Source organism: Neopsephotus bourkii, unplaced genomic scaffold (genome assembly GCF_033783945.1).
Source record: "Neopsephotus bourkii isolate Nb327-2 ecotype Australia unplaced genomic scaffold, CSIRO-AGI_Nbou_v1 NB_1820, whole genome shotgun sequence".
NCBI lineage: Eukaryota > Metazoa > Chordata > Aves > Psittaciformes > Psittacidae > Neopsephotus > Neopsephotus bourkii.
The window spans coordinates 13,012,432-13,156,610 of NW_026902293.1; positions in this window are offsets into that span (position 1 = coordinate 13,012,432).

A 144,179-nucleotide genomic window follows, 5' to 3' on the forward strand; every position below is an offset into this window, starting at 1 on the left:
CTGCTGTCAGTCTTACTTTTCTGTCACAGTGTAAAAGTCTGAGCTGAAGAATTTGCTTAAATTGGGGGTAGTGCTAAGGCTATCCTTAATCTTCTCCTTTCCTCATAGGAACTGGTTTCTTCCCCCTTCTGTCTTTTTTTATATACATCTGACTGAATATACTCCAATGATGTATTTAAATGCCTGCTGCTAGTTTAACTCAATCGAACTTTAGGAATTCTCAGTCTGTCTCAACACTTATTGACTTATAAGACATAATTTTGTAATCAGCAAAGATTTTCATGATTCTTGAAACCAGCTGCAATCACCACTTTCCCATTTCTTAGATTGGAATACGGTAGATCTACATTGATTTTTCTTTACATGTCTGTCATGGTTTAAGCTACATACATAACAGGGGAAAAAAAATCAAATGCAGTTTGGTCCACAGTACAATGTTCTATCTGGACATACTTGTTATCTAGGCAAATTTGGCATTTCAGACAAATGCATTATTACTATTAGAGTGAAGAATCTAAAACATGTATTTAGGTACAGCAATTTTCAATTAATCACTAATGCTTCTTACATAAACAATCAAATAGTTTAATAGATTGGTTTTGCTACACAAAATTTGGTCGTTGACTGTTTGCAGACTTTTTCTCTGTATGTTTCCTTTACAGGAAATGTCCATAGACATTTCCTTATATGTTTTCATTCATTCATAAGAATGAGGTAGCCTTCAGTCTTTTTTTACATCACACACACAGAGCTAAGATTCGTTTTGGAGAAGAATAAACATTTGGAGCTTCTTTTGCAGATGAAGATAGCTCTTTTCAGGGCTATGTGTGGCTTTTTGTTTTGTGCTGCAGTTTATAAAGCAGTGGTCAGGAAATCAGCATCACAGAGTCAAGTCAAGCTAGCTGGATAAATAAGAAACTAATTGTACTTTGCAATGGGAAAGTAATGAAAGCAGGGCCAAATCTTTTTCAATCAGCACTCTACTGTTTAGTTTTCTTCTTCCAGACTTGCAGTAACACTGCTGAGTAACTGATTAAATTACTCGCCTATTATGTGTATCTAAAAGAAATTAGCTATAAAACTGCCAGAAAAGTGGAACATTATTTAGTGTCTGAGAAGTAGCTTTGACTACCTAAAGCTTTGCTTGTTTTAAAATTTACTATAGATATTTTTTTTATAATGTGTTCACATCTGTTAGATGCTGTTTCTAATTTCACATGTGATTTTTCTCAATATAAATGCTAATTTTATCATTATCTTCATTTATATCACGTTGTTAGTATGGAGTTATGAACAGAAAAAACCCCTCACCAGCAACAAGTAAGGAAACTGAGAGACAGCAAGCCACTCTATTATAAAATAAAAGGTAATGAAGGGAAAGATGAATTCTGATGTCTGCTTTAGTGTTTGTTTGGCTCAGTTCAGAAACTATCTTGCTCAGCTCACTCTCTGCTGCTCACCACCACTTTCCACATGGCCATTATTATGCCTTGGATCTGCATGCTGGAAAGCATTCCAGGTTTATTCCTTGTCACCCATCAATAACAGATATTTGGATCATAGTGGGCAGTTCTGGGGAAGTTAATTTCTTGCTTGCTTATCGTGTAAGTATATGCAGCAAACCTCCTAGCCAGCAGAACTGCAACCTGTCCCAGCATGTCTGTGTTCAGGTAATGGGTAGTTAGGATGATAATGACAATTTTGTATCTCTATTTTGAAAGATCCTGAAGCAATTAAGAAAGTTTATGCAGTATAGCTCTTATTCACCCTTATTGCAACCAGTCACAAGAGGAAATTTAGAATGACTTGTCTCTAAATGGTATTCATTTTGCAATCCTTCTTTGAATATTAATGCAATTCTAAGTTAAGAAAACTGTGGCATAAATTGTAGAACTTCTTTACCAGGGATGGAATTATTTGCAGTTTTTCTTTTTCATGTTGTGGATTACTTTCTCTAAATGATGGGTTAATATTAAGAAGAGGAATAATATGTTTGTTATTCCTAATTAACTTCTGAGTGACCTAATTAACTTCTGATAAGATCCTTCCAAGAAAAGAATAATAACAATCAGTGTGAGTGAGCCTGGGATGATCTGTTCTACTTCGAAAGAGTTCTGTAACTCTAAAGAACTGAAACATGAAACATTTTGCTTATATTAACTCCTAATGTTCCGGATTTTATTTTTTTTTCCCAACTAAGATCTAATCACTCTTGTTGTCCCTTATTTTCTGTGAAACTCAGAGTAAGTTTAACTGTATAATACTTGAGTATATAATTCCTTTAGTGCAATTTTTTCACACCCTTTCATTTTTTTTTTGTTACTTTTCTCCTAGATAAGGGGACTGAGAAAAATTGGGTGATGAATGTGTGAGGATCTCCATGTTCCACTCCTGACACTAGTCAGCTATTTTCCTACTATGCCATCACACTGAGGAGGAAGCAGAAGTCTGATGATTATCTTATGTAAATACAAGCTGGATGGTATTTTCCAGGGGAATAGGAAAACTTTTGCAACAATCTTTGCATAAAGGAGTCTAATTTACCTATATCTCTTAACCAGATAGCTTAAATCCTACAGAAAGTAGACTGGAAAAAGCAAAATCGGTGAGAAATTAGCTACTATATAGGAACTTCTGTTTTCTGGAAGCAGGATGAAGAAGTAAGAGCTTTAGGGTAAAGATGTGCCTTGTAGAAGATCTCATATCCTAGAATAAGCACAAACAGCATGACATGTTGAGCTCATGAAAGCTTAAACAGCTTGTTTTGAAGAAATACAGAAATTGCCTTAAATAGAATCATAGAATAGTTAGGGTTGGAAAGAACCTTACGATCAAAAGATAGGAAACAAATAACTGCATATATAAATTCTTCTTTGGTGGACCAAAGGAATTAGTGGAGGTATTCTGAGTTTATTGTTTATCCATCCCCCAACTGACTCCTTGCTGGGCTCTGTCCTGGAGAGCTGCAAGTCATCAACATTTCTGTTCATCAGTGTGTGAATGAGCACAGTGAGTGCCAAATGTGCTACACCTGCTGTGCGTGGAGAGGAGAACCCCAGTGAGCAACAGCCTTCCTCTCACGCTGGAAGAAAACAGCTGTCCCTCCTGACAAAGAATTCAGGTGGTACTAATTACACTGCTTGCTGCCTTTTCAGGACCGTAACACAAAGGTAAGTACTGCTGGAGCTGTAAGAAAAGTAGTCAAGGAGTGATATTTTTAAACTACTGAGTAGTATTGTTTTGACATTGTTTTATATGAAAAGCAGAAACCAAGAAAATATGGAAAGGATGGAACACAATTATACTCAGACTTGGTCCAGGTCCATTTAGGCATAAAAGTTGAGTTGAACTGGAAAACTAGGAATATTCTATAAAATGTGAAAATAAGAAAAAAATCTTCCTATGATGGCTTAATATCATTGGATCAAGAGAGATACTATTAAAATTGATTTTATTAATATAATTTAGTCATTAGTAGACATATCTTTTTAAATAGCAATTTAAGGAGAGGACTAAAATCGTCTCTTCAAAGTTTTCAGCCATATGTGAAAAACTTGTTTTAATGGGAATATAACTTGTATCTACTCCCTGGAACACAGTGTTTTCCACAAATCAAGAGAAAATCATTTAATCAAAAGAAGATTTCCACCAAGCCTAGTTGTGCGAAAAATGGGAGAAAAGATCTCTGCAACATTTCACTGTACCGCATTGTATTTTATGGGTTTCTATACTGTCTTTATTTATATCTAATGCTAGCTAAAGATGATCAGTATAGTTGATGTTTTTTTCTTGAAGATTTCTATGGCCAAACATATTTCTAAGTTCAGTCTTCCCAAGATACTTTTTATTAAGTTGCTGTGACAACACACACAAAGACACACAATCACCTATGAGTTTATGCAGGTGCTTGCAGGAGAGTGGTATTCCTCAGTGGCTGATGTTGGGAATGTCACTGTTTAACATCTTTGTTGGTGACATGGACAGGGGATTGAGCATACTGTCCACAAGTTTGCCTACAGAACAAAGCTGTGTGGTGTGGTCGGCACAATGGAAGGAAGGGATGGCATCCAGATGGATATTGACACACTTGAGAGGTGAGTGGGAGTGAACCTTATGAAGTTCAACAAGACCAAGTGCAAGGTGCTACACCTGGGTAAAGGCAACCCCAGGCACAGCTAGAGGTTGGTTGGAGAAGAGATTCAGAGCAGCCCTACAGACAAGGACTTAGGGGTGTTGGTTGATGAAAAAATGAACATGATCTGGCAGTGTGCACTCGCAGCCCAGAAACCCAACTATATCCTGGGCTGCATCAAAAAGAACGTGACCATCAGGTCAAAAGGTGATCCTGCCCCTCTACTCTGCTCGTGAGACTCCACATGGAGTACTGTGTGCAGTTCTGGTGTTCTCAACATAAAAAGGACATGGAACTGTTGAAGCGAGTCCAGAGGAGGGCCACAAAGGTGATCAGAGGGCTAGAATACCTCTCTTATGAAGGCAGGCTAAAAGAGTTGGGCCTGTTCAGACTGTAGAAGGGGAGGCTCCAGAGAGCAGCCTTAATATTGGAAGGGGCCTACAAGAAAGCTGGAGAGGCACATTTTACAAGGGCATGTAGTGATACGGTCAAATGGCTTTAATCTAGAAGAGGTAAATTTACGTTAGATATTAGTAAGAAATTCTTTACTGTGAGGGTGGTGAGGCACTGGCACAAGTTACCCAGAGAAGCTGTGGCTGCCCCATCCTCGGGAAAGCTCAAGGCCAGGTTGGATGGGGCTTTGAGGAACCTGGTCTAGTAGAAGGTGTCCCTGACCACATCAGGGGCATTGGAAGCAGATAATCTTTAAGGTCGTTTCCACTCTGAACCATTTGATGATTCTATGACATAAATATATTTACTTTAGAAATACTAAGACAGAGAAAGATAACGGTGTTACAAACTTTCTAGTTTCAAAAAATATTGTTCTAAAAAAGCAGAATCTGACTCTCCATGAACCATCTCTATGATGGTGTCTAATGGGAGTTACTTTTATTTGATAATCCACCTATTTTCATACAGTATCACAATATCACAGTATCACAGTATGTTAGAGATTGGAAGGGACCTCAAAAGATCATCTAGTCCAATCCCCCTGCCGAAGCAGGAACACCTAGATAAGGTTACACAGGAACGTGTCCAGGCTGGTTTTGAATGTCTCCAGAGAAGGAGACTCCACAACCCCCCTGGGCAGCCTGTTCCAGTGTTCCGTCACCCTCACTGAGAAGAAGTTTCTTCTCAAGTTTAAGTGGAACCTCTTGTGTTCCAGTTTGTACCCATTGCCCCTTGTCCTATCATAGGCAAACTTCTCCATATCTGAAACATATACCTGTAGCCTGTAGTTTCACTTACCTTTGATTCATCTGCATAAAACCTGTTTAAGATAGTTTCTGCATGTTTGAAACCTGTTAAGGTTATCAACAGTCATGTTCCCTTTATGTCTTTTGTCATCTTCCTGGGTGTTTCTGCTGCTTATAAACATCTAAACTGGTCACATTCTGCTACTCAACATCTCATTAAAAAAAAATAAATGTTTCTACAGCAGAGATAATATAATTCTATTTTATTTATAATTATATTCCCTGAATTGAATTGATAGTGTTTTTTCTATTTTTTAATCCTTTAAAAGAATACATTTTGAGGGGCTAATCCAATACATAATATCAAAAAGCAGCTGAAAACAGCAGCTAAACATTGTCTATTTGTTTACCCCAGGCTAGATTCAGTATCTTAGAACACGGCAGTAGAAAAGGATGTTTCGTACACTCTCTGTTGGTTAATTCAGCTCTAGCTTGTCTCTTAAAACAGGTTATAAAATTAAGTATTTGAAATTTTAAAACTTAAAATTTTTGAAATATCCTCTTAAGTAACAAGGGGCTGTTGTCACTCTGCTAAATCTTAAACTGTATTACCAATTGCAACCTGAAAACAACCTGTCAGGGTAACACCTGAGGCAGTAAAGGACAACATATGAGGACAACAACTGCTTATCATGTGCTCCTATGACTTCTGGAATAATAGACTCAGCCTGTATAATAGGTGGGAAGAAAACAAAACAAAAAATAACCTTTGGAAAACTGGAGTTTGTCTTGACATTAGCAAATGACAGTTCTATTCCTTGGTCTGAACTCTTCTGATGACCTTCAGACAGAAGTATTTTGCTGGATCCTTTGCGTTGCATTGCATAAAAAAATCAATAATACTGACAACGGATATTCCTTCAATATAGGATGCACTGAAAGTAAAAGTATTAGATAGATAGGAAATAGGAGAAAGCATATGTGTTAGTAATATAGCAATTATATATATCCTATTCAGTGTAGATGGGAATTAACTGTAGATATGAGCACTTCTTAAATCACCTCTTAATCCATGTATATCTGTACAGGTCATAACACAATTCCTTTACTACCAGAAAACGAATGTAAAATTTTCATTATTTCAAGAGCAAGAGAATTTTGAAGATTTATGACAGTGTGTAATTTGTATGAAGACACCTTGACTATATAATTACTGGTGAATAAAAGAGTGCTAGGGTGTGAGACTGAGCGTTAAGCTATTGGTTATCCCGGGGGCAAGAGTCTGACTATGCCTACACTGCATTGCGTTTGGCCTTCCAGGATACATGTGATGCTTCTGGAACTGTAACATATAATTATTATTTTTTGTGTGCTGTTTTCATTCCAGGATTTTTAGGATGGAGAGGTCAAAGGTGGCTGACATTTGTTCGTACTGTGCACTGGGAATGACTCAAGATACCTGATATTGTCTGGTGCCTGGTCATTGTCTATTGTTCCAAATATCCTGAACATTCAGCAAGCCTGATATAATTTAAATGTTAAGGACAGCACATGCTTTTTATTTTGTGACATTTTCTAGAACAAAATATGGGACCCTGACATGCAAGTTTCCAGTGTACATTTTTCTCTGCTGACACCCAACAGAGCAAACATTCTTTTTTCTATTGGAGTCAGAGCAGCAACCACCCTCTCTAGGAAGTCTCCAGCCTTCTCTCCCTGAATATACATCCTTTTAATCTTGAACTAATTCACTAATAATCTAAAACCACATATGATTATTAGCTTATGATAATTAAAAGCTAGACTGTTCTGAATAAGGCTTTTCTTGACAGAATTGTCAGCTAAGTAACTAGACTGTACCTTAAATTCTTGATTTTGTGCCTAAGTACAAGTGAAGATATGCAGGTGTTTAAGTTTGTTAAGTCAAAACCGTGTTTATAGGTTGTTGGTTTTGTCCACGTTTCCCATTGGCATCAAACTAAATAAACAAACTTGAAGAAAATTAGTGTCAGATTTGCTAATTTGAAATGATAGGCACTTTCTGTGAAGTACTTTTGAACTGTAAATGCTAACGTCTTCAGGCTTTTCTCTGGTCATTAGAGAGGGAAAAAGAGGTTCTTCCCGGGGCACCTGAATTAAGGTTTCCCAGCATCACTCTTGCTCTCAAAAAACCCACAAACCCCACAATGCTTCCAATAACTGTAAAGGATATCTGGAAAAACAGTTACACTTCACTGTAGCCATTGTAAAAATGCCTCCTAGGTTTTTTCTTTTTTTTTTTTTTTTCTGAAATCACTAGGAGTGAAAGGCATACAATAACTTTCCAGATAGCTGGTGTACATAGCAGGTTCCAACCTTTTCCCAACTTCAGAAAGGAGGTTGTGACTAGGGGAAATCTCATGCTATTGGCTGGTAGTAACTTATCATCTTGCAATATGAATTAAAGGTTTCCAGGACATTGCATATTTGAGTAGACGTCAGGTTTTGGTGAGTCTTAGATTGAAAATAAATATTCTTTGCAGTTTTCAGTTATTGCTTATATTGTTATTGGGCTGATTTCTAGAAAATACATCTCATGCTCACATTTGAAAGATAATCAGATCAAGAATATTAGTTATGACATAATGTAACAAAATATTTCCCTGAACACAAAGATTTCTTTTAGGTGAATGTGGAGAGTACCTGCTGTAAAGTTAGTTTTCCAACAAAATCCAGAACAGGAAATGCTGTCTCTGATGTTATAAACTATATAGTTATCTGTGTTACTGTGAATTTTAAAAATCTGAAATTAAGCTGGTGGTATAGGACAATCAGGGTCAAATTGCATTTTGTGATGTTTATAGAGCAGTGCTACTTCAACTGCACTTTTTTCTCTTGCATTTAATTTTGTATATCAAATAATATCACTTGTTTCTGACAGAGTATGTTAAAATACAACATGTTTTGCATAATGAGTAGCTACCATTGATTTCTGAGTTGAATATGGAAGACAGGATTGTGCTTGCCTTCTATGAAGCTGCTTCTCAGAAAACCATGGCTGATGAAGGAAAGGCATAGATTTTATTAGACTGTTTAACAGCACACCTATCACTCTTTCTGACTGAAGTAATTTTCATTTGCAATGAACAATTTCAGTTACACTGCACAGTTACAGTTGAGTTCCTTTGCTAGTCTAGTGTGCAGCAGCAGTCAATGCTCTTTAAAGATATATGTTGTAGCAGAAGAAGCAGATTTAGTAAGACAAGACATTTTTCCTCTGTGGGCTTTGTGATACATAAATGTCTTGTCAGTTTGACGTTTGCTACCTTTGCTTTATGATTTTTCACTATTTTCCTTTTCTGTACCTGTGCTATCATTATCATCCCTGTTGAACGGTTCTTATTGAACAGTAAGGTCAGAAAGGAGAGCTATATGTTGCCACTCTGCTCTGCTGTTTACTGAAAGACAGGAAAAGAACTCATTAAAGGAGGGAGAATTTTTACTGTGTTTTCATTATTGCAACACAAGACATATTAACCATCTTCAGTGTAATCTTACTTCACGTCACTGGTTGCTCAAAGTATATGTCTAAATGTCAAATACAGTCATTTATTATCTTGTTATAAATCCTCTTATAATTCAAGAAAAAATAAAGCCTGTTTGTAGCACCAAATGTTCACTTATTGGTAGTTGGAGGAGGCTTTAACAATCTCACGCTCTATACTGAAACTATTTATCCTGTCAGCACGATCAAGAAAAAAGCCCATCCCTATCACTAAGGTTGTAACATCAGCTCACAGAATTTAAGCTGTTGGCTAGATATACATGTTATTTAGAATAGAAACATGGAACGGTTTGGGTTGTAAGGAAACTTAAAGATTATCTGCTTCCAATGCCCCTGATATGGTCAGGGACACCTTCTACTAGACCAGGTTCCTCAAAGCCCCATCCAACCTGGCCTTGAGCTTTCCAGAGGATGGGGCAGCCACAGCTTCTGTGGGCAACCAGTGGCAGTTCCTCACCACCCTCACAGTAAAGTATTTCTTACTAATATCTAATGTAAATTTACCTCTTCTAGATTAAAGCCATTTGACCGTATCACTACATGCCCCTGTAAAATGTGCCTCTCCAGCTTTCTTGTAGGCCCCTTCCAATATTAAGGCTGCTCTCTGGAGCCTTCCCTTCTCCAATCCGAACAGGCCCAACTCTTTTAGCCTGCTTTCATAACAGAGGTATTCTAGCCCTCTGATCACCTTTGTGGCCCTCCTCTGGACTCGCTTCAACAAGTCTGTGTCCTTTTTATGTTGGCTGTCTGTCCTGGGTTCAGCGGTCGCAGTCATTTTTTTCTCCTTAGTAGCTGGTGCAGTGCTGGGGTTTTGACTTTTGGCCTGGGAACAGCGCTGATAGCTCCAATGTTTTTAGTTGCTCCTCAGTAATGTTTACTCTGACCAAGGACTTTCTCAGTCTCATGCTCTGCCAGGGAGGAGGAGAAGCTGGGAGGAAGCAGAGACAGGACACCTGACCCAAACTAACCAAAGAGGTATTCCATACCACAGCATGTCATGCCCAGTATATAAACTGGGGGTAGTTACCCAGAAGGGCTAGATCAGTGCTCGGTCTGGTTGGGTATAAGTTGGCAGGTGGTGAGCTGTTGTATTCTCTCCTCTGTTATTTCCTTTATCATTGTTATTATTGGTGGTAGCAGTAGTGGTTTGTGTTATACCTTAGTTACTGGACTGTTCTTATCTCAGCCCGTGGGAGTTACATTCTTTCGATTCTCCTCTCCATCCCTCCAGGAGCAGAGGATATTATTGTGGTATGGAATACCTCTTTGGTTAGTTTGAGTCAGGTGTCCTGTCTCTGCTTCCTCCCGGCTTCCCCTTCTCCATGGCAGAGCATGAGACTGAGAAAGTCCTTGGTCAGACTAAACATTACTTAGCAACAACTAAAAACATTGGTGTTACCAGCACTGTTTCCAGGCCGAAAGTCAAAACCCCAGAACTGCACCAGCTACTAAGAAGGAGAAAAAAATAACTGCTACTGCTGAACCCAGGACAGGGTTGCAGAGCTGAACATAGTATTCCATGTGGGATCTTATGAGAGTAGAGTAGAGGGGCAGGATCACCTCCTTCAGCCTGCTGGTCACACTTCTGATGCAGCCCAGGATACGGTTGGCTTCCTGGGCTGCAAGTGTACACTGCTGGCTCATGCTGAGCTCTTTGTCATACACAAGTTTCTTTCAGTGGGAATTTTTTCAATGCAAGGATCAGAAGACACATTCCATGGTGCATATGTTTACCTATTTCAGTGTGTTGTCGCTATTCTTTCTCATTAAATCTTACCTGTGTAAGCAATGAGAGAAAAAGGGATTTATTCCTATTATCAAGTATGTCCTGAAAAAGCCTACTCATGTATATATATACATGTAATACCACCTTGCACACAGCTTCAGAAGCATTACTGGTGTGCTATACCACTTGTTTGTCTCAAAGGTCTGCATTTATAAGTAATGAAAGACTTAATGTCTTACCCAAGGGTGGACAGAGCTGCAGACACTCAAAATTATTTTTCAGCATTTCTTGTCACTATTGCAATTTGTCTTCCTACAGGGCTCCAGAACAAAAGCTTTGTAAATTTAGCATTAAAAAAAAAAGTATAAAACTGTTTTTCTGTCATGTGCTAAAACTTCTGGATTGCTTTACATTAATAGATGCTGAAGCACCGGTAAGTTTTTTTTTTTTATTCTAAAACTACTGCAAATAATTTCTTTTACTGTTCAAAGCTCTGCAAAAAAAAAAAATGACTTATGCTAGCTTGACCTATACTAATTTTGTATCCCTGTGTTTAAATCCTGTGTGTTCGTGGTGCTTTGACCAAAACATTTCTAATTCATATTGCTAAATCTCAGCCTGCTATTTCTCAGTAAATAGCTTTTATATAGAACTAGAAACTGATAAAAGCAGTCCTAACTCATGGTGTGAGTTTATGTACTAGCGCAGCCCATCTTTCATCCTGAACTGAGCTAGTTCATTCCTTCATTCCACTGTCATCACTGTTTCCTGGAATTGTTAACTCCCAAGGCCTGCTGGACCACTTCTTGTCTCATTTTTAAGTATAAATGTGATTATGAAGACTGAATGGAAGATGGTATCTCTCCTTCTGTAACAGTTCTGAACAGTTGTTCTGTAATGTCCCTTCTGTTCAATTTCATAGTGAGATCTACCAGTTAGAAATATTCAGTGGTAAATATTAAAAAATAAATCTCTGCAAGCATGATTCTATAATAGCTTCTGAGATTTCATCATACATTTAAATTTTCCCTGGAATGAAAAAATAAATTCCAGGACAAACCTCTGTGCTGTAGGAACTTCTGTGTTAGCTATTATTGGTCAAAATTATGTACCAAAAAGACCCATCCTGATGAAAAATTGAAGGAAATTAATAAATTTCCCAAAATAAAATCAACCTAATTTTGAGGAAACTATTTTTTTTTTCAAGAAAACTCTGAATAGCCTTACTCAGAATAGTCTACTTAATGTAAAAATGCACTTCCCTCAATCTGCTTTGTTTTTCCAAGTTAAATTATTGTTCGAAAATAATTGTCTTGTCATATCCCATGAAGCATTATGTATTAATGCAATTAACAGGTATTTCTGCATCTGAGAGAGACATTATCTGTTCAGAAGTACCATTTTTGTCCCTTCCTCTGGATTCACCCAGCTTAAACGCACACAGATGCACAAAGACAATTTTGCATATTTATGAATTGAGGAGCTAAAACTTACAGAGCTTTTGAAATAAAGGTAGAGTTTTAATGGAAATAATTTTTAAAATCTTCTTGCCTGTATAGATAATGAATCAACATCAAATTCAATACATTATTTCATTTCTTCTGCAGAAAAATAAGCTATATTTTAAGTTTTAGTAGGTGAAGAAAGTGAAAGATCATGACTTGAGAGATGCAATCCAAAAATAATTTCCTAAGTTACTTCTTATACTGAATTGATATTTGTGCCAATAATGGGAGGTTTAGATTGAAAATAAAAGAGTTGACGAGTTTTTAAATTTACTAACTCTCTTTCAGTATCAGATCAATGAAATGTGTATTTAGGATGCATGCTTATTGTGCAGAAGGCCTACATCAGCTGTGTATGGATGTAATGTAGTTTGATACAAGACAAAGTCACTATATCTTAGAAAAAAAAGAATCTCATAAATAAAGCATAATCGCAAGTATGCTATAATCTAAAGTTAAAAGGTATCACAAACAAAATCGCTATGTTACTGGGTTTTTTGCTTCTTATTCTAAACACTATGTCACATTTTTAATTGCATTTTCAGCAATTTATTTCCTTTGTCTCTCCTACCAAATTCATTCAATGTCAGTGTTATTACGCCACAGTAAACACTGTGAACTTAAATTATTGTATTTATTCACACTTATACTCTCTAGAAATTGCTGCAGTAATATATCTAAAAACATAAACTTTTTTTTTCAGCAATTTGGCCTTTTTGTTCTCATTACAAATTGTGAGAAGAAAACACAGTGTTCCTTATTTACTTAACTCATGAAGAATAAAATCTCCACAAATCATTCATTGCATATTCTTTCATAGAAAGCTGTATCTAACAAGGCAGATTGCAGTTCCCCTGATTCAGAAGTTCTAATAAATATTATTTGTATTATATTAGCATGACATAGCAGGTAGACTGAATCTGTCACAGAGAAAATACAGAAGTGCCTGATATTTTCTATTCATGTGCAAATATATTTTCCCCAGTGAAGTTCCTGTGCTTTTGAGTAAGAAATAAATGTTCTTTAATGTGGCTAAGACCTGTCTAATCAAAAGATGAGGGAGATTGATATTGTAAAAAGATCTGTCCGACAATAATTTTCAATTTTAGTCAAGAAAAGTATTATTTTAAAACTGTGTACAATGAAACAAAAACCTCAGCTGACCAAAAAGACCAACCAACAAAACCCCACAAAAAATGAGGTTAACAGGGGTAGCTGTAGGTATTTTATTGAAAAGAGAACTAAAATTGCTCTGAGTAGTATTGTCATGTCTTCTGTTTTGATTAAAGTAGACATAGCACATATGATTAGCCAACTGCGACATTTCAAAATTGAGGCTTAGAAAAGAAACTCTTTCTTATGGCAGAACTCAGTAGTCTGAAATGTTTTATGATGAGGTATCACCCTCCAAAATGTCTTCTGAATGCAAATACCATTGATTATCCTTATATAGGATAGTTTGGTAGGCTGCTTACTGACCTGAAGACATAGAGAGATCAGCAAAGAGCTAAAACACCAGGAAGATTTGGGCAGACCAGTTTTGAAATAGGGATGTTTTTGTGGGGAAATATTTCAGGTTTTACACATTCCCGCAGTAGATTCTTCTGTTGAAAGTTGTCCAACTTGAACTCCAAGCTACTTTTAGGATGGAAAATGCTCATTTGTATTTCCACTACTGTCATTCAAGAATTAGTACTTGGGTCTACATTATTGGTAACTTTTCTTAGGCAGCTGATAGTGCCATAAAAACCATTACTCAGAAAATTGTAGAAGGAAGTAAATCGCTGACAGATCAGGTTCCACTGACACATAGCGTCAGTAAGCTGAAAGCAGGAAAATGACACATTTTTTTATTTCCTGAAATAAAAGGTTTGAGGTTTTTTAAATTGACTTAAAAGTCATATCCATACAAATGTACTTTTAGCACTTCAGAGTCTGTTGTTCTGGCTTGTGCTGTTACTCTATTGCTGTCCTGTGAGAAGGATTAGGACATCTATGATAAACATTATTTGAGAAGTAATGACTCTGGAAAACCCTCTGAAGGCTGGATTATGAAGAATATTCACGTATGCTAACAAGCAGCACAGCAGCAAGGGTGAAGTTTCCTGTGAAGGCTGAACTTATGTAAATATCCAGGATGCTAGAAGATTCTCAAGGAGCCTGTGTCCATATCTGCACAGCCCTGCCTCTTCCTTTGCACTGCCTGGACTGTGCTTATCTGCTCAGCACGATCACATGTTAAGTAGGCACAAAGATAATCTGCCTCCTCAGAATGTTTCTGTGATGGTATAGTGGCATGAAAAGCTCACCAAAGAATCAGCCAAGCAGAAGAACTCAGGAAAAAATGGAGGAGGAGCCATCTCTTCTGACAGAAGCAAACTATTAGATTGGTTCAGATATCTCAAAAAATAAAATCAGCTTTAAGTCAAGACAAGCAAATGCTGTTCTTGAAATGATCTAGCATTCATTTCTGATACTACCTGGATGCCTATATTTATCCATTCTTCTGCCTAAATAAAGATCAGCAGAACTAAACAGTGGGTTTTCTGGGAAGCATACACTTTAAGCCAGTTGTCTACTTCAGAACAAATTATTTTGTTTTACCAGGATTGCTTTGTTAAGGAAATTCATAACACAGCTCTACAAAAAATTGTGCTAAGAAACACGAGATGTTGTTGGGAGACAAGTGTAGGGAAGAGCTTCTTTGTCAGCAGGTACAATTTATACTGTGATTAAGCTTCAGTTTAAGCGTAAAGCTAAAAAGGCTAATGCAGCCATAGACCATTTAAACAAGGTATTCTTAAATAGGAGGGCTGTGTGCACAATATTACAATATTTTGTTCAATTCCATTTGAGAAAGAAGTTGCAATAACAGAGTGGGCAAAGAAAGAAGTTCTAAGAATCATTAAAAAATGAGGAAACATGATAAATATTATGTCACCAAGTGAAATCAGTCTCTAGTAAAAAGAAGATAAGACATGACCTGACTGTAGTCTGTATATGCAACACACAAATGCAAATTGGACTTTTCATAACTTTTGAGTGTTTGGCTTTTAAACTCAATATTCTCCTAAAGCACAGACTTTCTTTCATGTGTGAATTCTGAGTATTCTCAAATTATCTTCTTTTTTAGCTGGATCACTTAGTTCCACATTGTATGTAAAATATTTCCTTATTCATGTAGTTAAAAAGTTTTATCTATGACTGGATTTACATGTGAGATCGTTTACACGTGAGATCATGTGAGATCGACAGAAGAAACTTAAACTTTTTTAATCTCTTCAGGAATAAACAGAAGTCTAGCTCACGAAATGGAATAATGATAACTGAAATAAATAATGTACTTTTCAGGTTAATATTTTTCTTACATTTAAATAAAAATATTAGACATGTAAAGCACACACCATAAATAACAATTTAAAGTAATAATTATATTTAAATATAATTGTTCAAGTGTTTTTGTTTTGAAGAAGAGTATCAAAGATGCTTCTTTATTAGCTTTCATCACTTCATTATCCTAAGTGATACATAAATCTATATTTTCTAACATCCCAAACTGTATCTCCATTTCTTTTAACAATAGAAGGGAATATTTCTGCTCTGTCAGTTCCAGGTAATTGCCATAGGTCAATATACAGATCATCTTAATCCTCTGATGTCATTAAAATTTCCTCACATATATTTTATGATTTACAGTTTAACAACACCTGTGTCTTTCAGATTTTATGTAATATCAAACAGAATACAGAGTGCCAAAACATGATGAAACAAGATGGATTTCTAGACTATGGAAAAAATCCCAGACTTTAATTACATCTGGATTTGCAAGGTAAAGTCTAATTCTTCTCTTCAACACTTTCAGTGTCTGTTGTGGAACAGAAGATTAAGTACAAGTTAATGAAAATGAATATTTCATTAGTAACAAACGGATCATAAGATAATTCTCAGCATCATAATTGTAAGTATTCCTAAAATCCAATAAAGACAAGTTTACAATAACTTATGGTTACCTATACACATATTACGGTTTTATTTATTTTTCAGGCTTATTTTCTACAGAATATTAAGAGAAGAATTTCACTATATTGTTTTTTTTTAATGAAATATTGCTGGGAAAGAGAATTAATGTATCAATAACTGAAAGTACTGAATTGAAAAACTTTCTTTAAAGGCAGGTGAAAGAAATAAAACTGAAATGAGATCATAAATTGGTGTAATAGTCAAAGTACAGACAGTGTAAAAGAAATTCATACACAAAAATACATCAGCAGACAAGTGACACTAAGTTGTTTTTTTATATAATCATAGAATAGTTAGGGGTGGAAAGGACCTTAAGATCACCTAGTTCCAACACTCCTGCCATGGGCAGGGACACCTCACATTAAACCATGTCACCCAAAGGCTCTGTCCAACCTGGATGTAAACACCGCCAGGGATGAAGCATTCACAACTTCCTTAAGCAACCCATTCCAGTGCCTCACCACACTCACAGTAAAGAACTTCCTCCTTATATCCAATCTAAGCTTCCCCTCTTTAAGTCTGAACTCATTACTCCTTGTCCTGCCACTACAGTCTCTAATGAAGAGTCCCTCCCAGCATCCTTTCATAAGCCCCCTTCAAACACTGGAAGGCTATGAGATCTCCATGCAGCCTTCTCTTCTTCAGACCAAAAAGACCCAACTTTCTGTCTGTCTTCATATGGGCAGTGCTCCAGCCCCCGATTATCCTCATGACCCTCCTCTGAGTTTGTTCCAACAGTTCCTTGTCCTTTTTATGCTGAGGACACCAGAACTGCACACAATACTGCAAGTGAGGTCACAGAATCATAGAATCATAGAAACATAGAACAATTAGGGTTGGAAAGGACCTTAAGATTATCTAGTTCCAACCCCCTTGCCGTAGGGAGGAACAGCTCCCACTAAACCATGCCACCCAAGGCTCTGTCCAACCTGGCCTTGAACACTGCCAGGGATGGATCATTCACAACTTCCCTGGGCAACCCATCAAGAGAGAAGAGTAGAGAGGCAGGATCACTTCCTTCAACCTTCTGGTCATGCTCCTTTTGATGCAGCCCAGGATACAGTTGGCTTTCTGGACTGTGACAGTGCACAATGCTGGCTCATGTTCATTTTCTCATCGACCAACACCCCCACGTCCTTCCCCACAGGGCTGCTCTGAATCTCTCCTCTGCCCAACCTGTAGCTGTGCCTGGGATTGCTCCAATCCAGGTGTAGGACCTTGCACTTAAATTTTTAATTGCTTTTAAAAACTAGAACAATGACTCTGAAAATGCTTTTCTTTGTGGACTTAAAAATGCAGTTTAATTTAATAAACACATCTTCAGTAAATCAAAATAAAACAGAACAGAACAGAACAAAACCAAGCAAAATTTTCTAATCAGGTTAACTATTCCAAAATTAGAAACTATGTTGTTTCCTTGATGGTCTTACCTGATAAATATTGTGGAAGTTATGATTCATCATCATCCTAAGGGCCAGTATGGATGGTAATAGAAGTGTGTTCTGTATTCCTACCTGATAATACCATTGAAGAGAAGGAGGCAAGATGTAAGAAATATGAATATGAAGCTGCCTGAAATAAGGGAATTTTTTGTTTCTTTGTAATGCTTACCAAAGACCAGTGCTCAGGTCCTCAGGTAGTCAAATCTTTCTTATCCCTTTTGTTTCAGAAAAAGCTTCAGAACAAATCTATTTGACAAAAGAGACTTAAAAAAATCAGGGATCAGAATAAAATGGAATCAAGCAGCTTAAAGACTTTTTTCCTGCTCATGGCAACCAAACTTAATTGCTATTCTTCAGTGTCATGGGCACCACATTGGATTGGATATCTATTACTGACTGATTAATGTAGGAGATGCTGCATAGACCAGACCCCAGTTATTACATACCATATCCTTCCCTTTCTTAACAGTGACATGGGGCAGGGGAAAGAAAAGCAGCTGCATTCACATGAATCATCAACAAGCCTGAGGGAAAAGTCAAAAAGGATCAAAACTGTTCCTTCAGATCCTCATTTCCTTGGCTTATGCTCTTTTCCTTATCCCTAAAAATACTTTAATCTGCTTTACACTTCTCCAAGATGCACTTGTATCAGTAAGTAATGCATTTACTTGCACATCTAATAACAAAAACTGTGTTCAGCTCTACCAAAAACCTTTCAGGATGTCCAGTTCATAGACATTCTTAATGCACTTTTAGAGTAGAGGGCAAAATTTTAGTCCTTTCCCAAAGTGCGACTGTGGATGGAACATTCTTTTAAAACACCTCCAGAAGTGGTTATAGCACTCCATTTCATGTAATAACCTAGGCTACAGCACTCACGTAGCTTTTGATTTATATGGTTTTAATTCCCTTTACTTCCTGAGGAGATTCAGACTTGCATCACCAAGTAGACCCACAAAATGCTCCCTATCATGGGGTTACCTGGAGGTTAAAAATCTCACCTTGAGGACTCAAGAGACAGAAAGCAAGATTCATGAGTTGCACTTCATGTAAGGAGGACTATTCCTGTATTAAACTTTCATCAATCACTGGTGAAACATGTATACTAAAATTAAACATTCAGTGGTTCACAGGAAGGTGATTAAATATTCAATAGCAGAAGACAGATGGAAAGAACTTCTGAAAGACTAAGCATGAGTATCAGTTGGTATGAGGCCATATTTGTAAAGAGAAAAATCTAACTTCTTTCTGCTCCCAGGTTGAGTGTCCTAGTACTTAATTTCTTTTCTGGATGTTTATTCTTTGGAACAGTAGTAGTATATAATGAACAAAACCAGTAGGAAATATTTTTTTAAATAAGGTAACTGTCAGACAGCAACAGGTATGGGCTGCTTTGCAAAGAGGAAAGTGAGCTAGGAGCTGAGGGATGAGCTAGGCGGGCCAGGCACAGCATATCTGCAGCTGTGCAGGAAAGGACCAAGGTGAAGGACTGGAGCTTGAATGCAGTTATGTTGTGCCTCACCTTGTATTTGGCTGATCCTAACCTTATATTGTGGGCTTGACCTGAGACATGATTCATCTCTATAGACTCATCTGGCTATCCCTGGTCTTCATCTGGCTCTCCACACCTTCACCACCACTGATCCTGCTGTGCTTTCCTTGTTAGACATAATGGGATAGTGTTCTGCCAGCCCTGCACTCCCGTTGCAGCTTGCAATTCTCTGCTCTCTTCAGTGGAGCAGCCGCTTCCTGCTGCTCCCCAGCAGCAAGCTCAGGGTTTTGTAATGTAATGCTGAACGAACTCCATGCAAAGGATAATAACACTAAAATAATTTCAATCAGATTTTGCTCATACAATCACTTATTTTAAATATTGTACTGGGCACAACTTATTTGGTATATGCAGAAGATCTTTCTTGGATTCTTCTCATAGGTGCAGTGGAACCAGTCCAACTGTCAGTGGAACTGAGTAGTAGACAGAAGAACTTCCTATGTTGGATTCTTGTGTCCCTGGTATGCCTGGAAAGTAATTTTTCAGACAAGGCTTAATCATGTTGGTTTATCTTCTATAGCAAGAGCTGAAAATCAAGATAGATAGACTTTGACCAATAGAGTGACTTAAGTTGTGCATAGACATGAAAAGATATTTTGAAAGGTGACTTAAATTTTCAGTATATGTGACTTCTTTAATTCATAAAGCAAGTAAAACCTATCCTTCCCCCCTCTCCTGAAACTGGAAAAATGTAACCACAACCCTACTATAAATTAAAGTGGAAAGAACAATTAAATAGTTAATTAAAAGAATATTCCTCATTTATCAATGCAACTTTTTTGTCTGTGGCTGTTACTATGTTTGCATACACTTATGTAGTCATCAGTGACTATGAACTCACTCAGGATCAGAACTAACATAAGGTCAGTCATAGAAAAGAAATTGAGAACAATAACCAAGAAAGGGACCAAGTTTATTTCATACTCTCTTGGCAAATTGTCCTTTGCCTTACCTGACACACAGTTTTTTCTCATGTATCTAGAAGTAAGATACTTTCAGAACTAAAAGTTAAGACATTTAAAACTGAAATTAGAGACTTCTGATGCTAAGATACATGAATGATACTCGGGAATGAACATAAAATGAGGACAGTGCCTGGCACATATTTTTCCCATAAATTACAGGATGACTAAACCCACCAGATTAGATGACTGATATAGAAAATACAAGAGATATCTGTAACCTAATAAGAGGGCTGAAACTGAATACTTGAAGAATTCCTCTCAAAAGACAGCCATGATGTTAATGAAATTTTAAGTTCCAAATTTTTGTAAGTGTATCACATTTTCTTTCTTTGTAAATATGATAGCAATATATTAGTAACTAAAAATAGAAAATGTTATGACAGAAAGTAACTGAGTGAAAAATAATTTTTTTAATCATCAAACTGAAGCTGTAATATGTGATACTGTGAATTGCACATTATCTCTGCAATAAAGTGATGTTTTGTGATGTTCATTCTTCTTGATTAAAGGTCAAGCTTTCTGTAGTTTTAGTGAACATGACAGTTCAGAATGATTATTAAGTTCTACTGATAGCATTTCTAAAAGTATTCTAATAGAAATACACTGCAGCAGCAGCATAAGAACTGAGAGTGTGCCACTTTGAGTTGTGAATCAATGAACCACTCTGCTGTTTTCTTATTAGCCGTAATGACTACAGATGTCAAAGTTCCCTAACTTCAGTAGATCCCACTGAAAAATCCTGAGGGAAAGACACAATGAAAACCTCTCATATATTTTTTTTATTATTTTTTTCTTTCATATTAATCCACACAGATATTCACACACATGCAGAAGTGCTGCTCCTACCTAAATTCAAAAGATCTGGGTGAATAAAACAGGGTAGAACTTGAATTTAGTCTTAGCTCATCTAGAGTCTTTATAGCCTTTACAAAGACTGCCTGTAGGACACAAACAGCAATTAAAAATCAGAATATATAGGCAGTATGCTTTATTATTCTGAAAACATGTCAAACATAGATTTTACGGTTTGTATGAGCATGTACATGTGTACCTGTGCTACGAGAGCCATGACTGAGATTTTGGCCTGAGGCGGTCACCAGTGACTGGTTTCTAGTAATATAGATATCAGAATGAGCTTTGTGGTTTTGTGTTGTTTTTTTAATTATTGTTATTTGCCAGACGTTCTCTATATTTTATCCTTTCTTTATCCTATAACACAACTTATGACTAAAACCCAAACCATAGATAAACATCAAGGCAAAATACTTTAATTTGAGATATTAAATAAATCTTCCCTGCTTAGACAAGTGGATTCTAAATGCATCTGGAAAATAATAATAGAAAGATAACTGATTCAATAATATGTGAATTTGAAGAGGCAACAAAAAAAAATTGTGGTAAAGAAATAACTAAATGGAATATCATTAATTCCTGGAGAGTAGAAATTACAAGTAAGAAAAATAATAATAAACCTAATTTCCTTAATATTTAAGGCTTCCAATAAAGTGTGGTTTATTGTTATTACAATATTAAAAAGGAAATATTTGATATAGCTTAACTGTTTTTATGGTTGCAGCATGTTGACCTGTATTATGGAAAAGCACAATACTTCAGGTAGTAATTAGGTACAGATGGGGAAGTGAATGACTAAAATATTGAACTCTGATAATTCCATTAGCATGCGATTCTGATTGATGTCTGACCAGACAGGGTCTTATTCATGTGATTTGGTTGTACCTGGAAATACACAGTAAGGTGGTAGTGGCCTATCCCTTGCCATTTTGCACTATCAAAAGTAGACTGACTGATGCTGTATGAGTGCTCATCATTTTCCCAAAGAGTTATAAAACCTCTTCCTTTAGTAAACTGATTTCCATAAGAGGACTTTTGCATAGACCATATTCATATTAACCAGGGCTACACTGGTGAGCCTCCACCCCAGCAGGCTACAGTCAAATATTTCAATCTTTGTTTTTCATGTAATGAATGCAATGCATCTAAAATTGGGTTGATTGTTATAGTTAAAACTTTAAAGGAAATCCACTTTTTTAAGAGTATACATCCACTCTTAACACTTCACAATACTCCTGTAGTGTTTTGGTCTTCTTTCATTTTAATGATTTATTCCATGTTAACACTGTTTCTGTCATTGCCATGAGCTGAAACAAATCTAAAGGACTGTGCTTTGGTATGTGGTTAATTTGATGCATTAAATATCTGTGGTTCTGCTTGCTTAATATCAGAGTCAAGAATGAGAGCTTCAGCAGCAACAGGTGCTTAGCCACTATTGCCTTCTCTTGAGTTCTCTACCCTATAGCTGCAGGTTTCTTTTTCCTGTTTAGGGTTGATTGCTGATGTTATTATAATGAAGATAATGCCTGCTCCAGGGATAGTGCTCATCTATACCATAAATATAGTTTTATACACATGAAGACAGCACGTCTTAAACTGATAAGAAACATAAGCCAGTCTTCTAAAATTAGCATTCTGATTAGATGAAAATGAAGGCGGGAGTGGGTGTTTCGGTCAAATACATTAGGTTTTAAACTCTCTTCAACTCTGATGCTTGTGCAAGGTGCAGAACAGACACAGTGAAGTCCTCATGCTACCCACCTTATATAGATTCCCTTCTCAGCATGGCTGGCACAGCCCCAGAGGAAGAAATTTCCAGGTAACTGCAAGTGCTGGTCACAGCTTGATTGTACACAATCCCTGCAGTCTAGCCACTGGGTTCCTGTAGCATGGAGCTGTTGTGTGGTTAGATAACATGCACTATTGCAAACAATTATACTGATCCCCATTATATGATCCTTTCATAGAATTATAGAATAGTTAGGGTTGGAAAGGACCTTAAGATTTTGCTTATCTGCATGGAAATCTATTGAAATTACAGTTTCACCACAAATACTTAACTAAAGAAATACAGTTTATGTCTCACAGCTATCAGTGTCGAGATAGCCTATAACTGCAAGGTGGCCGTGTTACTACTGTATGTAAAAATCATCTTCGCATCATACTAAGAAAGACATGATGAAGAGGTATTTTGGAACTGCCACTCATTCTTGAAACAATTGCTTTAAGACACAGTGGAACAAAGAAGGTTCACTTACCTGCTTCACCCAGGTTCAGAGCTGGTGATTAATTTGCCTATTCTATGAATGATATCATGCATCCAAGAAAGTCTGGAGCCAACACACTAAGAAAGTCCAACATACTAAGTACATAAGTACTCTTATTTCTTCTGCTTTTGATCTGAATTTTTATAGACATAAAAAAAAAAATTCATGCAGGTATGCAAAACTGTAACTTCTTCGTTTACATCAGGCTAAATACACAGTTATTACAGTCTTCAGTAATGCTATGTGTGTGTGCTAAGAGTCTGGATATTATAGCTGAACAGAACTGTTGCTAGTACAGTGAGCAATAGCTCTGCAGCTGACCTCATGGTAAATCTTATTGCTGAAAGCCCATTATAAACAGCATGAGCAGATGTGTCAGACTGAAGGTAGAATTATTATCCTCTTCGCATTCATGAGCATAGTGAAAGTGCCTTGCAAAATATTTCTTAATGTTGGCAATTTTTTTTTTTAATTTTGCTTATAGCACAGAGGGAAAGACTTGTCTTCAGTTCAATGGAAAGGATTTCTATAGGTTCAAAGACCAACTCAGTTGTAAGAATTTAATAGAAAAAAGAAAATAATGTAGATTAAAACCAGAACAAGCCAAAACTACAGATTTAAGATATATTATAATTAATAAAAAAAAAACAAAACTCAACAACAAACAACAAAACAAAACTAGACAGAGTGTTTCTTTCAGTTGTAAAAAATATACCCAGCTAGTGGGTAGATGGCTGCAGATAACTGATTTCACCTGAAGTCAAGACAGAAATCTTTTTCTATCAAAGAAAGTGATATGTGTTCAGGTATGTAAAAAATACAACATGATGAGAATTTTTTTCTTCGGTTATTCAAAAATGCACAGAAGCAAAAAGCCTGAGAGATTTCTACTAAATAAAATCCAAAGACAAAACCAAAGTTACAACTTCAAATTTGCTTGTTGTATGTCCATGGTACTCTGCTCTGCCAACATGATTGCAGGTTGAGTGCCCCTAATGGCAGGTATTTAGATATTCACATATCCTGAAAGCAAGTTGGATACCTGCTTAAGTAAATATTGAGTTATTTATTTCTAGAGACCTGCCTTTTAACAAAAATAACACCTCCTTATAAGGTTTTAATAAAAGATGAAAGTACTCCTCTTGAATCTACTATTTGACACAATACTAGGCATCCATAATGTAAGCTGCAGTGAAGTGCAAATTATTTAAGATTACCTTATACTCTGGTTGTTATGGAAACTGCATAAAAATGTACTATCCTTCTATACAACATAAAATACTAATACTCTGCTAGTAACTTTTATAAAGTTGTGATTGCTATTAAAAAGCATTTAAAAATATAAGTAACTCAAGAGCTCCATGCTTTTTAAAATTTCCACATTAATAATAATGTCCAAAAAGTAGAATTAATTATTCAGCATGCTCAAAAAAGTTACAAGTATATTTACAATTTCATATCAGAACAAGTTGTTTATAGTTTCTCTATCTATGATCTAAAACTTGCATCATATGCCTATATATTTCCTATGCAATTCATAGGGAACCTGAGGCATTCGTAACTAAAATTCATTGTAGTCAGCATGCTGAGCTGTGGAAAGTCTATGACAATCTACTGGAAATAGAAAAGATAGAGTATAAATCAGTATAAAACTGTTTGTCATGGATGGAGCTCAAACATGTCAATCCTCTCTGGAAAGCAGAGGTTAGACCAGATAGCCACTTCTTTCAGCCTTCATTTCAGCTAAAATATCCACTATCAGTTTAGAGTATGAGACAGGTGTGAGAGTGACATGCAATATCAACAATTAAAAAATGACACCACTATTTGGTTCTAGCTACCTTAAAACTTAGGCTTGGAGTCTACAAAGTATCTGTCAAAAGTGGCTTATATGGCATAGTTGTATCAGAAAAGAGATCAGTCTGTCTATACAAAAAATCTTCTCTACTGGACCTTTTAAAACTGGGAGTTGACATTTTAATGCAAATAGGAATGGCAAAGTTTTACTGATGATTGACTAGCTCTGTAACACTACTTCTTATATAAACATGAACAGTTTGACAGAAGATAAATACATGCTCTTTTCCTCTTACCTGAGAAACTCATGATAAGCCACTGGCAAACAGGACATCTTGGCTCTTTAAATTATGATGTAGTATAGATGACCCAGAGTGAAAACAGAATGGTATAGTATATTTTCATGCTTGTTCTTGTTTCACTTATAATTAATCAAATTTTGGAAGTTCATATGTGACATGTATATGGACAAGACCTGAATAGATGAAATGAAAATTCCTCAACATCCTTTAGGTGGAAAAATACATGAATAATTGCAATTTAATAGGATTATTAAGGAATTTTTTTTTAAGAAATCCCTATGGGATTATAGGGGTTGGACTAGGTGACTTTTGATGGTTCCTTCCAAACCAAACTATTCTATGATTCTATGATACATAAAGAATGGAAGCCAAAGGATTTGTCATTGTGTTCTCTTTTATAACTAGCCCTGTAGTGCAAGAAACAATGGAACTAGAGTAATTCATGCAAAGAAAGATTAACATTGTACAGATTCTTAAAAAGAAATACATAATTTTCATTAATACGTTGTATAGGCTACCTGAATAGAGTCCACAAGGAATCACGAATGAGCAAAAGAGGCATATCGCTTATGGGAAGTTTGTTATAGCCACCCAGAAATAAACACAGGCAGCCCAATATGGGGAAAATATCCTCAAGAATGAATGATAGTGCAAATAATTTTTACATAAGATCCTAAATAAACAATGTAGTGCATCCTCAGAGCACCATGAACACCAGGACTTAACTCCCATTTAAGGAACATAATTATCATTTAAATAATCACATAGGAGAGCATTTAAAGGCTTAAAAAGGATTCTCTGGAAACATATAACTGTGTGACTGGCACACAGCTGTGTTAACATATAGGTATGAAATGCTGCAGATATGGATAGAGTAGGTTGCTTGATGAAACAAGTTCAGCCTCTTCCTTTGCTTTGGCTTTTCAGAAGAGGAGAGTTTAGCTAAGGCTAAGGGAAGGTGCCAAAGAATAATGTTAGAGTAATGCTATGATCATATCTGTGTAATAACAAAGAAGATTCTCCTGATTTACAGCAGTTTCAACATTCATTTCTCTAAAATTTAAATGCAGCTCTGCAATCGTGCCCTAAAATGAGCATGCTGGGTTTATTCAGTTTATGAATATTTGTTACCTGGCCACATGAATATGTTAAAAGCAAAAATGGTTTTCTGAAACTTCACAAGGCACTGCTCAGACTGCAGTAACACCAGTGTAGTTTTATTTGCATTATCATGAAGATAGAAAAATGATCAGAAAATAAACCAACTTTATTTTGCCTGTATCAAGATGATCAAGGAAGGGGAAGAGCTGTTTTAGTAGGAGGCTTGTGAGGCTGGTCAAGAAAGCTTTAAACTCGAGGTATTGTGGGAGGGGGGCATCATTCCATAGCAACACTCCCAGTCAGTTGCCAACACCTAAAAATAAATGCTCAGAGCAATGTAGACATATTTTAGCTGCTCCAGCCAATGAGGCACTTTCATTTGGAGCTCAGCTCAGATGCCTCTATACAAACGCCCATAGTATGGGGAACAAACAAGAGGTATTAAAGATGTGTGCACGTCTATGGGGGTATGATATAATAAGTATCACAGAAACATGGTGGGATGGCTCCTGTGACTGGAGTGCTGGAATGGAAGGTTACAGGCTCTTTAGAAAAGACAGGCCTGGCAGACGGGGAAATGGGGGTTGCTATTTATGTTAGGGATAGGCTGGAGAGTATAGAACTCTGTCTGGGGACAGGTGATCAGTCAACAGAGAGTTTGTGGGTCAGGGTTAAAGGGAGAACTGTGATAGGAGACATTACTGTGGGGGTCTGTTACAGATCACCTGATCAAGAGGATTCTGTGGATCAAGCACTGTATAGAGAGATAGGAAAAGCCTCACGCTCACAGGCCCTTGTGCTCATGTGGGACTTCAACCACCCTGATAACTGCTGGAGGGACGGTACGGCCCGACACAAGTAATCCAGGAGGTTCCTCGATTCTGTGGAAGACAAATTCGTTCTGCAAGAAACAGGGGAGCTGACAATGAGGTGCCATGCTTGACCTCGTGCTCACCAACGGGGGGGGGTGGGGTGGTTGGAAATGTGACGCTCCAGGGCAGCCTTGGATGCAGTGATCATGAGATGGTCAAATTCTAGATCCTTGGGACAGTGAGAAGAGAGTGCAGAAAGCTCACTGCCCTGGACTCCAAGAGAGCACACTTTGGTCTCTGCAGGAACCTGCTTAGTAAGGCTTCATGGGATATAGCCCTAGAGGGCAGTGGGGCCCAAGACTGTTGGTTGATATTCAAGGATCACCTGCTACAAGCTCAGGAGTGTTGCATCCCAACTAGAAGAAAGTGCAGCAGGAGGATCGGGAGACTTCCTTGGATGGATAAGGAGTTGCTGAGGAAAATTCGACAGAAAAGGAGGCTCTTAGAAGGTGGAAGCAAGGACAGGTGGTCTGGGAAGAATACAGAGATGTTGTCCAGGAAGCTATGGACCAGCTTAGGAAAGCTAAGGCCCAGTTAGAATTAAACTTGGCTAGGGATGTTAAGGATAACAGGAAGGGATTCTATAGGTATTTGGTGTAGAAAAGACAGACTAGGGACAACGTGGGCCCTCTCCAGAAGCTATCAGTAGAACTGGCTACCCCGGATTTGGATAAGGCTGAGGTTCTGAATGACTTTTTTGCCTCAGTCTTTAGTGGCAAATGCTCTGACCACACCACCCAAGTCTTGGAATGCAGACACAGGGACTGTGAGAATGAAGACCTTAGGCCCACTCTATGAGAGGATCTGGTTCGAGACCATCTTCAGAACCTGAACATACACAAGTCCATGAGACCTGATGAAATCCATCTCCATGTCCTGAAGGAGCTGGCAAATGAAGTTGCAAAGCCACTGGCCATCATATTTGAAAAATATCTGTGGGGTCCGGTCTTGTTTAACATCTTTGTCGGTGACATGGACAGTGGGATTGTGAGCTCAGCAAGTTTGCCAATGACACCAAGCTGTTGAGTGGACCACTCGGTGGATAAAGAACTGGCTGGATGGCCGCATGCAAAGAGTTGTGGTCAATGGCTCAATGTCCAGTTGGAGACCAGTAACGATTGGTGTCCCTCAGGGATCGGTATTGGGACCGGTCTTGTTTAACATCTTCGTCACTGACATGGACAGTGGGGTTGAGTGTGCCCTCAGCAATTTTGCTGATGAAACCAAGCTGTGTGGTTCGGTTGATACCCTGGAGGAAAGGAATGCCATTCAGAGGGACCTTGACACGCTTGTGAGGTGGGCTGATGTCAACCTCATGAAGTTTAACCATGCCAAGTGCAAGGTCCTACACCTGGGTCAGAGCAATCCCAGACACAGCTACAGGCTGGGCAGAGAAGAGATTCAGAGCAGCCCTGCGGAGAAGGACTTGGGGGTGCTGGTCGATGAGAAAATGAACATGAGCCTGCAGTGTGTGCTTGCAGCCCAGAAAGCCAACCGTATCCTGGGCTGCATCAAAAGGAGTGTGACCAGCAGGTCAAAGGAGCTGATCCTGCCCCTTTATTCTGCTCTCGTGAGACCTCACTTGGAGTATTGTGTGCAGTTCTGGTGTCTTCAACATAAAAAGGACATAGATCTGTTGGAAGAAGTCCAGAGGAGGGCCACGAGAATGATCAGGGGACCGGAGCACCTCCCATATGAAGACAGGCTGAGAATGTTGGGGCTGTTTAGTCTGGAGAAGAGAAGGCTGCGTGGAGACCTCATAGCAGCCTTCCAGTATCTGAATGGGGGGCCTATAGGGATGCTGGGGATTCATTAGGGACTGTAGTGATAGGACAAGGGGTAATGAGTTAAAATTTAAACAGGGGGAGTTCAGGTTGGATATAAGGAGGAGATTCTTTCCTGTTAGGGTGGTGAGGCACTGGAATAGGTTTCCCAGGGAGGTTGTGAATGCTCCATCCCTGGGAGCATTCAAGGCCATGTTGGACGAGGCCTTGGGTGATATGGTTTAGAGTGAGGTGTCCCTGCCCATGGCAGGGGGGTTGGAACTTGATGATCTTAAGGTCCTTTCCAACCCTAACTATTCTATGATTCTATGATTCTATATATGTACTGTATATAAGGTATACAATTATTATTTATGAATTAATGATTATGAATTAATTTTCTATTGTGCTTGAAGATCTTAAGATTTTATAAAAGCTAAATGATAGCATTGGCACTAACTTTTTGCACAGAAATATAATTAACATCTGTAAGTAAAGTTGCATTCTTCATGAGGAGACTTAATATCAGCTAGAACTTTATTTCCTAGTGCTGACAATAGTTAATATTGCATTTTAAGCTGCAAAAATTATTGAGCTCTTTCTGTATTTTTTTTTTCAGAATGGCTTGACAGTTTTTATTTTAGTTTGCAGTTGTCAACAAGGAAAACAAACAAGCAAACAAAAAGAACTAAGGCTTATCTCTAAGCTAAGTCTTATCAACACTTATCAACAAGTGTTGATATCATCAGTAATAGTGTTCAATAGGAACGCATGTTCAGAAATCTGAATTCAGCCTTTGTGTCATATATTTATCATGTTACACTTCAGGAAATATATACAGTGATGATATTGCAGTCTTGTTCTTGGCTGCATTGCAACAGATGCAGGTATTTTAGTTGCTTCTTGTCTAGAACAATTACAGGCAGACTATATCTGTACAGCTTCAGGACTATGGGCTGTAACAGCTGTATTTCATATGGGACATACATCAAATGGGGGTTGGGATTTAAACATATAATTATCTTAATTGAATCAACTATTCTGTCATTATAGCACAAGATCTTCAGTTATTTTTATGTTTAGTCACCCCCTACTTAGCATCTACGACTCTTTATAATCTACTGACATCCTTGTCTGCATACTTTGTAAACTTCTAAGAACTTAAGTGATATAGTAACCTCTTATGAGAAGTAAGAAATTACCTTTTTTCATATAAATATTTATTTTACAGACTATTTTACAATTTATAATTCAGGTCAAGCTGAAGCATGGACTCTTGAAACCATGGTCATAAAACAGACACCTACCTTCCTGATCTCTGAGACATTTGAGTACCAACTAAATGAAAAAATGAGATCCACATCCACTCTGTTCCAAATGTATGTAGCCCTTTCAGTGACCTGGACCTCAGTTTTACACATTTTGGATTAAAGTCCTGAACGCTTTAGTTAGGTAGGGTTTTTTTAGTGATTGGTTCTGATTGGCTACTGAAATAATTATTAATTGAGCTATTAAAAAGGCAGACCAATAATCCAGGGAGATGGGAAAGAGCAAATTGACATGAAGTTCTACTATGTGATAATATATCCAGTGTGTGCTATCCAACATCCTATTCACCATTCTCAGGAGCAGGCTACTTTACTTACTTCTAGGAGTTTGTCCATACCTCAATATCTAACATAGAAAAGGATGTCTTTTTGGACAGAAAAGACAGAAACTGATGGGACAGCAATGGGACAGTAAATTTATCTGCTTTCTTTAGCCTTTTAGTCTTGTCTAGGACAACTGCTTTTCTGCTGACCTGACTACTGAATGTAAGTTCTTAGATGCTCAACACATTTCACTTGGTAAGCACCCGTAGCCGACAGCTAAGGACAAAGTAGGAGGATGTCAGGTATTCAGTGTCTGAGCATTTTTGAAGAGCAGTTCCTCTGTATGTCTTCTAGGTCCAACTTAGTACTGACAGGCCAGAACTGTCTTCACCATGGTTGCTACATCTAAGCCCTGATGAAATGCCATGAAGAAGAGTGTTATTTCCATTTATTTATTTTTTTTAACATGGAGATGGTACATGTGAAAGATTTTCAAGGGTGCCTGTGAAAGATTTAGTTATTTTAGAAACATAACACTTCTCCGAAGACTCATGACATTTAAAATTCCTGGGTCTCCCTCATCTCTGAGGTATTTCCACTAAAATTGCTGATCCTGCAGTGTGAATAACTGCTTACATCTTTTTGTCTTATGTGTTCAATGTTTAAAAAGTCAAAGTTATTCAGTTGTCCTGATACTGACCATGTTTTTCCCTGCTGGGAAGTCTATCTTTCATTCATAGAGTATTATACCATGAGCAATATATTCCCAGACATATATTGTTGTGCTTTAAACCCAGCTGGCAACTCAGCTACACAGCCACTCTCTCACTACCCCCCTCCACCTTCCTCCCCCTGCTCCCGGAGGGATGGGGAGGAGAATCAAAAGAATGCAACTTCCACGGGCTAAGATAAGAGCAGTGCAGTAACTAAGGTATAACACAAAACCACTGCTGCTACCACCAATAATAATAATGATAAGGGAAATAACAGTGGCAGAGAATACAACCGCTTACCAACTGCCAACCTGTACCCAGCCTGACCAGAGCAGTGATCTAGCCCTTCCGGGTAACTGCCCCCAGTTTATATAGTGGGCATGATGTGCTGTGGTATGGAATACCCCTTTGGTTAGTTTGGGTTAGGTGTCCTATCTTTGCTTCTTCCTGGCTTCCCCTGCTCCCTGGCAGAGCATGAGACTCAGAAAGTCCTTGGTCAGAGTAAACATCACCGAGAAACAATTAAAATCACCAGTGTTATCAGCGTTGTTCTCAGGCTGAAAGTCAAAACCACAGCACTGCACCAGCTACTAAGAAGGAGAAAAATGACTGCTACTGCTGAACCCAGGACAATATTCAACCAGTCAATTACAAGACTTAATGATCAAGATGGTTTTAAGCTGCCTCACAGACAAAGATTCCAACATTTTATTAAAAATGTAATACCTTGGTTAAAAGTAAATATGCACTGTAAAAACAAAGAAACAACAAACCAATAGATATTTGGTTTTAATGACATAAATTTTCTTCAGAATTTTAGATCAATAGAAAGTAGTTTCCAGTTTCCTGTTCTGTTCCACTTGCCCTGTGTGCAAACATAGCAAAGATAGCAGAGGAGAAGAAAGGGGAAAAACAGTTTATAAAAAAAAAATTAACTACACAAGTTAATAATTTTAGATTAGGTATGTAAACATCACTGATTGTCAAAATATAGCTAACAGCATTTGCTTTTTCCCATAATCTACAATTATTGATCAGAATGTGCCAGAAAACCTCAGGAAAGTATTTAGAACCATGATTGGTACCTTAATTTTTCATTGTTACTGGTTGTGTTTTCACTTGTAAATGGAGAGAAAGTATTTCTGTTATATGATGTTCACTTTTAACATTCTACTAACAGCCATGTAATAAAGATACCATTATGAATAGTCCAACAGTGCTAAAAAAATCCTGTTTATAAATCCTGTCCAAATAAGCAGTATGAAATCTGCCTTTTGAAAATTCAAAGCAAAACTTCCTTGCTGTCCCTCTCAATATTTCTTTTCATTGGCATCCTGCTGGTTGAAAAGGACTAAACAGACATTGCCCAGCCACAGCTGTGATCATAGACACATAGAATCATAGACTAATTCAGACGGAAAGGACCTTAAGTTCATCTAGTTCCAATACTCCTGCCATGGGAGGGGCATATCACACTAAATCATGTCACCCAAAGGTCTGTCCAACCCAGCCTTGAACACCGCCAGAGATGGAGCATTGGCAGCTCCCCTGGGTAACCCATTCCAGTGCCTCATCACCCTCACAGTAAAGAACTTCCTCCTTATATCCAATCTAAACTTCCCCTCTTAAAATTTGAACTCATTGCTCCTTGTCCTGCAACTACAGTCCCTAATGAAGAGTCCCTCCCCAGCATCCTTTTATAAGCTCCGTTCAAATACTGGAAGGCTGCTATGAGGTCTCCACGCAGCCTTCTCTTCTCCAGGCTGAAAAGACCCAACTTTCTCACCCTGTCTTCATACAGGAGGTGCTCCAGCCCCCTGATCATTCTCATGGCCTTCCCCTGGGCTTGTTCCAACAGTTCCATGTCCCTTTGTTGTTGAGGACACCAGAACTGTACACAGAACTCCAAGTGAGGTTTACGAGAGCAGAGTAGAGGGGCAGGATCACCTCGTTTGACCTGCTGGTCACTGGTCACACTCCTTTAGAGGCAGCTCAGGATAGAGTTGGCTTTCTGGGTTGCTAGTGCACATTCCCGGATCATGTCCATTTTCACACAGCTTGGTGCCATCGTCAAACTTGCTGAGGTCGCGCTCAATCCCACTGTCCATGTCAGCAACGAAGATGTTAAACAAGACCGGTCCCAACACCGATCCCTGAGGGACACCACTTGTTACTGGTCTCCAGCCAGACATTGAGCCATTGACCAAAACAATTTGTGTGTGGCCATAAAGCCAGTTCTTTATCCACCCAGTGGTCCATCCATCAAATTGTTGTCTCTCCAATCTAGAGACAAGGATGTTGTGTGGGACAGTATCAAACGCTTTACACAAATCCAGGTAGATGACATCAACTGCTCTACTGCTGTCCATCAGTTCTGTAGCCCCATCATAGAAGGCCACCAAATTGGTCAGGCAGGATTTCCCCTTAGTGAAGCCATGCTGGCTGTCACCAATCACCTTGTTGATTTTCATTTGCCTTAGCCTGCCTTCCAGAAGAATCTGCTCCAAGATTTTGCCAGGCACAGAGGTGAGACTGACTGGTCTGTAATTCCCCGGGTCATCCATTTTCCCCTTCTTGAAAATGAGGGTTATATTTTCCTTTTCCCAGTCACTGGGAACTTCACCTGACTGACATGACTTTTCAAATATGATGGCCAGCGGCTTAGCAACTTCATTTGCCAGCTCCTTCAGGACATGGAGATGGATTTCATCAGGACCCATGGACTTGTGCAAGTTCACATATATATATATATATATATATATACACACATCTGAGCACTCTTGCATTGTTTTGTGCTTCTGTAATTCCTTTTGCTTCACTGGGGGCTAAGCATATGCAAAGAATACAAGAAAGGAGTTTTGGGGTTTTCAGCATACCACAGTACATACATACATGACTTTCATCAAATCTAACTAAAAGTGGTATAATGCAAACTAATGAAATCTTGTATGCATCCCTGAACAAATTTTAAGTGTACCAAACCCAGAGGGACATAGTTCCTAATAGAAGTGCTGACAGTGCCTCATGAATGAGCATCATTATTTCAAATGTATTAAGCAAATACTTTAATCAACAGCTGAATGGTAGCATGCTGAGCTAATTATTCCTAGTTGATGATGGGAAGACTGATTGCAATTTCCTCATTAACTTACTTTTCCCCCTTCCGTAAATTTTTACATTTACATATTTTCTTACTTTGACAATTGTTACCTTCCTCCTGGAGCAGTTTTTCTGAGTCACAAAACCTCTTAAGTCTCATATGCCTATCACCTATATTGAGGAGTCTTTTTTTTTTTTTTTTCTAAAAATGGTTTAATATTAAACCATGGTATGATACTCTGTCTCTGTTACAGTTGTTGTAGTGCTGCAGAAGGAAACAAACTGAACCACTGTCTGCCTTCTTTTTTGAAAGAATGAGTCTTCAGCAAACTTATCCCAAATAAGAGTAAAGAAGCCTTGACCTCCTGTGATCACTTAGTGCATGCTATATATATATGCTGGATACTTCCCACAACAGAAAGCCTTAAGAGGAGGTTTCAGTTTCAGTCCTTCTAGGTCACACTATATGTTTACTTATAAAACTCGATGCATAGTGCCAGGAAGTTAGTGGCACAGCTGTGTGAAGGGAAATTCTGCCTTCCTCTTTTCTAAAATTACTTTGGTATTATTTAAGTATGTATTAAACTATTTGTATTATTATGGTACTTGAGTATCACATCTATGCATAACGCTGGAGTTGTTTGGCTACGAGCTGTATTACCCTCAGCAGAAGAGTAGTGCAGCAGTGTCCCAGGATAGCCAGGGAAACTGTAAAATGTAGATCCCCAAAGTTTTTGTAAGTCCAGCTAGAAAAAGTCATGGCTAATTTGAGGTTGTGTTAGTGATAGTCACTTTGAGAGGAACGTCAGACTACTCAGTCAGGATCAAAATTGTGTTATACCAAGTGCAGTTGGAATATGTATACCAGTGGACTGTCTTTTGTCCTAGAGAACCTCAGCCAAATCCCTCTAATGTCACCTGAAGTCTTCCTACTAAACCACTTGATCTGGGACTTGGCCTTAAAAATTTTTTTGAAACCAATGCCCTGTATTAGAAGGTTTGTTTGTTTTTAAAGATGAAAAAGGACGTAAACAGCAATAATCTGCATCTCACCCGGAGTTTAAGAATTTGATATGTGGGAAATACATGTTCAAATCTCTCAGATTCATACCTGGGGTTGTAATTTTGGAAATGAGTTGTAGGCTATTTTTACCTAATCCTCTTTAAATTTTTTGTCATGAAACATGGGTATTTTTGCCAAAGTTTCGTTCTTACACTGGAATAATGTATCTCAAAAATCAATGTTTTTCAATGATGAAATAATTTTCTAGTTGTGTTTGTATAGGGACATTAAGGAAAGGCACAAACTCACATACATTCTTTTGGAAAAATGTATCAGCTGAAAGGCTGAAAAAAATGTACACTAACAAACAGAATGGAACTTTTATTTCTGTGATTTTGGAGATTGAGGAATTTTAAGTAAAAGACAATGTCAACATAAAAGAGACTGGAAGAGTTTAACAATAACCTATGCTGTATGGACTACGCTTAAAAAACACATTAGAAGGGTAGAATATAAAAGGGCTCCCATAGCTGCCCACATTTGAGGATTCAGTGTATATTAAAAATCTATTTGAAAATACATAGTAGTAGCTTCTTTAAAAGAGAGCTCTATCTTAAATATTACAGCATGTGTAAGTAAAACTTATGTCTGAGTGAAAGTTCCCCTGTGTGGCTGCCCAACAGTTTTACATACAAAAGACTTAGTAGGTGCTTTTGTGCATAAATACATTTTCTGAAGTATTACAAAGGACAAAACAAATGCAATAAAAGTGAATGGAAGTACCACAGAGAATGATAAAGATTAGTTATTTTAAAATCAACCATTAAGTTAGCAGAAAGAAAAGGGCAGCAGATCAATCTTAAGAAAGACTGAAAGAAAGAAATAGATCTCCTGTGTTTACTTATGAAATACACAGAGATCATGAGAACATAATATAACTCCAGAAAGAAAGATGGGTGCCATAGCAACTTAGTTGATCTTGGTTTTAAGCACTTATCTTCTGCCAAAATTGCTACTGGAATTAACTGCTTCAAGCTGGTCTTTTGATAAAGATTTATTCTTATTCAACATGAAGAACAAGAAATTCACCTTAAAGTTAATATTTTCTGAACAAGAAATTCATGAGTTTTAGAAAAAGAAATTTTAGAAAGCAAGAAATGTAAAGGGCTGATTGTCCTACTGAGCACCAAATATTATGCAGTGCACCTGAAAAACATTTTGTTTCAGTTAAGATAAATGATGAGATAATTTTCCTTTGCCAAAGTCTAGCTATTTCTTCTAAACTGGAGCAAAGACATTCCCAATTTAACAGCCTGCTTTTACAGCACTGTACAGGTCCTGCATGGTTGCTACACATCCCGCTGAGAGTATGATTCGCATATGTGTAATACTGGCAATTAAAAGTGTGGTTTCCGCTAGCACCCAGGGGATAGTATGTGAATTCATGGTGATAATGCCAGAACCAAAGAAATTCTCCTGTTAAAGGTGATTTAAATTGGTTTTCATTATCTGTCAAACATCGGTAACCCCCCTGCTAATTTAAAAGCCAATTCAATTAGTTACTTTCCACTTACGATCTTCCGAAAATCATGATGTAGTTAAAAGTCCTGTTCATCAGACATATCAGTTGCAGTTGAGCTACTAAATGTCTATGGGCCATAAAGCCATCTGTCTGAGCAGAGCCACTATGTAATGTGTGTGAGTTATTTTAAACAAAAATACTAGACTGACTGTTTCAAATCAAGATGAATAGATACTCTTGAGATTCAAGAATTTAAAAGTAATAATTTTCCTCAGGAAAAAACTTTTTCTTCTGTAAGGTCATTCTTAATAACAAAATAAAAGACTTCCCCCCCCCCCCCCCAGGTTTATGGTGTGGGGATTTTAGTTAAAATTAAACAAACAAAGAAAAAAAACCCAAAACCAGAGCGACTTTTGAGCAATACAGTGATATGTACAGATGAAAAAAAAGTATAAAGAAATAGCTTTTAAGTGATATGGGAACATGACCAAAACATGTTCTTAGAACACCTGTGCTTAGACAACTGTCTCATATCTGATCAGGTAGATGGACATATTTGACAATGGTGTGTTATGAATAGGAAAGTAATTAGTAAAAGTGTTATTTTTCCCTCAAAACAATTTCTGCAGTGTTGTTGAAACTTACTCCAAACAGGGAAACAATCTAAAAGGTGTAAATACAATAAAGCATGATGAGCCATGTAATGTGCCACTCATTTTTATTACCCAAGAGAGATCAGGCATGAAATACTTACGGCCTTGCATGATCTGTTCCTCATAATTTATATCGTTTGCTCTAATTTATTCTAGCCATGCATCTTATAGCCTTCTATTGCACCTTTTTCCTGTTTCTTGCCCTTCGTCTTTCAAAGGCTGACGGGAAATAACTGCCAACTACTGTTTGATGAAGAAGTGTGGCTTTTGCAATGGTTAACAATCATAACTTGTTTTATTTTGCCCCTTCAAACCTGTGAACAGGCAAGAAAGCCAGGGATTAAATCGCCTAAAAAAGGGAAAAAAACATTCGCAATTCACCATTGAGATCAATTCACAGACAATAGCTAGACCATCCTTGAAAGCTTAGTTATGTAAATTCATGGAGTTTTTTAAAAATAAAATAAACTAAACTAAAACTAAACTAAATTAAGACAAAATAAAATAAAGTAATAAATTGCTAGCAATGCCAAAGATGATTCAAGAAAAGCTTAACTTCAACATTTTCTAATCTGAGAATAATTTTTCTTAAACATAATGCTGAAATTTGAGTACACTTAAATTAGACAAAAAAGTTTATATTTTTTAAAACATCACCCTTTCAGAGGTTTTTGTACATGATGAATTGCAGTTCATCTTAAAAGCAAAATGGAACTATATTGATAAGAAGTCTTCATATATAGATTTGCATTAATTACGTTTACCTTCATGTCAAGGATAGGCTATGTGGTACTGTAAACACTGGATTCTGGGTGAGAAATTTATTTATTTTTTACAGATATAAATTGTTTCCCAGTGGGATTACAGAGCCTAATCAAGGATCAAGAGAGCTAATTGTCAAAGGCTGCACAAAATCATGTCATGCAGTGATCACTGCAACTCTTATAAGCTTATTTTGCTAGGTCTTGAATCAACAAAAAGTGACTTTTAGTATCTGAGCATTTTTATGGAATTCAGTGACAAAAATTGTATCAATAAAATTAAGATTGATTGCAAATATTCAGAAGATGAAGCTCACGTTTACAGAAGATGGAACAGACTAGATTTAAAAAAAATCTTAGCAGCAGAAATTGACATAAAATCCATATAAGTTATCAGCAATTCCTTCCAAAACAATGGCTAATATAAATCAAAGAATAGCGAACAATAATTTGAAAATAAATCCTCTGTTCTAGTGCAGGAAATAATACAGTCACAAGCAGATTATATCTAACATTGGAATTAGGGGAGGAATATTGCAAAAATTATGCTGTTTTCCAGGCCTGCAAAGGATAAAAAGAAAAGTGGTAACTGGCTGAAGCTGCTAAATGTTTTTAAGTTATACCTCACTATTTTCAAATCTAGGATAATAGATAAATTTGATTAAGCTAGATATTAATAAGATCAATTATCAAGTTTGCCACAAGATTCATATTGACAAAATTTTGTATTTTCATTATGAAAGCTTCTTATTATAAGTTTTCATCCACATAATATATGCTAAAGAATACAATTCTGTGTAAAGGATGTGTCTTATTTATTAACAAAGTTATCCTTTGTTTTTACATGTGAAATTACAATACCTCTTACCAGGGATCAGAATAAGAATACTCCCATTTGACATGATTTTCTGATCTGGTATACCAACTTGTGTTTCTGACCGAGAAGAATGAGCCCATTTCGGTGAAATATCTCTTGATCTCAGTTAATCATTCACATTGGCTGGCTGTACAATGTTTCATAATTTACAGACTGTGTAGAGAAAAAGGTGCTTGTTGCATTTCTCTAAGTGCATAATGGATAAGAACCAAAATGATTCAGGTGAATGGACACCAGAGAAATGTTATTTGCTGTAATATATTACAGCTACCCTGCAAGTAATAGAACAGGAACAATGTGCCATTGTCCAAAGCTGGAATTTAAGCTTTAGTAAAATTCTTCAAGTATATCAAGTGCTCCCTATAAAAGCAGACATGAAGCAGTTATCTTCTGTCGACCAACATAAATCATACTGGAGGTACAGCTTCATGCTTTTTGGATGATGTTTTGGGTCATAGCATCCCACCACACCTTGATTCTTAAAAGTCACTGTATACTTAATCTGTTATTTAAAATATAAAACACAACAACAACAAGAATCTCACAGCTTTCTGCACTATCTAGCTCATAATCTCCTTGGCTGCTGAAGGAAAAACATTTTCAGAACATTGCTGAAGTGTCTCTGTTTTGCTTTAATTTTTGTTGCTTTCTAATGCGAGATTGGCCCAAATTTGCAGTTTTGAATATTAATTTCCATTTTTTGATTGTTGCAAAGTTCAATATTTCTATCTTTCACTGGAATTATTCCATGTTAAATTAAGGTAAATCAGTGAATGAAAAGAATTGGAGACAGATGCGAATATCCTCATTCATACTGAATGTTGCATTCATTGAAAAACCTCTGTACTTTCACTGTGATTACTAGATTAAGATCCTACTACACCAGACTGCAACTGTCAAATTCTGACCTGTAAACATCAAAAGCAAACCTGTTATTTTGAATATCTAATTTATAAGACAGAACAATGTCTTTTTAACAGTACTTCATGCTTTATCTGCTTATGATTTTCCTATTCTTCTGTCCACCCGAGGATCTGCTCTTTCACCTGTCAGTTATGTTAGTTTTCACTGAATATTACTTTTCTTGCCATGCCAGGACCTCTTACTGCTGGCAACTCCATTTAGTATTTACTGTGCTGGCAATAATAAGCTTGGCTGTGAGGTCAATAATGAGATAAAAAATGCTGCTTTGTGCTACAGGGAATAGCATTTCCTAATTTGCCTGTATTGTACCAGCTCTGAACTGGATCTTTCAGGTGTTCCAGTAATGCAGGTAACAGGCTATCCTAGAGCTACTTGATGAAATATAAACACAGACAGGAGACTTTGCAAAGAAATAGGCCAAGCCTTAATGATTTATAATGAGTCCGTATTATTTCCTGACTTCATAAATAAACTAAGCAGTTCATATAGAAAGTTATCACTCTGTCAATTCAGGGCAGATTAAAATGGAACGCAGTCATGGGAGGCAACAAATCCAAATGGCAGAAGGAACTAGGAGGTGTCAGAGAACTGAGAAGAGTTTAACGGTATCAGAACTGATTAAAGGGATTTGGGGAAATTATGTGAGAAAACTCAAAGAAAAGCAACTTTGTGATGAGCTATATCTATACTTGTGTGCATAGTTGAGAGATTTCAGTGGATGCATTAATAAAATTAATTTTAATATTTTCCCTGTGTTTTTATGTTTTTAGCATTTTTATAAACAGGGAACATCACAGTCTTTTTACATCATCTTTGCTAAGAACTAACTACAGCGCTAAATTTCCATTTGAACTCGGTAGTGAAGAAAGGACACGGACTAGGCAAAATCTTTAAAAGATTAGAGAATGTGCTCTATAGGAAAAGAGAGGAGATAAAAGTGATGCATTTTGGAGGTAAACCAATAAATAAATGATATAATATAATAATAATAAACCCATTCAAGTTGAGTAAGAAAGAAGGGACAAGAATTTGTTAAAGTAGCATAGTCAGAGAAGAAAATAGAAGTAGAGGTGGTGATATAAAAGAAAATGCTAAAGGTGCTAAAGAAAGCAGTGGATGACCTAACTCAAAAAAGTATATATATTATTTTTTTTTTAGAAAAAAGGTAACGTATAGAAGTTACAATGTATTTCTAGCAAAATTGCTGAATCACTATTGCTAGCTGAATTCAATGCTAATATGAAGAAAGACTGTGCATAAATGAAGGTTTAGACAAATTGACCAAACCATAGTATTGAAAGGACTAGAATGTACAAGCTATTGGATATAAATATTATGTTTGTTATATACCACAAGGTTTGAAAAGCAGGATGAAAGGGATGTGGTTTAATTAGGGTATGAATTTATTAGCTCACCTCTTGTGGGAACTCTCTGGCAATAGATTGTACAGTGCATATCAAGACACCTTCCTTAATTGTTTTCATATATTAGTGGTATATCATCAGCCACCCTTTGTCCCGTATTCCTGATGCCTATTCATATTTCGTTTATTCACCCAACTGTCTGCCCCTTGTACAGAAGTTTTGAAAGGCATAGGAGAGAGATTCCACTTTTATTACTCCAGACAGTATAATTAAACTTGGTTCTCAGCTCTGGTGGTGTCCCTCGATCTCTGTCCATTTCCAATTCTGATTAATCACACGTTACAGCATCTGCAGAACTGACAAATGCTTTGCACTCTTGCTTTAAATAAACCTTCAGATAAGATCTAGTGCCTGGTACCTCCTCCTATTTCAAATTAACTTTTCAGATACCTTAAAAATTTTCTTCCAAATTCAATCACCCTTGTCCCTGAATCACCAGTGTACTGAACATGATATTTTTGGTCGATGTCTATTAATCATTTTCCTCCTAATAACTGACACGTTATCTGGCCTTGCCAACCCTGGAGATAACTCGCCATATCTTTCCTGAAAAATGTAGCCCCTGGGAAAAGTTGGCACCAAGAAAAATGTCCCTGACCTGTCCATTTTTATTTTTTCTCTTTTGTTCTTTTATTTTTCGAGTTTATACTGATCTTTTTAAAAATCTCAGTAGCCTGCTACACAATCACAGAAGTCTGCCTTAGCAAACAGAGCAGGGTCAAACACAGCTTTTTCTTGCAGAGCCTGAGCATAGCTGAAGACACGGGGAAGTAGCTGTCTGCCCCATGTAGGGCAGAGCATTGTCCCTCCACAACCAGCATTAGCCATCATGACTTGGTTTCTTCCTTTTGTTGTAATGGTCCGTTACCCATTCAGCTCAGCACTTACAGGCTGAGTGAAAGTATAGTCATTTGTGGACCACATGAACATTGCTGTGTGTACCCACTCAGCAAATTTTGTATACTGGGCTGTGAAATAACCAGCGGAGATGAAGCAGATAACCTCTATATATCAAACAATCAAACTCTGTTTTAGAAGTTACTATATATTAGGGTATCATTCACAAAGCTGTGATGATAGAGATACCAAATTGGATTTCCTGCTGTGCTACTGGTATAACCAAATCTTGAATGAATAAACCTCCTCTTTTTGTTGGCAAACTATAATAAAAGGCAGCGCTTGGCATGAAATGAAATCTCATCTTTTTTTTTTTTAAGACTTAAATTAGTGAAAACACATTTTCACAAGTCCTTCATTATCCTTCTAAAGTCTTCAAATAACAACCAATCGGAAATAATTAGCCATGTTCACAGAACACATCTTCAGAAATTCAGATCAATCATAAACAGGAAAATTGCGATTCCTGTTTCTTTTAAGGATTAAAAGAAACAGCATTTGGACAGACTTTTGAAAGGGATTTAGAGTCTTTCTTCCTTTTTGAGCTTTCTTTGCACATGAGCCATAAATGGAATCGTTTCTAAGCACAGCATAGTAAAGAAAACAATGCGTAGGTGACCAATATTTCATTTTATTGCGATGTAACATTTTTACTATTAGATGTGGACTGTGGCAAAGCTAGACAGTTGTTCTTTTTTTAATAAATGACGTTTATATTATGGACAAAATAAATTTGTCCTTCATATCTAATGAGTTACCAATTTATTACTTTTTAAGTAAGATTTGTTTTTAAAATAAGAACTTTCCCCTCCTTTTTTTTTGTAGACATACAAGGTTAATTATCTGCTAGGTGTTTGTATTAGAAATGAGTTGCCTGCTCTTCACTTCTCCAAGAAGTCTTGAAGAAAAGGCAGATGTTGTTGAGAACATTATTTTACTTGTTTAGAAATTAGCACTTTTAATGAAAATAACTCAAGCCAATGTCCTACAGTTATTGCTTCAATTTAAGTGGCCCCTCTCCACTGAGATATGGAGATCATTCTTTAAATCCACCTTCTGCTGGTACAGAGAGACCAGTATTCTACAGAATTTCCATTTGTAGTAATGACTACACTGTTTCACTGTTTATTTGAATTTCCGTTGTTATTTTTGCCTGATTAAGTTGACTAGATACCTTCTCGCAGGCTTCCAAATCAATATTGCAAAGCAGACTTCCATAATTCTCAAATTTTATTATTTCTTTTTTTAGGCATCAATAGTTAAATTAACTTCCAGAGCCTTACTGTTCTCATCCATAAGAAACTGTATATTTTATCTGGCAGAAAATAGTACTTCTTCCATAATGGCTAAAGCTAATCTCACCAACACCAATCTCCATTACCTGTAAAATTTTTGTCTTTCTCTTGGAAAACTTTTGTTGGTTTATTTTGCTCTTCTGTTTAGTCTGTGCAGCAGTACTGTTTTGGTCACATGCCTTTGACTGAAAAACTTACCTTGCAAATGGAGGGACAGGTTACTTATTCTTTGATGTTTCCAGGTCCTTTGCTGACCATAATCCGTGCCAAAGCATTCTTTAAGTGTTTCATTTCTCGTTTTGGTTTGGGTTTATATCTTTTATATTTTATTTATTTTGGGGTTTACCCTTCTTTTCTTTTGAATATACTGAACTACTGGTCTAATTTTTTTTTCTTCCACGCAATGTGATTTCTTCTCTGCTTAGTGTCCATAACTTCATCTGGATGGATTCTTTTTAGTAACTTTTCATTCCATTTTAAGTAAGTTAAAAAAAAATAGTTCTTCAGGTTGTCTCAGTTACTACCTGTCATAGATATATTCTAAGATAGTGAAGTGGCTTAGATCTGTGGCCTCCAAACAGACTTCTAAATCTGACCTGAGTCCTTGCCTTGAGTGCTTGAAAAGTATTTACCTTAAGGCAGAAATATGGCCCTGTTCCTACTGTGAGACCTTTGATCCACAGCCAGTGAAAGAGAGGAAAAAATATTCTTTGAAAAAAGACTATTATGCTGAGGTTTTTTCCTGTATGTACACAGAAAACAGCACAGAGGAGCAATTTCACTGAGGATAGATTGGGGCCAAAGAATCAATCTAGAGAACTCTCATGAGGCCTGCAAAGAATTTTGAAGGGTTATAAGGTAGGACTGTTCAGAGGGCTTATGCCTCAGAGCAAACATTTCAACCAGTGTCCAAAGCACATCAACTTTAAGTAGCTTTTAGAAAGTCAGTGAAGTTTGGGATATAGGAAAGCTCCTTTGACCCTCTGCTGTTAGACTGGCATGAGGCAGTTCTTTGACATGGTGCAGCCATAAAATTGAAGGTGTTACTACAGAGACAAAGAAGAAACTGAAGTCTTGGTTATCCTCGGTTTGCTGGTGAAGGTACTGGACTATTTTCAGAAATGTCTGCTTTTCAGGGTTTAGCATTAAACATTATTTTGTGAAAAAAAATAATTAAAAGAAAACATAAAAAACAAGCAAACAAAAAAGATTTCCCATTTTGAAAAAGATGTTAGTATATTGGTACTTTGTAGGCGGTGCTCTTTGACTCAGCATGTGTGTGATCCTGTGATGTTACGTCTTCACAGAAATGTTAATACTTCTGATTTTAAATGACACAGCATGGACATAGCAGTGTTTCACATCACTGATGAGTCCAGTATAATGCTGCTTGAAACTAGATAGTAGCAAGCACTGTAACACATCTCTTCTATAGCCATCCTACACTCTCACACATTTTGTGAGCTCCATGGCATGTGACAGACTGCTTGGTGCATATAGAATTCTTCCATAGATGTAAGTGCTTTATAATCTGAGGGAAGATTTAATTTGTATAACTGTGCCTATAAAACATTCAGCTATCAAGGTGATGTGTTATCTCTAAAATAGTTTTTTCCACAGTGCTCAAATTAATACAAGTTGTTAAAATTAGAAATTTTCAAAACTCTTTTTGCTCAACACTAAATTTTTTGCTGTTTCTCAGAGCTTCATAATTGCATCAGCATTCAGTAGCCTAGGACAAGCAATGGATTACGAATCATGAACTACTTCTGGTAGACTGCAGTTTTTGACAGAGTTGATAATAGTTGGTTCATGAAGTTGTTGCTAGAATCATTCATTGTAGAACATCAGTTTATGGAAATTTTAAGTAAGCCTGAGAATTATGCATGTTGGCAGTGCTTCTTCTCTGTGGTGATTTCATAAAAGTGAAAGCTGCCTCATTCAAATATATTCTCAATAACATACTCAAGGGGTACTGCATTCTTTCTAGTCTTGAAACTGATGTTGAAAGCAGATATGTCATAAACAGGGCTTTTAGAGAGGACTGTGGAGGGGATTCTGACCATACCAGAGATTCTATAATCAAAATCGTTTTTCCTATGTTTGCCTTAAATGAAAAATGAATAGCAGTCTCAGAAAATATAATTGGGAAGTTAGGGGGAGATTGTGATCAGGCTAAGACTGACTGGCTGAAGCTGAGCCTCTAGAGATTAGTCATCATTAGGCAAAAAAAAACATTTAAACTACCTTGAAATAAAGAGGGTCACATCTAGTTTCAGGAATAAATTAATCTGTAAATTTGTTGACACAGTACAACATTCCTTCCTGGCATGATGTATACAAGGGGAAATTAGACAATAAGTAATATTTGACTTTTACCTGATTTGCACAAAGCATAAAATTGTACTTTACCTTCCTTCATTTATCATATCTGATTTCATCCCAAACTTTCAACATTTATTTAATTCCCCCTACACACTGTGCAAGAAAACTGAATGAGTAAGGAACTCAGTTGATGAGTTAAAATAAATTGTATATATTCATGTCAGAACAGAAATTAAAAACTTCCAGTTAATGTACAGCTAGAAATGTGCATGTCATCAAATGATAAGTGTAAGTGGACTGAGTAAATGTCAAGATGAGTTTAAAGAAATTGAAAAACAAACTATTGTCAGAGGCAGTTGTGTGTGGGAGGGATAGTGCATCTGTTATGGAATGGAAGAATAAAGTTAAGAAACATAAACTGTGATGAGATAAATTTATGTAGCAAATATTAGAAAGTACATCACATCTCAAATAAATATTATCCCTCCCACTTACAAGAGCTTCAAAAGTTTGCTAAAAAAGGACTGTTGGCTTAAAAATATGAAAAAATAAGTGATTGCTTATATGGATACACTTTACCTTGAAAAATACTTTTTTTCCTTTCCATTCATTTGAAGTTCTCAAAGGAATATGAAGGAATAGATCCTGAAAGTAGTGCTAGAAGATGTGTCTTTGGTGAAGTAGAAAGAATATGAAGGAGAAACTGCATCACCAATTGATTAATAAATTACAATCAATTAGAATAGTCAAAACTAGCATATCAGGCTGAGTTTGTCCACTGTTTCTGGGTATTACACAGTGGTGCAAATACATTCCCATCTCTAAACCCCACGGTTCATACCTGCAGCCCATCCTGATAAAGGCAAAATTGCAATGAAAGAGTTTTTTGTATCCTTCAGAAAACTCCTGATCAGGCAAACATGGCAACTACCTTATGTTTTAGGAATAGACTGAGGTATAGATATAATTTTTCTTATGAGCTTACAGTAACAAAATAAAAAATGCAGAAGTTCAGTCTAGTCCAACACATATAGGACTCCTTATTTTGAGAATAATACCTACTCCATGTTTACTCTCCTCATTTTACCAAACCCCCTTATTTTATTACAAAACCAATCTGCCTTATGTGAGAAGATGGGCAAAGTAATATATTTTATCCATTATAGTAATTATGGTCCTGGTTTTAGTCTGGATTACTCTGAATTGTTCATTATCAGATGTCTCAACACCTAGAAATTCAGAGGTTCAGCATTGCTGTTGCTGGATAAGTTTCATATCATGGCATTAACTGCAGGCACTCCATTTGTATCAGCATAGCCTGAATAAATATTCTGAAAGGTGATAAAATGAATTGAAGCATTCTGTGAGAGCTGTGATTTTGTTGTGAGGTGACCCAAGCAAGACCAAGAAATGATGGGAAAGATTGTTTCCACCTGAAATTCATACTTAAAGTGAAAATAAGAATGAGTACTTGAAAAAAAAACAAGATATCTCACTTAAGCTGTACAGGATAGCTTGGGTCAACAGTATTATGTAGGTGGCTACTTGCCATAGGAATGATCAGAAGTTAGAAGAGATAAAAAAAGGATCTGTGAGTTTAAACAGCAGATATGCTTCTAGTACAGTGAAAAAAGTGGTGAGTTATAAAATTTGGTTTGTAAACCTTTGTATGACATAGGACAAACATTATGTCTGCTATGTTCCATATACTCAGTTTATAGACAAAGTGAATGCATGTGATGGGTAGACTGTATGACTTTACTATACTAATATAGACAAAAGGAAGAAAACTAGTCATCAGAAGTTGTTGTTATGAATATTGCAGTAGGAGAAGACAGAAAAGATCATCATCAACCTTTCATTGAAAAGAATTTGCTCATTTCCTGGGGACATTTAATCATTACTTTTTTTTTTCATTTTATTTTTAATAGAATAATTCCTAAGATTCAATTTCAATTTCATCAGATCTTTGTGGCAGTTGCAAGGGGGATGTTACATAAATGTAATGTGCTGGATTCCTGCCCATCATTATTCACATTCTTCCCAAAAGAGCTTGTCACAGCGAATGTTATTACTGCTACTGTTTAAAAATGCCTGGAATTTATAGTAACTTGACTAATGAGAGAACTCATGAACATTGGCTGCGTCCTAGTCTTGAGTGACTTGTAATAATGAGGTCTCTGTAAATAGGAATATGTGAAGCAGGACAAACTGTTAGTTTCCTTCGACATCCATGCATGTTTTAAACATTTCTGGCTCAGCAATTGGGCTATTGGAGTTTTTGACACATAACTGCAGAAGACCTTTTCTTTGCTGTGTGTAATTTGCTGCCCTCTATACAATATACAGGTACCATTTTCATGAATGACCATATTTTTCCCCTTGTGTTTCTCCAGCACATAAAGTAATGGCACATTATACACTACAGACAACTATCAGTTATATCTGTTGTCTCCATCTCACCAATCTTAAGTAAATTAATAAGCTATTTTCTTTCTTAGTGCGTGGAATCTTACTTAATGGAACACAGGGAAGCTGTAGAAGGATGCAGGATTTGGGAGTGTCAAGATTTTGGATTATGTGACGAGGAAATGCCAAAGCACAAAAACTACAATGCAAGTCAGTGCACCTGTGTATAAGCATTGTGAGACTGGGAAACTGGTGTGAAACCAGAAAGAGAATGGATTCTGCTGTTTTGGTTTTTTTTTTTTTTTTTTCTATAGAAGGTACTGTGAAAAGCATAGCTCTGGGAGCACTTCATTAGCCTTAGAGGAGACTGTCAAGTTCAAAGAAAGTTATTTTGCATGGCCAGGTGTATCATTGTTTGAACTTCCTTAGAGCTTGGACATCAGATTCACCCACAAGGCACACTAAATGAAAAAGAATTCTTAGCAAGTATGAGTAAAGTCAGACTTTCAAGAGTAATGGCCTCACAGAAATTCTGTAAAGCTTTTGCTTTATTGTAATAAGGTATCAGCAAAAGATTGAAAGAAGTTAAAGATGAGCATGAAAATAATGGACATTTATCATGCTGTGGATCATTGTCCCAAATGGAATGACAGAGACTCAGCCCCTTGGGAAAATGTAAGTCAAAGTGAACAAAATACTTTAAAAGCTATTAGTTGAAGCTTAGCTGAAACAACTGTCCAATAAATGAAATAAAAAATTATACAATAATGAGTTTTTTAACCTATTTATGTAAAATAATTTTGATAAAGGAAGAAGACAAGTGGTGTGCTGGGATGGGGAAGTAGGAGGAAGTGATGAGAGAAAAGTTTGAGTTAAAGCAATTTAAATCCATATATATCGGAGAAATATACATAAATAAGAAGCAGAAAACTTTCTATAATCTATAAAACGAGACTGAAACTTCACATAAGAAAAAAGATGGAAGAAATAGGAGTAGGAAATGAAACTCTATGCATAAGATGATTTTAGATTAGCAGTTAAATTATGGCAGAACAGAAGAAAGAAATTAAGACTTGCATGTATAGAACAGTGTGAGGAAACAGTAATTAAAAAAAACATGACAGAAGTTAGCAAAAAATAATCAGCTGTTGAAAACAAGCAACTTGCACAAATACGGAGAGAAAACTGAAATTTTGTATTTTATATTCACAGCAAAGAAATTATTTCACTCAAATAAGACACAGCAACATAAATTGAGAATTAATCTGTAATAGTCTGATTTTTACATGTTGAGATAGTATCAGAAGACAGTTTATTACAGCTTCACAATAACTAGTAAACTAAATTGGGTTTTCACTGCCACCAAATCAAAAGTTTATTTTCAGTGTTTATCCATAGTATTATATTGCCTAATGGGGTTAGGAGACTGTAATTCAATTCTTTTGCTAATAAATGGGGCTCTGAAAATTAGCCCCTTTTTGAGTCTATTCTACTTTCCATAGAGTTTGATTATTGCCACAGTTATTTTTCAGCCAATCAGTCTTTGTATTTGATCTTTATATAATCACGTCGTCGTTTAAACCCAGCCAGTAACTCAGAACCACTCAGACACTCCCTCAATCCCCTCCCCGCTTTCCTTCTCCCTCTCCCAGAGGGATGGGGAGGAGAACTAAAAGAACGTAACTCCCATGGGTTGAAATAAGAACAGTCCAGTAAGTAAGGTATAACACAAATCACTACTGCTACCATCAATAATAATTATAATAAGGGAAATAACAAGGGAAGAGAATATAACCACTCACCACCCCCTGACCCAGCCCAACCCAAGCAGTGATATAGCCCTTCTGGGTAACTGTCCCCAGTTTATATACTGGGCATGACGTTCTGTGGTATGGAATACCTCTTTGGCTAGTTTGGGTCAGGTGTTCTGTCTGCTTCTTGCCAGCTTCCCCTCCTCCCTGGCAGAGCATGAGGCTCAGAAAGTCCTTGGTCAGAGTAAACATTACTGAGCAGCAACTAAAAAGATTGGTGTTACCAGCTTTGTTTCCAGGCTGAAAGTCAAAAACCCAGCACTGCATCAACTACTAAGGAAGGAACAAAAATGACTGCCACTGCTGGACCCAGGACATCACATATTTATTTCCAACATTTCTGAAGTTACAGGACTGAGAGCTACCCTTAGCAATTCAATTTTTTATTGTGTTCTCCCATCCATAGTGAAGGGAAATAATAGATGCACGAATTTTGCAACACCTGTAAGATAGGGATGTTCTGAGGAAACCATTTATTAAATCTGTAGGTCATTAGCTATGGACTATATTCAGGAAAAAAAAAACCAGCAAATATGTGTTATTTCTGGATACATCAGTGCTTAAGTAGACCTTGGAATAGCAAGGTAAACAAACAGGAATGCCTTACAGACTTAAATTTAAAATAAAAAAAAAATCAGCTTATTACAAATGTGAAATGATGGAAAGTTGCAAAAGTCTATCCTCAACTGTTCTTATTAATTTTTTCTTGTGAAGAGTTTAAAGAAGCTGTGTAATGATTAGCTAGAGGTTTTTAAATGTTGTATTTCTGAATGTCTGTTGGATTCATAAGCACGCTCCTTTATCATGCTTTTCTGTAGGTTGGTGTTGCATCATCCTTAGGAAATGAAAAAGCTGAATAAATGGAGCCTGTCTATAGCAGTGTAAGATTCAATGAGTTTAGTCTAATAAGCCTTGGACTATAGTTTTGACTGGACTTCTGCAAGAGGGAGATTTCATAGAAATGTATGGATTTCAAGGCATATGCTTTGAGGTAATGTATCCATACCATGTCTGGCAGATGTTTATTAAATATATTCCTTGACTCTAAAGGCAGATGTATCAGAACACACCTAAGCAGTACCTCTTCCTCATACCTAACTGAAAGCTAAAAATGGCAAAGCAATCTATGTCCTGTTTCTGTGTGCAGTGGAGAAGATCTGGTTTTCAGACCCCTTAAAATTTTTTTTCTCTATTCCTTTCTCCTAAAAGACTTAAAAAAGAAAATAGAAAATAAAGATTAAAAAAAAATCAAAACAAACAAACAAAAAAATCATAGTATTACATGAATGTGATGGAAGTAGAATCATCCCAGGGAAAAATCAACAGCAATTTATATTTGGCATAATAAGTAAACAAACAACTCTTCCAAATTACAGTACTTGTGAATGTCAGAAAAGGCTATGAAGACTATTAGAAAAGCATTTCAGATTTACTCAGTAATGACATGAGGTTTATTATATGCCAGATAGAAAGAATATAAATTATCTTATGTCAATATCTTTAATTTTTTGAATACTTAAATTTTGTCATCTTGAAACTGCTGCAATAATTGTATAGTATTGAATATGTTATTTTGTTAGAAATAGAGTATCACATGAACAGAATAAGAAATATTTGACATTGAAATAGTCCATGAAATTCTGTCCAACTTTCTTTTGTTTTAAATACTTAAAAATGAGCAGGCATGTTTTTATGCATGCCTACATAAATACAGATTTGAGTTTTTGCCAAGACAAACTTGTTTTCAAGTTAGAGGACTATTTTCGGTCTTTTTGTTTGACCTACACTTTCAAAGCAACAGAAGAAAGATAAAAATACTAAGGCACATCTGTTTTCTTATGGCCTAAATGAATTCTACTAATTTGATTCTGAGAAAGGCAGTATATTGCTCTTATTGGTCTAAGACTTCATCTTCATTGTTCTGTTTCACCACAGGAATTAAGAAAAGCTGTAGCTTTTAAGTGACTAGGACCAAGCCTCTCGAAAACTTCATCTATCAATGAATTCTTGAGTAGTGCTTACTTCAGAATTTTGAGTCAGAACCAAAGTTCATTGAGGCATCTTGGTCATTTATTTATAGAACTCTGGCTTTTTTCAGGGAAAATAGAAAATATTAAATTGCATATCAACTATGTCAGGTTTTCTCATGTATTTTGCACGTAGGCATATTCATGATTTGTAATGGTGATAATGCAGCTGACAGAATAATAAATATGTCACAATTTGGTCAGTATCTCCAGCTTCACCTCAGTACTACATGTCCTGAGCAGCAGTTCACAGGGTGGACTTAGAAGGGGGAACCTCCTGCCTGGCAACAATACAGAAATGTGCCCTCACACTTCAGCCTTCTCGTTTAAATCAGACACGACTGACTGTCGTATTTTCTCTGTGGAATGTCTCAGTGGTCTGGGTTCTATTTGGTTATGGTCAGAAGCAGGCTGTCACTTTCAGTGCACAGCTAGGGTGTTGTGGCTGTGTGGAGGGAGGCCTTTGGAGAGTCATTCAACTGTGCCCTCTGCATGGGAAGAATTGACTGGTCTGGAGCAATTCTCCACATTCCTATAAGCCAGCTTGGCCTGCATTGTTTGGGTTTTCTCATAGAAGTAGTGCTTTCTCTCAAAGACCATTCAGTATTTTTCTTGTTTTGGGTAATGTGGCTGTGGCAGGTCTGTAGGACATGTCAGAACAGAGAGGGTCTTTGATTTTTTTGGTGCCAAAGGAGAAGACAGCTTTACAGTAAAGGATTTTCAATACTGAATTCTCTCTGTTTCATTTCTAAGGTGTCCTCCTCTTCCTTGCTCTCCTGAACAGCCAGCTAGCCTGGTGATGTCTCCAGGCTTGAGGTCACAGCAGCACTGGAGTAGTGTACGCCTGCAGCTGGGATGAGACCTTGGCTGAGTGCATGCTGTGATCCATTGTGTGTTTTGCCTCCTCAGTGAACAGGTTGTCAGTGGTTGATCTGGTAACCAGGCAGGCAAACAGGTGGCACAAGGGAAAGAGGTTCATTCTAGCTATCAGCTTCCTATACCTACTTTCAGCATTCTCTTGAACTTCAGCTAATAAACTGAAATGAAGTCGACAAAAGCCTCAGCTCTGTCATCATGGCAATAGTCCTAAGGGCATCCGGCAGCAGAACATAAAGACCCTAGGTAACTGCTGGCTAACATAGATCTTGATAACTTAATGAAAAGATTTTGTAAAGATGTGATTCTATAACTGCCTATGGTACGTATGCATTTTGATAATCTACACCCTACAGCCCCCAAATTTTTGGGAAAAAAAAAAGGCTTTGAAAAAAACCCTGTAATTTGGATCAAAGAAATTTGAAGTCACATTAATAGGTTTTAAGTGTCTGAACCCTAAATCTGTTGGTTATGCAAAATGAATGTGAACTTGTTGCCTTATCCATACACGTGTTCCCCCCTACACAAAATTTCACAGAAACAGTGCTTTACAGAACTTTAAACAGCATTAGATTTCTTTTAATTATTGTTTTGGACATCTTACAGTCTTAAAATATCATGTAAATGAAAAAAGCTAAATGGCTGCAAATTATTTACTCAGTTTGCCTCCTTTAGAAACAGCAATTCAAGTCTTAAGGGAAAATATGATAGGCAGTCTGTAAGAAGGAAGATAAAATGGTTGATAAAACTCCAGCAAATGTCATTAGCTAAATCCGGATTCTTATTTCAAAATAAATACTCACTCAAGTGTTAGATGGAATTAAACTAATTATGATACTGGTATTTTTAGAAGATCATTTTATTCAACTGAGAAATCAACCTTAAACTTCATCCTCTCCCTATTTTCCACTTTTTAAATTCATACAGACTAATTCACTGGATTAATTTCAGGGCTGCTAACCTCTTATGTGGAAGTCACAAAATTACACCCATCCTATGTGGTAGGTAGCTTCATACTGAAGCTTTTGGGAAAGCCAAAGCACATGCCACATCTGCTGTAGGGGGCCCATGCTCTCCTGCTGATCCCTAACACTGGGATTCCTACTCATTGACACATGCGAAAGACTTGGTGCCAAAGTGCCAGGAAGCATCTATACTGGAAACTATGATGCAGCAAGTAGCTGATACCGCTAGCACAGACCCATTAACACCAGGTTGTTTGATTCATCTCTCTGTCTGGATGTTCCTTTGCCGGTTCTGCCTGCCCTCTCTGCCCTCTTTTCATCCTCCCGATCACAAAAGCAGGGTGTCTCTAATGGTGGGATCAGAATGACAGATCTGGTTTACAATCCTCTTGCAGATGTGATCAAGCACAGGGTTGCTCATTCAACCTGATGTAGTTCAAGATGTCCCTGGCCATTGCAGGGATGTTGGCCTTGATAACCTTTAAAGGTTCCTTTCAACACAAACTGCTATGATTCTATAACCTGACAACTTCGGCATACCTTATTATCTATTTTCCCATTTTTCAGCCCTCTTTTTCAAGGCATTTGTGTCTCCCAGTCTCTTTCTCATCTAATCCTAAATAAAGTACCCAATGCAATTGCTTTTTCTCTATTGTTCCCACATTTCCAACATCCATACTAAAACTTAGAATTTCAGTTACCTTACCCAGGTAATTTCAGCCTCATATGGTAACCTCTCAAACAAGTACCTGTGGATTTCATAGAATCATAGAATAATTAGGGTTGGAAAAGACCATAAAATCATCAAGTTCCAGCCCCCTACCATGGGCAGGGACACCTCGCACTAAACCATATCACCCAAGGCTTCGTCCAAAATGGCCTTGAACACTGCCAGGGATGGAGCATTCACATCTTCCCTCGGCAACCCATTCCAGTGCCTCACCACCCTAACAGGAAAGAATTTCCTCCTTATATCCAATCTAAACTCCGCCTGTTTAAATTTTAACTCATTACCCCTTGTCCTATCACTACAGTCCCTAATGATCAGTTGCTTCCCAGCATCCCTATATGCCCCCTTCAGATACTGGAAGGCTGCTATGAGGTCTCCACGCAGCCTTCTCTTCTCCAGGCTGGACAGCCCCAACTTTCTCAGCCTGTCTTCATATGGGAGGTGCTCCAGTCCCCTGATCATTCGCGTGGCCCTCCTCTGGACTTGTTCCAACAGATCCATGTCCTTTTTATATTGAGGACACCAGAACTTCACACAATACTCCAAGTGAGGTCTCACGAGAGCAGAGTAGAGGGGCAGGATCACCTCCTTTGTCCTTCTGGTCGCACTCCTTTTGATGCAGCCCAGTATATGGCTGGCTTTCTGGGCTGCAAGCACACACTGCAGGCTCATGTTCATTTTCTCATCGACTAGCACCCCCAAGTCCTTCTCCACAGGGCTGCTCTGAATCTCTTCTCTGCCCAGCCTGTAGCTGTGCCTGGGATTGCCCCAAGCCAGGTGTAGCACCTTGCACTTGGCATGGTTAAACTTCATGAGGTTGACATCAGCCCACCTCACAAGCGTGTCAAGGTCCCTCTGGATGGCATTCCTTTCCTCCAACGTATCAACCGGACCACACAGCTTGGTGTCATCGGCAAACTTGCTGAGGGCGCACTCAATCCCACTGTCCATGTCAGCGTCAAAGATATGGAACAAGACCGCTCCCAACACCGATCCCTGAAGGACACCACTCGTTACTGGTCTCCAGCTGGACATTGAGCCATTGACCACAACTCTTTGTGTACGGCCATCCAGCCAGTTCTTTATCCACCGAGCGGTCCATCCATCAAATTCATGTCTCTCCAATTTAGAGACAAGATTGTCATGTGGGACACTGTCGAACTCTTTACACAAGCTCAGGTAGATGACATCAACTGCTCTACTGCTGTTCATCAGTTCTGTAGCTCCATCATAGAAGGCCACCAAATTGGTCAGGCAGGATTTCCCCTTAGTGAAGCCATGCTGGCTGTCACCAAGCACCTTGTTGTTTTTCATGTGCCTTAGCATGCCTTCCAGAAGAATCTGCTCCAAGATTTTGCCAGGCACAGAGGTGAGACTGACTGGTCTGTAATTCCCCGGGTCATCCATTTTCCCCTTCTTGAAAATGGGGGTTATATTTCCCTTTTTCCAGTCATCGGGAACTTCACCTGACTGCCATGATTTTTCATATATGATGGCCAGCGGCTTAGCAGCTTCATTTGCCAGCTCCTTCAGGACCCGCGGATGGATTTTATTAGGACCCATGGACTTGTGTTCGTTCATATTTTTAAGATCATCTCGAGCGAGTTCCGCTCCTACAGTGGGCCCAAGGTCTTCTTTCTCACAGTGTCTCACATACATCCCCGTTAATCATGTGCAAATTCCAACCTTCCATCATGGTGCTATTTACAGCTTTTGCCTGCTTCTCACACTGTTATCTATCATGTTCAGCAGCTTCTGTGATCACATTCAATACAATTTAATACTCTGTTCTCTTAGGCAAACCTCAAGCCAGGACATAGTCCATGGTGCAGTTATTTACCTGCAGCCCTAACGTGATGCTTAACCACTTTTAGAGTATCTTGAGGTCTCAGATAAATTATATTTCACAGTAGAAATACCTTTCCTTAGGAAATCATTAAGACTGCCATCTGAATAAATGGGAATTATCCCTACAAATCTATAAATATTTTAAAGAGAATAAACTTCTCCATTAACAATACCCTGGTATTCAATTTTAATTGGCAAAAGGACAGAAAGGAGTATTCAACCCATGCTGCATGTGACATAGACTTGTCACAAACAAATGCACGACTATGCATTCTTACCTGAGTGTCATATTACTTTGCTGAAAGCTCACCTACTACATTTGCTAAAGTATTCTGTGTGCTTAACCAAGTATGGTTTCAACAAAAAATGAATCAAATCAAAATGGGCATTTTGTCTACAAAATCAGTTCATACGTTGCATCATTTGTTTGCTATGTTTATCACAAAAAAAATGTGCTTATGCAGCATGAATTTTGACTTAATCCTGGAAATCAAAAATTTGCCTATAATACGGAAATTTAAAGTTTAGTCTGATTCTATGATTCTGCGATCTTTTAAATGCAATTTTGACCTTAGCAAAATATTGAATATGAAGTGGACTAGGAAGATATCATTAAAGGAAGCTCACAGAATATACAAGAGTCAAAAGAGGCTCTGAGTCTTTTTCTTCCAAGTCTGTACATTTTTATTGCCTACAATTTTGTAACAATTACTTCACTGACATGTTTGACTACATTTATAATCAGTATTTTTAGAGCTTCAACTAAGTTGTATGGGGTATCAAACTGAATGTGTAGATGGAGTTCAAAGGATTGTTTATGCCCTGAAATATATGGCTTTTTGTGTGGAAATTATTGGGACATGCATGATGGAGTTATCAGGTTTGTCCATTCCACCGTAGTTGCACAACAGGTGATGTAATAAGAACAAAAATATTGACCTTTTATTAGTATAAAAAAAAAGAATATTGGTATTATGCTAAAAAATCTTTATGCAAATATATGAAAAAGATAAATAATATATTAAAATATGTAAAACATGTAAATATGTAAAAGAGAAATAAAGAACAAACTCAAGGTACATCGAAAAGTTAGAGAAAAGGCAGTTGAGGTAAACAAAGAACAACAGAATCAGAAATGGCAAAATCAATCCTTTATTTTAAACAGTGCACAGAGCAAGCTTCAGGTACAATTCAGTGATCTTAAAATTAAAAATACATGTAAATATATATCCATGAGTATTTTGAGGACTCTCTGCTGTGCATACTTCTAGAAATTAACTGAAAGGGAATATTTTCATTTGGGAAGGCTGCTTGTTTAGGATGATATCATATTCCTCATATTTCATGAAAAAAACCCCAACCCCATCTGCTCAACTTGGTCCAAATTAAAAGATGAATTATATAAGAACATAAATATATCACTATGTGAAGTCAGTGGCAAGTAAAATACATTAAAAAATATAAAGAATTTTTTTCTCAACCCATTTTCCTGTTATGGGTTAGGAGATTATATGGAATTGGAAACTATTTGGAAATGAGCACAGCTCAGCATAAAGGCATCCTGAAATTTACTGCAATAGGCCTTCACTTCCACTTTGGAATGCTCCTCAGATTCACACTGATAAGTTGATGGCTATTGTACAATGATGTTTATTTCAGCAAGAACTTCTTGCTAGGTTGGAGCAGAATAGAAAAAGTTTAAGATTTCCCCTGATATTACTTTGATACAGCTTTGATTTGGCAAGCTCATCATACCACATAATGAGGTGACGTCTACAAACTTTCAGCGCTTAGTAACCATAAATTTCATCAGTTTTGTAGCTGGTCTCTGCATGAGTGCATATTAAACTTTTGCTTTAGAGTTATATGTGATTCCAGATACTACTTTCTTCATCCCAGTCAGCAGAAAAAATCTCTAATTATGCTGTGGACACAGTCAACAGAGTCAGCAAAACAAATCTTATTATGTATTACAAAACATCCAGCAGTGAGCAGCTCACACAAATTCTTCATAGTTACAGAAAACAGATCCTCTTTTAGCAGAAAAAAATGTGTTGAGATGCTGTCACCTTGATGAGTTCTTGAATTATTTTTATTTTCTTCTTTTGGCACATTGACATTGCAACTTCATATATTCTCATTTGTATTATTTCTTTACTATATTTATATACAGCAAAAATTCTTGTTACAGACATTGAACAGAAATGCTGCTAACCTCTGAAAATTCCTTAGCTCACACTCCATAAAGATGCTAGCTTTAGAAACACATGTTGGATATGATTGGTTTGCACTGTGGTAAAATACAGTTCACGTTTTCCTGGTCTTTTTCTTTTTTTCTCCCTGTTCCACAGAGTGAAAAAGACAAAGGAGCAGGTGAACAACATCCTGTTTTACCATAACCTGCTGTCCTCTACTCTTGCTTCTGACATCTCTGCAAACTTTGTGCATGCAATCTGAGAAACATCATACCAAGACAAGCATTTTCATGGACTTTTGAGCAATTTATGGGTTTGGGATATTTTTCTGGTTTTAACTGCTTTTCTTCTGTTTCAGTAAATTGCCATTTATAGTTAATGTCTGTTTTTCCTCTGCCTGTATTTCCAGTTTATTTATTTCATAGAATCATAGAATAGTTACGTTGGAAAGGACCTTAAGATTGTCTAGTTCCAACCCCCCCTGCCATGGGCAGGGACACCTCCCACTAAACCATGTCACCAAAGGCTTTTTCCAATTTGGCCAGAGAATTTGTCAATTCTCTGTGCTCAGACTGAAAAGAAAGATGACATAATCGCCCCCCTACAGTCTTCTCTGCCACACAGATTTATTAAATAAAAGAACCCCAAAAAACCCCAAACCTTTTTATTTAAGGGGCACTTCCTTTACAGTATGCAAAGTCAGAGAGCTTGCTGATTACTCTGCACTTGCTCTCATCATATCTGCTGCCATATATTATGCAGTTTTGGATTGCAGAAGAGATGACAGCAGTGAGAGAACAGGAAAGAAAGCATAACAAAAATATGGTTAAATAATTTTATTTATATTAAAAGTTTATATTAAATTGGATATTTGATCAATTGCATACTGTACAGGCAAAAAGAAACCCCTAGTATTAACACTGCTCAGAATGATATTAGATCTAAAAAGTCTTTTGAAAATTAATACCACCTTCACCAGCCCCCCAAAGAATCAATGCCTGTCTTGGGTTCAGCAGTAGTACTCATTTTTCTCCTTCCTTAGTTGCTGGGGCAGTGCTGTGATTTTGACTTTCAGCCTGAGAACAAAGCTGATAACACCGCTGTTGTTAGTTGCTGCTCAGGTCCTCTGACCAAGGACTTTCTGAGTCTCATGCTCTACCAGGAAGGAGGGGAAGCCGGGAGGAAGCAGAGACAGTACACCTGACCCAAATCAACTAAAGAGGTATTCCATACCACAACACCTCATGCCCAGTATGTAAACTAGGGGCGTTTACCCGGAAGGGCTAGATCATTGCTCGGTTGGGCTGGGTATCAGTCGGGGGGTCGTGAGTGGTTGTATTCTCTTCCCTTGTTATTTCCCTTATCATTATTATTATTGGTGGTAGCAGCAGTAGTTTTGTGTTATACCCTAGTTACTGGGCTGCTCTTATCTCAACCAGTGGGAGTTACATTCTTTCGATTCTCCTCCCTATCCCTCTGGGAGTGGGGGAGTGGAAGGGTGGAGAGTGAGAAAGCAGCTTCATGGTTCTGAGTTACAGCTGGGCTTAAACCACGACAATCCCGATGTGTGTTTCCCAGCAAAAAAAGCTTGCAAAAACCAAACCAAACCAAACCAAGAACACTTAAATTTTAGACTAACTTTCAATGTTAAAGTGGTTCAGAGTTAACTTGGGAGTTGGTTTGGGGTTTTGTTTTTCTTTGGTTGTTTTGTGGGGTTTGTCAGTTTGGTGGGTTTTTGTTGTTGTTGGTTTTTTTTTGTTGTTGTTGTTGGTTTCTGTAGCAAAATCCTATTTATTGTCCTGAACCTAACTAGGTTCCTGGCTCAGCTATAACTGTGCTATTTCTCTTTTCTGAACATAAATTACAACACAGTATTTTTTTCATGGAAGTTTATAAGATTTTTTTTGCAAATTCTTATGATGCTTTAAACTGCAGATTAGAATTTTTGCTCCTTAATCTCTATTTTTCTTCATAATCCCTTCCTATAATTTTTTTGAACATTATAACCAATTTTTTATTCACTCAGTTGCTCAGTACTTATGAAGAATATAAATACTATATGAAATTCTGAATATTTCATAGAGATATACCTGACAATATATGTCTGGTCAAAAACATTTAGTTCACTACTGAAACAGAATCAAGCTAAAATACCTGATATCTGAAGACTAGAAAGTCTGATATAATTCAACAGATTCCAGCTATGTTGTTCCTGACCCGCATAGATAATGAAAGTAAGAGCAAGTTCTGTGTGCAACACCTTTTGTAATTTTTCAAATATCTTCTTTCATTTTCTCACCTTTCATTTTCAAAAGGTGACATGCTTTTGTAACATTTAAAACTACTTTTCTATTGTTTCCTACCAGTAAAATTTATCTTAAATTTGTAATATATGGTTGAGCTCTAGTGAACAATATTGTTCTAGACAATCAGCAGCCAGTGTTATGACACTACCATTGGTAGAGGCTTCTGAGAACTATAAATGTCAAACTTACAAAGCAATCCACTTTAACTTTGAATGACAGGTTTTGTCAAAAATGTAAGTTTGTCAGTCTGCAATTTTGTTAACCCTGAAACAGATAACTTTTACAAAGAATAGCTTACTTAAGACACCCATTAAAGGTCATTAAGCTTGCACTGAAATAGAACTTTAAAGTTCTGCCAGAGAACATGTACCTACTGCTGTTTGGTTGGAGCAGTAGATTATCACTTTACATTGCTTTTCAAACACATAAAGTATTTGTTCCTTCAGAAATAATGTTTCAACTAAAAAAAACCAAACAGTCATGTTTCAATGAAAATGCCTTCATGTAAAGCTGCTTTTCATTGTCAGCTCAGAGATGCAAAAGCAATCTGTTCTCAGGGACCACAGGTTTTATTCTTTCACAGAAGAGTGCATTGTTTGTAAACTGGAGAAATTAATGAATTCCGTTTACTTTTGAGTTCATGTCCTCTGTTCCTTACTTCCCACCAAATTAACTCCAGCTGATGTTGTCCTGTTTTTGGTGGTCCCATGAAGCAGGGAAGTGCACTTACTGTGGCTACCCTCAGTCGCTGGTCATCCATTTCAGACTCTATTATTAATGAATTATACTTCCTTTTCCTCAGTCCACTGACCTGGTTTATATTATCATTACTGCATTGTCTATTCATTTTACTTAACGGAGAACAAAATTTAGTACACTGCTGTTTGGTAACTGTTAAAATTTCTTTGCTCAGACATAAGTGATTTTTTAATGTACAAGTTGACTCCAGCAGGAAAGGGGAAAAAATAAGATCCCTAAGTCTTTTCCACCTAGCATTAAGCCTCCTTTCCTAGCAGAGACACTTTTTGTTGAATGAAAAGATGGCTAATTCTAAAATATTTTTTGACCATGGCCTATAATCTCTTCTGACCTATTTTATGACATAATGACATTAGGAAATTTAACTCTCCTATTACTATAACACATTTGCCTGTCATTGAGGATTTTTTTCTAATTGAGCTCCATGGACTAGATAGAATATGAGTTTAGGATTTCACATTCTTTGTTCCATGATAGGACTCCCAGTAATACAGCTATTAGGTTCAAACAGTAATAGTAGAACAAATGCAGTTATCTTTCTGTCACAAAATATGTCTATTTTTTTTTCAGTTGATTATGTAAGGACTGTACATAAAGAAATCCTACTCCCACTCCCTTTAGTGCCATAATTTCAGTTTTCTTTTTCTTACATTCAGTATTCCTTACTCATGTCAGTTACTCTGCTGTGACCTTTTCTCCTTCTGTTTTTCATTCTGCCACTCTCAAGCCTCATTTCTCAAAGATTTTGTTCAATTTTTTTTCTACTTTATCTGTTAAATGATCAGCAACTGAATACTTTATAGTTTCATAGACATGGCTTCTGTGGCCTGTAAACTTGACCCTTCAATGAGATTATGGAGTGTAGAAAGGGGATTAAATTCCTCTTAGTTAGACTTCCTACAATGTTCCACAGTAGTAATAATATCTCCTTATACTCAGTTCACATCTGAAAAGCTTGGTTTTATGGCTAGTCTTTTTAGAAATAACATACATTTTTAAAAGCTATAAATTCTTAATCACAGAACCTGAGAGGGCAAATAGCGTGTAATACATTTTGTGAGTTGTATGCTTTTACATTTGTAATCCTTTACTTTGAGGATTTTCTATACATCTTTCCATGATCTGAAAAAACAAACCTTCATTCAGACACTACCTCGTAAAATCTCTGTCTGGTTGCTTGTAGACACCTTATTCATTCAAAAGTTGCATTTAGAATCATAGAATCATAGAATCATAGAACAGTTAGGGTTGGAAAGGACCTTAAGATCATCAAGCTCCAACCCCCCTACCATGGGCAGGGACACCTCGCACTAAACCATATCACCCAAGGCCTCGTCCAACCTGGCCTTGAACACTGCCAGGGATGGAGCATTCACAACCTCCCTGGGAAACCTATTCCAGTGCCTCACCACCCTAAGAGGAAAGAATTCCCTCCTTATATCCAATCTAAACTTCCCCTGTTTAAGTTTTAACCCATTACCCCTTGTCCTACCGCTACAGTCCCTAATGAAGAGTCCATCCCCAGCATCCTTATATGCCCCCTTCAGATACTGGAAGGCTGCTATGAGGTCTCCACGCAGCCTTCTCTTCCCCAGGCTGAACAGCCCCAACTTTCTCAGCCGATCTTTGGTCTTCAGCATTCTTCACCAAAGAGCACAGAATCACAACTTGCTATCTGAAACTACTACTAATAACAACAACAAGGGAGTTACTTAATGTAGGAAAAAAACCCTAAATTAATACCTTATACATAGTCTAAATTCTAATTCAATGCAGGGAGGATTACTAAAATGAATGCTGGTACATATCAACATAAATGTTCTACAGTTTTCAGGAGCTGTTGGGTATCCAAATATATGGATAGTTGTTATTTACTTAAAATAATAATCAATTATCTATTGATACTGCTCACAATAAGAAACAGAACTTTCCAACAAAACCACTTCATCTACAGTATGGAAAAAGCATCAGCTGACATTCAACTTAATGAATAATTTTTTATCTATTTGTTTTCCTTTATCAAAAACTTATTTACATAAAGTTGAAAGAAGCTATAACTGTACTCTTTTTCCCTATTTGTGCCCCCAGGAAACTATTTAGCTAGCATGGAGGAAATAATGGTATGATTTCTTTCCCTGGAAGGTAACTGCTGAGTAAGAATATGACAGCTGCACTACCATAGCTTTTCATAGTTGTCAATTAAGAGGAAACAGATCATCAAAACTTGAATGCTTCATTTTATAATGAACTTCTATATTGTGTTATTTTTAAAAGCCAAGTGCCTCTTGACAAAGCTAAAAAAAGAAAGTTGGAGTGGGGGGATAAGAAGCTTCAGTGCTGGCAGCTGACACCATGTAAAAAGTTTTTTCTAAGAAAAAACTGGAAATGGTCAGGTTTACTTTAGGTTGTCCAGTTTTTGGTAATAATACAAATAATAATGAGAACAATAATGATAACAGCACATATCCAAAACAACTCTGTGGTGCTGCTTGCTGGAGAAATAATGGAATTTTTGTGAGTTTGCTTTTCCATAAAATATGTATGGCAGAAGTTCATAGACCTGATTAGGAGGAAAATAAAATCATTGCCTGTTTTTGCTGTTAAAGACAGTTAGTTTCTGGGTTGATCTTTTCAAACAAAAAGAGGTAAAGGAAATATGGTCAGGAATGATACTAAGATACAACTAATACTGTGATTAATGTTGTGGTCCAGGAGAGTATTTCTTATACGGGGCAGGTGACCACTTGTTCTAGGTTCAGCAGCAGCAGTCATTTTTTCTTCTTCTTGGTAGCTGGTGCAGTGCTGTGCTTTTGACTTTCGGCCTGGGATCGGTGCTGATAGTACTGATGGTTTTAGTTACTATTCAAATGTTTTGATTGACCAAGGACTTTGTGAGCCTCATACTCTGCCAGGGAGGAGGGGAAGCCAGGAGGAAGTAGAGACAGGACACCAGACCCAAACTAGTCAAAGAGGTAGTCCATACCATAGCACGTCATGCCCAGGATGTAAACAGAGAGTTACCCGGAAGGGATAAGACTGCGGGGTTGGACGAGGTATCGGTTGGTGCTCAGTCGGGTGGGCTGGGGTGAGTTATCTGTCAGCTGGTTCTGAGGTGTTGTATTCTCTTCCCATGTTATTTCCTTTATCATTACTGTTATTGGTGCTAGCAGTAGTGATTTGTGTTATACCTTAGTTACTAAACTGTTCTTATCTCAGCCCATGGGACTTGCATTTTTTTTTTATTCTCCTCTCCGTCCCTCTGGGAGTAGGGGGAGGGCAAGAAGGGGAGGGAGTGAGTGAATGAGCTGTGTGGCTGCGCGTAAACCATGACATCACTAAAGTTTTTGTCTGTACAGCTCATCACAGGGAACAAGGCACTGGCACAACCAGAGCAGAAGTATCTGTGCAACATGACATCCTGATAGACTGTACTTACTCAATCCAAGAGATGCTTTTCTGATTTTTAGGTGCTGTTGTGGTATAAGCCCAGGCAGTAGCTCAAAACCACACAGCCATTTGTTCATTCCCACCCTTCATCCCCACTCTGGAAAGGACAGGGAAGAGAATCAAAACAATGTAAACCCCATGGATTGAGATAAGAACAGTCCAATAAATGAAGTGTAATATAAAACTACTACTAATAATAATGATAAGGGAAATAACATCATCATCATCATGGCTTGACTTCACAAACGAAGATTTGGGAAGGGCTTTACCCACGCTTACTACAAGTGCGCTGATGACTAAGAACGACAATGTGGGATAGGCAAAAAAAAAGCACAGCAGAAAGTCTCCTTGGGTGGTACAGGTGGGGCGCGATTCTTTCGGTGTTGTCTTTTCTCCTCAAGACTAGTTCTTCATGAGCTCTCAAAGGAGTCAACGGCATTATGTATGGTGTGCCTCCAAGTCTCCCAACTGGAGGCCAAGGTGGACCACTGATGGTAGTCAATATGGCCAACGCTAAGATATTGTTTCAGGGAGTCCTTATATCTCTTCTTTGGGGCACCTGTCTTGCGGCTACCGGTGGCATGTTCACCGTAAAACATGACCTTGGGGAGGCGGTGATCCTTCATTCTAGAGACGTGCTCTGCCCAGCGCAGCTGCAATTTCAGCAATATGGCCTCGATGCTGGTGACCCCTGCCTATTCGAGGACAGTGACATGAGACATATAGTCAGTCCAATGGATGTTTAGAATTGTACGGAGGCAGCGCTGATGAAAGCGTTTGAGGAGTCGCAGGTGATGACGGTAGGTGACCCATGATTCAAACCCATATAAAAGAGTAGACAATACAATGGCTCTATAGACACTGATCTTTGTACTTTTCTTCAGGTGTTTATTGCACCAGACGCTTTTATGGAGTTTTCTGAAGGCTCTATATGCCTTTGCTATTCTGTTGTGTATCTCTTTGTCAATCGTGGCATCCGAGGAAATGATGCTTCCCAGATGGCTGAACTGCTGAACTGTCTTAAGCTCTGACTCGCCAATAGTAATGTGGGGCTGGCGATAATCTTGTGGTACAGGTTGGTAGAGGACTACTCTTCAAGCTGACTTCCAACCCAAAAACCTCAGCCACCTTCGCAAAGCAAGATGTTAAACGCTGCAGAGCTGCTTCTGTGTGGGCAACAAGCGCTGCATCATCAGCAAAAAGCAGTTCATGGACAAGATGATTTAGGGTCTTAGTGTGGGCCTTCAGTCGCCTTAGATTGAATAGGCTACCATCGGTACGATATCGAATATAAATGCCATCTTGTTCACCGAGGTCTGTCATAGCCCTTTGGAGCATCATGCTGAAGAAGACTGTGAATATGGTCGGTGTGAGAACGCAACCTTGTTTCACACCACTGGTTATTGGGAAAGGCTCAGAGAGTGCATCGCCATACCTGACTTGGCCTTGCTGATCCTCATGTAACAGCATAATCATTTTGAGGAACTTGGGGGGACAACCTAATCGTTCCAAGATCAGCCACAGGCCTTTTCTGCTCACAGTGTCAAAAGCTTTGGTGAGGTCAATGAAAGTTACATATAACCCCTTATTCCGTTCTCTACACTTTTCTTGCAGTTGTCTGAGAACAAATACCATGTCTGTGGTACTTCTATTAGCTCTGAAACCACACTGACTTTCAGGTAGAAGTTCTTCTGCGATAGCAGGTACTAGTCTGTTCAATAGTATTCTTGCAAGAATTTTACCAGCAATGGAGAGCAGAGTTATACCACGGTAGCTTGAGCAGTCTGACTTGACACCTTTTTTCTTATACAGAGTGACGATGATTGCATCACGAAAGTCTGACGGTATTTTGCCTTGTTCCCAACAGCACACAACTAGCTCATGAAATTTAGCATGAAGCGCTTGGCCTTCTTGCTTCCATATTTCTGGTGGGACTCCATCCACCCCAGCTGCCTTGCCAGTTTTCACCTGCTGTATGGCCTTAAGAGTCTCTCCCATGGTAGGGGCTAAATCCAATTCGTTTTTCACCGGATGTTGCAGAATGTGCTGGATTCCTTCACCTTGGACTACACGATTAGCACTAAAGAGGGTTTGAAAATGTTCAGACCAACGATTCAGGATGGAGATTTTATCTGTAAGAAGCGTTTGGCCATCTGCACTAAGTAAGGGGCTTTGAACCTGAAATGTGGGTCCATACACTGCCATCAGGGCCTCATAGAATCCTCTGTGGTCACTCAAATCTGCACATAGTTGAGTCTTTTGTGCTAGGTTGAGCCACCACTTGTTCTGGATGTCTCTATGTTTCTGTTGGAGTTTGCTACATGCAAGATGAAAGGCTGCTTTTCTTACATGGCAGAGTGGCTGAGCGAAGTGAGCTTGATGAGCAGGTCTCTTTTTTGTCAGCAGTTCCTGGACCTCCTGGTTGCTATCGTCAAACCAGTCTTTGTTTTTCTTTGAGGAGAACCCAATGGATTCTACAGAGGACTGCAGGATGCTATTTTTAATATGTTGCCAAAGCGCTTCAGGAGAAGAATCTATAAGTTGGTCTTCAAGACTAGTTTGAAGGTTAGCCTGAAAGCTGTCCCTCACTGCAGCTATTTGGAGATTATTAACATTGAGCCTCCTCCATGGAATGCCGCCCCTCTTAGGTTTGGGCTTGATGTGGAAATTAAGTTTGCAACGCACAAGGCAGTGGTCTGTTTGACATTCTGCACTAAGCATCACTCTGGTCTGGCAGACATCATGAATATTTCTCTGGCGCACTAAAACATAATCAATAAGGTGCCAATGTTTAGATCGAGGATGCATCCAGGTTGTCTTCCAGATGTCTTTCTGCTGGAAGATAGTGTTGGTGATGGTTAGCTGTTGCTCTGCACAGAACTCTAGTAAGAGGTGACCGTTATCATTGCAGCTGCCAACACCGTGCTTGCCTAGTACTCCTTTCCAGGCTTCAAAGATCTTTCCTACTTGGGCGTTGAAGTCACCAAGGATTATGATCTTATCTTCTATAGGAACCTTTTGAGTGAGTTGACGCAGGTTGGAGTAGAATTTTTCTTTTTCTGCAGGGTTAGCTTACAGAGTTGGAGCATATATGCTGAAAAGCACAACATGTTGCTTATTGTGTAGTGGAAGACGTAAGGAGATAATACGGTCAGAATGACCTATCGCCAAATTTTCAAGTTTAGAGATGATGGAGTTTTTAATCATGAAGCGGACTCCAGAAAGATGACTTTCAGTTTTGGGTTTGCCTGACCAGTAGAGTGTATAGCCAGCACCATGTTCTTTGAGGCTACCTTCCTCATGAAGGCGAACTTCACTGAGAGCAGCGACATTGATGTTAAGTTGTGACAATTCATGGGCAATTAGCACAGAACGGTGCTCAGGACGCCCACTGTTCACTGTATCAAGCATGGTTCTGATGTTCCAACATGCGAGTGTCAATCTGGACACACCTTTGGAGGCAGGTGTATGCCTTTGTTTCTTTGTCTTTAATCGACCGCAATAGGAGATGCCCGTTGGCCTTGGCTAGCCAACCAGGTGGAGGGGGAGATGGGCTTTGGTTAGGGCACCGACCGGAAGTATAAGCCACCACCAACTTAGCTCCCAACTTCACAAGGGCACGCAAGCTCTTTCCCCACGACAAGGGGGTGTCCGTGAAAGAGAAGGAAAATAACAAGGGGGGAGAATATAAAACTAAAAAACGAAAGTTAAAAATACTCCAAACCAATAAACACAAGTGATGCATAATACAATTGCTCACCACCCACTGACCAATACCCAGCCCAACCCGAGAAGTGATCTGCCTTTCCTGGTAACTCCCCCCAGTTAATATAGTGGGTGTGACATGGTATGGAATAACCTTTGGATAGTTTGGGTCAAGTGTCAAGCTTCTTTCCAGCATCTTGTGCCCTTCCTCACTGGCACAGCATGAGAGACTGAAAAGTCTTTGATCAGCATAAGCATTGTTTAGCAACAATTAAAACACTGGTGTGTTATCAAAGTTGTTCTCAGACTAAAGCCAAAACACAGCACTGTACAGCACAGTCTTTCAGGGCAGGATAGACAGTGTGTCATGTTGGACTGTTGCCTGCTGATGACACCTCTGAACTTGTTTGGTCACTGAGCACATCTGGTTTCATGAATTAGAGGGAAATCAGTTTCAGTCTATGGTGACCTGAGAACAGTACTGGGGGAATCCCAGTGACTCTGCTGGCTTTTCCCGTGACTTTATTCTCTGCTGATGAGCATGTCAGCACACGTTTTCTTTTCAAAGTACAGAGTGGTGGAGATGGGCATTTAGCTTCTGTAGAAGTATTCTATATAGTGGTCAAACAGCAAACAATTGAGTTCATTGTCTCTTTTTACCCAAAAATAAATCTCCTTGAAGTACACACTGGCATAATTAGATTGGATATAAGTAAGAAGTTCTTTACTGTGAGGGTAGGAATGGGTTGCCCAGGGAAGTTGTGAATGCTCCATCCCTGGCGGTGTTCAAGGCCAGATTGGACAGAGCCTTGGGTGACATGGTTTAGCGTGGGGTGTCCCTGCCAATGGCAGGGGGTTTGGAACTAGATGATCTTAAGGTCCTTTCCAACCCTAACTATTCTATTCTATGATTCTATGATTTTATGATTTCCCATCTTCCTGCATTATCCACCAAGTACAGCCAGGTCCCTGAGTGAAAACAATCCCATGAGTGGGTTTGCCTTTGCCTGAAGCAGGAATAACCCAGAGTGTCTTCCCCAGCAAATTCTTTATGTTCACCACAGGAGCTTTGTGCCGGTCTACAGTATGTAAAAGTTCTGACTGGGCTGGACCAGCCCTTTTTGCAGATCCCCTGGTGTTGATTGTCCAGGTGGCTTTTGGTAAATGTGTATCCCTATACACATTTCAATACACTTTGAAAGTCCCACCACCCATTGCTCTCAGTGTAGTTTTTAACAGTCCACTGTACCCATTTGATGACATGCACTTTGGCTCATGTGTCTACGAGGTTATTCCCTAAATGGGTCCCATTGTCTGACTCACTTCTTTCTTGGGGTGCTGTGTTGCCACAAGACTTGTTTCTCAAAGCCTAGGATAGTGTTCTGGGCAGTGGGGCACAGTATATGTTTCCAGCTATCTGCTGGTTGCTTCCATCACTGTAAGCACACGGCACTTGCCCTGGCAGGTTGATGGGAGTGTGACAGAGTCAGTCTACCAGGCCTCCCCGTATCTGTACTTCAGCCATCATCCTCCATACCAGAGAGGCTTTAACTGCTTAGCTTGCTTAATTGCAGTACATTTCACGTTCATGAATAACCTGGGCAATAGTGTCCATTGTTAAGTCAACCATCTGTATGGTTAAGTCAACCATCACGAGCCATCTGTATGCTGCATGTCTGCCCTGATGGCCTGAAGTGTCATGGGCTCACCTGGCTAAAAATAATTCACACTCTGTTGCCAATCCAAATCCATCTGAACCACTTCAATCTTAGCTGCCTGATCCACCTGTTGGCTGTTCTGGGGTTCCTCAGTGGCCCAACTCCTGAATACATGAGCATCTTTGTACCTTCACTACCAGGTTCTGCACCCAGGCAACGATATCTTGCCACAGGGCAACAGTCCAGAGGGGTTTACCTTCCATTGCTGCAACCACCCCCACAGGGCATTTGCCAGCATCCATGAGTCAGTATAGAATTAAAGTACTGGCCACTTTTCCCGTTCAGCAATGTCCAGGGCAGCTGGATGGCTTTCACCTCAGCAAACTGACTCAATTCACCCTCTTCTTCAACAGTTTCTGCAGCTTGTCATCGGGGACTCCATACAGCTGCCTTCCATCTCCGATGCTTTCCTACAATATGGCAGGACCCATCAGTAAACAAGGCATATTGCTTTTCACTTTCTGACAGTTTATTACATGATGGGGCCTCTTCAGCATACATTGCCTCCTCCTCTGGTGAAATTCCAAAATCTTTGCCCTCTGGCCAGTCCATGATGGGTTCTAGGATTCCTGGATGACTGAGATTTCCTATTCGAGCTCATTGTGTGTTTAGCACAGCCCTCTTTGCCTGTGTAGCAACAGTTGTGTGATGTGTAGAGGAGATCCTGCCTTTGAACATCCAGCCCAGAATGGGGCACCCCATGGTTTTACTCGTGGGATCATGGAGAAGACATGAGAAAGTGGGATGGTAAACCTGCATCAGTTCTGGAGGAATGGGTATGTAAATTGTAAACTAAAACAGCAATGAATGGGGATCCTTCCAAGAAAATTGCTGCTTCAGTCTCTGATAGGCAGTTTCCCAGATGGAGTGAAAGAGCTGATTTTACCCTGACTAATCCCTGGTTAGGAATGCTAACCCCTTTGTACAAAAAGTGAAGTATCTTATGATCACTATTAGAGGGGCCTTGCCTTCAGCCAGGTGGAAGAGAGAGACAATCTGAAAATGTCACCTTCAACAGAGAATTATGAATTTAACAGAAGACATGAATTTGGCAGTGTAAACAATTCTGGGTGGAGTCAGTTGCACATACACCCTGATGACACCTCTAGAAGCTGTGATTCTGAGCAGCTCTCTGTAGAGGGTGCTAGGGAGATGGTTGTTGAAGGGCAGCGAGAACTGAAGGAAGAAAGAGGGATATGCTCTGTGGACTTTGTGCTATGTTATTTAGAGCCAGACCATCCTTAAGTGATTGTTCATTATGATTTTGTGCCCATCTCTAGTAAAATATTGGTATTCTGTACAGAGCTGTAAGGCAATTGATAAAATTACTTTAACATAAGTCCTTCAAAGGACAAGTCCAAAGAGAAAACACATTACAAGAAGATATAAAATCCCAGTGCCAAATCTAAAGCATCATTCACACATTAAATTATTGAAAATTAATCTGACGTTTTCTTTTGTTCCTCTAATTTTCCACATTTAATGCCCATGCATTATCTAGCTACTATGTTTTATCAGTTCGCTTTCAAGATTTTGAAAAGTGGTAGCGCAATCTTTAACACTGGGGCCTAAACCATTCGAGGTCTCTAAATATATGCAACAAAAATATGATGATTAATAAGACAACACATACTCCTTAAAAGATTTCAATACAGTTTCAGAGATAATTCTTCTCTTATCTATTTCATGTCTTCACAAACATTTTTGTTTGTTTGTTTTCTTTGATAATGGTATTACATGCATAAAAAAATCACCCTATCCACATGCTTTACAATGAGAAACAAATCAGAAGGATGCTCTTCCCAAGTATTATGACTATTTACAAAAGAAAAGAAAATTGAACTGTATAAACTCTAACAGTTTATTATGCTTCTAAGAGATCTCTGTGGTTCTACTAATACATAGCAGATAATACATACCTGAGAATCTGTGGATGGCTCATTTTAAAGTTTTCTCACCACAAATCTAGGTTCCAGGGAATGAAATATATCTAATGAATAATTCCCTTAGATCAAAATGAATAAGAAGTTGTGGAATTAACAAAATTATGATTTCTGACAGTACAAAAATACAGTGCAATCCACAAAAGGCAGCCAAAAATTACACCACCAAATAAGTAGCATAGCAATCTAATTAACTTCTCAACAAGCATCATATCTTTAAGCATGTCTTCAGACTGACATGATGATGAATTGTAGTGTTTTTCTTTCCTTTTCCTTTTTTGAATAAACTTTCTGTGCATTATTTGCAAAATACTTAAACAGTGCAAGTTAACTGAAAGTTTAAAAAATATAAACTCTGACCTAATGAGAAATTAGCAAATATTTCAATTAAGGGAAAAAATAATCTGGATTTAACATGGTTATCAAATAGCTTATAGCTCAGGTAATTTCTTTTTTTGGATGGATCAGTACCTGTAAGGGTAGTAGTGGTATTTATAGCTTTTAGGCTCTAGTACATTGTCAGATTAAGATTAAATTAATTTTCATATTTTTTTTCTTTTCAACTAATCCTGCTTTCATTTTATCATGGAAGAAGACGAAGTTTATCAATTTAGTTAAAACAACATACAAAAAAAAATACCCACCAAAGATTTCTTCCTTAAATTTCATACTTCATGCTCTTCTTATTTTTATTCAGCTTGAACGTGGTTCCCAAGGTTTATGTAACACAGTATGGTGATTATTTTTATTAGATCATCTCTCTTTTAAGCATTTCTATTAAAAAAAAAAGTTGTTTTGCTTTGTTTTGTTTTTTTTTTCTCTCTCCCGTAATGCATCTATAGAGGCATGGAGGACTAGATCTTTTGTTTGGAGATTATAGAAACTTTCAATTTTAAAAGGAATACTTGTGTGAGGTGATTTGTTGGATATACTCTTAAACCTTGAGCACTAGCACTTGAATCCAGTTATAAGGTCAGCAACTGTCATATCTGCTCTACATCAGAAGGTTTTATTAACCTTGGACTCCTGTTATTGACTCTTCTGCCCCAGTATTTTGATTTGATTACATCTGAAAGCAGTCCCATCTTTTCCTAATCTCTCTATTAGGACTCGCTCCTAATTTTGGAAAAATATTTTGCCAATGTACTTTTGTATTTAAACAATTACTTGAACAATCTTTCCAGGCTTTATGTTTGTTTTCCATTTTCCTATATTTCATTGTTAGAAATACTACACTTCTATATTCTTTCAAATTCACATACTTATCTTTGTATATACAGCCCAATATTAAGTGGAAAATAGGTACTTAAATGTTTCAGAATATCAAGTCTAAAATGCTTATTCCAGAAATTCTGTTGCATGAATGTAGCCTATTAATTTGAAGTACACATACTCAAAGGAATACATTCCTTGTGGAATATGTAAACCAGCCTAGATCATAGATATTTTAGCAAAGAACACTTGATTTCCTTTTATATGCACATATATAATCTCCTCAGTTTCAGAATACTGATTTCATGTAACAGAACTTTTGCTCTTACATTCCAACCATATTAAAACTTTAGCTTGCAAATGTATCTGAAAATATCATTATGGATGTCAAATGTTATTTTTAGAGAAAGCTGAATAGTCTGCATATCATAAATAAGCCAACAATGAACATCGTTTTTAAAAAGCAATATAATTCATTTTTGCTAACCCTCTGCAGCTGATGTCTTTCATCATTCACATGTTTTTCTTTCAGGGCCTATGAAATTTCCTCAGGAATTCATGTAGTACCTAGTGAGACACAAGTTCTTCCATTTACTTCTGGTTCCAAGTTAGATCTTTCCCTCCAGACCAATCATTTTTTTCTAATAATTCATAAAGCATCTACAATACTTCTGTCACTTAAAAAAAGTCATGATTATTATCATAACTGTTTACAATTTTTTCAGATGGAAAACCAAATTTTTCTTTCAACAAACTATATTCAAAAGGGAAAAATGATGAATATTTATATAAGGATGACTTTACAAGAAAAAGGCATTTTGACAACGGTAATTTTGACTTCCATTTTGACCTGCAATGTTGATTTGCATTTCAGCATGAGACCCAACCATACCTCATTCTTGTCGACATGCATTAATATCTCATCTGACAGTGAACTTGTCTGTATCTCTAAATTTATAAACATATACATACAAGTCTTACAATGGTGTGTCTTCTCATCTTTGGCAGTTTGCTGTGAAAATTTATGCCACTGATCAGATTTGTGGCATTTAACATAGATATGAATTACCCATCTGCTACCAGTTTCTGATATACAGTTTTGAGTGGTTAACACAAAAATTCAGATCTTAGAGACACATACACAAGTAACTAATTTTATACAGGCTTACAGAAGCACGTGCAAAATTATTTGCATTATTATCATGAGTAGTCTGCATTTCCTCAATTCACTATAACATTTGTCTGTGGAAATTAATCTACATCTTAAACACTTAAAATTCAATTAAAACTATATACCTACTTTAAATATTACAGTGTATGTTTGGGGCTTATTTTTCCACATAAATTGAGAGAAAAAATAAAGCTGGGTGGACCTTTCAAGGTCATATAGTACAGTCTCATATTCTAGCAGAAAATTGTGGAATTTTATATATGCTTTTAATCTGACTTGACAAAATTTTCACCCATTACTTTTGCACTCTCATCTATTATGGACAAAAAAGAAGACATTATCTCATTCCCTTAACCTTTGCAGCAGTTTTTTATATATTTGAATGCTAATATAGACTCATCCCTCATCCTCCTCACCTTTGAATAGCTTCTGTTCTTTTAATCTCTCCTCATCAGTGACATTGTCAGAGCTCTAGGCATTTTAATTGTTTTCATCTAAACTTCATTGAAGATCAGAGCCTCATAATGAACACAGGCCTGCAAGTGAGATCTTGCCTATATGGAGCATGGTGTCTCAAGAATATCCAGCTATTTAGAAGTCACTCTTTTTCCTCCAATAAGAATCGTGTTGCTAAATTCTTGATCATTTCCCTCAGAAATACTTCTTAGCTGCTTGTTTCCTTAAACTTTTGTAAAACTGAGTACTTTTTGCCTAAGAATAGGCATTTCTTTATAAACAGAAACCAATTTCTGTAACTAAAGTTACTTGTTTTCTGCTATGTTTTTGCAGCTATTTGAGTTAATTGTTCTTGTAGCATAGAAGAAATTAAGGTTAATTAAAGTTCTATAATGTTCTTGCTTCTAATTCCTTACTTTAAGAAAAAAAAAAAATAGACCCTTGTCCTGTCACCTGCTTCTGTGCCTTCCTGGAGATCATTTTTAATGTTGATGATATTATTTGAGCTATTTCCTTAGGCAGTCAAAGGTGAATTTCCTCAAATCTGAATTATCTGAGAACTACCGGATTTTTCTCAGTACCTAAAAACATCTTCCTGTAGTGTATACTGAGATTTTATATTTTTTTTCTGTTACAGAAATATCCATGTAGTTAGTTAAGTTTACGGGTTTGGGTTTTTTTTTGTTTGTTTGTTTGCTTGTTCATTCTCTGAAGATAAAAGCAAACAATTAAAAACTTTTGTCTTTATGTTTTTTGGTTTTGATTTGATTTTGGTTTGTTGTTTGTTTTGGTTTGTTTTTTTTTGTTTGGGGTTTTTTTGTTTGGTTTTGTGTGGTTTTTTTTGTTTGTTTTGTTGTTGTTGTGGGGATTTTTTAATTCTTCTGATCAGAAGAATGTGTGAGGAGAGGTATAGAATTAGATGTTTCTCTTTTACCTGTTATCGCTTCTTATTTTTTTTCCAGGAGGCTTTTCTAACACTTTTCTATGCTCATCAGGTCTGTTTTTCCTGAAATATATAATTTTCAGTCTGTCACGCTCCCTCCTCCCATTTCTGATGGTTAGCCACCTTCAATGGATGTAGGTATATGGCAGCCCTCAACACCTATCACTCTTTCAGGGTCTGTGTTATCATCTAATTACTCCCTAGGGTTTAGAAGCAAACCCAGACAAGGCTCTCTTCAGGCTCTTGCTCTATATTTAATGATCTTGCTGGATTCTGATCTCTATGATATACTCCTTTTCTATCAAAAGTGGGATTTAATTCACCTCAAGTTTGGTATCTACCATATGGGTAGTTACACAGACCTAGCTGTGAAACTCCCATCATATTCACTGGCTAGTCAGTCATATAGTTTGTACAGTAAATATTATAATAATCATAATGTCATTATATATTTGAACATGAGTCTGAAACATATGCTCTTCCTGAACTTCACTGGCCCTTTTTACTAATCCCCATAGATCTATTGTGACTTACTAGCATTTAGAAATCTTGTTAACACCTATAGAGTAAAATGATGTATCTCTTTTTTCACCTTTGACTATCCTTTCTAATAATGTAAAGCTTTTATATTATGATCAATCATACTGCAACAAAAAAAACTCCAAAACATCTAAATGTTTTGTATATTAGTATCAATTATGGAACTAGTGATTATTATGGGAGACTCTAAAAGACTGATAAATCAGGCCATTTTCAAACTTCAAGAAAACACTTTTCTGTATTTACATTAAAATATCAAAATACACGTTGCCAATGCTGAGTTCTTATTCATTGTCATTTGTTACCACTAAATATTCGAACAATCTTCAAAAGTCTGTATTAACTGTGGATATATGATACCACTGAGTTGATTAATGCTGATAGCTGGAGTTCTTGATCTTTTTCAGTCTAAGGCCAAGGTCATTGAGAGCTCTTCCACAAGGAAAAATGGGTAAACTCATGGGTGTTTTCTAAGTTGCTTTTCTTTCCTCTCTTACCTTTGAGACATAAATTTTTATTTTTTTTTTTCTTTTACGTTTCTAGTATCTGTTCCCAAAAGAAAAACAGTGATCGCATTTGCTCCCAACATAGTTTATCAAATTCTGGGGACAAGGAGGTATTTTGGTTTTACCAGGTATCTTTCTTGCTTGTTCTGCAGGATTATCCTTACCTTTTTTCAATGTATCCTTTCAGTATAATGGACAAGAGACAAGCAAATGTGGCTCTGATATAAGGTCTCTCCCCCCTGTTCTAAATTCTTGGTTTTATCTTGTGGATATTGCTGTAAGCACTTTTTTCTTTACCCCCTTGGCCAAGTGTTCCAAAAGTTTCCATTTGCTTTTACTTGGTCATATATTATTTGCATGTTTATGTTTCAATGTGTTACAAAGAAAGGGCTCCTGTTGCTGGTTGTGCCTATGAGCAGTGCTATAACATTACAAAATGGTTATACACTGCTCACAGTTACAGTATTTGGGAATGTAGATGCCTGGGTTCAAGACAAGCATATAGTCACTACACTTTGGTTAATATGATCTGCCTGTATGTGTACATTTGCTTTGGCTTCAGTCTTAATATGTGGATAATCAAACTCATGCTCTGGCACAACCATTAGATGATAATTTCTATTCTAACTATATACCTGCCTTTGGGGTTATCTCTATATGTAAACATATATGAATATTCTGAAAAAAAATCTATTCTTTGGTATTAACTTATATAAAACCAAAACTACACCACTAAATTATCTTACAGAATTGCCTCTGACCCTGAGCAAAACTGTATGCTAATACAGCATTTATCTTTAAAGATACTTTCAATGCAAGCATGAAGTTTAGGGGTGGAAAAGCTTTGAATTCACTCTTAGGATGCTCTGCTGGCAGACAATGCAGGACACTTATACCATACTTATTGCAAAGACATTGGATCATTTAAGTCGGTTGCATGAGAAAGTTAAGTCCTCAGGGTGTCTCTGTATTTTATTTTCAGCTGACAGAAAACCTGACCTATGATGATGTGTTGATCTGGAAATATAAAAGCAAACAGAAGAACTCACCAAGGAGTGAAGAATGCTCTTCTGTTTGATAGAGGAGAAAAAGCTTAGACTGACATGTGGGCATTGCACTTCCTTATTAGAGGACTTGATTAACCTGTCCATGACAAGATATAGAAATCCCTAGAACTTCTCCTTTAGCTGTCTCTCACATTAGCTTTTAGAAAATTGGTGAGAGAGAAAAATGCTAAACCAGTGGGAAAACTTCTGTGATAGAGACAGATTTAAAATGTAATAGTAGACTGTCCTGTGGACATTGTTAATGTGCTCATTACTTCTCATAGATAGGATTCCTACGCCTATTACAAATACATGGCATGTGAATGTCCTTCAGCTGTCCATTATAAAGTATTTGAGCTTATTGCAAGTTTTCTCTTTCTCTAAAGTGTAAAGACTGGTAATTAGTTGCTGAAATTCCGTGACAGTTTTCTACATTTTACTGGAGAGAGTTAGATGAAGCAATACAGTGTCACATGGTTTGCTGTAGTATTCACCTTTGTAACTCTTAGTAATCCCCTGAAACATTCCTCATTCCAGCTAGATGCACCCAGTCAACACTCACTGAACTAACATTTGTTTCTGGTGTATTATTTCTGGTGTCAGCAGAGCTGACATTAAGATAACCATTCTGATAGAAGGCATATGCTGTGTGAAGGGCCTACTGCATTCATGGCATTGTTTAAAATAAACTCCAGATGTTAATATTAAAAAAATAATGAAGAATATTCACTCCCATTATGAGACTTTAGCCAACTCTGACACTCAAAATGTTTCTTTAGTCATAGGCAAGTTGGATAACTGAATAGATTTAAATTTTTTTTTTTTTTTTTAATTAAGAATTCTTGTTTTGATAGTCTATGTTCCTTTCCAGGAATGTATGTTTCTACTTATTTTTTCTTCCATGTTGATAATCCTGTTTCAGATTCCTCTGAATAAATAATAAATATGCTGTGAATTATGCAGGGTAGTAAGGTAATAGAAAAATGAACCATAAATACATTGCAATACTTTTATCCAGAGATAATTACAAGGGAAGGCTATGACTCACTCTCTAGCTATTGTATTAATGACTTCTGTGAGGAAAATGAATACAAACCTCATTAATGCTATGAAATCATGTTATAATAAGTGAAAATCTCTATTGAGAGGATAACACTGCAGTAAATGTATGCTGACTCCTGTATAAGAATCCTGCATATATACTTGATATTATTACAGCAGTAGCTATTCTTCCTTTGATGGTCTGTTTTTTAGAAGTGTAATGACTTGGATGACCTGACACAAAGAACAAGAAACGTCACCCTCAGCCCACAGAAACAACAAAAGATAAAACATTTTGAAATGCTGGTCTGCTGTTATGTGTTTGAATGTACATAGCTAGCAGCTGAGATTCTGAGAGATTTGTTATTTAGTATGTCAGTATAACTTCAAGCAGAATGAAAATGTATTGCATGATACTATAACATGAATGTAGAGTGAAAGTTTTCCCTAGTGTTAAGTGAATAGAATGGCTAGAACTACTTTCCATCCATTCAGCCTGGGTTTCTTGCTTTCCTTTTCATATGTGCTGACACTACTTTGTGCTTGGCATCGCTGTTTACCAGCCATGCCCTTGAAAGAAATGTCTAGAGATCACTCTGCCTTATTTCAAGAATTCTGCTACTGAAAAAAAAAGTGGATTCTTTAGCTACTCTTAGCCTATCAAGTTCTTCTGAAAATGAATTTGAAACAATGCAATCGAAAGTAGAAATCTCACCTACTGAAGTCATAAACCCTTACTGAATATATGGTAAGTTGGCTAAAAACCTGGGTGGGACTGGATTCCTAAGGAGAAGTTCTGCTGCTACTGCAAGAACACAACATACATCATTCTTATTTCTTCATGTTTAGATTGTTATCTTCTGGTCTGAATAAGCTTTAAATGGAAGTCAACATAGAGTGTTATCTAAAGAATGGCTAATGTCAGCAAGTGCCTCCAGAATCTCAGACTTACTGTATGTGGATATTTGCAGTGATCTGTGGATGCTCAGAAAATGTGATGTTTCCTATGCACATTAGGTTCCCCATTGAGATGCGGGCTGACCATACATTACACTTTTGATAAACAGAATTCAATTCGGATGCTACATGTTGAGTACAAATTAAACGTAAACCCACTTTGTATTTATGAACACTTTATCAAATATTTACCTCTTGCAAGGTGTTCAGTAAAACAATAACCACATAAATAAATGCTATTTTTTTAATTTATTTTCTGTCAATAAAAAAAAATAAAAAATTATTTGAAAAGAAACTAGTGAAGAAGCCACAAATAGAAGTCACTTCAGCAAATTGCTGGGCTTAAGGAAAGCATAAGAATGTGTTGTTTTAGTAACTAAACTTTAAACTAGTTTGAGTTCTAGAAAATAACTTATTTTTTTCCTCCAAATACGTTAGTGTTCTACACTAAAACACAGAGAAATATGCTTTATTCTTGGAATTATATTCCTGAAATAATTTCTAATTTCCTTTGGTGAGAGATCGGGTCCACAGGAAGAAAGCACTTTCTATACTTATTAATGTTTTCCATTTATTTCTATTTTTATTACTAACAATCAATACATCTTGGTGAACTCTAGACCTGTAATGCCCTTTATTAGCTCAGTGTCATGCTTGCACCTGTATTAGGAAATATTTGGATGTAATTGATGCACATAACATAGTCTTTCAGCAACATATACAGTTGCAGAGATTTTCTACTTATTTTCCATGAGACTGACATTTTGCATTTTATTAAAATATCTTCAGGCTCTTTCCAGGTTTTAACGGTTCAGAGGAGTTTTACATATGAAATAATTCAGAAAATAGATCTGAAATGTATTATTTTAAAAAGTACATATAGAATCATAGAATAGTTAGGGTTGGAAAGGACCTTAAGATCATCAAGTTCCAACACCCCTGCCATGGGCAGGGACACCTCGCACTAAACCATATTACCCAAGGCCTTGTCCAACCTAGTCTTGAACACTGCCAGGGATGAAGCATTCACAACCTCCCTGGACAACCTGTTCCAGTGCCTCACTACCCTAACAGGAAAGAATTTCCTCCTTATATCCAACCTAAACTTTCCCTGTTTAAGTTTTAACCCATTACCCCTTGTCCTATCACTACAGTCCCTAATGAAGAGTCCCTCCCCAGCATCCCTATATGCCCCCTTCAGATACTGGAAGGCTGCTATGAGGTCTCCACGCAGCCTTCTCTTCTCCAGGCTGAACAGCCCCACCCAACTTTCTCAGCCGATCTTCATATGGGAGGTGCTCCAGTCCCCTGATCATTCTTGTGGCCCTCCTCTGGACTTGTTCCAACAGTTCCATGTCCTTTTTATGTTGAGGATAGAACAGAAATTAAATACTCTTGGAAATAGATGGGGAAAAAAAACCCAACCAAACATGTCTTTTCAGTGTGTATTCCTTATGTGTGTACAAATAACTGAGTAGACATTTTACCAGGGTGTTTGTTGAAATTCTCCACTTCCCTGATTAAAATCCTTAAGTATATTAGAATGGGATTTTTTACAGGGACTATATTACTGTAAATTGGATTTTTGTATGTCACAATGTTTATTATCAGCATTGTCACATAATTTGTAAAAGTGCCACTTTAAAGATATTGCAATATAGTGCCATTTATTTATTTCCAATATTTCAGTGAGTTGACTGTCATACAATGCACAGTACTAAAGACAAAAGAAGGAGGAAGAAGCTGTCTTCTTTTAAATATCTGATATTCTATATCTGATTCTTGATCTTACAAATTAGATTTTTCATATTACTCTGTAGTGATTTCCAGAAAAGTCATGTCTTGGATGGTTTCTGATTTTGGAAATGTACTGCAGTTAAAACAAAACCACAACAAAAGCAAAATAAAATGAAAACCACCCAAAACCCCAAACAAAGACAAACTCAAAAGCAGAACTACATAACCCTGCAGGATGCATTTTATTCTGCTTACTAAATTAGTCTTCACACTATCTGAGGGGTTGGGTAAAAGAATATATTATGCTGTTTTTTCATAGTTAAAAAGTTGAATCTGCAGTTTTGCAACCACAAAATTCAAAGAAATACTCTTTGTACATAAATGTCTTGTATATAACTTGTACTGTATGCGTCCATGTCTTCTAACATTAAAGCAATGTTAATGAACTGAGATTTTTCTCAGTAATGTGAATTGCCTTGCCCTGAGTGCAAATGCATTTGTATCCTTCTGAAACATTATGGGAAAACTTAATTTGCTTCTTCCCTTGTTTGATATTTTAAAAGCTGAGTGCCTGAGTGAGCAGCAGAGAGAGCATGATGATGGTTTTGCCCTGACTTCTTTATGTCAGTCCTTGGGTTCTCCAGACATGAAGGAAGGTACATGCTTGCTCTTCATGAATGCTCCGTTCTTTCCCTCTTCCAAGTGAGAGACTGTTCGAAAATTTAAGAACCAATGACTAGTAAGAGCCAAAATAGTTCATGTAGCAGAAATCCATTGTGAGTTTTCTGAGAGGAACCCAAAGCTTATTTTGGTGAGGTAAGCAGTGATAAAGCCCACCTCTGCTCCAGCAAAATATGAAGGAAGAAACTGGTGCCTGTACACTGGACAATATCAGATGTTGGAGAAGGAACTCTATTTTACATGGGAAACATGAATGGACTGAGAGTGTGGATATAAGGAAAGGACCTCCACCATCATTGATTCTGAGGTCAGGCATTACAGATTTACTTTCAAATCTTTATTTTACTTCTGTCTGGATTGTCAGTCTTGAGTTGGTTTTAACAAATTTTACTGTTGTGGTTTACGTCCTAATAAAACCTTAGGTAATGGGAAGTCTAATATAATTTGCTTACTGCAAGTGATAACTCTTAGAACAAAATTGAAGCTTTGGAAGACATCAGGTCTTTGTACGACAATATTGTAGTATTTCCCTGTAAAATGCCTTTCGAACTATGGGCTGATGTTACTACAATTAATTCTGTCACACTGAGGTTTGTAAACAAGTTTCCTTTAAGCACTGATTTATTATCTAAGTAGAGAAACACAACTGCTGTTTAGGATCTAACTTGTCTCACTGGTCACATTTGGAATTGGAAACTCTTCCTGCAGCAAGGCACAATTGTTATTTAAGACCTAACTTGCCTCACTGGTCACATTTGGAAACTGTTTCTGTCTGTGCTGACTCTATTGCCTTCCTAGTAAGTAATGCTCTGGATCCCTTGAAATTGCTTCAGCTTCTCTGCATTCTCTGTGGAGTTCTGTAGAATTAAACTAAATCCTTCCTTTTTTTTTTTTTCTTCCTCTCCCCCCCACTCCATCCTCATTCTAATTAAAATACTGAACTAAAAAGCAACTGTCTTGGTTTTTGTGGGGGCTTTTTGGTTTTTTTTTTTTTTTTCTTCCTAATTAGGCTGTGCCTTTGCTTATGTAACTTACTTGAAAACGTTAATGAAAACTCTAATAGCAGAAGCAGGACAAGGAATATGGTGAAGATTAACTGAGAAAAATTATTTTCTTACTCCCTGTCTCACCCTGAGCAGGATAAAAGTGAAAATCATGATGTCCACAGATGCAGAGGATCACCCAGCTGCATCGGAAGCAGGGTGTGCTAAAGCGTGGAAGTGGTAATAGATAATATCTCTCGTTGCACTTTATCTGCTGCAACAGGAAGGTTTCTGTGTATCGCATCAATTGTAAACAAAAAGAAACAATATTGCAGGGGCATTGGGCATGTAGTCAGTGCCAAGAATACATCCAAAATTCTGTAATATGCCTTCTGCTGTTACTGGCTTATGGCTTAGACATGAACATTTACTGTGAGCTATAAATTAACATAAGCGCTGTATTGTTCTTTTTTACGTGTTTTTCTTTTTTTTTTTTTTCCCTTCTTTTTCTTCAAAGACAAATTATGGATGAACTATCAGTCAATGTATACAGCTTTACCTCTGAATAACTTAGATACAGGAAGTTTCTAGAGTAATAAAGTTATTATACATTATTCCAATTATTAGCATGATAACATAATGTATAGTAAATTGAAGTGAACGTGTCACAGTTTCGCTTCACTTAATATTCTATTGTATGGAAAAGCTTGGCTAGTTGGAATCTTTTTTTTAAAAAAGCATTTCTGTATGAGAATTTTTTTCTCGCCCTTGGCAAATAAAATCTACTGAGCCAGGAGATATCTTGAAGATATTTTCTAAAATATATCTCCCTAAAATATAGCAACACTTACTTCTGCTTTCACTTCTTTTTTTTCTCCCAATAAGAATTTGAGAACTGCTTTACTGAGTCAGACCAAAAATCCAACGTTGCAATGACAATAGTGACAAAAAGCAGGTGTCCAGGGTGCTGTGTGACAGGTGAGGTATGTTTTATATAGAATCAACAATGTTCCTCCTAATGCACCACTTTGGCAATCCTTGTTAGTGCTCCTGATTAACTGATATCACTGGACCTATTAATGATTTTTTCACCTTGGACTCATTCCTATTTTGCCTATGCAGTTCTTTATAAAAATGAGACACAATTTAATTATAATTTTTGGCAAATTAATTTTAATTTGTTTTCTTATAATTCCTTCATAGTCTATTGCTTTCAGTTTTTGTTACAGAAGTTTATCACATCTTTTCATATATGACCTGTAGACATCACCATTGTCCCTGGGGAGATCAAGGGAGCTGACAGTTCTTTGTTGGCTTCATCATTCCTTGTAAAGATCCTGCTCCAAAATTCTGCCATTCTTGCCTTTCTCTGCACCTTTTATTATTATATAAATTTAAAAAAACAAACAAACAAACAAACAAACAAACAACAAAAAAAACAAAAACCCAAACACCAAAACCCCAAGAAAAACAAACCATAAAGTTTATAATCCAAAATAAAAACCCCCAAAGCTGGAAAGTTAATATTCTGCAAATATTTTAGAAAAAATGCCTTAAAAATAAGTATCAGATGATATAAATATCCGGAGGAAAAGTCATGTTTTCATTTGCTGCTTGATTTTATTATATGCTTATCTAAAAATATTTTATGTTTTTTGCAATCAATTTAAAAATTAACTACTTCTCAATTGCAAATGAAGCAGATAATGTAGGCCATGATACCAGCATGATTGCTGATCTAGGAAATGCAGAGGATGAAGTAATTTGTAGCTAGTAACAAAGTTTATATTCTAATTATCAAGTTATAATAAACAATGGTAAATCTTAAGAGAAAAAAACTGCAGATATATTAATTGTATCAGTTATCAGAATGTCTAACAATGTGTGCAGCGTGTCCAAGTGTAGCTGATCAACCTACCAGACTGTTCTTTTCTATTTCCATAGCCGTAGATAGGACTCAGTCTCCCTAGTGTTTTGAACCTTCACCTAGCAGAATGCAGGAAAACCCACATAATTGAAAAGAAAACAGATAAGGGGTTCTGCTTTGCTTCATGCAAAGCTGCTGAGCAAAAAGGGAAAGATTTAACTAAATGTCAATACTATGGTGTTAGTGTATATCTTAGGTGATTGAATACAACACTCCTGAATTTCCACTTCTAACTTTTTTCAGGAAATAGGTAATTACCTGTGTAGTTACATACACTATTTATCTTTGGAGAGAAAAGCTAAGTCAAAGGCAATTGCTTGGAAGAAAGCCAAAAATCTGCAAGTCAGGCGACAGCTTTAAATTATGAATACTTCAGTAACAGACATTGCTGATTTCTGTCCTAAATGTTAAATACTTAGTCTCTTGAATGTTGAAGATTTGTGAGCTAATTCCAAAACTTTTAAGCTGTTTGGAATAGCAGCAGCTTTTTTATTACTTATTTTAAACAAGGGAAGGTCATTCGAGTAATTTTCTCAAGGCAATAACCACTTCATTTTTTCTGCCATTATAATATATGGGTTTTTTTTCTAGTCCCTCAATATTACCTAGTTCCTATACTCAGGTTGATTCATTCTGTATTCCTTTTTTCCTTAAAGATTTTGTTCCCACACCTACTGAGTACTGGAATATTTTTGGTGCATTTGTCTGTTCTACATTCTTTCTTTTTTCACTCATTTTCTCAGTTCTTACCAGAAACAACTAAGAAATAGTGCTATCTCCAGTGCAAGTCAGAACTGAAATTTTTGATGTGACTAAGAGCCCAGTTTTGCTAACTGAAGCTAAGAGCAATACTTGTTATTGATGTCTCTAAAGAAGAAATTGCTGAGGCTGCTAAGAACTGCAAGAGGACAAAGGAGAAACAAAGAAACAATGCAGAACCAAGATTATTGAATTGATACTAGTTGGTAATAATTTAAAATAAATAAGGAAATCACTGAGTTAGTATAAAATGTCTGATGTGACAGGATGTAAAAATCTAAAAGAAAAGGAAGAGGATGCCAGCTCAGCAAGACTGATGAGCAACACACCAAGAAACAAGAGACCAACAGCTGTTGACCTGACTGAGGGCCACCTGACCATTAAGACTCTTTGGCTGACTGCAATGGGAAAAGTGATCATGTTCACTCTTAGTGCTGATACTACAGTTAACCTGACGCCTCACAGTATGTACTGGCAGTGAATAAGATATTTACTGTGTAGTCATCAGCTGTTTGTATGGTTCTGCTTTCAAGACTGTATACCATAAAAGATAATTAAATAAGAGTGTCCTAAGGATCTGAGGGTTACAGGGATGTTACAGGCTGTACTCAAAATAACTTCTTTATCATCTTCTTTATCCTCCCTAACTAGACAAAAATTAAAGATGGAGCTGGAAAGACCTACAGCCTAATGTCATAATTCATTTTCTGAGGGTTTGTTGGTGAGAAGCTTGCTAAGTCTCTCTGCCTGAGATAATAAATCATTATCCTGTATAGACTTTACTGCTGTTTAAGCTGACTGTACTGCAAAAATAATTCCATGATTTCAGAATGCACAATAATCTTGGCATGATGTTTTTGGTTACCCACTCCTATGGCTAGTGATATGCAGAGTGATCACCAATCACATAGAAATATTTTAATCAGCTGAATTTTAGATATGAAATCTGAATATAAATTGTAAGTTTCTGTTGTCTTTTCCCCCACTTCACATGGGAAGAAAGGAATTTGTAAGACGTCAAAAGTTAAGTGGAGGGGTTTTTTAGAACTTATTGAATACGTCTGCCATTTTTTTTAAACTAACAAAAGAAGCTCCCAATAATAAAAAAAAAAAAATCTGTTTATTATTATTCTTTCTACTGATTACCTAATATTATGCATAATATTAGGTTACTGGTAACTAGCATATCACTCATATGGAAAGTTCAATAAAACAAAAGAGACATTTATTCTGGGGATGAGTTAAAAGCACCCTTTTGGTTAAACATAGACTCACTTCAAGAAAATGAAGGACATCACTTTTAGCTTACATTTTTACAGGGGAGATGGTAGAAATTATTAAAATAATTTCAATTAACTTCTATAAATTTTTATTAAACCTATCTTTTTGATCAAGAAAAAAATGCGTAAGTAGAAATTAGTTTATTTCTGCTATGGAATTTGAAGTACCTGGTACATAACTGTAGAAATACAGGCTTCATAAGAGCCTGAAATATTTTTTTAATTGTAATTTAGTGAAGAAAGGAATTGTTTTGTTTGGGTTTAGATCAACAGAGAAATGGAAGAAAAGGTTTTTCTAATTTGAAAGAGCACAAATTTATCCTATGAAGACACAAAACGTGGTATTCCAAGACAACCAAAATGACGATGATGATATAGTCCATTATAGCAGCTGATATTACTCCAGGGTGATATATTCCATACAATTAGCAGAACTTAGACCTTGCCACTTAGGAGGTACTTGATTCACTTGCCTATATGGTCCCCAGTGTCATTTGAGATGCACCATCTGTTCTGCCTACTACAGGATACAGTTGTTCCAAGGGTATTTTGAGAAGACTTTTCTTTATTCTGAACTGGGCTAAGTACCAGGGACCACAGAAACATCTAGATAGAATTTACGTGCTCGAAATGGAAACAGATTGGTTAATGACCAAACTGTTTTATATGGAATTTAACACTAGTTTCAGTATAGAAAAATGCATAAAGCCTGCTCTATTTTTTATGAAATTGATAGGAAAATAACAAGACAAAGACAACGGATAATTTGTTTCTTAAGAACAGGAAGAAAAACAATTTCTCCAATTTTTTGATACAGATGTTTTTATCAGTGGAAAATTCTTTACAATGTAATAAAGTACTTCACAGATATAATTAACCCTCAAAAGCAGGATGGTTTGCCACAGTACTTGAACGACTATTCTATGCTATTTACTGCTTCCTTATGATCTAACCTGTACACAGAATTAAAAACCTTGAAAGCAATCTATGTGATTTCTTCTGAAGAGTTACAAGGGAAGAAAATGTGTGTATGTTTGGTTTTATTTGTATGTTACCGTTTGTGGTGTGGTTTGTTTGGGTATTTTGGTTTTTTTTCTTAATGTGGCATTAAACATAAGTGAGTCTTTGAAACAAGCCACCCAATTTTGAAACAATTTTTATTTTTTTATCTTTGTGTGTGCAAATTTTTGTTGGGAAAGTAATTCTGAAAATGTACCTGGTAATAATAAACAGGATACACATTCTTTTCTGACTATTGTAAGGATGGGAGATAAGCAAGAATAAACTCTCTTGTAAATTGAAGTGTTATTGTCTCCTTAGGGATAACTTGTGTGGAAATGTGGATTTTTTGCTTTTAAGGAGTCTTAAATTAATTGTTATGTTAAGATTGTTTTGCATTTGGAATGAAGGTGTCTTCAATTTATTTCAACCACAACGTATGGCCTGGAATGATGTTAATCTGAAACTGCCTTTTAAATTGCAACACTGACTGGAGTTTCAGTACTAGACTGATTAGTGCAAAGAGAACGTCAGAGAGATATAGGCAGAGAAGTCATAAAACAGAAGTTAAAAGAAATTAAAACTTAATTCGAAAATATTATATAAGATCTGATACTAAAATATTATCATTATATCCATTATCTTTAATTAATGAAAGATGAAATAATGTATCAGAGAATAACTTTTTCCCTAGTGTTTCAATCATATACTGAAGTGATTACTTGCACAGAACCAGCTCAGATGAGCAGTTTGCTTTGTATACTACAATGGCAATACCATCAGTATGGCAATAAAATAAAAATTATCATAATGTCATTTCTAAGATACATGGTTCAAAATTAGTTTTATGTACCTCTGATTATAGTGAGATTCCAGCTACACATTCCACATTTCTGATGGGACTATAGGATATATATGATTCTATGATATATCATGAATATATACAAAACTCAAGTTTCATTTTTTTAAATTTCTCAATGACATAGCAAAACAGAATTTCTCCAATTCCTAAGAAACCATATTTTAGCATTCTTAGTTGCATTAGGTTCGGTTGTGCTGACTTATGTTACAACCCAGACATTAAGGCATCAGCTGATTTGACAGCAAGGGCACATACACCTTGCCTAAGCATAGGCAGCAGGTGACATCTGTGATTATACTGAGACACTGAACAGGTATATTTGCAATGACACAGGTCTGTCAGACCCTGTGTCACATATGCAATGTCACAGGAAAGCAGGCCAAGTGATGGTAGATGTGTTTAGGCATCTGTAAAAAGACATGAACAGGGGGGCTGATAATACTTTCACAAAAGGAAATGACTCTGTATTAATGCAAAGAGAAGGTGAAACTTCTACAAAGATAATTGCTACATTGCACTTTTTCAGCTAAGGAATTGGTAGCTTTCCATAAAGGAAGGGAGCCTCTTTCTTACTTCAAACTCAAGGATAAAGGGATAGACTGGAAAAAGGCATCAGCTACCTCTGTGCTTCTGTAACAAATTGGAATGTCTGTGCTGTCTGATAAATTATGCCCAAATTAAATCTAATTCTTGTAGACTTTATTTTTTTTCCTGGTATTTTTATTAAAATAGGATAAATAGAAGGAAACACAAAATCTGTTAGGAAAATCCTGAAGTGCAGCAAATTGTTTGAGAGAGATTCTAAACTAAGTAAGCCCACTAAGGCTTGCTTGAAAAAGATTGCATACTCCCTGCCATTTGCCCATGAGGCTTAGAATGAAAAGCAGCTTTGGAAGATGCCAAATATTTATATTTCTGGTTAGAGAAAAAGCTTTCTCACTGGAAGGTAAGTCTGAGTGAAGGAAAATGAGTTATAATATGTCAGTATATTCTAGACTTTTTTTCCCAGATTTTTATTAATTATCTTTTTTTACATTTATATCTGTATTTTAATTAACATACTTGAATAGGAATATGGAAGAGAGGTTATGAATTTTATTTCTGGTTTTATGATAGCATTTTGAGTCATCATCCCCATAAAAGTCTTCTCAGCTTACTGTTTGGCTAAACCTCTACCTCTTGCTCAAAATGAATTGAAGTTTCTACAAGTCTGATGAAGATAGATACACAACTATATTGTAATAGCTCTAATGAAACTACTAGCTATAATATCAGAACACACATTTTTTAACTAGCAGGGAGAAAATAGGATAAATTAATTATAATTGCTACCTTCCCACATATTTACTTTTCCTCAGCTATCCAGTGTTTAGTATATAGATCTGTAGGATGACAAAGTTTCTCAACTTGATGCCTACAAAACTACTTGTTCCATAATTTTGTAAGTACCAAGTGTCCTATATAATATCTTGTGAATGAAAAAAATTGAATAATTTGTCATATATTTAATGTACAAATGGATAGCATTCATGGAATATAATAGCTAGTAATGAAAGAATACATTTAACAACAGGAAGTCCTGGCTTGATTTGGGATTACAACCCATATCTTTTGTGATTTGGAATGAAAGGAGGGACCAGTAGATACATGTGTGGCTTGACACAGAGTCACTGCACTACGTTGTCAGAAAAGACTTCTCCAACACTTAGCATGTAGCCCGTGAACCCTTCAGTCTATCAAAGAATTGTACTATAATATACATACAAATAATGGTCAAGAAAGTAAACTTCTCACTTGGATTGTGTATGCAGTCTGGCTGAGATGGAGCTACTTTCCCCATAGCAGCCTTCCTAGTGCTGTTCTTTGTATCAATAAGTATAAAGGTGTTGATAACACACACCAATATTTTGGCTACAGCTGAGCAGTGCTTTCACGGCATCAAGGCCATCTCTCCATAATCCCCCTTGACCTCAAAGGCCACTAGGCTGGACTTGGGCAATAGGTTGAGAGTAGACATAGCCAGGACAGCTGACTCAAACTGACAAAGACATGTTCCATACCATATGAAATCACACTTTGCAATAAAAGCTGAGAGAAAGGAAAAAAGGGAAGGGAGGCATTTGTCATCAAGGTGTTAGTCTTCCAGAGCAATGGCTGGGCATACCGAGACCCTACTTCACAGGCACTGGCTGAATGTTGCCTTCTCATGGGAAACAGAGAGTAAATCCTTTTCTTTGCAGTCCTTTGCATCCATGTGTGGTCTTTGCTTTTTCTTTATTAATGATTTTTTTATCTTGACCCCAGAATTCTTCATAATCTTTTCTTTCTCTCCTGTCTTGCTGAGGAGGGAAGAGGAGAGGTGCTGGGTGAGCACCTGAGAGCCAGCTCAGGCCAACCCACCACAAAGGCCACACCCTCCACTGAGTGCTGGGTGGGGAAGGGTCAGGATATTCCAACATTCCCTATAGGCCCATAGTTCTCTACCCTCCACTGTGAGCAGGGGGTAGGTAACATATAAGGCCACCATCACCCATCCCAGCCCCATGGCAGATGCTGTCTCTGCTCCTGTGTGGTGCAGGTAACATGGGCTCAGGGGGCTCCCACCCCTTGCAGACTCAGGTAACGTGACTGGCGGTGCCTGTTGGCAGCAGTGCTTGGAGGCCAACAGCCCTAAACCTATGCCTTTAGCCATGAGGCAGGATGCTGTGGGCTGGGGACCCATGGCGCTTGGTGGCCCATCACCCTGCAGGAGCTCAGTGCTGATTCCTGCCCACCCTGTGCAGAAGGAGGAGCACCAAGGGGAGTGGAAGGCAGTGCGGGCTGAGCCTGGGGGCAAGCATGTCAGCTGCTCCCATCAGAGGCCCGTCTAGGCACAGCCTGAAAGCCCTTCAGGGTGCAGGGGCCATCAGGAGACACAAAGCTCCTGCTGCACTGGTCAAAATGGGCCCTGGGCCCCAGCAGTGGCTAGCCACCAGATCAAGCCTTGTTAGTGCTGGTTCACACTACAGGAAAGACACCCCAAAAGCCACAGCTCTGGGCAGCATGTGATGTCCCAGGCTGTGATGCATGCTCTGTGCCATGTGCCAGAGCCTGCAGAACAAAGTTTGGTGCTTCCTGGTAGCACCTGCAGCCAGCTGCTAGAGCAGAAGGTTGGCCTGCACCATGTGCTAGAAGACCTAGAGAGGTAATGCAAAACCCTTGAGATGGAGAACCACCTCCTGGGAAAGAGCAGCCCTCCGGAAGCATGCCAGGAGGCACAGAGGATCCAGATGAGAAAAACTTTGCTAACTGCCATCATGGAAGAGCTGAAAAAAAGATATAGGCATCTGCAGGACACCATCAAGCACCTGGTGATTGCTTCAGTGCCACTGCCCACCCAAAGCTCTGCTGAGAAGCCATGCATGAAGTTGCTTCCTGAGCCAAGGGCTGGAGCACAGGGACAGCCTGCCAGAGCTTTGCTGCCCCAGGCCCAGCAGAATGATGTCTCTCATCAGGAGCTTCAAGACTAACTGTCTGCAGACAGACACTGTGAGCACATTCTGACAAAGGTGTGAGGAGTTACAGGGGCATCTCATGGAGATGGTAGGTGAAAATGCCAGACTGGCTGAAGAAAATTCTCACCTCCATGGGCAGATGCACTGGACAGAAAAGGTTCAAGCTGAAAATACTGACCTGATGGGGCAATTTGTGCAAGTGACAAAGGAGAGAATTTCTGTCATCCCATCCATCAGGTCTCTTCAAACACAACTGTACAATGCAGAGTCCATACTGAAAGCTGTGAGAGAAACAGAAGAAAGGGCCGATAAGTTGAAAGTTGACACAAAGAAACTGTAAAACTGTTTGGAGCCCAGGTTAGCAAACTGGGGAATGGGTTTCAGAGCTCTTCAGAGTCATCTTAGGCAGAGGGTAATCCTAGGTCCTGCTTTCTGAAGAGGACACTGCAAGTAATACAGAGGAACCAGTAACATACACTCTGCCATCTTGCAGCCTTTTGGACAATAACTGGGAAAACTTTCAATATTCCTAGCTCAATATATCTACAATCCTTGTTACGGACCCAGTGAACAACCTGAATTAGAGCTTCCTCTAACTGGAGAATGTGTTTATGTCTTTGGACAGGTGGAGAAGAGCTGGCAGATAGCATAAGACAATTTATTCCCTCTAATTTTGCTAAAGATTCAGATAAGGACCTGGAAAACAAGAACTAGAATGATCCTCATTATTATAGTTGCAGGACACTGAAAGTGAGACAGAAAAACGAGCAGCAGACAAACAGTCCATCATCCTGCAGCCTTTGGGACGACAACTGGGGAACCTTTGACACAACTGCATGTATGGGTAGTGCACCAGGCAACAATCATAGAATTGCAAAATAGAATCATAGAGCAGTTTGGGTTAGAAAGGACCTTCAAAGGTCCCATTTAGTCCAACCACCCTGCAGTGAGCAGGTACATCTTAAACTCTATCAGATTGCCCAGAATCACTTCCAGCCTGACCTTGAATGCCTCCAAGGATGGTGCATTCATCAGCTCTTTGGACAACCTGTTCCAGTATTTTACCACCCTCATTGTAAATATTTTTTTCCTTACGCCCATCCTGAATTTCCCCTCTTTTAGTTGAAAACCATTGCACATCATTGTAATAGGCCCTGCTAAAGAGTCTCTTCAGAGAAAGCTAGAGGGGCTCATTGACAGAGCTTTAAATTAGAAATGGTGTGGAAAGGGGATGATATTAAGCTCATCCATGAGAAGCTGTGGGATGAGATGCCAAGTTTAGAGTGGTGGGGTGCTAGTGAGGATTCTCAGCAGGTTGCTCTGACACATGTGGATCATACTGAAGCACACTTCAAGTCTTAGGGAGATGAAGCGGCACCTGACGTAATAGGAACCAACAGGGAAACACCAGTGAAACATTTCAAAGGAATTAAGAGTTGTTCCTTTAAGAAGGTGATGAGGCTGCAAGGTTGGGTGTGAAGGAAAATTTTTTACAATGAGCGTGGCAAAACTTTGGAACAGGTTGCACAGAGATGTAGTAGATGCACTATTCCTGGAGACATTCAAGCTTAGATGACCTTTGAAGGTCCCTTCCAAGCCAAACTATTCTATGATTCTATGATGTTAAAAGACCCTCTTCCCCCTTTGAGAAAAGTGAATCCCATCCAAAGTCAGCAAACCTGCTTCCATGTAGGACATTGTTGTGGTTTAAGCCCAGCTGGTAACCTGCTGGTAACTCAGAACCACGCAGCCACTCTCTCACTCCTCCCCTCTTCTATCCCCTCTGCTGCCAGAGGGATGGGGAGAATTGAAAGAATGTAAATACCGTGGGTTCAGATAAAAACAGTCCAGTAACTAAGATATAATACAAAACTACTACTACTACCACCAATAACAATAATGACAAGGGAATTAACAACGGGAGAGAATATAAAACTAAAAGGGAAAAAGGAAAAGAAAACAACAAACACTAGTGATGCACAATACAATTACTCACCACCCACTGACCGATACCCAGCCTGACCCAAGCAGTGACCTGGCCTTCCAGGTAACTCCCTCCAGTTTACATATTGGGCATGACATGCTGTGGTATGGAATACCCCTTTGGCTAATTTGGGTCAGTTGTCCTTTCGCTGCTTCCTCCCGGCTTCCCCTCCTCACTGGCAGAGCATGAGACTGAAAAGTCTTTGAATAGGATAAACATTACTTAGCAACAACTAAAAACATCAGTCTGTTATCAGCACTGTTCTCAGAGTGATGTTGAAAACACAGCACTGCACTAGCCACTAAGAAGGAGAAAAATAACTGTTACAGCTGAACTCAGCCATCCCATTATCAAAAACCCAAAAATGGTAGTGACAATACCAGCCACAGAGCCATGTATTAATGGACTGATGTTGCTGCCTGTAACTGGGAGTATGGTCAAGCAAGTGATGCAGAAAACATTTTAAGCAGTGTATATGCTGTAGTGACACTGGGAGTATTGAAGAAAGCACGTGAAAGCACAAGGATGTCTTCAGTGTAACAGAAGATCAGACAATCACCCTGGCAGTCAGGTGAATGAATGGTCTGGGCTTGGCCAGCTCTTTACAGAGTGCTGCTGTGTGCCTTTCACAGCCCAAACTGGCTCTGCAGGTCTTTGGGCTCAGAGATGCTTCTGCTGGCTTCCAGTGAGTGCTGCCTGTGAAAGCACTTCTGAGTATGAAGCCTGGAGCCTACCTATAAGACTGCTAATGGATTGCACTGTGTGTATGTGCAACTGCTGCTCATGCACAAAGCACCCTGAGGAGTATGTGCTTGAGGACATTCCCCATGCTTGTCTATGCTTGTTGCCTGTGCTACTTGGGAGCATTTCACCAACTGCTGCTTCCACATGCCCTTTTATTTGAAAATGTATGCGCCCTGGTCCATGTTTGTTGGTTCTCCCAGAAAATAAAAGAGCACCCAGGCTTTCCTCCTTCCTGGACCACTGCACACCATACTCCTGTGCAGACCCTTCCATGACCCTCCCTAGGCCTGCCATCTTCACCCCAGGCCTGGGGAGGTATTGTAGCATCAGATCCTGAAAACAACTACCAACTTGTCCTGTGAAGGTGGGTGAGCATCTCTGTTCCCATAAGCTGCCTTTATATTGACCCAAGAGATAATTTTCATATTTTTTCAATCTCTCAACCTGCTGCAGATGGGAGAGAAGGATCAGCAAGGTAGGCACCTTATATCTTTGCTTTTTGCTTAAAAGATCCATAATCCTCACTGAAATATTTCTATCTGAATGGCATTTTTTTCCTCCCTGCAACCATATATTTCTGTCTCTCTTGGTTAAGTATCAGATAGTTTGGTTGGGTTTATAATAGTACAACATCGTTTCTTAAGATGGGAGATAATGCACTCAATCGCCAGGGAAAAATAGTGATACTCACAGATTTCGTGACAGTTTTGTTCATTAGTCTGACTCAGTCTACCTATATTAATTTTATTTTACGACAAATTAGTCACGCACTATTTCTGTGTGAAATTCCAAATTTAGATGTCTTAGCAGGAACTACAACTATAGAGAAGATAAATACATCCACAGAATTGATTTGAAAATGATTCATCATTAATACAATCTTCCAAAATTTCCATAAATTTCACTCCATGGAATTATGCACAAGAATAATGTGTACTCATGTAGTAATTTACTTACAAATTTGTTTGGAGGACTAGAGTTTTGTGAAGACAAATAGATACAAAATGAGGAATAGAAATATCATACTGCAAATAATTACTTTTACTCCTAATTCACTGGCTTAATGTTTTATAACACAATGATGAACTCATTCACTATTGTTGTGAATGTCATGAGTATTTCTTGAGGATTCTCATTCAGCATTAATTAACTCTGGTCATTAAAGTGTTCATTGTTATTTCTTGCTGTAACCGTCAGCTATTTCTTGCTGATGTGTCATTTCTAACGGCATACTTTTGAAATTTTTTTTGCCTAATTTGAATTTCTTCATCTTGATTATGTGTACCCATTTCTAACTGCTATTGTTCAAGAGGGAAAAAGAAACTATGTTTTTATTAAGTTTATTTTATTATTTTTTCTATTAAATTATGGTGATGGAAATTATCATACCTGCATTTTTTTTTTTTTCTATAAGGCAACAATACTATAATGCACATGGTGTCCTTTTTATGATCAACAACAGAACAAGCTCACAAATAAAATGCCTGTCATGGAAGGAGTTGCTTTTGGACCAAGGGATAGACATTCAGGAACACTATCACCGATCCTGATCGCCAGTTATAGAATAGTCTGTCTTCTCACAGTTGCAAAGGGAGATGGAGAGTGAGCCTGAGGATTTGAACTTCCTGAGAGGGAACATCAAGTCTTATCCTTTTAAAAGAGTGCTGTCTTAAGGACAGGATTGATCCAACCAAGCTTAAGAGCTACTGGTGTTTATTGTTTATCAAATTAAGTACAAAACTGCTTTTGTTGTTCTTGATTTTAATGAAAAAGGCTTCAGGATGAATAATTTGTAATTGCTTTTTCAATATAATAGTGCATCCTTAATCAACAGACATTTAGGAGTTAAATGGGGTGCATAGCCTCCTAACACCTCAGCTATCTGAAAATATTAATGATATTTGACATTCAAACCCAAATTCTGAATTTGTTTAGACTTAATATGGTGTTAATGATATCTTAGAAAAAAGTGCCTGGGAAGAGCATCCTTTTTTCCTTTGATTTTTTTAATTTAAATGGGAAATCTTCAGAACAGTAAAGATGGTAGGAAAAAATACAGCTTTCTAGATGGATTCCCAAGTTTATAGTGAGGAAAAAAAAAAAAAAAAAAAGAAAAATCTCACCTCTTATCATTCAGTAACGGAGAAAACTGTATGAATGAGAATGATACGGGAATAGTGCACACGAAGTCAGAGTTGGAAAATAATGGTATGGAAACCAAGAAACATGATGTGCACCTCTGAATTATAAACTAGTGGTTATTTTCGAGGAACGGGTCATAAAACTAAAATCTCTGTTCGACTCCTCAAAGGTGAGAAATGTCAGTGCTTTATAGTAGATTTCATTTTTTTAATTATTATTATAAATTTTAATTTTAATTAATCATCAAGTTGTTACGATTTACACTTGCCAGAGGGCAAGTCCAACTCTTCCAGTCCTGATATTCTTAGAGTTAAAATTTGGAAATTTACATTCAAAACACTACTGCCTGAGCTTATTGCATGCTGCCAATTTTTAATCTCAGTGAGCTAATATGTTGGGGGGGGGTTTGTTTTTTAATAGAAAGAAAATTATCTGTTACTGATATTACTCTAGGAATGAGACTTTGTTTGGACCTGTGTATTTGCAGAGAAATAAATACAGGCATACCCCAATTGATCCCACAGTATTCTTAGCAAATAAATCATAATGTAAAGTACAAACTATGTTGTCATATTCCTGTAAATTAGTGTGAGGTTTCTCTAAGATTAATGTTTTTCATTTGACAGCAGAAAAAATAATTCATGTGTGTTTCTGTACATAAAATGATCTATGCTTTATGATTTCAAAGTACTTAAATTTTGTGATTCAGAACTTATAGAATCTGTTTTCCGTGGGTGGAAGACACAGTCATGATCATGCACTCTAAACCATTAAAAAGTGCTGAATTCGTGCACACTTACCTGAAGAAACTGCAATTTTATTGTATTGTCAATTTTCTAAATATATTGACAAATTTTATGGATAAAGAAAATAACAAAACCAAACCTTTAACAAAATGTTAAAGCTAAAATATTAAAACTAAAGATTAACTATTAAAGCTAAAAACTTAAAACTATAACTCCAACAAAATCAAGCAATTAAGAAAATAAATATGTGCTGGTATTTAGTTTTTAAATTAGCAGCTTCTATCCATTTGTAGTCCAGATGCAGCTAAAATCTCTTAGCATGATTAAATCTGCTAGGATGTATAGTTATTTTTGTGAAAACCTTTAAAACTTTCGGTCCATGCAAACTATATAATCCTACAGCCATAATATGAGTTGAAATAAGTGCTTTGGAAGAAATGTCAGATTATGCACAATGAGTGATATCTTCAAATTAAGTTGATGTGCTTATTAAATATTCAGATGCAATCATCCACTTAAAGAAGACACCTTCACCTTAGTTTACTAGAATTTATGTGCTATGTCTCACTCTTAAGGGTCTGTTGAATACCATAGATTCCTGAGTGAAACTACACTTCAAATTAATTCTTTAAATTTTCTTTTACATAAAATGTTATAGCAGATTTTGGCAATCTAAAAGCTCTTCTTACCTTTGTAACATTACAGAAATTTATTTTGTGTAAAAGCTCATCTTTTAACCTCATCAATTTTTATGTAAGTATTTACAGAACCAGGCTTTTGTGTTTTTATCTTGGGTTAGTAACTTTATGATGACATGTACCTGATTATAATAACCAATAGAATAACATTTTTCAAATGTTTTAACAAAAATGCATCTAAAATAGTTACTGTAGAAACAGGAAGAAAAAAGATAAACAATGTAGAAATATGATATTTTCTGTAATAAGAATTAGTAGCACTAAGTACAGGACATTACCTTAAAAAAGAGGACAGAACCCTTTTCATATTTTGTGCCACATAGCAGTAACCAAGATAATGGTCTATTTTGTAGTATTACTTATGTGTCAATCTTTATATTTGTATAATATTCATCTATTCGTAATTTAAATAAGTTTCTTTCTGTACAAAACTTTGCATTTTACAAAAGCAGAAATGTATAGTTGACTTCTAAATAAGATCTCTACTGATACAATCAGTCAATGAGGAGGCATAATATTCTCTGAAATCAAAGTACCTCATTTGTTACTGTTGGAGGTAAGATTGCTGTGAAAAGAAAAGATACTTTTGAACTATGAATAGAATAACTTCTGCTTTTTTAATTTTAAAGGCAGAGACACTTCTGCTTGAGAATGTGAAAACATTTGGATTGTATCTTTGCATAATTTCTTTCTATAATTTTTTAAATTTAAATATTTGAGGGAGTCTGTTGTTTTCCAAGGTAAACAAATGAACAAACAAAAAAGTGTTTTTGCAATCTGGGTAGCATAAAACATTACTTACAAATTATCAGTTAATGCCTTGTGGGTTTTAATTTTCTGCTTTTAATGACAGAATATAGTGATTAAAGTACACAGTACAAAGCACGATAAGTACATCGGTGCCGTATTCAGAAGGACTGGAGGTGCTCTATCAGTTCGTGTATAGAACTAGTTATTATCTAAACACTGATCTTGATAATTTTAAAGTTCTCACCATCACAACTCATCACACCCACTCACATGCACACAGGCATCAACTCTAGATTCCCATATGTAATTGTAAATTCTAGCAACTTCAGTGCTGTGCAAGAGCTATTTTACAGGAAAAAAAGGACTCTCCCATCTTAATGACTGTTTAATTCTAGTTTCCATGGAAATATTTGGAAGGGAATATCTCTCTAAATAACCGCCAGCAGCTACTTATAGGTAATGGAAAATATCATGCATGAAATTATAAAATGGACAGAAGCAGTTACACAATTGGCAAAATTACTAGAGTAAATTGTTTGAGATAACATGCAAACAGTATTTTTCGGACAAGAAAAAAAAAGAAGAAAAATGAAAATTTTTCCTATAAACACTTTGTAGCATAAAATCTCTTAGGTGAAAAAACAAGGTGGTCATTTGTGTTACATAACTTTTAACAACGAAATTTCACCATTTAGAAAACCTGAAATTTTGGTTTGAAAACATCTGTTTCTAAGCATTAAAATAAATATACATATGTAGGTCGTTTTAGGAGATGTTTTATATTTAATTATAGTTTTATTTGAGGAGGGAATCTGAAAAATACAGAGTGTGTAACATTGAAACTTTTTCTTCTAATTTTGGGAAGCTGTTTATATTCATAGGACATAGCTGATTTATCTGCCTGACCTGTAGGATCTTTTGGAGCACATGGCCCGTACTGCACTTGGTAGTGTCCAAGGCCACTTGAATGGGGCTTTGAGTAACCTGCTCTAGTGGAAGGTGTCTCTGCTTGCGGTAGAGGGAACTAGATGATCTTTAAGGTCCCTGCCAACCCAAACCATTCTATGATATGATGCAGTACTATATAAGATATGGTGTTCTCAACATAAAAAGGACATGGAACTGTTGGAACAAGTGTATAGGAAGGCCACGAGGATGATCAGAGGGATGGAGCACTTCCTATATGATGACAGGATGAGAAAGTTGGGTCTTTTTGGCATGGAGAAGGCTGCATAGAGACCTCATAGCAGCCTTCCAGTATCTGAAGGGGCCTATAAGGATGCTGGTGAGGGACTCTTCATCAGGGACTGTAGTGGCAGGACAAGGGGTAACGGGTTAAAACTTAAACAGGGGAAGTTTAGATTGGATATAAGGAGGAAGCTCTTTACTGTGAGGATGGTGAGGCATAGGATTGGGTTGCCCAGGGAAGTTGTGAATGCTCCATCCCTGGTGGTGTTCAAGACCAGGTTGGACAGAACCTTGCGTGACATGGTTTAGTGTGAGGTGTGCCTGCTTATGGCAGGAGGGTTGAAACAAGATGATCTTAAGGTCCTTTCCAACTGTAACTATTCTGTGATTCTATGATTCAATGATAAGATGTTATGTATGATAGGGTAGGGCACAGCACTACCACACAAGTGTCTAATCTGCAATTAGCTCTAGAACGCAAGTATTTAAATCTGAGAGTGTATGCCCCCTCCCAGAAATATCACCATAGAGTTATAGTTCTGTGCTTAGGTTGTAAAAGCCTTGCAGGGCTCAGATCTTCCTCATTTATTTATTGTCATAATAATGAGTGAGGTTTTCACTTACGTATCCCAACAGGCAACACCTGCTTTCAGTTTAGGACAAACTCTTACAGGTATGTAATGATGATGAAAGTATTGCTACTACTATTATTAACACTTACTTTTCTCATTCCTGCATATTCTTAAATAAGCAAGCCATCTGGTGTTTAAAGGAGAGAAAAAATTACTGCTGACATAGAGAAGAAGATTTGGGGCTTCAATATCTGCAATGTTGTGTGTCCAATCTGAGGAGAAGAATTAGCATGTCACTGCTGTGAGCTTTGTGCAAAGAGGCTCAGTTCTATGACTGTATCTGCAATTCAGGTGCCTGATTGGGAACTTTAGATTCTAACCTGCAATCAATGCAAAAATGTTAAACACTGCTAAAACCCAGCAAATTTAAAGCTTTTTGTAGGTTGATTTTGCTCTGGATAAGTACAGGGTTTTAAATGATATTTTAGCATCTGTCTTCCTAAATATGCTATAAACTAATTAAAAAAATATATCTCTTGGGTTGCATTGTCATCATATTTAAAATACAAACTAGATTGTGTGCCTCTGTGTTTTATCAGAAAAGGAAATAACAGAATATATTCTAAATTGTAGTGCTTCTAAATTGTGGTAGAAATTGAAATGCTTCTAAAACATTTCAACACATTTTATGAACAAAGGAACATTTTGCTTTGGTTATTTTCTTTACATTCAATAAATATAAGTAGAGGTCTTTATTGAAGAAGACTTATTTTAATTCTTAAAAAAGACCTTGACATCTCTTCTAAAAGGAATAATCCCATTTCATGTAACTATAGGATTACAACCAATCTCATTACCACTGCAGATACTAGAGAATGTGTTTTTATGATGTTTTGATACGGATACTCAAAATTCTTACTTTCCAAAATAGTGAATGCCAATAAAGGTATTAGAGTGCATGTTTTCACAAGCACTTAATGATAGCTTTGCTGAATACCACAGATCAAAATTAAGCTGTTGCTATTCAAAATAGTTTCAGTGATTTCGTGACTATATTACTAGGCACTATAACCTTCTTTAGTTAACAGAAAACTTTGCTGATAGTCATTAATGATTATTATTTATATAATAATGGAAGCTGATTGTGCAGACGTCTTCAGCAAGGATGAAGCTGCAGAAAATATGCTAGAACAAAATGTCTACTTTCCTTTTTTAATAATAATGTTTTGCACATTTGTAACGTCACCAATTGTCTTGCTGAAATGCCCAGGTTGAAGGTAATACCAGCTCTTTTCTCCTTTCTTCTAAAATGAGCATTATGATGGGAAAATCAAGAAGTTCTTTTCAAAGCACTGCTGAGTTTTTTCGATTTGCCCATTGCTTATGTCAGGATAGGCAGGTCACACATACGTTATTATAAATTGTTTTCATAATTACAACTGAACAATACTTCAAAGAAAGACTGCAAAAGGCCAGATGCTACAGTTTTGTATGCTCCAAGAACGTTATATAGAGCCAGCTGTATCAAATAAATGCAGAGTGTTTTTATAATGCCATTGTTCTTCCATATGCTTGGTCCTATACACAATGTACAACTGGAGCAGGCCTAACAGCATATTTATGTGTGCATCAGTTCTTTCCAATTTAAACAAAAACATGGTAGTTTAATAAACTTCACAGTTAGAATTCTTTGTTTGATTCTACTCATGTTCCAGCAAGTCCCTGGTTATGAACTGAGAATTCTAGCAGATACTGACAAGATTAAAATTGCATTCTTTTTCCATAAAAAGACAATGGGACAGATTCTGGTAGGTTCTGAATATTTCCTGTAAGGGAAACAACCTATGTTCTTTAAATTGAAGAAGTAAATCCTAAATACCAATAATAACGAAATTAGATTATATTTTTCAATGAGAAAAGAAAAAAATCTTCCCAAACTTTTGTTAAAACTACAGACAAAAGGAGCAGCAATTGCCTGTGACAGTGTCCTGGGTTTAGCAGTAGCAGTCAATTTTTCTCCTTCTTGGTAGCTGGTGCAGCGTTGTGTTTTTACTTTCAGCCTGGGAACAGTGCTGATAACACTGATGTTTTTAGTTGTTGCTAAGTAATGTTTACCCTCACGAAGGACTTTCTGAGTCTCATGCTCCACCAGGGAGGAGTGAAAGCCAAGAGGAAGCAGAGACAGGACACCTGACCCAAGCTAGCCAAAGAGGTATTCCATACCACAGCACGTCATGCACAGGGAGGTAACTGGGAGTTACCCAGAAGGATACGGGGGTCTTCTGGGTCAGTCTTGTTTTTGGCGGGTGGCATCGTATTCTCTTCCCTTGTTATTTTCTCTTGTCATTATTATTATTGGTGGTAGCAGTGGTGATTTGTGTTATACCTTAGTTACTGGACTGTTCTTATCTCAACCCATGAGAGTTACATTCTTTTGGTTCTCCTCCCCATCCTTCCAGGAGTGGGGAAGGGGGGGGGGGGGGGGGGGAGGAAAGAAAGAGGGAGGAAGTGGGGGGAGTGAGCAAATGAGCTGGCTAGCTGGGTTTAGACCACCACAGACAGCCACAGTTTAAACAGAATACTGTCTTTGGTGCATTAAGAGCATTAAGTTGCTATACTTACGAATGAGTTCCTTTTCCTTCTGTTTTCTCAGTCAAGTGATGCTTAACAAAATTCCTAGGACAAAAATCTGACTCTAAATGTCACAAAATATGAAAATCTGTGAAAATACTATTAATGAAATGAAAGTTATACTCACTGTGTAAGTGGATTTCTGGGTTTGTGAAACAGTAAGAAACTTTGTGCTAACATTTACCATTCACTTATGCAACGAGGGATTCATAATAAACCAGCCAACTGGCTTTTTTATTACTATGTTATAATTCATTCTCATCAATTTTAATTAATTTATTGTCAATCATTTTATACTGTAAGAGTCAAATCAGTCCAGAAAATGGTAACAGAGATTTTCCAGCTTGTTTCATATCACACTATATGATTGGTATGACACTTGTTATTGTAAAATATTGGGTGGCTGGATGTGTCCAGCATTTGAAAAAGAAAATGTTATAAAATTAGAAAACCTTAAAATTCCTACCATGCCTATGAATCAGCTACAATTGGAATTCAGGGTACCTTTCACAAATATGAATCTGATTTGAATTGCTAATTACGTTTCAATTGTCCTCCATTCTAATTTAATTGATAATGCAAACAAAAAAATTATTACTTAAGAAATGCCTATTCCAGAGATTAGCTATAATTTTATTCATAGTCGGTGACACAATAAACTGTTATTTAATTTGGCATAAACTTTTCTCAACCTCTTTCTCCTTTGTCTAAATCAGTTTCAATTAGATGAGAAAGTGTTAGTGCTGTTCATTTGATGTGATTTGCTGTATTCTTAACGAAAAAAGATTGCCAGAAATTATCCATTTCTGCATCCTTGAAAAAAAAAAGAAATCTCTGTTCAGCTTCACTTTTGTAGTCATTATCTAAAAGATACAGTTCCTGGATTCCTTGTCTAAATTGACAGATAGCTAAGTAGCTGATTATTAAACTGTGAAATATACAGGATTTTAAAGAAGGGCTCTGCATTTTAGGTAATTTAAACTTTGTACAATAATAATATTTCACATTAAAATATAGCCGTTATAGCCATTTTAGAGCATGATGATAAAGCTTTGGGGGAAGTGGTTTCATAAAAAAAATAAATAAAAAGATATTTGCAATTATTATTACCTTAAGTTTTCTGCTCAGGCTTGATGAAAGTCATCAAATAGAAAAATATCCAATTTTTTACTAATCCTAATCATTACTACTAGAAAAAAAGCCCAGTTGTGTACTCCTTACTCTGTTCTCATTTCTCAAGAGTGTGTGAAATTTTCCTGACTGGGAAATCAACATTTGGCTTTAATGACTGCACAGGAGCACAGTTTATTGCAAAAAAGACTTTAATGACTGAAGTCATTACATTAACATTTTGTTAATAACTTTAGATATATGGCTTGTATTAAATAATTCAAATAAAATGTGCCAAATAGTGATATTGTAGAGTCTACCATTTCAACTTTATCTGCAAGACTCTGGTTTAGGCAACAAGTAGCTTCCAGGAAACACAATGAATATTAATTAAGTTTTCATCTTGTGCTGAGACTTTCAATATGTTCTTTGTTTTGGGAAGGTATCAGACTAGTGCATTTATCCTCAATTAACAGAAATGTCAGTTGGTGGATAAAATTAGTATAATCTGATGTTAATCAAAATTTAATAATCCATTCTTAGCATAAAGGATTGTCAGTAGGGAACTGAAATTCAGCAATAAGGTTGCTCATCAAGAAAGTACTTTTGATTAGAGAGACTGATTTATTTATTATGCAAAATAAACTCAAGGGTCAGCAGATTAATATAGCATTCAAATGCCCTGCTATTCACTTTCATTTCTGCAGAATTGGAAATTTAAAGGTACAGAAATTATATGAAACATGCATATAAAGAAAAAGAGTTCTTAAAATAAAAACCTTTTTGTGTACTTGTTTGCTTGTTTTAGCATGTAATAGTGTAATCCTTGGTAATTTTTTAAGTGTAGAACTTTACCTAGGGTCTATAACATGATCACATTTTCATTGAGAACACATTCACACTGAGGTCAGCTGAAAAATTTGTATCGATTTAGTAGACGAATGACGCAAATGAAAATGTGCCCTTCCAGTAATGTTGTTTAAAACCTTTATTGCAATGTTGAATACTTAACTTTGAAATTTATGTTTTGAAAATTTTATTACTTACTCACAGCTACAGGCTAGACAGAGAAGTCATCCAGAGCAGCCCTGCAGAGAAGGACTTGGGGATGTCAGTCAACAAGAAACTGAAAGTAAGCCAGCAGTGTACGCTCACAACCCAGAAAGACAAATGTCTTTTGATGCATCCCAGTATATAGTTGGTTTTCTGGGCTGCAAGCACACACCACCTCACAGTAAAGAACTTTTGCTTTATATCTAACCTGAACTTTCCCTGTTCAAGTTTAAAACCATTACCTCTTGCTTACTGTGAGGGTAGTGCACTGGAACAGGTTGCCTGTCACTAGACCTGTCCAATCTGGCCTTTAACACTGCCAGGCATGGAGCATTTATCACTTATTTGGGCAACCTGATCCAGTGCCTTACCACCCTAACAGTAAAGAATTTCTTCCTTATATCTAGACTGACCTTCCCCCATTTAAGTTTAAACACATTATCCCTTGTCCTATAGTTACAATCCCTGATGAAAAGTCCCTCTCTCTCATCCTTGTAGCCCGCCTTCAGATACTGGAAGGCTGCTATGAGGTCTCCACACAGCCTTTTCTTCTTCAGACTGAAAAGACCCAACTTTCTCAACCTATCTTCATATGGGAGGTGCTCCAGCCCCCTGATCATCCTCATGGCCCTCCTCTGGACTTGTTCCAATGGTTCCATGTCCTTTTTATGTTGAGGACACCAGAATTGCACACAATAATCCAAGTGAGGTCTCACAAGAGGAGAGGAGTGTAGAGGGGCAGGATCACCTGCTTCGACCTGCTGGTCACACTTCTTTTGATACAGCCTAGGACACTGAAGATGGCTCATGTTCAGTTTCTTATCAACCAACACCCCCAAGCCCTTCTCTACAGGGCTGCTCTGAATTACTTCACTGCCCAACCTGTAGCTGTGCCTGGGATTGCCCCAAACCAGGTATAGGACCTTGCACTTCGCTATGTTGACCCTTAACTATTCCATTTGGAATTGAAACTGCATCTACAATAGATGAGACATCCTTCCAGGAGAGGCCTTACTAGGCAAAGAATTAGAGTGTCCTCAGTCAAAGACAACTGATTTAAATTTAACAGAAAATACAAGATAAACTTGTCATTGGCATTCCCTTATAGTTCTGTGTTCCTAAGTTTTGTCAGTCTTCATTACATGATTCTGTTTCGGTTTATAATGTTACCAATATAAAGTCATCTGCTATTGATTCTTTTGAGAAGCAATAGAGAAGTGGTTTGATTCTTGGAACAAATCTAAAGCTTAGGAACTTAACAAGTTTAGAACATGAATTTACACTGTACATATTACCTGTGGTTTTCTGTCAATTCTACCTGATACATAATTCATTGTCTAACAATACCTGTATTTAGTCACAATGCATTCTTGAAATACTACTTGTCTTCAAAGAATAATTAATTTTTCATTGTTCATCTTAGTTGTCAGTGCTGTTATGACAGGATTACAGGATGTCAGGAGGTCTCTAGTTCAGCCTCCCCCTTTGGTGAGGCCATCTATGAGCTCAGACCTGGCTGCTTAGAGCTGTCCCTCTCAGGGCCTGAAAATCTCCAAGGATGGAGCCATCAGTCTTTCTGGAAACCTGTGTTCCTGCCCAGCCCTGTCCCTTCCCAGGGGAAAGGATCTCCTTATCTCCATTTGAACCTCTCTTTTTTTAGTTTCATCCTCCTGCTATACACTGCTGTGAAAAGCTTGGCTCCAATTCCTCAGTCACTTTCCTCTGGGTATGGGGAAAGGTGTGAGCCCTCCATACCCTCCCTGTATCCAACCCATCTATTTTCCAGGCTGTCTGAGTCCAGGGGTTCCAGGTTCTCCTTACAGGGAAAGTGCTCCAGCCCACTGAGAACCCCAGGTGGGGTTCCTCTAGTGAATTCACTCCAGTTTATCAATGCTTTTCCTGTCTTGGGGGCTCCAAACTGCATACAGTATTATAGATATGCCTTAATTTGTACAAGGTGAAGACAACTGCTTCACTTAGCTGTGTTCATACACAGTTAACTTGCTGTCTACCAGGACACTCATTGCCTTTTCCACAGAACTCCTTCCCAGAGAGCATAAAATCAAAGGATTAGAAAGTGCTCTGTGATAACAGTTTAGGTCCAGTCAGGCAATCACTTATGCATTTAGTCAACTTTTTGCACCAAGCAGCCCTATTTCATACATGTCTAAGTGACAGCAAATGTTTCACTTTAAAGAACTGTAAGAGTTTAACAAAAGTGCATACTGACCAGGTCTCCTTTCTTGTGCCAAGTTTTTTTTTCCATAATATCAAAATCAGAAGTTTACCTAAAGTGAAAATTTTTACACAATAAATTTCTATCAATACACTTCAACCCTAGTCATTAATTCTAAATACATTTAAGTAATGCAAATCAAACGTAAAAAAACCCCAATTAATATAAAAAATCATTTAATAGTAGGAGAATTAAAATATTAACTGCAACCTATACAGTGGAATTAGTGAACTCAAAACAATTTTAATAGAAATTTGCATGGAAGGGTAGTCTAATACAAACTTCTTTAAAGGATAAGATAAACATTTAGGGCTTTTTGTCTTTCAAATTTCTTTGGTTTTGTTGTGGTTTTGGGTTGGTTTTTTTGGTTGTTTTTTTTTTCTCTGTGTGTTTTTGTTTGGTTTTGGTTTTGGTTTTCAATCTAAAAACACTTTCATTAAATGGATAATGGCAGTGATTGAATATTTACTAAACCTACACAAACTGTAGTTCTATTCCATCTTAAAGGTCTTGAAGAAACCTCTTAACAGCTACTACTCCAAAACAATGGATTACTGTTGTACCTACTCTCAGTCAAGAGCTAGCTATACACAACAGACTGAACTGTTTAGATGTTTGTACCATGTTCTAAATGCGAAACCTATTGTAGTCACAATGAAAGATAAGGATGAAAGGTATGTACCTTACTGGGTAATGTTAAGCATTCATTAGAGAGAGGCATTTCTTTTTTCTAGTAGACAAAAGATTGCTTACTGATTAGTTAAATGAAAAAGATGACAGTGAGTGTATTTAGGGAAACAGCCTCTCTTAAGGCAGTTCTTATATGAACTAAAGGAGGGTTTTTTTTCTTTTTTCCATCTTGAAGGGCAAAATAGGAGTTTTGGAAAAAAACAACCAACAAACCAACCAACCAACCAACCAGCCAACCACCCAGTAAACTAGGCCATATATTTCAGAAGGCTCTGAAAGTATGACTAGCTATATGAGCTGAAGAGCACATGTAAGGGAAGCAAAAAATAGTGGAAAACTCGACTGGCAACCTATGAGGAGAAATAGCAAGTAAATTGTGCCACATTATAAAAAAGGGCTAGCATACTTTTTAAAATGTATTTTTGTAAGCTTTTATAGCTATTGCCAGTGTTGAATAGTATAAATTAATGTTTTTCTTTGACTTGTTCTTAGTTTATTCCTCTGTGTGCTCTTTATGCCTTTCTGTAGGCCTTTACAATACTCAGATATGCCACGAAAGATAACATCTTTCTTTCTAACAGTACTCCTCTTTACATGACTCATTTTTTGCTAAAACTATTCTATCCAACATATCACAATGGCTGATCATGATGATTAACTCAAATATGTTCCAAAAATACTCGTTGACGCAAGAAGTATTCAAACATCAATCAGTCAGACTCTAATTGTGATTTATTAGCCTTCCAGTAACTTCAGTGATTTTGAATTCTTATTTTCTTTTTCTATCATGAAACAAATGTTACAGATCTGTTCCCTGAAAGAAAATACATCTGATTTGCTTCTTTATTCATCAAGTACATATGTGGCTTCTGCTATTAGTATAGCTGGGATATCTAAAAATATGATTCTTTAATTTCCTTGGAAGGAGCGCAAATACAAATTTCTGAAGCCCTGTGTCACACTGGATTCCTGTGTTATATAAATTATATTATTATTAATTTAATTATATATTATTTTGAATTTGTTCCTGCATAGAATGTTGGAAGACATTACTTCAGTAAGAATGCTGTGTAAATTCATAGCATATTACATTTCAATTTTTTGGTTTGAAATTAATTTCTGCTGGTTTAAGCTATTATAAAATTATTACTGTAAGAGTTCCAGAACGTACTGTTTCAAAACATTGTTTGGCTGACCTACCCTAAGGAATGACCAGAGACCCAGTGGGATTCATTTACTGGAATGAATCTGGCATTTCTGTAGAACTAGTCAAATGTTCTCAAATGCACTCAAAATGCTTCTACCTCTTAGTACCACTGATCCAAGTTACAAAACTGATGAATTGATTTTCTCCATAGTGGTTCAAAACCAATTCTCCCTTTTTCTGAAACTGAAAACAGAAAAAAGAATGACACATACAGAGCAATTCATTTACTTAAGGAGTGACATGTGAGATATTGTAGATTTTCTGAGCTGAGCATAAAGGCTGAACAGATAAGGCACAAACTTCCAAGAGACCTGCACACTTTTGCAGTAGCAGCCAGAGCCTGGTCATGTCTTCTGGAACTTCAAAAGACACTGGGCACATATGTTTGTTGAAGTGAATTGAGCCCTCAGTCTTTATGTACAGTAAGTTTTTCCTCTGTGGTGGTAAGAGCACACGGCATAAAAGATGAGTTATATTCAGTTCCCACCTACTTTAAGAAATAGGAGAACAAAAACTAATGTTCTGAGGATTCACATATCACTGTAGAAGAGTTTATCTGTTATTAACGACACAGAAGTATAGCCACATTTTTCTTTATTTGTTTTACTTTATTTCAATACACTCACATTTTTGCCAAATTTTTAGCTTGGCTTAGGCCATAGATTTCAGCCTCAAGTTAGAGGTGAAACTGACATAAATTGCTAAAAGACAAAGCTTTGACTAAAATTGTCTCTTTTGCCATGCAAAAGATGCTTAAAAGAAAATTATATAGCTATAGTAGAACAGTAATTTTCAGAGATTAAAGGTCTGATCTAATTCACACAGAAGTATGAATAATTAAACCCAGAAATTAAAAATAAGGTTACTTGCTGAAAAATTGTTCCTGTCAGGTTTACCATATGTTTTAAGGGGACTGCTGGTAACATCAGTAAGCTAAAAAAAATGGAAAATAAATCTAACCACCAAGGTAGCATATGGTAAACAGTGATTCACTACAGGAAAGTGTTCGGAATTATTTCATTGCCATTACCTTGTCAAAATCCTGATAGAAATTCAACAAAATTTTCAGCATATGTGAATCAATGACTAAAATGCTACAAACGTGGCCAAAAATTGTAAATTTGAAAATGCACTGGTAAAAATTGGCAGACTTGATGAAACTAATTTATTATCCCAGGCAATAAAGTGGAATGTTGATACAATTAATGAGTTGTAAAAGAGGTCTAGCTCAGTGTAGATGAAGACATGATGAATTAAAGGGCAAAAAGAAAATGGTAAGCAACTGTAGGTCACCAATCACTTTTCATGCATTTGTTGCCATTACTAATAACAGAACTAATATGAAATGTAAAGAAAACAACATTTATAACACAATTTTGTTAAATTTTATTGACGTTAGTCAGCATAAAGTCAATTATTAGCACTTATTTGGGAATGCCAGCAGTCTGTCATTCCTCAGTGGAAGTTGCAGAATGTTATCACATATTCCATGCACCGAAGTTGGACTGCATGTTATTTCAATGTGTGAAAAACTTAGTTATAGGAGCACAGAGATTGCCTAATTGTTGTTTTTTTTTTTATTTTTTTAAGTGACAGGGGTAATTTCAACAATAGTCTGTTACCAAAAAAAAAAAAAAAAAAAAAGCTAAATTAATAAATAATTAAATAATGTCCTGAAAACAAAGCAAGGACAACCTAATTTATAAATTTCCCTCATCTCAAAGCCTAACACATAATCATTCCTTTTAAGCACAGAACTAGAATGTGGCAAGAGAGATGAAGCCACATTCTCATTCAGTGGTTACAAAAAAAAGGCATGATCTTCTATAGCTGATAAATATAGTGCTAGACTGGGGAGCGCCCTGGTGATATCCCTGATCCGGGCTCCAGGCAGACTACACACTTCCCTATATATACATCACATGAGGTAGACTTTCCTATTTTGAACTTAATGCAGTAATTACTTTGATCTGCATTCACATACAAACCTAAATAGTGTCTAGGAAGCAGATCTGAGAAATCTTGTCCTATGTAATATGTGACTAGGTTGGTGGAATTGAAGTTATCTGAACACCACTTTGTTCACATATTCATTGTAAACCCTCCCCTCCCCCCTTTTTTTTTAATATCATAAGCATGGAATGCATCAGTAGTCATAATATTTGTTAAATACTATTAAAGCTGATAATTATTTAATTAATGCTATTAGAAATAGTTTTAGATAATTGTTAATGTTCAGGATTGGTAAGGCACTTTCATCTATGCCTGATATAATCTCAAAATATTCAAAAAGCAGCCCAGAAAAGAGGGCTTTGCCTGATTATGTAAATATCTAAGGCATATTAAGTGTGGGACTGAAGGAGAATCGAGAAACAAATCAACTTACATGAATTCTTTTTTGGAAGAAAATAGTGGTCCGTTATTCATTAGTCATACATGAAAACATAGAAGCAGGAAAGCGCTCTACAAAATAGGAAAAAAAAAAAGAACCTAAAGCTTCACAAAGCTATTAACCCTTTTACTTTCCTTTATTCCTTTTCAATTCAATCTTCAGTAATCAAGATATTTCCCTTTAGGGTTTATCTACAGAGAGATGCTTAGGGAAATTAATTCAAATCAATTAACAAGCTTGATTTATGGAGGACTATTTAAACACTATTAACTCCCTGTGTAGACATTCAAAATCAGAACTGAAGTAAATTAAAGGGGTTCTTATTCACCTGAAAATGAAGTCAGTTAAGTTCAATAAAGAATACTTTCCTTGGGAAGAAAAGAGTGCAATAAATGTTTAATGTAACCTAATTAATCCATCTAAAATGTGTAATTTGTTTATTTTGGATAAGTTTTCTTTATTTTTTTTTTTTTAGACTCAGACAGTGAGGGCTAATCTTCATGGATCGTTTATCAGAATATTTTATGAACCTCAGTGTGTTTACTTCCATCTAAAAATGAAATTATATCAGGGTCTTCCTAATTAAAAACAACACTTCAAAACTTTCATTACAATGATTAGGGCTAGTAATAAGCAGTGCCAGAATCTCTCCACACATAGAAACAGTTAAATTATATGCTCTGAGGGAAAGAAATACTGATTAAATGTGCAAAAGACAAATGCTAGATCCAATGAAATAAAAAGATTGATGAAGAACTAAAAATCAGAACAAACAATACAGGTGGAATAAACCTTCTAATTACCACTTCCTTTTAGAGACATAAGCAGTTCCTTTTTCTGGGGTTTTCTATTTGGGTTTTGGGGAATTTGTTCCTGTTTTGTTTGTTTTAATAAGGAATTCAATATATTCCTTCTTTAGGAAAGAGTTTTTGAAGAAAATGGACTAGAAAAACTGGTCTGAAAAGCTTTGCCATGATGAGGTAGAAAAGGAATTCCTCTGTGGCAATTATCTCATAAAAAGACTATGTGTTAAAACCCTCAAGAGATTGAGATGGTGGAAATGGGGAGAAGAAATTTAAGCAGAGAAACAAATGGTGCTCTGTACAAGAGGGTTTATTCCAACTTCCTGAACGTTATTTTGAATGCTAGAGAAAACAAAATACTCAGATCTGTGTCAACACTTTCCTCCAAATTGAGATGATTGGGATATACTAGAACGGAAAACAGCAGGTAAAGCACCAGGTAGCCAGAAGTTAGGTGGTGAAACACAACAAAGGAGCTTATGATTTGAACATGTTTTTGAAAGTCCATAAGACGGTTATGAGTGTATATCAATTTTATGATAACAGATTATACTAAAGATCAAGTTTCTTGATCCTAGACACTTGAATCACACTTCCAATGTGCTGGACTATCTGTTCTCTTCTTTACTGTGAACAATAAATAAGTTTCTATGGGAAGTGGGGGGCAATAAATACTGATTTTCCACACAGCTTTTGAACTGCTGCTCCCACTGATCTCTGTGATTCCCAGAAATAAATTTATTACTAGAGAAGGTTTGCCTACAGTAATTGGTCCCTAAATAAACAGTTTCTTAATTAACAAATTTAGAGTTTAGGTGCCTATGTTTTGTTGAGATAATGTTGTTTCTTGTTGCTGTTCACAATATCTTTAGGTTTTTTGTTTTGTTTGTGCTTTTTCTTGGGGGTTGTTTGTTTCTTTTGTAGCTTGTCTGTTTGTTTGTATAAGTAGAGCTGAATATTTGCAGTAAAAGCCACGAAGAAATTGTCATTTAAATATGGTTTTGCTACAAGCAATGGGTGGAACATGAGGAAGTATTACTGAATGTTGTTGCATATGCTCAGGATTTGTGGCTTCACTATTGCCTACCATATGAAGAATATTTTTTTCTTTTTTGAAAAGAGAAACATCTTGCATACAGCTAATAATTTACCAAGACAAAAAGCAAGACCAAGCAGTTATCTCTCTCAAATAGCCTTTCACTTTAAAATATGGGGTTTTTTTTCTGTCTATTGTAGGCAGTTAGGAAGGTTCAGCTTTTTGTAGCCAATGACTTGATAGGGGTGGACCTAGGCATGCATTTAAAGGGAGTTACTTTCTACCTATTTGTGGAATTGTGAGTGTGTTTGGCTGATTGTTGTGGTTTAAGCCCAGCTGGTAACTCAGAGCCACGCAGCCACTCGCTCACTCTCTCCCACCTTCTTCCTTCCCCCAGTCCCAGAAGGATGGAGGGATGAGGAGGAGAATCAAAAGCATGCAAATCCCACGGGCTGAGATAAGAACAGTCCAGTAACTAAGGTGTAACACAAACCCCTCCTGCTACCACCAATAATAATAATGATAACGGAAATAACAAGGAAAGAGAATACAACAGCTCACCACCTGCTGACCAATACCCAGCCCTACCTGAGCAGCAATCTAGCCCTTCCGGGCAGCTGCTCCCAGTTTATATAGTGGGCATGATGTGCTGTGGTATGGAATACCCCTGTGGTTAATTTGGGCAGGTGTCCTGTCTCTGCTTCCTCCTGGCTTCCTCTCCTCCCTGGCAGAGCATGAGACTCACAACGTCCTTGGTCAGAGTAAACATTACTGAGCAGCAACTAAAACTAACTAAATCGGTGTTATTAGCATTGATCCCGGGCTGAAAGTCAAGAACCCAGCACTGCACCAGCTACTGAGAAGGAGAAAAATGACTGCTACTGCTGAACCTAGGACACTGATACATAACTAGGCATTTATGGAGATACACCTTACTATTTTTCATTGTTATCTTTTTAGTTCATTGCTTCAAACAATCAGGACTAAATTAACAACAATTATAAACCCTAGCAGAATTAATGAAAATATACCACCTACCTCTTTCAGTGTTCAACTAGTATATTTAATTACAGTGACATATATTGCCAGTTGCATATTCAGAATGCAAATATTCATAAATCTCCAAAATGGTATCAGATGCTGTATATAACACTCCATTTATAAAAAATACAGATAAAGAAAATATGCCATATAACATGCTATAATATAATTAATGAGAGAGGTATCTTAGCTATCAAATGAATAATTGCTGAATATGAGAAAGAAGGAAGTAAAGTTGGAATGGTTTGGTTCTGATTTCACCAAACACAACAGAGAACTTTTACAAATGGAAGCACATCTCTGCTGCAGACTCTTGCAATGTGACAGACTAATAAACGGTGGGGAGAAAATCCAAACCTAGGTCAAAAATAATGCAAGTTTCCTATCAAATAGACTTTCACAATGACAAATGGCTGTAGACTACCATGAAACAGAACAATTTACTACTCTCAGATATTTGTAAGATTTTACATATTTACCATTTTATTAAAGTCGCTTCTGCTTTCTATTTTTAAAACCTAGGTTTTAACTCTATTTAAAATTTGGTTTCTGAAGACATACTTAACACTCAGTTAAATAGTTTAATCAGAATGGCCTGACTATGCATGTTTCATGAAAGTTTTACTATCTTCCCTCATGTGGTTTTAATTTTTCTCATACATTTGAAATACCCAGAGAGAAAGGATTTTATAAAATTAAACATATCCATAGGCTCGGCAAACCTGAAGTGTCCATGCCTCATTGTCAATGGTGTCTGTACACTTAATTTTTTTTTTTTTTCATGTTTGCAGAGAATTCTGGTAGAAAGCACACCCTGTGTGGCATTAGCAATAGCCTGAAGTTCAAGGTCAATTTGTTAATAGCCTGAAGGTCAAGGGAATTGATTATTCGCCACCATTTCACACTTTGCATGCTGAGGCTGAGGAAATACTATACATGGTTCTGAGCTCCTCAATTGGAGAAAGACAAAGGTAGCCTATAGAGAATTGAGTAGCAGAGGCTTGAGACCCAGCTTTGCTTAGCCAGTAGGGTAGAAGGCTGAAGGAGAGTTTGCTGTTTTCAACTCTCCATTTTCTGGTTGCAGGAAAAATGGCAACAGACTGTTCTCGGAGATGCAGGATATGGAGGTAACAGTTATAAGCTAAAACAAATTCTGATAAAAATTAGGAGTTTTCCTCAGAAAAGTGCCTATGCATAGCGTCAGAGGCCTCAGGAAGCTATGGCCATCCCCATCCCTGGAGAAGTGCAAAACTTGACTGTAAATGTCCTGGGCAACATGCTCAGACATTACCTGACTTTAAGCAGGAGAATGGATAAGATGACCTCCAGAGCTGCCTTCCTACCTAAAACATTGAGTAGGTCTATGAAGTCAAGAAGGACATGTAGGTTTTACTGGAGATGTTGTATATATTTCTGGAAACAGCAATACTAAAACCATATATTACATAATCACTCCAAGTTGGGTTTTTTTGTAGAATTCAGCATTTTAGTCACAGAATTTATTCTTGCAAGTTTAAATTCTGAATGTTTTCCTCCTGAGGTTGAGAAACTGTTTTTTGCTTATATCACTAAAAATAAAACACATTATAGTGAATGTAGCTGTATGTGCTTTAAGTTAAATTTTCGTAATTTAGTGAAAATCTGTTATTTCAGTTACAGAAATGCTGAATCATTACTAGATATTTTTGTCCATGATGAATATTAATAATTTCATTATTTTTCTGAAAGCAATTCTTATTCATCTGTTTTGATCATTACTTTTCAAAACCAAACTTATTTAGAGAGGGCTGACATAAAATTTCAACAAAATGGAAGCATTGCAAAAAAACCCAAAACAAAGCAAAATATCTCAAACCACAGGGAATCCTGCTTGAAAAGAAAGATGAAGGAAAAAAAAGTCTGAAAAAAATGCATTGGAAAAAAAAATCGCACATTTATAACATTACAATAAAAATGTGGTCTTTAATTTTGCAGAAATATACATTCAGGAAATTTACAACTTATATTTATACATATATATATATGAAAAAGTCTGTTGCGTTTTTTTCTAATCAGAAGACCCTGATAGTCTTGAAATAATTTAATGTTCTCTATTTTTCCCTATACCTCCCTAATAACAGCTATATAACAGGTTTTTATTTCTTAAATTTTAATCAAGTGATTTGCTATTTTATTCTCTGTTATAATAAAATGACTAAAATATGGGTACATTAATAAGTACCATAGAAGACTTAGGAATAGGTTTGATTTTGTCTTTATGTGACAACAGTACATAGGTTTTTGTTTCACTCTTTTTGTTTGGTTGCAAATGCACAAATGCAATGTGTTGGGGTTTTTTTTCAAAATGCATGCATTAAATACAGGGAAAGTAGCTTATATTGTACATTTGGTTAGCTTCTCTTATAATTTTGAGTCAAGACTAAGACTATGTGTAGTAGTATTGACAAATATGGTTTGCTTTCCTGATATTTTATTTATTTATGAAGTATAATGCTTACCTGTGGTGCTACAAAAGGAATTAGCAATATATAATAAGTCATAGTGGAACACTGACACAGTGGATGTTATTTGAATTTCAAATGGTCTTCATTTAGAACCCTGGTTCATAACTTCCCTTTTAATGATGAATAATATGTTATCTTTTAGCATACAATTGTCATAAAAGGGGATCTAAAAGCACTTTATATCAGACAGACCGCTGCTTCACTGCTTTGCCAGGATCTTGAGATTTAGTATATACACACAGTGTGGGAGAAACAACAACAACAACAAAACGAAGTGGTGAAAATTAGAAAGGGAAAGAATAAGAAATAAGCAGTAAGGAGTGTACCAAAATTTATTGAACTCTTGGGAAATTGTAAGTTCTGATGGACAAAGCCCACCAGGTCACATGAAGTAATTTGAGAACCAAGTATCACTGATGTATGCTGGAAAAAAAATTGTGCAAAGGGTTATTTTGCAAAGATTCTATAATTTGGATATGAATCTTTCTAATGCTTGAAAATATGGATTTATGTCATGTACCAGGCTGCTTTAATAGAGTCAGACAGTTGTGAATTATTTAGATGATGATTTGACCCCTTTCTTTACTTTATAACTTCCTTGAAAATGTTAACATTCAAAAATTATTCTTTTTGCTGTCAGCATTTTGGTCTTGATCCTAGATGACCTACTTGTGTACTTAATTATCACAACTGAAAGTATCCTAAGAAGTAATCTTGTTTAAGTATTCAGCACTGTACAAGCAAAATATTGTGTACAGGTCTTATGACCTGATTCTAGGAATGTGGAGACAGAAAAGAGTTCCCAAAGGAGTACAACATAAATAATCAAGAGCTTGGGAAATAACTTTTATCTTCAGAGGTTTGTATTGCTGAGTCTTGAGAGTGAACACTGGATCATGAACTCAGTCCTCTACTGTAGCAGAAAATCAAAACTATAGAGAAGAAATTAAAAAAAAAAAAAAAACAGAAAGAAACCATTGTTCAAATAGATCGATATAATTTTAAAACTAGTTCTGTTTTTTCTCAGGCTTCCCCTGAGAAGGTTGTTCTGGTAATTTACAGATCTCCTACTGGCTAAAAAAAATTGTTCTGGTTTCCATCTTTAAAGTACACAAGGCTGATTAGGCCCAGGTCTTTTCCTGCTCTAATTTTTCCATTACATTAAAGAGTTTATCTTGGTCCCTTTAGCGTGCACTTACACAGGAAAAGTTTTTGATATATCTTTCATTTTGATTTTTGGCAGGTTTATAGTACCTATGGTTGAAAATTTAAGTTGAAAAATTAATAGTCAAAAATCAGTTTCAGTGTCTTAAAGAGGTAGTTCAATTTCAAACCAACTCATTAAAAGAGGTGGTGAAATCCCTGGTCTTTTGTAAAACAGTTTCTTCCAAAAAGATACACTCTGAAGCACCTTTTTTTTAGATAAAATTATTGGCTTCTTTGTGTAGGAGAAATGAGGCTGTCACTTACGAGTCTGTTTCAGTCTCAGGAGGTCTGAATATATGCTCAGGGTCTGGCTGGCATGGAGTCTGTATTCTTCACAGCAACCCACACGGGGCTGAGTTTTGGATTTATGACTAAAACAGTACTGAAGACACACCAGTGCTTTTGCTATTACTGAGAAGTGTTTGCATATTATCAAGGTTTTTATATTTTTTTTTCCCCTCACTTTCCTCCACCCAGCAGGTAGTCCAGGGTGTGTAAGAAGTTGGGAGGGGACACAGGCAGCTAACATTAACTGATCAAAGGAATATTCCATACCTTATCATGCCTTGCTCAGTAATAAAACCTCAGGGAAAGGAGGAGGAAGGGGGGATATTTGGGGTTATGTCATTTGTCTTTCCATGTAACTGCTATGTGCTCTAAGGTTCCTTTTTCCAGAATCATCTGTTAACCATCTGCAGGCTGATAGAAAATGGTAAATAAATTCCTGATTCTTCTTTGTTTGCCCAGCTTTTTTTTTCACCTGTTAAACTGTCTTTACTTCGACTCATGCGTTTTTCTCACATTTGCCTTTCAATTCTCTCACCCATTCTGCTGGGCAAAGTGAGTGTCTGGACTGGGGCTTAGGTGCTGATCAGGGTCAATTCACCATAACATCTTTTTACAATCAGCCTTTTGAGGTCTCTGCAGTATGTCAAACTGCAATACTGATATTTGCAATACAGCTATAAAAACTGTTTATACTAAAAGCTCTCCTCACCTCTCCAGAACAAATGAAAGATCTCCATACTTCGGATAAGCTACAATCATTGAATCATAGAATGGTTAGGGCTGGAAAGGACCTTGAGATCATCTAGTTTCAACCCCCCTGCCTTGGGCAGACATACCTCATGCTAGACCATGTTGCCCAAGATGTTGTCCAACATGGCCTTGAACACTGCCAGGAATGGAGCATTCTTTGGGCAACCTCTTCCAGTGGCTCACTATCCTCACAGTAAAGAACTTCTTCCTTATATATAACCTGAACTTCCCCTGTTTTACTTTGAACCCATTACCCCTTGTCCTATCGCTACAATTTAAATTTTCTTAAAACCTTAAGCAAGCTTAATAAAACTAAGAGGATGCAGATGTGCTTTATATATCACTGAGTGTGTTATAACAAAGGAAAAAGGAAAATAAATAGCAGTTGGGATGGAAAGGCAATTGGACCAGAAGAAGAGGTCAGGAACAATATCAGAAGGCTTTCTGGAAATCCGCATAGAAATTTATCAGAATCTGTTCTGGAAAGACTTTGTTGGGGTTTTTTTTATTCATTTCATAATTATTAGAGGTGTTTTCTGGAATTATGTAGAAGAATGGAAAAAATAAACATAATATCAATATATTTTGTTCTTTTGTTATTTGTAGAAGTCAATTAAAAATTAAAAATCTCTTAATCACATCTTTGAAGACCATGCTTTGGAGAGCACTTCAAACTCTGTCTGGATTACTGTGGCTTTTTCAATAATGGGAGGGAGAGGTAAGGTAACGTCCTAATGCTCCACTTCAAAATGGAATCTTAAACAGTGTTGGCCTGGGGAAGCAAAATGCAGCCTTCTTGTAGGAAAAATAGTTTTGCTGCAGATGAGCAAAATTTTTAGGTGCTTACATCAATCTTGACAGAAAAAGTAGATCCTTTATTCCTTTTTGAAAATATCCAGAAAAACATGACCTGCTTTATGTCAATAATGAAACAAATATCTCCTGTGTTTTCTTACTATATTATTTAAATTATGCACCTTTTAGTAGAAAAAATAAAATCTTTATGAATAGTGTTCCACATGCAAGTTATTCACCAGCTCTGCCATATTTATGATACTGACAATGGGTTACTTTATTATGTGCCCTTTGCAAACATAGTAAAGATATAACCATGAGTGACTATGACTGAGGAAGGAAACATTAAAATATTACAGGGAATAAAGCAGAACCTTGAAGCAGTGGCAATAATAGGAACATACAGAAATTAAACATGTAGAAAAATGCAAAGAATGACTGAAAGAAAACAGTGAAAAAGGAGGGGTGGCTGGTACACCAGAGTGTTGTGCTGCCATTCAGAGGGACTCCAACAAGCTGTAGAAATGAGCCAACAGGAATCTCAAGAAGTTCTGCAAGAAGCGCAAAACTCCTGCACCTGAGGAAGAACAAGCCCATGCACCAGTGCACAGCTGGAAAGCAGTTTTGCAGAAAAAGACCTGAGGTCCTGCTGGACACCAAGTTGAACAAGAGCCATCAATGTGCCCTACAGCAAAAAAAGGAAAGTGATGTCCTGGTCTGCATTAGACAAAGTGTTCCCAGCAGGTTCTAGAGCAGGAAGTAATTCTATTCAGCACTGGCGAGGCTACACTTGGAGTGTTGGGTCAAATTCTGGTTTCCTTAGCTCAGGAAAGACAGAAGCATACTGGATAGAGTTCAGCAAAGGGACAAAAGGATGATGAAGGGACTGGAGAATCTCTTCTAAGAGGACAGACTGAGAAAACTGGGACCTTTTGGGCTGGAGAAGTGAAGTCTGAAGTGCGAATATTGCTAGTGTTTATAAATACCCAAAGGAGTGTGCAAAGAAGATGGAGCCAGCTCTTTTCAGTAGTACTCAGTGATGGACCAGAGGCAATGGGCACAAACTGAAATTTGGGAGGTTCCCCTAAACATCAGGAAGCACTGTTTCACTGTGAAGGTGACTGAGCACCAGCACGGGATTCCCGGGGAGGTTGTGGACTCTTCATCCCTGGAGACATGGTCCTGGGCAGCTGGCTCTAGATAACCCTGCCTGAATAGGGGTCTGAGACCAGATGACCTCCAGAGGTCCTTCACAATCTCATTCTGGGATTCACAGTCATTCTGGGATTCTATGAAAAGTCACTAGACACATGAAAATTTAAGTAAAGGAATAGCAAACCCCAGAAAGTTCATTAATAGAACAATGTAGAAGTAATGATGTAAAGGCTGAGAACAAAGTGACAGCAGTATTGGAAGAATTAGCTTTGCTTCTGTGTCAGCATGCCCAGTATTATGTTTCAGTAGTACTCTGTTGTAGGTTCCCTGGCATGACATAAATCACAATTTTGAAATATCAAAATTAAAAACGTGAATCCAAACAAAAATCAATGTGATTTGTGCTTCAAGTTACATGGGTGATTTTGAGTATGCCACATTTTTCCTGATGATCACAATGCCTGTAAAGCTGATCAAACCAAGCCTTCCTTAAATTCCTCTTCATTTCTCCCTTTCCCTTATCTGTGATTTGTTTTACCCTTTAGCGTTCTATAAAACTTCATAATGACTTTCATCTAGTAACGTAGTTTTTCCTCTCATATTCTTTCATTTTTTTTTCACATGGTCTCAGTACAGCTGGCATTCCTTTCTTTTTTTTTCTTTTTCCTTCTTTTTCTTTTCTTTTTTGTCCCTAAATACACAATACCTATTTGTTGGCTAACTTTCACTGTTGAGTCCTTTCTAAAAAGTCACTTCAGTTACGATATACAGAGAATACTAATATTAGCTTTAAACCTGTTCACTGCATTTTTTCCCTGGACTTTTCAGTGGGTCCTCCTGAAATCCATGTTTGTCTCTAAGATCTTAGTTTTTGGGGGGTACAGATTACCATCGCCTATTCTGCACAGCTGCTAATGTTTTAGAATTAAGGAACAGTATTAGAGTCTGTGGTCGGGTCTCCATTTTCATGCAAGACATAGCATCTAGACAAGAGAATATATGTATTAGTATAAGGACAAGAATTAGAGTTCTCATTTGCAATTGGCTTATGGCACTATAGAATGATTTGTAAACCTGATTATACCTAGTGATTGATAATGGTTAATTTATTTTGAACAGCACAGTGCCAAGCCTAAAAGAAGAATCAGCCAACAAAAACATCACTTCATCATGTAGGTAACTCACAACCACTTTTTTTTTTTTTTTTTCACTTTCAGCTGTATTAAAATATTTAAAAAATAAAGTCCTTGAACAAAGAACATCATGGCAACAACTCAAGGTTCTATTTAGCTGAAAATAATTCATACCCAATAGAAATGACATTTTAGTTTTAGACTGCCAAAGTGAACTTTATTAGTATGTCATTAATCATTGTCTTGGAGGTGACACCTGGGGAAAATGATTTAGTGGAGATTAGAGCACTCAAATGTAACACTGAAAATACCACATTTATTTCCAGCATTATTAACAAAAAATGACATTTATGTACATTTAAATCTGTTCATAATAAAATGCAGGATGATTTTCTTTTTTTTTTTTTTAGTTTAGATATTATATAAAAATATACTATTATCAACGTATTCAACATACTACACAAAGTCTGTGTAATAAAACACATTTGAAAGAAGATAAAAATTGAAAAGTTTTGCCATTGAAAACAATTTGTTGAAAAACCAAAAAAGAAATACCCACCTATCCATATAACATACATGCATTGCCTCATAGCCAATATTTAACTCCAGAAATATGAAATTCTGTTCACTTACTTAGACTTTGCTAATGTTGTAACAACAACAACAACAACAACAACAATAATAATAATAAAGTCAACCAATCAACAATTTTTATTTTGAGATTAAAAAAATGTCATTTAGAAAACCTCTTATGGCAGAGCTGGCATCTTATTTTTCTGTCATGGTTTAAGCCCAGCTGGCAACCCAGGACTACACAGCCAGTCGCACAACCCCCTGCTCCCCTGCTTCCTCCCCTGTTCTCATAGGGATAGGGAGGAGAATCGAAAGAATGTAACTCCCACGGTTGGAGATACGAACAGTCCAGTAACTAAGGTATAACACAAATCACTACTGCTGCCACCAATAATAATAATGATCAGGGAAATAACAAGGGAAGAGAATACATCGGCTCACCACCCTCCAACCAATTCCAAGGCCTACCTGAACAGTGATCCAGCCCTTCCAGGTAACTGCCCCTAGTTTATGTACTGGGCATGACGTGCTGTGGTATGGAATACCTCTTTGGCTAGCTTGGGTCAGGTGTCCTGTCTCTGCTTCCTTCTGGCTTCCCCTCCTCCCTGGCAGAGCATGAGACTCACAAATTCCTTGGCACTGCACCATCTACTAAGAAGGAGAAAAATGACAGCTGCTGCTGAACCCAGGACACTTTCAAAGAGTAATAGCTTTTGTATAGTTTATTGACTCTTGACTTGAACTGAACAATAAAGTTGCTCTCTTTTCATCTTTTACTCTCTGTTAACACTTGCCTGTATCTTGCCTTTACCAGACTCAGGATGCTATAGACTTATGATTTCTAACTGAACTTCTTCCCCCTATGTTTCCCGGGGAAATCCTTTTTAAAACCGAAGAAAAATTCCACCTTTTCTGAAAGACATGTTACACTTGGTTTTGTTAGAGGATGAGAAAATCAGGTGTTTCCTAGTCTATTTCTTTAAGCATGAAATACTGTCCTAACAGAAAAAAAAAACAAACCAAAAACCACCAACAACAACAAAAAACCCAAACAAAAAAGGAAATCTGTTACTAAGAAATAAATCATTAAGTTCCTGAAATTAGAATCAAGCATACTTGGTATATACATTTACAGTTTTACAAATAAAACTAGAAGCATTTAGTACTAAATTTTGCTTTTTTTTTTCATATTAATATTATTATCTGATTCTGACTGGAAAACTTAAAAAAAACTCTCAGTACATTATTATGTATTCTTAAAATTGATTACGTCCTCCATCTTGCACTAAGGTAGTGGATAGAAACAATTTGTTGGCAATGTCAGAGAACTATGTCTATAGTATATGCTAAATGTTACAGAGGTGCTTACTATTCAATGGTTATTTTTTCTCAAAACTGATTTAAAGGCTGTGTGTGTTATATATGTATACATGCAATACATATTAAAAGAACATGGTATTAAATAAATGACTTTAAATATAAGGCTGTTTCAAACAGAAATGGAATGTTAATTTTCAAAATGAGTGGCTACTAACAGAATTTGCTAAGATAAATATGATGCAGACCTCTGAGCATGCAGAGGCAGTTCAAGAAAGTAAGAATGAATTAGTATCTATGACATTAATTTAGAAGATACAGACAAAAAAATAATAGTACCCATCTAGTTTCTCTAGTCAATAAAACATGAGCTCCCTAGAGCTCCCTGGAGTTGAGGTCTATTTGCTTTTCCACACTTAACAGTAAGAATTGTTGCCACACATCAGCAATCCACAGCAGGGAGGAGTCTGAATAGCTGTAGCTACAAATAAAATAACTATTTGAGAAACCATTTTTTTTCCTTCCTAAAGATAGATCCCTACCATCCACAACCCTGCTCTTCCTCATGCTGGAAGCAGTAGCACTGTAAGAAGTAAACATCTCTGGCTCAATGAGGACTCTGGGAATGTGTCTAACTGAAAGACAATGAGGGAAAGTAATGGAATGTATATTAAATACTTCCTAAATGTAATTTCATTCCTAGCTCTAAAAGCATGTATCTCCTGCGCAAAGGCACTTCATAATTAAAACAGTGATGTTTCAGGATCAGATGAGGGAAGGGTGGTCTTTGGGAACAGCAGCAGAGCTTGACTTTTTTGTCTTCTCACCTGACATAGGCTGCCCTTGCTGCCGAGCTATTTAGTCCTTCACCAGTCTAGAAAAGGCACAGCTGCTCACAGAAGTAATACTCTTTTCTTTAGATGGCATTGGAGTCTCCATCAGCTCTAAAGAGTCCATCTTGAATAACTGATCTTCACTGATCTGTGCCTCACTTTCCTCTTTGGTTATGTGAGAACTACAAAGTTTGTAAAGTAGAATGCTCTTAAATAAAGGTGTTTTGTGAACCTATGATAGAGATCAAAATGGTATAAACTGAGAAGAAACCACAGCAAACAATATTTCTCCAAAGGTATGTAAAGTGATAACAGCAAAAATTTTTGAGGCCTACTGCTTGAATCTTTAGAGTGGTGCAGAATGATTATAAAAAACTCAAAACAAACAAAATGAAACAAATAAAACACAAATCACTGTATTGTAGCAGGCATGAATATATATAGAAAAGAGCACATGCTGCTAGAACCCAGAATTGACCCCCTAAGAAAATGAAACAAATCAAGGGTATCTCAAGGTACTACAAGTATTAATATTTAACAGAACTTATTTTGCTTGAGGTAAGGGTCAGGAATTCACTTACAGTACCATTATTGCAAATGTGAAATCTAGCATAGATGGTGGCTCAAACTGGAGCTGGCTGCTACAGGTTGCTACAGCAACCAGTAAAGGTTGAAAATGAGGTCCAATGAAGTTGAAAGTCAAGAAGATGAAGTCAGAACATTTTGTGCATTTTATGTTATTCTACCAGACTGTTATATTCCTGGTATTTTAAACACCGTAAGCTAAATACGTTTCATTTGTCTTTGTGCGACTTTTCTACAGGAATGTTAAGTGCTTGATGCATCAAAATGTATTTTGTTATACTGCAAGCTGAGGTAATTTGTCTTCTAGGTACTTAATAATATATTAGTGAAGCAGTACTGAACAGGTTGCATGGCCTGAAATTATTAAATTAGCTTTTGAGTGAATATTGAAATTGAATCCTTATATGCAAAGAAGAGCCTTTGGGCTCTGTGAAGTTTTTACATTTTAAAAATAAAGTAATAATTCCCTTGTTCATCACTGAATGAAGATGCACTTCAGTACATAAAGCAGTGACTTTTATACGTGTTCTTGGCTGACAGGAGATCTTTTCTAGGCTTAATAAGAAACATACATTTTGAAAACTTTTCCTACCATTTCACACATTTTCTAACATTCTTTGGGATGTAAACTTAATTTTTAAATATGACTCAATAGTCTGTCATACTGTCACTGTTTCTTTTTTCCAGCCTTCTCTGTTTTCATTCCATAAAGAACAATTTCTGTATGGGTCCTCTTATTTATTAGTCCCTTAGGATGTGATACTGATGATTATTTTCTCTCTCTCTTTGTTGTTTATCTATTAGTTTAAGTGATGATTGATGTTTTATATAATAACATCTGAATAAACTTTTTGCTGTTTTCTGAAATTTTGTCTAACATTGAGCCCCCTATCTCAGGCAAGTTATAGAGGAAATACCAAAATCTTATGAGGCTGTAAAATAAATTAATAAGAGTATGGAATTAATAATAAGAAATAATAGTAATTTTAGGAAATGCTGTTAGGAAAAGAGATGTATGAAAGGACACAAACATATAAAAGCATCAGAAAAGAAGAGCCATAGGTAAACTTTCTATGTACTGATTTTTTTGTCTTAATAGACTTGACTATTGTTTCTACTTCCAAAGTTATTACTTGTTTTCTTTAGCATAAGTAGCTCAGTGTCACCAGTACACTACCAAGGCTAACCAGTCATCTCAATAAAGATTTAATTTTCAAAACCTGTATCACAAATCCAAGCAGGAGAGGTCAGCAGACATATCTTCACCACCTAATAAGTATCAAAATAGGTTTCACCTAAATTTGCTCAATCCCCTGTAGATCTTGTCAGGTTAATAGCAAGGTCATTAGATAAAGTTCTCTTTTCAGTTTCCTAGAAAACTTGAGAAAGATATAGTAGTCTTTTATTGAATTTTACATTTTTCTCCCTACCCCTCTTTAAATCATATTAATACCTTTTACACTACTCTTTTCTCAAAAATAAAAACCCTGAATCTTATTTACTGAGAACCTCCCCACTCAGTGACTTTCATCTTTTCTAGTTTCAGAGTTGCAGACACTTCTTTTGAAAAGCAACAGTTCAGCAAAATGTTGTTTTATTATTGTCTTCTTCCTTAATCCTTAGCTTGTGGAATGTAATAGTCATTGTCACCTTTGACTACTCTCCTTACGGTTAGTCACATACAGTATGCATTAGAAATGAGCTTTGCTGTTCTAAGAGCTCTGTATTCATATGACTGAAAACTTGCACATCAGAAAATGACAGAAAGCCTGTACCACCGTTGTGTGACAGTCTTTATGATATGTTTTTTGTCTGTGCAATATATAAAGACCCTTCAAACTGGCATCTACGTGCAAAACATACTGAAATACATAACACAATAATCAAACATATTGTTAGAAATAAGAAAGAAGAAAACAGATGAAAAAAAGATGCAAAGAGTGGCACACCAAGCTCCAGAGAGATTTAGGCGTGGCTTCTCAGGGATTATTAAACTTCTATGCCAGTAACAGCTTAATCACATAGTTTTTAACCAGCACAGGAAAGTTAAAAGCAGGTTTTACTCACTTTCTGTAATGTATTAAAGTTTTCCTTCTATTTTTTTTTTAAAGTGAGTTTCTCCTCTTCACATGATACTTTTGTAATCAAAATTATATGTATTGCAGTTACTGCTTTAAGTTCTTTATATGGTCCTCACACAAGTTGCTTTTATTTAAGAAGACCTCTGAACTGCATAGTCAAACTCCTTGGGATAAAACATATCAAGTTACCATTTACAGTGGAAGTTGTGGGCAATTATCACAGTGCAGACTGTCTCCTTCCAAGTTCAATTCTCAATAACTGCAGACTGAAGCTGAAGTCTGTAAATTTAGATCAGCTGGCTCAAACAGGCTTTAGAAGAGTGAAAGCAGATTCAGAATTTGGCCCACAGATTATCCTCTTTATTTTATACATTGAAGAGCACAAGTTAGAGTTCGGATACAAAATATGAGTGTCTAAAAGTAGCTTTGTGTTCAGTGCTCCAGTGGCTGTAACTCTTTGTAAGTCACCATTTGATTAGTCCTCCTGCCAGCTTCTCAAAGGAGAAAGAAAAAAAAAAAAAAAGGATCATATCATTGCAAGCCAGAAGCCAGGACTAATTTACCAAGGGCTTAACAGAAACTAATTTCTTTACTAGATCTTACACTTTTCACTTCATTTTTCAAACAAGTTAGCCTCCACCAATTTTTTAAACTAGGGCATTTTTTCTCTAGAGTAAGCAAACTAATAGAGTATATTGAGCAATAGCATAAAAGAACACCTGCAGTAATGAGATAACAGATTTCCCAAATGAATATAGAAAAAGAACATATTGCCTAACTAACCTCTTTACCTTTTTGAAAAGATAAGAAATTATGACAATGGTGGCTGAGATGAGAGCATTTACTGGGATTTTCTTAATCCTTTGGTAAATTATAGGAACATTTTTTGTTTTGTTTTGACATTCAGTGAAAGAGGTCAAGGGATAAAAACATCATATAAAGGCATTTTTGGTGTCAATGGGAAGTTGTATCACTCACTACCTACAATCACATCAGGTAGTAGTACAGGAAAAAGTATACCAAACACATGACAGAAAAATCACTGTCCAAACCCTTTAGTTATGTACAAATTTCTTGGAAGAAAACTGAGTTAACAACTTGTTGAATTTTTTGATGATTCAGAACTTTGAACAAGTAGTTAATGAAGACTGGATGCATCAAAAGGAGTTCAGGTAGATGACTTAATTGTATAATTGGCTTCACACATGGCAAATGAACTCTAACACCGAAGAACTTAAGGTATCACACATACAATTTCAAGAATATAGTAAATATAAATTGGACTGCTCTGAAAGCAAGAGGCTTTGAAAAGTGCCTGTGAATTAAAATGAATTGCAAAGACTAAACCTAAAAGGTATACAGAATACTAAGCCTAAAAGGTATACAGAATACTGGGCCAAAGCTGGTATGCAATAGTATTGAAAACTGCCATTTTTCTCAGAGAATGAAAACTAAAGAACATAGGCAAATACCGTTTCCAGTGTTGCATCATAAAATTTATGCAATTTATCAGTACATAGATTCAGTTCAGAGCAATTGGCAATATTGCTCTAAATTTCAGGAGTCTAGGATTAAATCTGATCTTGAAGATGGTAAGGTCTTTTGAAGATCTCAACACTGGTGCTTTCTTTAAAAACAGCAGTATGAAAATGAAACAGGTCACTAAGTAATTGTGCTTTCTTCATCTCAGTTGGAGGCCAATCAAAACTGGAAGATTCCAAATGGTGGTGTCACATTGTTGCATTTCATTATTTGTGTTCCCACCTGTCAGAAAAAAAAAAATCTATAAGGCCTCCTTTGCCAAAGCTTCCTTGGTTGTCATAGAAATTTTGCATTTCATCAAGGGTGCGTGTTTTTTTATTTTATGAATATTTCTAAGGAAGGATCAGCTCTCAAATTCTGAGTTTGAGAGAAGAAATAAAACTGTAGTAACTTGTACATCAAATATGACAGATTCATCATGGATGTACCTTTTCACTGTTTTTCCTTTTAATTTGGTTGGCTTAGAATCATAGAATCCCAGGTTAGAAGAGACATCAAGGATCATCTGATCCAACCTTTCTTGGCAAAAGCATGACCTACACCAGATGTCCTGGTAACCTGTCCAGCTGCATCTTAAAAGTGTCCAATGCTCGCTAATTCACCACTTCCCTGGGGGATTATTCCAGTAACTGATTTTTCTCGTTGTGAAAAAGTTTCCTCTGGTGTTCTACTGGAATCTCCCCTGGAGTAACTTGCACCCATTATGCCTTGTCTTTTCCATGTGACTTCTTGGAAAAAGAGAGTTTCTGTCTTTGTAGCCACCTTTTAAATACTAGAGCATGGTGATAAGGTATCTCATAAGCCTTCTTTTCTCCATGAGGAACAAACTCAGTCTTCTAGAGAAATGAATTGCAGAAGTTAAGTCATAGAAAAGAAATTTATCTTCTATATTTACTGAATATACAAAATAGATTCCCACAAGAAATTGATAAATAAAGGCTGTATAATTAAATGAGTAAATTAATTATTTCTTTATATGTTACATGGATCTGTATTGCTGCTCTATTTATTATATTGTGTTCTCTGTGTGCCAGTACAAAGCTTTCTTATGTTTTATACAAATTACATTTTTAAATTACTTAAAAAATAACATTTAAAATAATTATTTGTATACTTCCAAAGTATGTGTATTAAATAATTTCTAAAATTAATTCAGTATAATAAATTTAAGATTTCTACAAGAAAGAGTAACATTTGCACAAGAAGACCTTATTGAGATTAAATTATAGTGTGTTTAGTCTGTTAAATGTAGAGCATCAGTACCAAGAGCAGTGGAACTTTCGCATTTAACATTTCTCCATATCATTAACTTTGGAAAGTTAATAGAGCAATGATACCACACTGCCTGAGACCTTCTTAATTCTTAGGAAAGCAAACATAGTGCATGACTATATTACTGGAGTTACACTGTACTGAACTATCTTGATAGTCTATTTTGTCTGCATGTAAAAAGTTTATTTATGACTAAAATCTGGAATGGTTTTGAGCTCACATACAGAGCAGAAAAACGTAAGTTCTTCATGAAGAAAAGCACGAAGCTCTAGACTTTGCTGCCCAGTCTGAGATTATGAAGGCATTAATTTAATAGACAGAAACCTTAAGAGGGTACTGTCTATCTAGTGGTATTTTAATTACAGAATAAAAAGGATGAAGATGTAGAAACATTCGTTTTGTTTTTCTGTTTGAAAAATCAAAAATTATATTATATTAACCAAGTTATTTAAGCACATTTTCAGTCTCAGTAGCTTTAAAATGAATCCTATGAAATCAGCTAAATCTAAAAATGGTAAAAATAATAGATGATCTTTCTGGCTCCTGCAGTGCTTGCATCAAAAATACTGCATCGCTACCAGAGTATCTGGGATTCTAATCAAAGATTTCTTGAGAGAAAGTAATGAATATTTCTCCTTTTATGCTTTAGGAAAATTGTAGATACCTTATTTCTGGATGCTTGCAGGCTGGGCTGAGCTAATACTTTGCAACTGTCAATGAAGTGATTTTGAAGCACCACAGACTTTTTTAAAACTAGGACAATTACTTTCAAAATTACTTTTAGTGAGGGAAACCATCTTCCACATGTCTGTGACCTTTTTTGATCAGTGCAAAAAGTAAAATGATAATGTCAAGAAGCCTTTGTGTATGTGTATATGCACAATGCATGCTTATGTACATGAGTTCATATAAATGCGAATGGTGATGGCTGTATAATAATTTGTGTGTATGCATGTATATAACTATACATCATATTTATATAAAGTTCTCATCTGTAACTACTCCTCACCTTGACTGATCCTCTTTAAAGATTTTGGAATAAAGTCCCTGAGAGGCAGCTGAGCAGATTGCTACAGCCTTCTGACTGAGAGACTGCAAAGGTAAAACTGCAGTATTGGTCAGCAACAACCAGAAAAGATCTAGATCTGACAGATCTCAATCTTTCCAACAAAGAGACAAACACTTGCTTTAAGGCAGTCATAAAAGAATTCTACATGCTCTAATATATGCTAAAGTGAAATACCAAGAGGCTGTGCTATACTGGCTGATTTTTCTTGTGAACAAATGGATTCAGCAATGATAGGTGGGCAGGTATCACTAGAATGAGCACAGAAATAGGGAGGTAAAAGTAAGGTTTGGGTGAACCTTTTGTAAAAAAAATACCTAGCATAGTGCAAAAAATAATAAGAATTTGGGGTTTTGGTATTTTTTGTCCTGTTGTGAAAATTCTAGGATAAATTATAACTTTATATTGAGCTCAACAAAGACCTACCAAAAATTTTCTGGGCTGATAATTTCCAGTTTGGAGTTTTTCGTTAACAAGATATCACTGGCAAAACTGGTAAGAGATTTGTTTGAAAAATAATCCCTCCAAGAATCAGAATGTATTAAGTCTTTTAATGGAACTGAAATGTCTTCTGGCTGAAATGGATAGATCTCTGCCTGAGATCTCATCAGCATAAAATGCCTTACTGAGAAATTTAATCTTTCTGTTATCAAACATTCTAGAGGCCTTAACAAAAGAAATGCAATCTTACTTTCATCAAACATTCTTTATTTATCTGTTGATTTCCTGTCTTGTAAGCATAGCTGATTGCAAAATGGATTTTTCATTGGAAAATCAGAAACATAAAAAATAATAATTATGTACCAAACAAAATATCTCATTTGAACTGGAAATATTTTAATATATTTTAAAGTATTTATTTATTTAGAAAGATAAAATGTGTTGGATGTTAGAATGATTTTGCAGAAGAAACATAATTTTAAAAAGTTGCATAAAGTTTAGTGTAAAAATGCCTTTTTTTTCGGTAATTTCAATGTTTTTAAGAATTGTGGTTCAGGTCAGCTTCAGCATTGTCTATAGAGAAAGTAATTATTTGTTGTTGTTTCTAGCCTAAATGAAGAATTCAGTATATTTATTTCTATCCTCTGTACAAGGATAATTATTATGTGCTATGATAGCTATCTTTTTATTCCCAGCAAGTGTTAGCTGTGATCAGCAATATCCCGTATAGAACATATAGCAAAGTTTCAATTTTAGTAAAGCCAAAAGGAATTACACATTATTTCTGTAAACTAAAAGGTTTCTAAAGGGTTATTATACCAGCTGAACTTGATGTCATATTCTCCATCTGCTACAGCAGATGCTCCATTCCAATGCGAATATTAAAGTCATTCTGACAACAATTTTTGTAATTATAAGAAATATTCAGAACATGAAAGGAAGATGCTGCAGTTTTTGTTGATGTGTATGTTACTGTTATATATGTCACAATGAATGTGAGAGCAAAATATATTTAAGGCAGTGCAAGTTAACCATTGACAAATATACTCTTAGCATTTTTTTTAATGCACATTTTTCCATGCAGTCCACAATATAGTATCTTAAACTAAAATATTTTGTAATTATGGTTTTTATTTGTAGGCGTGACACAAGTCTGCTGTGCCACCTCAAATGAACTTTTGTTAAAATAGCCAGTCATAAACCTATCCTTAAATTACTTCAGAAAATAGGGGTAAAGTGAACAGGAAACCTTTCTCTTACTGACCTGAGTAGAAGTCTAACAGCACAGACTATAAGAAATATTCAACTAAATTTACCTACAGGAATAAGAATCTAAGAGTTAGTTTGGTTGTACTTCTATAACACACAATAAAGACCTGCTCATTAGAACAGTACATAATATAGGTAACATCAGCTAAAAATTAACTAAAATTATCACGAAATCATAGAACAGCCTGAGTTGGAAGAGACCTCAAAAGATCTAGCTCAATTTCTCCTGGAAATTTATCTAGCACCCAGGTGAGATTATCTTGCACCCTGCCCAGCTGTGTCTTGAAAACCTCCAGTGATGGGAACTCTACCACATTCCTGAGGAGCTTGTTCCAGCAAATGATTGTTCTTACTGTATAAAATTTTTTTGTTATGTCGATATGAAATCTCTCCCAGTGAAACTTCCACCTGTTGCCCTTTGTCTTCACCATATGGCTCCTGTGAAAAGAGAGCCTCCATCCTCCTTGTAACTGCCTTTTAAGTACTGGAATACTGGGAACCTTTGCTCACAGAGCAAATACTCCAGCCCTTTGATTATCTTCATGGTCCTCATTTGGACCCTCTCTAGTCTGTCCAAAACATTCTTGAATTGTGGAGACCAGAACTGGACACCATACTCGATGTGTTGCCAGACTAGTGCTGAATAGAGTGGCATGAATCACCCTGCAGATGCAGCCCTTGTTGTTGCTGCAGTGGTATACTGCTGACTCACATTCAGCTTGTCTATCAGGACCCCCAGGTCTTTTTCAGCAAGGCTGCTACCCAGCCACACAGATCATCATCTCTACTGGGCTCTTTGGTTATTGTTTCAGGACCAGGACTTTGCACTTGTCTTTGTTAAACTTTATAGTATTCTTTCCAGACCACTCTTCCAGCCTGCCCAGGTACCTCTGGGCAGAGGTGGCTCTCCCTTCAGATGTGTTCACATCACCAGTTAGTGAGTTTAACAAGATAAACAAACTTGGTGAGAGTGCTTTCAATCCCATCATCTAGGTCATTTATGAACATGTTGGACAGTGTGGGACCCAGTATCATTCTCTGGGGATCTAACTTTGATGGGCTGCCAGCCAGTAAAAACGCTTGACCTCCACCTTACAAATACAGCCTGTTAGCCCATTCCCTATCCATCTTTCATCCTACCCATCCAAGCTGTTTCTTACCAGTTTGTCCAGGAGAAAACTATGAGAAACAGTGTTGAATGCTTCGCTTAAAGCCAGTAAATACCATCCACATATGGTATTTATAGCTCTCCCCATTTTGACAAAAGATGTTGTTTTGTTGTAGAATATGATCAGGTCAATCTTGCACAATTTGCCCTTGGTAAATTTGTTTTCTATAGGCTGCTGAAATGATATATATTTATGGCATCAATGCATTCTGAGCAACAAAACTTTGGGGGAAAAAAAAGGACTGAATATGTCTTTTTAATTACATATTATTATTACGACAAATTTATGTCGAGAGAAAAGGAGGCTTGGATTTCTTACATTTTTGTGACAGTTGTTTTAATTGATAGTTTCAGTGAAATTACACTTTTTGAAGAACTTTTATAAGTAAAGGTCATTTCTGGAGTATGTGCTTTTCAAGTTATCAGTTTCAATACCCATTCCTTCACAGTTATGCTCTTAGTCTGTGGGAAGAACACATGCATTAAGTTACTGATGAAGAGTAAAATGTGTCTCCTAGCTATTATTAAAAGCTTCAGGAGCAGATGCAAGATGTTCAGAGGCCTGAGGAAAATATAAGCAACATAACCTATTCATTGGGTTTTACTCTAAAGCTCATCAGCTAAGAAAAAATTTCAAAACTTCAGCTATGATGTTTACAATTCCTTACAAACTCATTACAATAATTATGGTAACTGTAGACTTTCTCAAAACCCACATACATATCAATCCAGTATACTGCTGATTCTGAAGGTTTGTTTACTAGCTACAGAGCAGTGACTTCTTGCTTTAATAATGCACTGGAATCAGACCAGGCTTTACCCAGGGTCTTCATGTCTGATCCTTTTAAACATTAATACACTGTAATCCAGTCTTTTTTCATCCTTGAAAAAGATGAAGAGTGAGCGTATTCAGCACTTGAAGGTTTTTCTAATAGGACTCCTAATCCCTAGATAAACCATATAGCCCACCCATGCTAACAGTTTCCGTCCAAGGTTGCAAACAATATGCCAGGCTTTTGATAAGTTGTGTAATTGAACCATTACAAGTCTTATAACTAACCCCTTTGCTTATGCACCTTAAGCCCTTGCTAGACTGTTTTGAGCAATCTTTATAGATGTGCTTTTCACCATCACAAAACAGTGTTATTTTGTTACTACTCTTATCTATTTCATCACAGTATTACTTCCTTTCATGTTTATTAACCTGAAACTGACCTAATGTACCTTCTGTTAGTTGTAGCTAACATTAAAAATCATACCAAACTACCTGCTTATTTTCTTCCTCAACAGGACAGGGAAAGAAAATAATGAGGGCAAGAGCAAGAAATCTCAGGTTAACATAAAGAAAGGCAGATCACTTATGAACTACGGCACTGGCATGGGCAAACCAGACTTGATCTGGAGAAAATTAATTTATGGCCAATTAAAATAAAATAAAATTAAAAATACTAGATAGAGGATGAAGGGTGCCAAGTCAATACACAGTGGATTTTCTGTGCTGCTCCTTCCTCCTCAACACTTCTCTGCTTTGGTGTGAACTCTCCACAGGCAGCAGTTCCTTCAGAAATACCAACTGCTCTGACATGATTCTCCACAGGCTGCAGGGGAATCTCTGCTCTAGCACCTGGAGCACATCCTCCCTCTCCTCCTTCCCTCACCTTGATATCTGCATGCCTGTTTCTCAATTCCTTTTTCTTACTTCTCTTTCTGCCTACCCAGCATTTTAGTGTTTTTTAAATAAGTTATCACAGAGGCACCAACAGCTTGTCTGAGGAGCTCAGCTGTGTCCTTTGCTGGATCTGCTGTATTAAGCTGGAACTGGTTGCATCCTGCATGGGACAGCCCTGGCTTCCCCCCACACTGTGCCCCGCCATTACCTGGTCACTGACACCACATGCAACCTCTATAGCTGCAATCCCAGTGCACATGTAAGGAGTTTTCACCTCTTTCCCTGTCTTTGTGCTGTGTGATTGATATCATGTAAGAAAGAGACCCATATAGCTTGAGGTTAAATTTTACAGAGTACAGTTCTTGCTGAGACAATTATTTGTAGGCATACCCTGAAGTCATTGTGAGAAGCTTCAGATTAAGATAGTATGCACATCTTCTCAACAAGTGTCTGAAACTAGAACTTCTGAAGCTTCTTCTGTGATTGATCGATATGTTGTTACAAATGACAGTGTTAATTTTCAGATATATTGTATGGCAAAAACAATAATTACAAATGTACTAAATGCTATCGATAAATGAAATTCACTTAAATTATTAGGGAGCTTTGCATGTTGTCCTTTTTAATGTTTTTCATTTGCAGAACCTTAATTGCTGAATCTTTAGTTGCAGTCCTTTACTGAGAATTGACTTTTAGCATGTTTCATCATTGTGGCTTTACAGAAGTCACTGGTGCACATGATACTCAATGTATGAGTGTGTATTCATGATGAGGTGAAACACTCGTGCCCAGGAACATTCACAGACAGGACTGATCTTTGCTAGAAAATATTATTTGCTGAAATGAAGAAAATAAAGAAATGAAAATGTAGGTTGGAAATACTTCACACAGTAATTATAAATGCCTGTAAAACCATCTGTTCCTGTTGACATTGAAGACTTCTGAACTAGGCTGCACATTTCTTGGATACAACCATACATACAGCATGTAACTACTATGTTCCTTTTGGAAAACATACTGTTGGTGGGTGTCATATGTTAAATGTCTGAAAATAAAAATAAGAAAATGAATAAAAATCTAAATACCAATGCTCAGGGGAAGGCCTGGAGCAAATCCTCTTCACAAAAGAACAAGTAAGTCATGGTTAGTGATTGTAAGAGTTTTTGCGTACTCCAATGCCTTTTAGAGGAAATGTCTGCTACAAATGAGGTTAGTTCCTCTTAAATTTTGCTCTAACAATACACATGAAACCAGAGTGAAAACAATTTTCCATGTTTGGTGGGCACCCATTCAGCAAGTGTCAGACTAAATGTGACAGGTTACTGATGAAATTATATTGTACAAGAGATTACTTCATTTTGGGCTAAAAAAGGTAAGTGATGAAATGGTATTTTATTGCTAGCTCTCTGACCTTAGCTGCCTGTATGCCATGTTCCCATTGTTTATAAAAACACAAAAGTTTACAAAGCGTAATGGGATTCTCTGAGATGAATTTTTATTTGTTGGGTTGTGTAGTAAAACACTTGTTCCTTGTGTTTGAAGCTTGTGAGCAAATGCTTCATATATACTTATGTTCAGCTCATGACTATGTAGTAAAATGAAAAGATTCTTATATCAATGTTTCTGCTATTTCTTGAATATGAAAAGAAACTATTAGTGAAATCTCAGGTGGTGATAGCATTTGTGCAATAATTTCTGTATCAGAGCAGTAGTGACACGGGGCATACATGTGGCACCTTAATTTACTGTTTAACTATAGAACCAGTTTGCACTTAGTTTCATAGGTTGTACAAAGATACCATTCTTTTTAACCACAGAGTATGTCTGTCGCCCAAAGATAACATTGTCTAACTACAGAGTGTGTCTGTTTAAGTGATGGTATTTCAAAACCTTTGTTTTGTTCCCTTAGTAACTTACCACTAACCCCAATATTGCAAAGTCTTAATATTGCAAAGACTTAATATTTCAAAGCCTTAATATTGCAAAGCCTTAATATTGCAAAGCCTTAATATTACAAAACGTTAATATTGCAAAGTCACATCCCCAATATGTGGAAACAACACTGTTCCTCTCACAAGCTTGTTTAGCTGTAACGGCTCTCTAACAAGGGAACTGTTGTCCCATTTCTTTTAGCTTTGCTTTGTCAATTTGTGTGGTATAACATTTATTGTGTTATATGTAATTTTTGTAAATAATAGCAATAACAAGCAGCTGAGCTTTATTTATGAGACTAGAATAAAAATACAGTGTAGAAGAATAGAGGGGATTACAGAAAAGTCTTTGAAAGCATGGACAGAAAATGTTACCAGGGTCTTTAAAGCTATGAAAAAAATGCCATTGGTTAAGTATTGGTTATTAAATAAATGCATCTTTGGGAGTTAGGTAGAACAATTTAAGGAATAACAATGAATAGATAGCTGTTGCATCCAATATATCATATACACCAAATGTGGATTTTGATCATGGAATTAGGAACAATGAAGAAAGAGTAAAATGTAGGGCATGGTAGAAAATGTAGGAAAATAATCCCAAGTATATCCCAGAATGAAGGGGAAGAAATCTTCAAATTAACACCATTTTTTTCCTTTTTTCTGTAATAGTTAATCACAGAATCACAGAATACCAAGGGTTGGAAGGGACCTCAAAAGATCATCTAGTCCAACCCCCCTGCAAGAGCAGGGTAACCTAGAATACATCACACAGGAAATTGTCCAGGCGGGCCTTGAATATCTCCAATGTAGGAGACTCCACAACCCCCCTGGGCAACCTGTTCCAGTGCTCTGTCACTCTCACAGTAAAAAAGTTTTTCCTGATGTTCACATGGAACCTCCTATGCTCCAGTTTACACCCATTGCCCCTTGTCCTATCACTGGACATCACTGAAAAATGGGCTGTAGAGGGTTGACCTTGGCTGGACATGAGGTATCCAGCAAAACACTCTATTGCGCCTCTCCTCAGCTGGACAGGGGGGTAGAAAATAAGATTGAAAAAAAAAAAATCCCCTCATGGGTCAAGATAAAGGCAGTTTAATAAAGAAAAAAAAAAAACACAAAACCCAAAGGCCACATATAGAAGCAAAGGGAAACTAAATTTTAGTCTCTGTTTCCCATCAGCAGCCAATGTCTGGCCTCGTCCCAGGAACCAGGACTTCAGTATGTGGAAGGTCTGCTCTGGAAGAGAAACATCATAAATAACAAGTGCTCTTCTCTTCCTCCTTCATTCTCTTAAAGTTTGCTGCTCATCAGGCATCCTATGGTATGGAATATCCCTTTCCAACATATCCCTTTTCCCAACAGCCAGTTTGGATCAGCTGTCCTGGCTGAGTCTCCTCCCAAGATCTTTCCTACACCCAGCCTACTGATAAGGGGTGAATATTGGAGAGACAGCTTTGTTGCTATGGGAGCAGTGCTCAGCAGTAGCCAAAACACAGGTGTGTCATCAACACCTTTTTAGCACGGCACTATGAGGGCTGCTACAGGGAAAGTTAACTCCAGCTCAGCCAATACATAGGATAAAAAGAATTGATTAGACTGTTTCAATTAGACTTATCAATAAATCCTTGGTTTTGTATATAAGGTGTATTCCTCAGCCTAAACAAATGAAGAGAACTGAGGAAAGTTGGGGTGTGGTCTAGATGTAAAAAGGAACAAAGAGAGAAAGAGAGATTCAGCCTAGAAATCTGTGATTGTCCTATGTACCTGGAAACCTTTCAAAGAGGAATAGAATGCTTCCTGATTAAATTATCTAACAGCTTCTCTTATATGGCATGAATCCTGCCATGTATTACTTGTTAGACTACTAAATTTATATTAAAAAAATGCTCAAAAAACAAGCACAAACAACAAACCCTACAATAAGGTCATGAAGCTCAGAATTGTCACACATCTCAGACTTGGCTTTTTGCATTATATTTATCATTGTAATTGCATCTAACTGTGACAAATCTAAGTATACCTGAAGTGTTTGGAAAGAATAATGAAAATATTTATTCTTATCGCCTTCTTTGCATTTCTAGTCTACTCTCACACACTTTGGATTTTCAGTCAGAATACAGAAAAATTGGGAAATAGATTAACACCATATAGAACATTTTCTCTCTGATGTTATAATTCAAAGACAATGTGTACTGTCTGTCTGAACAACAGTCTGTTGAAGTTCTATGTGTAGAAAAGAATATATATCCTGAAAAAAAAAAGAGCTAAATTGGTGAGGAATGCTGTAGCCAGGTTCATCCTGTTAGTAGAAATACAAGCAACTGATTCTCTCTTCCCAAAAACCAAGTTGCATTTAGCTGCCCAAAATGAATTAATTTTATTGTTCTTATATCAAGCCAACATCCCAAAGGTCAAATACATTTTTATTGAGAGCTAATCAGTGAAACCATTTAAAGGCACAGACTACCATAAAGATGTTAGATAATGGATGTGAGCACACCGCAACACAAATCCGGGTGATGTCTAACAGCTGATTTCATCACACTGCAGTTTAGTCAGTTGGAGGGGACAGCCCAATTTGGATTTAGTGAAGCATTATTCACTGTGCCTGAGGATGAATATCCTCTTAGCAGGGACAGACAAACTGAAAACTAGTGAAGTTCACAACCTAAATTATTAATCACCATGTTTCATTTTAGTCTAACACTGGCTTTGAAGTTTGTAACTGTGTGTAAAAATGATTATTCACCCCATTCCCTCATGGTGAATACCTTATAAACTAGGGCATTTTAATATATTATAAAAGAATTTTGTCAAAATAAACCTGAGTAGCATCATGATTATTAATGAAGCTTTTTTTTTGCATGGAAAGAAAAAAAAACAAACAAATAATTTGCAATATCAGGGAACAGGGACTTGCAAAGTAAGACACTCCATAAAATAATGTTTTTTACAGTTTTATGAAAAAGACAAAATATGATAAATCACTCATGATGACAAACTTTAGTGATTCACACTAATGATTTCTTTTTCCATTTTTCATTTAGTAAACTTCATTGATCATGAAAATGAAGAATTGGTCTCTCCTGGCAAGCAACTAATACAAAGAAATTGGTCCTTAGCAGTTACCCTTCTTTCAACATTTAGCCAAGGCTTTGATAAGAATACCTTGCCAGTTGTTTCCCCTGACATGTTTTTTTCAAAAACGTTGTGGCAATACTGCAAGGAATTTGTTTCAGCTCGTGAAATATCAGTGTAAAGTTTGAGATTTTTGTGTTGATGTTATGGAATTGTTAGATCATTGAATCGGAACTACATAATCTTCTTTCCAACCCTAACTATTCTATGATTATATATCAGTCACATGCCAACAGACATGAAGAAGGGGCATTACTAATGAATATTACTGCCCAGTTTTGCACACCATACTTTTCTCAAGGACTAGAACTAGCAATAACAGGTATTTATAGCTGATGACTTTTTAAATGAAGTGCAACTGCAGAGTGCAATTCTACTTCCTAAATGTCCTGTTCAGGATCTAACTCCCCTGTAATAGTACCGTGCTGCAAACTGGGTCATATAGTCACTTCCATGTAGGTTTCAGAAAGAGAATGCATGTTTCTTAATAAAAGGGAGACATGTAGATGTTTATAATGTTTCTCATCTGCTGTGTTACAAATTGCATATGGGAAGGCTACCCTAAAAGCAAGTTATCTCAGTTTATATTAATTCTTAAAACTAACTAAATAACAATGAAAAATAGTATTTTATGACATCTTGCAAATACCTGCTGATGCCCAGTCTGTAGCTCTGCTTCACAAAACTCTACAAATAAAAGATTTATAGTGAACTTCCCTTCCCATGGGCAAGACAATCTTTTCTAGGAGAAAAGCAGTATCTGAAAACTATGTATTTTTTGGAAAGGTTAACCAGATGCCAGTACAGCTGTTTTAATAAAGACTTAACAATTAGTAGGTTTCATTTTCTCAATATTATTCCCAGTATGGTACAGATTCAGTTTATTTTCTTTTACAAAATGGTTACCAGGTTTTCTCAATGCAATACCCAGTTATTAGACCTGCTGAACCTTAATTCTAGTCTCTAAAGAGTAAAGGACC